This window comes from Macaca thibetana, chromosome X, assembly GCF_024542745.1.
Source record: "Macaca thibetana thibetana isolate TM-01 chromosome X, ASM2454274v1, whole genome shotgun sequence".
NCBI lineage: Eukaryota > Metazoa > Chordata > Mammalia > Primates > Cercopithecidae > Macaca > Macaca thibetana.
Genome location: NC_065598.1, coordinates 81,153,457 through 81,297,635, shown reverse-complemented (window position 1 = coordinate 81,297,635; position 144,179 = coordinate 81,153,457). Strand labels below are relative to the sequence as shown.

Genomic DNA, 144,179 nt, shown 5'->3' with positions numbered 1-144,179 from the left:
TTTTTAATAAATCGTTCTGGGAAAACTGGCTAGCCATGTGTAGAAAGCTGAAACTGGATCCCTTCCTTACATCTTATACAAAAATTAATTCAAGATGGATTAAGGACTTAAATATTAGACCTAATACCATAAAACCCTAGAAGAAAACGTAGGCAAAACCATTCAGGACATAGGCATGGGCAAGGACTTCATGATTAAAACCCCAAAAGCAATAGCAACAAAAGCCAAAATTCACAAATGAGATCTAATTAAACTGAAGAGCTTCTGCACAGCAAAAGAAACTACCTTCAGAGTGAACAGGCAACCTACAGAATGGGAGAAAATTTTTGCAATCTACCCATCTGACAAAAGGCTAATTTACAGAATCTACAAAGAACTTAAACAAATTTACAAAAGAAAAATCAAATAACCCCATTGAAAAGTGGGCAAAGTATATGAACAGATACTTTTCAAAAGAAGACACTTATGCAGCCAACAGACACGTGAAAAAATGCTCATCATCACTGGTCATCAGAGAAATGCAAATCAAAACCACAATGAGAAACCATCTCACACCAGTTAGAATGGTGATCATTAAAAAGTCAGGAAACAACAGATGCTAGAGAGGATGTGGAGAAATAGGAACGCTTTTACACTGTTGGTGGGAGTGTAAACTAGTTCAACCATTGTGGAAGACAATGTGGCGATTCCTCAAGGATCTAGAACTAGAAATACCATTTGACCCAGACATCCCATTACTGGGTATATACCCAAAGGATTATAAATCATGCTACTATAAAGACACATGCACACGGATGTTTATTGCAGCACTATTCAGAATAGCAGACTTGGAACCAATGCAAATGTCCCTCAATGATACACTGTATTACAAAAATGTGGCACATATACACCATGGAATATTATGCAGTCATAAAACAGGATGAGTTTGTGTCCTTTGTAGCGACATGGATGAAGCTGGAAACCATCATTCTGAGCAGACTATCACAAGGACAGAAAACCAAACACTGCATATTCTCACTCATGGGTGGGAATTGAACAATGAAAACACTTGGACACAGGGCAGGGAACATCACACACTGGGGCTTGTTGTGGGATCTGGGGTGGGAAAGGGATAGCATTAGGAGAAATATCTAATGTAAATAATGAGTTAATGGGTGCAGCACACCAACATGGCACATGTATACATATGTAACAAACTTTCATGTTGTGCACATGTACCCTAGAACTTAAAGTATAATAAAAAATAATAATAATTCACTTCATGCATTGGTAGTGTTTTGGGTTGAAAAAGTCCAGTAACAAAACAGATTTTGTGTTATTTGCCAACAGGATATGGAGCAAGTTAAGAGAATTAGATCACAAAGGGTTAAAATTGTAAGCTGTTTCATTTTACAAATGGAAAGAATGAGGTACAGAGAAGTTAATGCCTTCATCCAGATCACATGGCTTAGAATAGAGACAAAACTAAAGCTAAACTAACATTCCTTGGTTCTTGGACCTGATACTATGAATAATAATACAACCTACATTTATACAGTGCTTTAGAGTTTAAAAAGGACTTTCAGATACATTATCTTCTTTGATCCTCAAAGTCATCTTTGAGGTAAGGCAAATATTATCCCTGATTTACAGATGAGAAAACAGGAGTGGGGTGAAGTGAGGTGGTAGAGGATCAGGCTCAAAGATATTAAGTAACCTCCTAAAAACATATAACTTGTAAAGTATTGAGTAGGGAAAAGGATTCAAATCTTTTGTCCATAAATTATGCACTAGATCACAGTATATTGCATAGGACTCTGAATTAACTGCAAGTTAGTGACAAGAATTTAACTGTTTATTTTTATTCTTTCCTTTTTGCAAAATAATACATTAAAATTATGTGATGGCCGACTTCAAGGAAGTTGAGTTGATAAATTAAAATATTCCCTGAGTCATTTTTCCAGTGTTTCAAAGTAACTTTCAATTTTGATACACGAGTCATTCTACCTATAGTGAATACATTTCCTATAATGGTATATGTCAGCTTACCCAAAATGGGGTGGGAGGGGTGGGGTGGGAGGGGTGTGGTGGGAGGGTAAAATTTGTGATGAAAGGAATAAAGGCCATGATTTGGTACTTCAATCCCTGGAGGCTGGTTCAAGTCCTGGGCAATTTACTAGGTACCTAATTTGTGCTAGGGGTTCTGAGGGCTACACAATTTTGATAAGATGTGGTTGCTACTCCTTGAGAATTTTACACCCTGGTTGGACTATCAAAATCAATAGGCATAAAACATTATACAAAAAATGCTAAAGTGGTGCAGTTTATAATCCATAGAAAAGAAGATCAGTAGGGCTAGAGTAGCTAGAGATTGTCTCATTAGACTGAAAGTGGCAGTATAGGTAGTGGTGGAATGCACAAACTCTGGTGCTAGATTTTTTAATTTCAATTTGATTTTTACTACTTACTGTGTGGCTTTAGGCAAGTTATTTTAACCTCTCCTGTGCCCCAGGTTCCTCACCAATATTATAGGATTATTGGTAGGATTAAATGAATTAATATGTTTATAATGTTTAGAAAAATTCCTGGTACCCAATGCTTTATATGGGAGTAAAACATAAATAAAATAATTAATAATCTGGATCCACAGGAAGGACTGACAAAAGTAGGAAAGGCTGAAGCTAGGGAGACCAAATGAGAAGCTGTTGCAGTAATCTAGGCTGGGGTGATGGAAGATAGGGAAGATGTAACAGATAAAAAGCTCAAAGGAAAGATGGGCTCCTTTGGAGGTGGATTGCAGATACAGAAGAGGAGGAAGAGCCTGAAATGTATTGTGGTCTGCATTTATCCTCAGATGAACTCTTGTGAGGGTAGGTCAATTCTGGGACCTTCAAGATCATTTAGGGTTTGCTGGGCCTGTACTGAAAAAGACCTGAAATCCTTTTAGGCCCTAAAGAGATCTTCTGGATCAAGGGTAACACAGGATTACAATGAGTAAAGCATAATTTGCATTCCCTGGGATCCGTCACTGGCCGGGGAATTCTTTACCCTGAGATTGACTAAGTACTCTTAGAAGACAGATCATAATTCATAAGTAATTAAACTTGGAAATTTCAGACACTGCTTAGCAATGGATCACATATTTGGTAAGGATTTTAATTGAATGATTCAACAATGGGTTGTGTATATATGTTTAAAATTTGTTTTTCATCTGAAATCTATACAGTGAATGGTATGGTGCTATAGATGTTTGTTTAAGCAAATTCCTATGGGCTCATCATAGATTGACTTGAGATAAGTTCTCATGTGTTCAGAGTTTATAAGTTGTATCTACCATTTACACCATTTACATAAGGCAATGGACAAGTCTATCACTCTTCTCTGTCTCACACACACACAAACACACGAGCACACACACACTTTCCCATGTGTTTTTAACCTTCAAGTGGAAGAAAAAAAGGGCATACTTAAGATTAAAGCGATCAGAAATAATAAACACCCGGGCGGAGCAAGATGGCCAAATAGGAACAGCTCCAGTCTCCAACTCCCAGCACGAGCGACACAGAACACCTGTGATTTCTGCAGTTTCAATTGAGGTACTGGGTTCATCTCACTAGGGAGTGCCGGACAATCGGTGCTGGTCACCTGCTGCAGCCCGACCAGCGAGAGCTGAAGCAGGGCGAGGCATCGTCTCACCTGGGAAGCGCAAGGGGAAAGGGAATCCCTTTTCCTAGCCAGGGGAACTGAGACACACAACACCTGGAAAATCGGGTAACTCCCACCCCAATACTGCGCTTTAAGCAAACAGGCACACCGGGACATTATATCCCACACCTGGCCGGGAGGGTCCCACGCCCACGGAGCCTCCCTCATTGCTAGCACAGCGGTCTGCGATCTAACCGCAAGGCAGCAGCGAGGCTGCGGGAGGGGCTCCCGCCATTGCTGAGGCTTAAGTAGGTAAACAAAGCTGCTGGGAAGCTCGAACTGGGTGGAGCTCACAGCAGCTCAAGGAAACCTGCCTGTCTCTGTAGACTCCACCTCTGGGGACAGGGCACAGCGAAACAACAACTAAAGCAGCAGAAACCTCTGCAGATGCAAATGACTCTGTCTGACAGCTTTGAAGAGAGCAGTGGATCTCCCAACACAGAGGTTGAGATCTGAGAAGGGACAGACTGCCTGCTCAAGTGGGTCCCTGACCCCTGAGTAGCCTAACTGGGAGACATCCCCCGCTAGGGGCAGTCTGACACCCCACACCTCACAGGGTGGAGTACACCCCTGAGAGGAAACCTCCAAAGCAAGAATCAGACAGGTACACTCGCCGTTCAGCAATATTCTATCTTCTGCAGCCTCTGCTGCTGAAACCCAGGCAAACAGGGTCTGGAGTGGACCTCAAGCAATCTCCAACAGACCTACAGCTGAGGGTCCTGACTGTTAGAAGGAAAACTATCAAACAGGAAGGACACCTACACCAAAACCCCATCAGTACGTCACCATCAACATCAAAGACCAGAGGCAGATAAAACCACAAAGATGGGGAAAAAGCAGGGCAGAAAAGCTGGAAATTCCAAAAATAAGACTGCATCTCCCCCGGCAAAGGAGCGCAGCTCATGGCCAGCAACGGATCAAAGCTTGACGGAGAATGACTTTGACGAGACGAGAGAAGAAGGCTTCAGTCCATCAAACTTCTCAGAGCTAAAGCAGGAATTACGTACCCAGCGCAAAGAAACTAAAAATCTTGAAAAAAAAGTGGAAGAATTGATGGCTAGAGTAATTAATGCAGAGAAGGTCATAAACGAAATGAAAGAGATGAAAACCATGACACGAGAAATACATGACAAATGCACAAGCTTCAGTAACCGACTCGATCAACTGGAAGAAAGAGTATCAGCGATTGAGGATCAAATGAACGAAATGAATCGAGAAGAGAAACCAAAAGAAAAAAGAAGAAAGAGAAATGAACAAAGCCTGCAAGAAGTATGGGATTATGTAAAAAGACCAAATCTACGTCTGATTGGGGTGCCTGAAAGTGAGGGGGAAAATGGAACCAAGTTGGAAAACACTCTTCAGGATATCATCCAGGAGAACTTCCCCAACCTAGTAGGGCAGGCCAACATTCAAATCCAGGAAATACAGAGAACGCCACAAAGATACTCCTCAAGAAGAGCAACTCCAAGACACATAATTGCCAGATTCACCAAAGTTGAAATGAAGGAAAAAATCTTAAGGGCAGCCAGAGAGAAAGGTCGGGTTACCCACAAAGGGAAGCCCATCAGACTAACAGCAGATCTCTCCGCAGAAACTCTACAAGCCAGAAGAGAGTGGGGGCCAATATTCAACATTCTTAAAGAAAAGAATTTTCAACCCAGAATTTCATATCCAGCCAAACTAAGTTTCATAAGTGAAGGAGAAATAAAATCCTTTACAGATAAGCAAATGCTTAGAGATTTTGTCACCACTAGGCCTGCCTTACAAGAGACCCTGAAGGAAGCACTCAACATGGAAAGGAACAACCGGTACCAGCCATTGCAAAAACATGCGAAAATGTAAAGACCATCGAGGCTAGGAAGAAACTGCATCAACTAATGAGCAAAATAACCAGTTAATATCATAATGGCAGGATCAAGTTCACACATAACAATATTAACCTTAAGTGTAAATGGACTAAATGCTCCAATTAAAAGACACAGACTGGCAAACTGGATAAAGAGTCAAGACCCATCAGTCTGCTGTATTCAGGAGACCCATCTCACACACAGAGACATACATAGGCTCAAAATAAAGAGATGGAGGAAGATTTACCAAGCAAATGGAGAACAAAAAAAAGCAGGGGTTACAATACTAGTCTCTGATAAAACAGACTTTAAACCATCAAAGATCAAAAGAGACAAAGAAGGCCATTACATAATGGTAAAGGGATCCATTAAACAGGAAGAGCTGACTATCCTAAATATATATGCACCCAATACAGGAGCACCCAGATTCATAAAGCAAGTCCTTAGAGACTTACAAAGAGACTTAGACTCCCATACAATAATAATGGGAGACTTCAACACCCCACTGTCAACATTAGACAGATCAACGAGACAGAAAGTTAACAAGGATATCCAGGAATTGAACTCATCTCTGCAGCAAGAAGACCTAATAGACATCTATAGAACTCTCCACCCCAAATCAACAGAATATACATTCTTCTCAGCACCACATCGCACTTACTCCAAAATTGACCACATAATTGGAAGTAAAGCACTCCTCAGCAAATGTACAAGAACAGAAATTATAACAAACTATCTCTCAGACCACAGTGCAATCAAACTAGAACTCAGGACTAAGAAACTCAATCAAAATTGCTCAACTACATGGAAACTGAACAACCTGCTCCTGAATGACTACTGGGTACATAACGAAATGAAGGCAGAAATAAAGATGTTCTTGGAAATCAATAAGAACAAAGGCACAACATACCAGAATCTCTGGGACACATTTAAAGCAGTGTGTAGAGGGAAATTTATAGCACTAAATGCCCACAAGAGAAAGCAGGAAAGATCTAAAATTGACACTCTAACATCACAATTAAAAGAACTAGAGAAGCAAGAGCAAACACATTCGAAAGCTAGCAGAAGGCAAGAAATAACTAATATCAGAGCAGAACTGAAGGAGATAGAGACACAAAAAACCCTCCAAAAAATCAATGAATCCAGGAGTTGGTTTTTTGAAAAGATCAACAAAATTGACAGACCACTAGCAAGACTAATAAAGAAGAAAAGAGACAAGAATCAAAGAGATGCAATAAAAAATGATAAAGGGGATATCACCACCGACCCCACAGAAATACAAACTACCATCAGAGAATACTATAAACACCTCTATGCAAATAAACTAGAAAATCTAGAAGAAATGGATAATTTCCTGGACACGTACACTCTTCCAAGACTAAACGAGGAAGAAGTTGAATCCCTGAATAGACCAATAGCAGGCTCTGAAATTGAGGCAATAATTAATAGCCTACCAACCAAAGAAAGTCCAGGACCAGATGGATTCACAGCTGAATTCTACCAGAGGTACAAGGAGGAGCTGGTACCATTCCTTCTGAAACTATTCCAATCAATAGAAAAAGAGGGAATCCTCCCTAACTCATTTTATGAGGCCAGCATCATCCTTATACCAAAGCCTGGCAGAGACACAACAAAAAAAGAGAATTTTAGATCAATATCCCTGATGAACATCGATGCAAAAATCCTCAGTAAAATACTGGCAAACCGGATTCAGCAGCACATCAAAAAGCTTATCCACCATGATCAAGTGGGCTTCATCCCTGGGATGCAAGGCTGGTTCAACATTCGCAAATCAATAAACATATCCAGCATATAAACAGAACTAAAGACAAGAACCACATGATTATCTCAATAGATGCAGAAAAGGCTTTTGACAAAATTCAACAGCCCTTCATGCTAAAAATGCTCAATAAATTCGGTACTGATGGAACGTACCTCAAAATAATAAGAGCTATTTATGACAAACCCACAGCCAATATCATACTGAATGGGCAAAAACTGGAAAAATTCCCTTTGAAAACTGGCACAAGACAGGGATGCCCTCTCTCACCACTCCTATTCAACATAGTGTTGGAAGTTCTGGCTAGGGCAATCAGGCAAGAGAAAGAAATCAAGGGTATTCAGTTAGGAAAAGAAGAAGTCAAATTGTCCCTGTTTGCAGATGACATGATTGTATATTTAGAAAACCCCATTGTCTCAGCCCAAAATCTCCTTAAGCTGATAAGCAACTTCAGCAAAGTCTCAGGATACAAAATGAATGTGCAAAAATCACAAGCATTCTTATACACCAGTAACAGACAAACAGAGAGCCAAATCAGGAATGAACTTCCATTCACAATTGCTTCAAAGAGAATAAAATACCTAGGAATCCAACTGACAAGGGATGTAAAGGACCTCTTCAAGGAGAACTACAAACCACTGCTCAGTGAAATAAAAGAGGACACAAACAAATGGAAGAACATACCATGCTCATGGATAGGAAGAATCAATATCGTGAAAATGGCCATACTGCCCAAGGTAATTTATAGATTCAATGCCATCCCCATCAAGCTACCAATGAGTTTCTTCACAGAATTGGAAAAAACTGCTTTAAAGTTCCTATGGAACCAAAAAAGAGCCCGCATCTCCAAGACAATCCTAAGTCAAAAGAACAAAGCCGGAGGCATCACGCTACCTGACTTCAAACTATACTACAAGGCTACAGTAACCAAAACAGCATGGTACTGGTACCAAAACAGAGATATAGACCAATGGAACAGAACAGAGTCCTCAGAAATAATACCACACATCTACAGCCATCTGATCTTTCACAAACCTGAGAGAAACAAGAAATGGGGAAAGGATTCCCTATTTAATAAATGGTGCTGGGAAAATTGGCTAGCCATAAGTAGAAAGCTGAAACTGGATCCTTTCCTTACTCCTTATACGAAAATTAATTCAAGATGGATTAGAGACTTAAATGTTAGACCTAATACCATAAAAATCCTAGAGGAAATCCTAGGTAGTACCATTCAGGACATAGGCATGGGCAAAGACTTCATGTCTAAAACACCAAAAGCAATGGCAGCAAAAGCCAAAATTGACAAATGGGATCTGATTAAACTAAAGAGCTTCTGCACAGCAAAAGAAACTACCTTCAGAGTGAACAGGCAACCTACAGAATGGGAGAAAATTTTTGCAATTTACTCATCTGACAAAGGGCTAATATCCAGAACCTACAAAGAACTCAAACAAATTTACAAGAAAAAAGCAAACAACCCCATCAAAAAGTGGGCAAAGGATATGAACAGACATTTCTCAAAAGAAGACATTCATACAGCCAACAGACACATGAAAAAATGCTCATCATCACAGAGAAATGCAAATCAAAACCACAGATGTACCATATGACCCAGCCATCCCATTACTGGGTATATACCCAAAGGATTATAAATTATGCTGCTATAAAGACACATGCACACATATGTTTATTGCGGCACTATTCACAATAGCAAAGACTTGGAATCAACCCAAATGTCCATCTGTGACAGACTGTATTAAGAAAATGTGGCACATATACACCATGGAATACTATGCAGCCATGAAAAAGGATGAGTTTGCGTCCTTTGTAGGGACATGGATGCAGCTGGAAACCATCATTCTTAGCAAACTATCACAAGAACAGAAAACCAAACACCGCATGTTCTCACTCATAGGTGGGAACTGAACAATGAGATCACTTGGACTCGGGAAGGGGAACATCACACACCGGGGCCTATCATGGGGAGGGGGGAGGGGGGAGGGGTTGCATTGGGAGTTATACCTGATGTAAATGACGAGTTGATGGGTGCTGACGAGTTGACGGGTGCAGCACAGCAACATGGCACAAGTATACATATGTAACAAACCTTCACGTTATGCACGTGTACCCTAGAACTTAAAGTATAATAATAATAAAAAATAAATTTAAAAAAAAGAAATAATAAACAAAATTCAATAAAGTTGCAGGGCACAACAAAATCAACATATAAAAATTCATTGTCTATACACTAGCAACAGCAATTAGAAAAATCAAGAAAACAATCCCATTTACAATAGCTATAATACATCCTTTAAGGGGTTAATATCTAAAATATATACAGAGCTCAAACACTCAATGGTAATAAAATAACTCAATTTTAAAATGGACAAAGAATCTAAATAGACATTTTTCTAAAGAAGACATAAAAGTGGACAACAGGTATTTGAAAAATACTCATCACTAATCATTAGGGTGATGCAAATTAAAACCACAGTGAGATATCACCTCACACCTGTTAGAATGGCTGTTATCAAAAAAATAAATAAAAGATAAGTGTTGGTGAGGATGTGGAGAAAGGGGCACCCTTGTACACTGTTGGTGGGAATGTAAATTAGTACAGTCATTATGAAAAATAGTATGGAGGTTTCTCAAAAAACTAAACTCAAACTACCGTATCATTCAGACATCCCACTACTGAGTAAATATATTCAATGGAAATAAAATCGGTATCTTGAAGATGTATCTGCATTCTCATGTTTATTGCAGCATTATTCACAATATCCAAGATATAGAATCAGCCTAAGTGTTCATCAACAGATGACTGGATTAAAAAATATATAGTATATATCATATATACAATTAAATATTATTCAGTCTTAAAGAAGAAAAAAACTTGCCATTTACAACAATATGGATAACCTGGAGGACATTATTCTAAGTGAAATAAGCCAGGCACAGAAAGACAAATATCACATGATTTCACTTACATGTGGAATGTAAAAAAGTAGAACTCATAGAGGCAGAGAGCAGAATGGTGGTTGGTAGGGTTTGGGGAGCATGGGGACAATAAAAAGATGTTGGTCAAAGTGTACAATGTTTACATTAAACATAACTTCTGGAGATCTAATGTATAGCATGATGACTATGGTTAATAATACTATATCAGATAACTAAAATTTCCTAAGAGTAGATCTTAAAAGTTCTCACCACACAAAAGGTAACTAGGTGAGGTGGTGAATATGTTAATTAGCTTGATAGTGATTATAATTTCTCAGCATATATATATATATATATCTCAAAGCATCATGTTGTATATCTTAAATATATACATTTGCATTTCTCAATTATACCTCAATATAGCTAGAAAATAAAGAAGGAAATAAATCAATTTAAAAAAAAAAAGATTAAAGCAATACAGTGTTCTTTTTGCTTTTGATTGCACATTTTGCCTGGCCCAGTACTACTCAGTGTAATTGGCATTTCCCAAGGAAGGTACCCACATTTCCACATTAAAACTAAAACAAAAATAAATTACATATCTTTGTTATACTCTTTCATACCATCCTGTGGTTTTTCTTCATGGTACTTATTGTACCTTTTCACTAAATAGACAGGTATATATAATTTAATGTCTGTGTACCATGTATCTCCAATGCATAAAATGATGTCTGGCATGAGCTGGATGGTACCTGGATAGCCTTGGCCAACCCAATCTCTTCTTTTTATTGCCTATAGTTCTCAAAACAACTATAAAGTACATTGGGTATGCAATATCCTAAGATAGGGAAGAACTGCCTGAAACAGCCTGGGTCTTATTCCTGTCTCTCCTTGAGTTAGGGAGAAACTTCCCTGTACAGTCTGGTCTTGGTTCCTTTCACCTCTGGAAGCAGGATGTCGTTAAAAACTTTTCTCAATTATTCATGTTACTCCTGAGGTATAAAACCCAGGGTAGACATCCTTTAGGGGTCCCTCAGCTGTGGTACAAATGGGGCATGTGCAGTCAAGACTCCATCCACCTTGGGTAGATTTATTGAGCCTTGGGGCACCAGCTCACAATGGATGCAAAGGCTTCTCCTGTCCCTTGCTTACTATCTATAAGTAATAAATCTGCTTCATATAACTTGTTGCATGTGTGTTCTCTCATTGAACTCAGGCAATAAATAAACCTGAAGCCCAAAATGCAGTGGGCAGAAAGATTTGGACTCCTATTCCTGATGATTGGCATAGGGATGATCTTTGCTACCCTCCACAGAGGGAGTCTTCTCTTTGGGTTACTTATTAGTGAGCCTACTTCACAACACATAGGTGCTAAACACATATTTGTTTAATGAACAAAATGGAGAGGAAAGCTAGCATTTATTGATCACCTAGCACCATGCTAAATACTTTATATGTAAACTAGCATTTGTTCTTCACGATAGTTCTGTGAGGAAGGTATTATTACCATCATTTTAAAGACGAGAAAACTGAAGTTCAGAAAGATTAAGTAAGTTTTCTAATGTCACAGAATTATTAAATGGCAATGCCAGAATTCAAACTGACGACTGTTTGACTTCAAAGCTAATGCTCTTCACTCTACTCCATAGTTTCAATATCTGCTTAATGTAACTTCTCCATTGAATCTGTGATGTAAAAATATGCCTGGGGGTAATATTAAAAAGTGACAAAACAAAGGAATGAAGCAAGTATTCAAAGCTTAAATAGCTCCACATCAATTTCTAATATCTAATTATCACAAAGAAAGTTGGACTGTAAACAACTATCCAAATGTATTTTTGTAGGCTAGCATATTTATAAATCATGGAGTCAATAACACAGCCCTTGACTTTTTAAAATAATTATTTTATTTTCCATAGTTTAAAAAATGTTAATGTAATATATACTTCTAACATAAAAAATGCAGAAGTATAAAAAGTAAAACCCCAAATCATTTACCCTCCCACCATCCTACTCTTCAGTGGTAACCAGAGTTAACAGTTTGCTGTGCTGTGTCCATGCTTTTATTGTTTCTGAAAAATCATCAGCTATTTTTATTAAAAGACTGATATGAAATCAGTTGGCAGTTACTATGACAGGGAAACCAGGAGTAGGTATATGTTTTCATTTAGTGCTTGTGTTCTTAGAGGATGTTTCTTTGTAATCATTGATTCAGGGTTCAAAGGGTCATGCAGAGTTCATGTGATCCCTCCAACTTTAGAAGACTGTTTCTTAAAGAGTATCTGCACAGCAAAGGAAACTATCAACAGAGTAAACAGACAACCTACAGAATGGGAGAAAATATTTGCAAACTATGCATCCAGCGAAGGTCTAAGATTCAGACTCCATAAGGAACTTAAACAAATTAACAAGTGAAAAACAAACAACACCCCCGTTAAAAAGTGGGCAAAGGACATGAACTGACACTTTTATTTTTTAATTTTTATTATTAGACTTTAAGTTCTAGGGTACATGTACACAACGTGCAGGTTTGTTACATATGTATACATGTGCCTTGTTGGTGTGCTGCACCCGTTAACTCTTTGTTTACATTAGGTATATCTCCTAATGCTATCCCTCCCTCCTCCCCCACTCCACAATGGGCCCCAGTGTGTGAGGTTCCCCACCCTGTGTCCAAGTGTTCTCATTGTTCAATTCCCACCTATGAGTGAGAACATGTGGTGTTTGGTTTTCTGTCCTTGCAATAGTTTGCTCAGAATGATGGTTTCCAGCTTCATCCATGTCGCTACAAAGGACATGTACTCATCCTTTTTTATGGCTGCATAGTATTCCATGGTGTATATGTGCCACATTTTCTTAATCCAGTCTATCATTGATAGACATTTGGGTTGGTTCCAAGTCTTTGCTATTGTGAATAGTGCCACAATAAACGTATGTGTGCATGTGTCTTTATAGTAGCATGATTTGCAATCCTTTGGGTATATGCCCAGTAATGGGATGGTTGGGTCAAATGGTATTTCTAGTTCTAGATCCTTGAGGAATCACCACACTGTCTTTCACAATGGTTGAACTAGTTTACACTCCCACCAACAGTGTAAAAGCTTTCCGATTTCTCCACATCCTCTCCAGCACCTGTTGTTTCCTGACTTTTTAATGATCACCATTCTAACTGGTGTGAGATGGTTTCTCATTGTGGTTTTGATTTGCATTTCTCTGACGGCCAGTGATGATGAGCATGTTTTTCATGTGTAACAGACAATTTCAAAAGAAGACATACATATGGGCAACAAGCATATGAAAATATGCTTGATATCACTGATCATTAGAAAAATACAAATCAAAACCACAATGAGATACCATCTCACACCAGTCAGAATGGCTATAATTAAAAAGTCAAAAAATAACAGATACTGGTGAGGTTGTCAGGGAAAGGAAACATACACTCCTGGTGAGAATGTAAGTTAGTTTAGCCACTGTAGAAAGCAGTGTTGAGATTTCTCAAAGATTTTAAAACAGAATATCCATTTGATCCAGCAATCCCATTATTGGGTATATACCCAAAATAATATAAATTATTCTACCATAAAGACATGTGCATGCATATGTTCATTGTAGCACTATTCACAATAGCAAAGGCATGGAATCAACCTAAATGCCCATCAATGGTGAGCTGGATAAAGAAAATGTGATATATACGCACCATGGAATTCTATGCATTCATAAAAAACAATGGAATCATGCCCGCTGCAGCAACATGGATGTAGCTGGAGGACATTATCCTAAGCAAATTAATTCAGGAACAGAAAACCAAATACCTCATGTTCTCACTTATTAGTGGGGGCTAAAACATTGAATACACACAAGCACAAACAAGAAAACAATAGACACCGGGGCCTACTTGAGGGCAAAGTGTGGTGAGTGGGTGAGGATTAAAAAACTACCTATCAAGTACTATGCTTATCACCTGGGCAACAAAATAATTTGTACACCCAAATCCTGCAACATACAGTTTACCCATGTAACAAACCTGCACAGGTACCCCCACAAACCTAAAATAAAAGTTGTAGGGAAAAAGAAAACTTTATTTCTTCTTCTATTCTTTTTTTTTTTTTTTGTATATTTATTTATTTGTTCCAATATGAATCGAGTGCTTACAATATGCACTAGGAATACAGTGGTGAGCAACACAGGCAGGGTCCCAACTCTCATTATAGGTTAGAGGGAAGACAGAAGTGTACAATTTTAACTCATGGTGATGAATAGTATGACAGAATGTGATTCTTAAACTTCAGAGTGACAGAAGTGTACAATTTTAACTCATGGTGATGAATAGTATGACAGAATGTGATTCTTAAACTTCAGAGTGTTGGGATGCATGTTAAATTTGCAGAATGGCCCTACACCAAATCCACTGAATCAGAATACCTGGAGGGTGGATCCCAAGAATCTACATATTAATAAGTTCCACAGGTGGTTCTAATATGGATGTTTTCTTTTGGCAGTTTATAGAAGAACAGGGTGCAAAGGAAAGTGTATGGTGGGCAGCTTTGTTTAAAGGATGTCGGGGAAGACATCTGCAAAAAGTTACATCCAAATTGAGATGAACAATGAGTAAGAATTAACTAGACAGTTGAAAGTTGGGGGTTGGGAGGTAAATAAGAGCATAACAAGAAGAAAAACTTGCCTGAATATGAGAGAGAGAGAGAGAGTGCCTGCACTCAGAAATTGAAAGAAGTTCAATATGTCTAAAGAGTCGAGGATTTTTTTTTTTTTTACTTATTTAGTTATTTTTAAACTGGCAAATGACAATTTGTATGTATCTATGGTGTACAACACGATATTTTGATATATGTATATATTGGAATGATTAAATCATGCTAATTAACATATCCATCACCTCACATACTTCTCATTTTTTGTGGTGAGGGCATTTAAAATCTACTCTCAGTAATTTTCAAGTATACTATACATGGTTATTATTTATAGTTAGCATGCTGTACAATAGATCACCAGAACTTATTCCTCCTGTCTAACCAAAACATTTTACCCTTTAAGAAACTCCCAATTCCCCACCCCCACATAGAATTTAAGGTGGGCAGGGGGCAGGAGAGTGGTCGACAAGACGCCCCCCATGGAGAAGGTAGTTCAAGATGGTAACCAACACTGGTACCATAGGGATCTTTAAGACTTAAAGGAGGTGTGCAGGAGAAGGAGGTCAAGAAGATTAAGAAGAACCATTCAATCATTTTCTGTCATATTCTTGGTCAATTAGGTATTTCTTGTTAATACATATATATTTATATATTTATATACATACATGTATATTTATATATACTTATTATTCTCTCTCTAAATATAATTCATCTACTATGTACCCACAAAAAAATAAAAATAAAATAAATAATATAACAATCCCTTACTTTTGCACTTTCTTATACATTTTTTCATCTGAATGGATCCCCACAAAAAATCTATGAGGTAGGTTGGGCAAGTGTTATCATTTCCATTTTACAGATAAAACATCCGAAGTTCATGTAAGTTAAGGTTCTTAAGGTCTCAAAGTTACTAAGAAGCACAGAGATAATTCTTTACAATTTTTTATGTTTGTTATGTTTTGCTTTTTATTTTGCTTTTGCCCAGTTCATTGTTCTTCTACTACCTCTTTCCATATTTGACAGCATCTTGAATTCTGAGATTATCCTCCAAGATTTTATATACTCCAGCCAACTGAAGGCCATTACAATGTTGGGAGTATCATCACCATAGGTGACAATTCAAAAGGTCTCAGGTCAATTTAAGCAGGACCCCATTTGTATTCACCCCTTGCTATGACAGACAACTCTAAATATTTTTTGTAATAGGCTCATATACGAAAAGGAATGTCTTCAAGTATACGTTGCTAAATCAGTAGTATCTAATGAGTACTTATTAACTAAGCACAATATTTACATTAAAAACCTTCTCGATAATGTTTCAAGATATTTCACAAGATAGTTTATGGCTATATTTTTCAAGTTCCAAAGTTTAAATGAAGCAGGATTCTCTCACCAACCACCATTAACATAAACTCAATTTCTGGAAATGCGGTTCCTCTAACTTTGTTTCCCGCTATGTTGAATGTTTCCTAATAATCCCAAAGTAAACCAATTTCTCAATTTCATCAAACTTGTTAGCTCTTTTTGGTCCCTTTCATCCCAAAATTATGTTCCTCTGAAAAGTTTTTAAATTTACCTCTCAATTTCTCCACAAATATCACTTCTTCATTGGAAGTAGAGAAAGACTGGCATTATTCCTCTTTTGGACCTGGGATTTCCTTCTAAACTGGGGACATTCCAGAAAGACAGTACGTAAATAGTCAAAGGTTAGTAAGATTTGTGAGTACAAATAAAGGGAATATTAACATTTCTCCGGGGTCACATCTGTAGTATCTGCCCCATTTCACCTCAACCATACCCTGGAGAGACAAGCTTTCTCAAAGTACTAGCACAGGAACAGGGTTATTTGAAGAGACTGAAATAACAAGATTATAGTAATATTTCGTTGGGTTACGAGGCAGTTTAAAAGGAGGACTATTTGAAGGAGAAAAAGAAGGATTTAAATTAAAGTTCTTAATAGTTAAGACTCAAAGTGAGAACAAATTACTTCATAAATATATCCTGAATTATCCTATTCTAGTACTTGAACTTTTTTTTACTTTAGCCTTTTATTTGCTTAATTTAAAAATACACTAAACTTCATTACTCTTGGTTACAAAATAAAATAAAAATACTTAGATATTTTAAGTTTCATTAATTGTTACTAATGGTATCCAAAATCCTTTTTAAGGATAGCTTTCTCCACCAATTTCCTCTGATTCGCCTTAAAATATTTGAGGAGCTAAAGTAAAACCAGATTTTTTAAACATAAAACGTATGCCCTAACTTGGCGTTCCCTGACTTATATATCAAATGCAAGGTATTTAAAGCATCTTAAATAGGGCCTTTTTCTAGGCATTGTCAATTGATATTTTTACAAAAAGTCTCTAGAGTTTCCAAGAGATATTTAAAGTGATATTTATTTTTAAATGTATTATACAAATATGTTTCCTGGAACATTGTTTAATGCCACAAAATGGGAAATAATTAAAATGCACATCAAATATGAGCTTGGTTAAATAAATGAAAACATATACTTAAGCAGTGAATTGACAGCATCTGATTCAGAGCAGTGGACTCTGGAGTCACACTAGTTCTGGATCTGGAATCTGGCTCAATCATTTTGAAGGTTTGTAATCATGGGCACACGATGTCTACCTTTTTCCCCAATACTTCAGTTAAAGTTGCTTACCACACACCAGCTTTGTATTTACGGTAGCGTGTTTGGGGGCATGAAAGTGAAGGGATGAGGATCACATCTGAGCAGAGGTGCTGAAAGAGGACAACAGTGACAGGAGCTGAACCCACGCACTGTAGCTTCTCTAAGCCTCAGTTTACTTACCTGTGAAATTGGGGTCCTTATGCCTAATTCATTGTGATGAATAAATGGGATTATGTATAAAAAGCATTTGCTTTTTATATCAAGTACTTGGCACTTGATTAATGTTCAGCATTGCCTCAAACAGCTTGGCACATAGTTAATGTTTAATAAGTATTTGTTGAATGATAATAGTTTTTGAAATATTATAGGTAATGCTATGGATCTGTGGAAGACTAATGATATATATATGTGTATATTTGCTTATAAAAATTTGTTTAATTAACTTCAGTTGACAAAATTTGTATATATTTGTCGTGTACAACATGCTGTTTTGAAGTATGTATCCATTGTGAAATAGCTAGATCAAGCTAATCAACATGTATTACCTCAGATTCTTATCATTTTTGTGATAAGAACACTTAAAATCTACTCCCAGTGATTTTTAAGAATACAATATATTTTTCAGTGAAAAAAAGATAGTAACTATGACTCCAATGTTATTTAAAAATTCATATTATATATTTAAAAAGAAAAGAGTAGAAGGATAGTCACTGAAAAGTAAATAGTGGTTATCTCCAGATATGATTCTAAGCAATTTTTCATTTCTATTTTATGTGTTTTACAAGTGACCTAAATGTCTTCCAATCTTCTGGAGTCACTTATTTTTGTAATAACAAAATGTCTTGAGTTTCCATCCCAGGTAACAGGATTTATTCTCTTTACTCAGCCTTCCTTCTCCAGGGCTACCTTCTTCTTATAAGCCTGTTCATGAGTCAGTCCAGGCTACAGTCCCTGGGTTCAGCTCCTGTGGCCGTTATCCTCTTTCAGCACCTCTGCTCACATGTGCTCCTCATCCCTTCACTTTCATGCCCCCAAATGCACTACCGCAAATACAAGACTGGTGTGTGGTAAGCAACTTTAAAGTATTGGGGAAAAGATAGACATATTTCCACATAGCACCAGACAGGAAACCATTTAAAACTGAATATTGACTTCTTAAAGATAACTTTTACTGGCTGTTTTGTGCCCTAGGCCTCAGCCTACTACCAGTTTTGCCAGGTTCTGCTCCTCATGCCAAGAGCTCTGACCTTATATTTAACCCCTCTTCTCTTGGTTCCTGGGATCCACAGCCTCTTTCTCTAGACTGCACTCTGGAGAAAAAAAAAAAAAAAAAAAAAAAAAGTTAAGTTCTTCTTTTTATTTGCAAAGCGGTTTCATTCTCAGCCCTTATTCCAGACTAGCCCCCAGATCCATCTTGCCTTTCACAAAAGGTTACTGTTGGATAACTTTTATAAACAAAAAAGTCTTTGGTCCCTGATCTCCACCCTTAGCTAAGCAAAGAGACAGCAAAAACAAAGAGAGAGATTTTCCCTTAATTGGAAATTCGCTGATGATATCTGGAAAAGAAGAAGATTCAAATTCTTGAGTGTGATTTTTTCCAATTACAACAAACTCAAGAGGTAATTTTCTGTCAACCTGTCATAGAAATCTTCTACAACGAACATGCATTCTTTAATAAAATATAATACAGTAAATATTACTTTAAAAAGTAAGTGTTGCTTATGGATGAATGTCTCCAAAGTGCTTCAAGTTCTTATTTCAGAACCTACCCCATTTGTCAGTTCTGTTCCAGTCTGGCTCCTTGCTTTAAGGTCTCCTTTAACCTTTCCTTTTCTCTCCCTTTCTCGCTCTCTTGCTTCCTGTTTGAATCTTACAGAGGTACCAAAAAAGCATATGAACTTAAAAGGGAGAGAAAAGACAATATTGGCTCTGAGGTAAGGAGATTCTCACAAATTTAAACTCTGCTTGCTGTAGACGAAGATTATACAAATGCCTTTCTTAATCACAAGTTTTTATTTAGATGAAACTAAGCTGGAGTTGTTACCAGCGGCAAATCCATGTGGGTCTGCAACAACCTCAATTCTTGCCTCCTCGGAAGAAATAATTTGACTGAGGGAAATAAGGCAGAAGGAGAGACTGAGGAAAGTTTTAGAACAGGAGGGAAAATTTATTATAAAGCTTTAATGTGAGAATGAAAGAAAGTACACATGGAAGATGGCCAAGTGGGCGACTTGAAAGATCAAGCACATGGTTTGACCTTTGACTTAGGGTTTTATATGTTGGCATACTTCTGGGGCCTTGTGTCCCTTATCCCCTGATTCTTCCCTTGGGGTGGGCTGCCCGCATGTGTAGTGGCCTGCTAGCAGTTGGGAAGGGAGCACGTGCAGTATGTTTACTAAAGTTATACGCGTGATCACTTGAGGCATTCTTCCCTTACCAACCAAATGTTTCTGGAAGGTCATATGCCATTTAGACTCTACTATTTTGCCTCCTAGTACACATGCTTGAGCCCACATGCCCAACTCCTGAGATCATATTGGGAAGCTGCTGATGATCAGTTTTGGGTTTTTCTATCTATTGGGAGACTGCCTTTCCCTGGTTCTGGCTGTGACCAATTATTGTTTTAGAGACTACCTACTATTGGAGTAGGTAAATAGACAGACATGAGCAGGGCAGTAGAGACCCCCCAGCCCACCAGGAATGTCAGGCGACCATCAGGCGATGATCAGTTGGTTGTTAACTGTTTGTCTGAAATACTGTCTCTCAGAAGTTGGGTGAGCGGGCTCAAGCATGCACATTATGAGGCAAAATGGTGGCGTCTAACTGGTATATGACCTTCTAATAACATTTGGCTTGTAAAGGAAGAAATGCCTCAAGTGAGCATGCATAGGACTCCACTGCACATGCGGCCCCTCCCAAGTGGTAACAGGCCACTGTACATGCAAAGAGCCCACCCTAAGGGAAGAGTCATGGGAGAAGGGTCACAAGACCCCGGAAGTATGCCAACATATAAAACCCCAAGTCAAAGGTCAAACCCTGTACTTGATCTCTCAAGCTGCCTGCTCGGCCCTCTTCCAAGTGTACATTAACTCCTTTTGTTCCTGTGCCAAAGCTTTTTAATAAACTTTCATTCCTGCTCTAAAATTTGCCTCAGTCTCTCCTTCTGCCTTATGCCTCTCAATCAAATTCTTTGTTCTGCAGACCCACATGGATTCACCACCAGTAACATACTTTGATGCCATGTGACTGGGATATAATCTGCTGCTAACATACTTTGGTGCCATGTGACTTAAATACATTTCCCAGTGATAAGACACCTCTCCACTTCACTTTATTTGGTCGGAGGCATGTAACCTCTACACTTTCTGTTCTTTGGCTAAAGGTGTTCAACCCCCATATGCAGTTTTCATCTCCCTTTTCACTCTCCTGCTTACTAACCAACCCCTAGAATGATTCCTCTCAGCCACAAATGGCTCTGCTCCCCATGGCTGATCTCTCAGCTCACCCTGATGGGTGTCTTTCAGGGGTGGTGGGAAGATTCCTGGGGTCCACACTGATTAGAACTGAAACATTAAAGGCGCTCCTGGACAGGAGGCTCATGAGAGTGGTAGCGCTAAAGCCTAAAACTGTGCAATGTCTGAGGTATCTTCAGCTTATTCAACTAAAATTGGCTCTTTCTAAAGAACCCACGCTGCCTATTTTCCTGTTCTCTGTGTGTGTGTTTTGAAATGGCCTTGTGCACCTGCCAGAATGTACACCTTGGAGGCAAGTCTGCCTTTTCTCTAGTTACACTTCACATGCCATGTGACTTCTTAAACACACATTCCCTGTTATTTTTGCACCCAGAGCTCTTGCCACATTTTCTTGGCAGCAAAAACATGGTCTCCTCTGTGGACATCCCCTGAGATTTATACCTGTTTTTAACCTAAAAACTCAGATGACCTCCAACCCTTCTCCTGTCTTCTGGCACATTGCCAGGACAGACACTAATTGGAACCCCAGCTGTACCAGCTCCTTATGACTTACCATACACTTTTCATTGCTGTTATGCCACAGGGCCAAGTATTCCAGTGGCTTTTGAAGCAGTTTGTCTGCCTGCATAGGGCCTCACTCTGTTGCCCTTTGAGGAACTCACCTATTTGCTTTTTTTGAGTTAGCCCTGCTTTGGGAGGAGGAGAAATCCTTCCTTTGCCATTTGCAAGTTCTTACCTCAAGCCCCAAGTACTGCAAATTTCCCTCCATTAGGTCAACAGGGCAAATAAACTTTACCCTCTGGAATCCAAGGGCTGCTGTTTTTTCAAGCATTTGAAGGCTTTCCATGAATATTCCTCTCACTTCCTTCCACTTCCTCCTGTAGCCTCCATTTCTCTAATCACTTCCAAGTCCTTCTCAATATGCATCAAGACCTTCAAGTTCATATTCAAAGGGAGGGAAGTCCAGCCCCCTTGTGGCAGTTATTTAAAAAATAGGCTTCTCATCTCCTTAAAGATCATAAGATATGGGAACCAGACAAAATAGATAATAATATTGTTGCTAGAATGCTCTGAGCAAGACTCACTATAAGGTTATGGAGATGAGCATATAGGCTGGCCCAATACTGTGGGCACAAGAGACTCTTAGAACAGAGATGAAGGTTGGTCCCAAACTAACAAATTACAATTAAAATAAAGATGAAAGGTTAGGGGTATACAATAAGACCAGTTATTCCAGAACCCCAAGGGTGAACAGGGTGCCCACTGTTCACTCTAGTATCCCCTCTGTGTCCTTTCTCTAGTATCCTCTCTAAACTGGTTATTCTAGTTAGCAATTCCTCTAATGTTTTATCAAGGTTCCTAGCTTCTTTGCATTGGGTTAGAACATGCTCCTTTAGCTCATTGTAGTTTTTCTTCTGAAGCCTACTTTTGTCAATTCATCCATCTGATCCTCCATCCATTTCTGTGCCCTTGATAGAGAGACATTGCGATCATTTGGAGGAGAAGAGGCACTCTGGCTTTTTGGGTTTTCAGCAGTTTTTCATTGACTCTTTCTCATCTTCATGAGTTTGTCTAGTTTTGTTCTTTGAGGCTGCTGACCCTTGGATGGGGTTTTTCTGGGGGCCTTTTTGTTGTTGTTGTTGTTGTTGATGATGATGCTCTTGTTGTCGCTTTCTTCTTGTTTGTTTTTCTTTCAGTAGTCTGGTCGCTCTTCTATAGGGCTGTTGTGGTTTGCTGGGGGTTCACTTAAGACCCTATTCATCTGATTTGTTCCTTTGCTGGGAGATGTCATTCAAGGAGGCTGGAGAGCATCAAAGATGAGTGCCTGCTCCTTCTTCTGGGACTTCTGACCTCAAGGGGCACCAACCTGAGGCCACTAGGATTGCTTCTGTATATGGTGTCTGACAACCCTTGTTGGAGGGTCTCACTCAGTTGGGTGGCATGAGGAGCAGGACCCATTTAACGAAGTACTTTGTCCCTTGATGGAAAGAGTGCGTTTTGCTAGGAGGAAACTGACTCATCTACACTGCCCAAATTCCTCAGAACTTACAAGGAGGAGACGCTAAGTCTGCTGGTCTGCAGAGACAGCAGCTATCCTTCCCCCTAGGGGGTCAGGCCCAGGGCGATCTGAATTCTGTCCCTGAGCCTCTGACTGGAGTTATTGGAGATTCTGGAGGGAAGCCCTGCCCACTGAAGAAGGATGGTTTGGGGTTAGGTCTGAAGAGGCACTCTGGCTGCAGATTGCCACAGTTGGTGTGTTGGGCTGTGGGGACAAGTATTAGGACCAAGTCATCAAGCCTCCCTGGCTCCAACAGGGGAAAAGCACAGCCCAGAGCTATAGAAGTGGGTGTTGCCTTTCCCTGCCCAGGGACCTTAGTGTGTTAGGCAGTTGCAATTCCCAGTGCTGGCTGCTGTCCCTCCCCTAAGAAGTTCAAATGGCTTAGACAGCAGGCAGCTGCAGCCGGTGCTGCTTACCCCACCCCCCAGGAGTTCAGTAGGCTTAAGCAGATTCCTGCTGAGAGCCTATAAGAATCTGCATGTTCTGGGGTTGGAACACTAGGCCCCAGTGGTGTGGGTTTGCAAGTGGGATCTTCTGATCCATGGATTGCACAGTTCCATAGAAAAAGCACAATTTCCCTGGCTGAGTAGTGCACTCACTCATCGCCTCCCTTGGCTGGGAAGTGGGGATTCCCCTTCCCCATGTGACTCTCAGGTGGACCACTGCACCACACTGCTCTTCCTTCTCTCTGTAGGTCACACCAGCCTTCTGATCAATTTTGATGAGAGAACTTGGATACCTTGATTGTCGGTGAAAGAGTCACATGCTTATTATGCTTTTTTTTTAATAGGAGCCCCCAAACGACAGCTTCTAGTCGGCAGTCTACTGTGATTCTTAATAACTTTACAACTTTCCTGCTTTTTAAAGCCTTTAAGTTCTGGGTAAGGCCTGGGGACTTGTAAAGTTAGCCATGCCCCCTAGCTATGCTGGAAGGAGTCAAGCCTTATTTGCACTTCTTTCTGGTGTCCTAGGCTCCACACTTAGCACATAATTAGAATCACTTACTTACCAGGTTTTTCACCAAAAGTAAAATTGTCTAACAGTTAACAGTGTAACATATATTTACAACTACTGGAAAAACAGTTTTACATGCAAGGATGCAAGGTGTGTAAGGAATGTAGAATGTGCTTTTGGTAAAAGATCGTAAGAAGGCATGGGAATGTGGATTTTTTTTGGCCTAATTTAAAGGGTTAAAGAATTGTTTTAAGCTAGATAGGATAAAGCTAAAGATTTGGCAAAGTTGTGGAAGGTTTGTGAAAGATTAACCTTGTAAAAGAAATTCTGTATGTGAACATATTAGCTAAAATTAAAGGGGTATTATTCAGTTCATCTGTAAATTGAACATTGGAACAAAAGCACAAGATGAATTTCTTAGAGCACTGTTCTGCTATTTGACAGAAAATTGTAAAGGGTTATAAAAGTTTTATAAGAATCCTACCTTATGGTCAAACTGATTAAGACTGTATAGATGTGTCTACAAGATTTTATTAAGAACTGGGTTTGACATCAATAGTACACTAATGCAAAGGTAAAATCTGGCTTTGTTTAGACTGTATTTCTATAAATGTGTTATTAGTATGCATTTCAAAGTTACACAAACCTCCTGTAATTCTGATATAACTTAGTATATGTTATGTTAAATTATTGTGTCCCACAGAGGTAACACATTTCCTTTTCAATTTTGTCTTTGACTCTTGCTGCCTTAAGACTTTTTGTTATCCACAGACAATTGTTGTCTTGTTTTAATCCTCTTTAAAATGTGGTTTTATAATCAGCTATAGAACTTTAACAGTTGCTCTCAAATGCAGGTTTCTGATAACTTTGGAGATTGTGACATTAGAATAGAGGAAAACACTTTCAGAACTCTCATGGAGAGCTAAAATGTTCATGAATATCAAGCAGAACAGGACTGCATGCAGTGAACAAACAGAAGACTGAAATAATCCTTTAATGACTTTTTGCTTAAAATGTTGCTGATCCTTTTTTTCAGAGTCAAGAAAACATTTCTTTTGAGCTATTTAGAGCTTTTAACAATTGAGTACAGTATACTCTTATAAATAAAATTTGGAGCATATTAGTTCCTCTCTACCTGGTTTCTCAGTAATTTGGAAACTATTCGTGAATATTCTTAACTTATAACAATACAGTTATTTTTATAAGTGCAATAAAAATCTGTTTTCTTTTGTAATAGGACTCAATTAGAGCCACTAGTTATTTTACCAAATCTTTGACTGGAACAGCATGCTTTCTTTTAAGGAATCAAATGTAACTTAGAGAGCCAATAAAAGTCGCTTGTGAAAACTGGCCTCATACCTTGTATACACAGTCCCTGTACATGGTGACTAACCTGTGGTAAGTAAAGAATGTCACTTTCTGACAGGCCCAGGGACTCCAAGTTATCTTGAGATCTCAAGAGGAGAGGAATTTACCCAACTTATATGGTATTTGATGGCATCCACCTATGGCTGGGCTTAAGGTTTTAAAAAGTCTTATCTGAGATTTCTTATGGAACAAAGTTCCATCAAAGCCAATTTTAAAAGGAGCTTATATGGCAAATATTCTTGCTGTGCTTTATGCAAATAATCAAGCCAAGTATAATAAAACTTAAGCTTATTTTGCCAAACAAATCAGTCTTATCATGATTTGTTTTTAATACAAATGAGGACAGGAGACAGAAAAATTATGTTTAAAAAAATATAGTATACCTATTATTAGACTCTAGATTCAGCCAGTTGTTTTTGAGTTTTTGTCTGCAATTTAGACTAATCCTGCTTATTCTTCTGAATCAACTAGTGATCTCTGCCTGCAGCTCAGAAGAAACAAAAGGGACGGATAACGCAAAAATGTGGATCAACACTCTAATTCTGGGCACATATTGAAATCAGCTAGCAACCCCATGCACCTAACTCTTAGCAGGCATGACTACAGCATGTTGGTAGCCTTAGGATTTTTTGGAGCTATCTGCAGCCTATTATTTTGGTTTGACATTCTTCCAAATAATAACCTGATTTGTCTCCTCTTGCCTTCAGGCCATCACGCTCCAAATGATTCTCAGTGAGGGATATCGTCCTCTCAATATTCAAGAGTCACCCTTTTACAGAAAAACCCTAGACTACCTATCAGTGGGACACGACAGAGGCACAATTCTGCCCCTGTCTCCCTTGGACCTAGCTAGATTCCACTTTCACTAACCCATGGAGCCATCCTGCCCTGACAGCTAGCAAGAGTCCAAGACCCACAGAACCACCACCACCAGCCCCGCACTATCAGAAGGAAAAAGGAAGCAGTTACAGAAGACTTATTTTCATTCATTTTCCCCAAAGAATTAGGGTCTTGAACTCTTGATGGGGGAAATGTTATAGTAGGTAGTCAGGCAGACATGAGCAGGGCAGGAGAGCCACCCTGACCAGGAATGTCAGGACACCATCAGGTGATGGTCAGGCAGTTGTTAACTGTTTTGCTGACATAATAATTAGTCACAGTTGGCACCAGGAAAGGCAGTCTCCCTATAGACCGAAAAACCTGAAACTGGTGATCAGCATCTTCCCAATAAGATCTCAGGAGTTGGGTGAGTGGGCTCAAGCATGCACATTAAAAGCAAAATGGCAGAGTCTAACTGGTATATGACCCTCTAGGAATATTTGGCTGGTAAGGGAAGAATGCCTCAAATGAGCATGCATACAACTCCAGTAAACACACTGCACATGCAGCCCCTCCCAAGCGGTAGCAGACCACTGTGCATGTAGACAGCCCCGCCCAATGGAAGAATCGGTGGAAAAGGGACATAAGATCCCAGAAGTAAGCCAACATATAAAGCCCTAAGTCAAAGGTCAAACAGTGCGCTTCATCCCGCAAGTCACCTGCTTGGCTCTCTTCCAAGTGTACTTTACTTCCTTTTCTTCCCACTCTAAAGCGCTTTTTTTGAGACAGAGTCTCACTCTGTTACCCAGGCTGGAGTGCAGTGGCATGATCTCAGCTCATTGCAACCTGCGCCTCCCAGGTTTAAGCAATTCTCTTGCCTCAATCTCCTGAGTAGCTGGGATTACAGGCACCCACCACCACGCCTGGCTAATTTTTTGTATTTTTAATACAGACAGGGTTTCACCGTGTTGGCCAGGCTGGTCTCAAACTCCTGACCTCTATTGCTCTACCCTCTTCGGCCTCCCAAAGTGCTGGGATTACAGGCCTGAGCCACCGCACCTGGCCTCTAAAGCTTTTTAATAAACTTTCACTCCTGCTCTAGAACTTGTCTCGGTCTCTTCTTCTGCCTTATGCCCCTCAGTCTAATTCTTTCCTCTGGGGAAGCAAGAATTGAGGTTGTTGCAGACCCTTACAAATTTGCTGCAGGTAACATGCTTTGTTGTCTCATGATTTGGATACATTCTGCTACTAACAGTGTCTGGATTTTACTTAGCACCTACAGAAAAAGGGGATTGTACATATTATGGATCTCTGAGGGGTGGCTTCATATGTTATATTAATTCAAAACATTTTGGTAGAGCAGACAATGCATGTACATTTTGAAGTTTTAGAAAAAGAATTTCAGAAGTCTTGGCCTACAAAACTCACTACCTAAACTAGATCTTTAATAAAATAGTATGTTAAAACTAAAATTAGGCTTTTAAAATTTTTCTGTTAATATCTGGAATAAAAAAACTTCAAATTCAAATAACGTGTATACTTTTATGAAATATAAACAAGCTTACAATATTACTTAGATTTTTGGTTCCTACACTGGATAATACTGCCGCCTTGTGGCAATGATAGACTACTGAAGCTTTTTAAAAAATAGTTTTAAAAACTGTATTTTCCCTGATGGTGTATCAATTAAAGTGGATTTTTGAATGTTTGATGGAACCAGTCTTATTCTGAGTTTCCAAGATGGGGCAAATTGTTCTAATAAGTAACTTTAAGCAAAAATATATTTTGTGTATGTTCCCTTAAAAACACAAATGCATTATGTTCAAACCAAATATTATTTTAAAATAACAAAAAACAAATATCTAAATAGTCTTCAACGCATGTAAAGAAAATGCAAAATAAACTCGTTAACCAATTCTAGGTTATGAAATTGCATTTTTCTAACTTTACTTATTAAAGACATCCACCAGAAACCTATTACTTGCCTCTTCCTCCAAGAAAGCAAAAGACAAACTTCATCCAATCTCACAATAAATTATGCAAATTGTTTGATTTTGTAAACAGCAAAATTACCTCATCTCTTTGCCTGAATTTCAGAAGAAAACAAAATAACTGGGTTTTCCTTGTTTTGTCTGGACTTTTAGCTGTGTGACCTATGTCAACTTACTTAACCTCTCTCGATCTGTTTCTTTACTTGAAAAATGGGGATAAGACTATCTCCTACCCCATTGGATTGTTATGAGGATTGGGTTAATACAAGTATTCCTTAGAACCATGCCTAACACTGCAGAAATAATTCACTAAATATTAGCTCTTGTTTTTATTATAAGGTAGATGAAAAGCAGCAACATACCTACATCTAATTTGTATTAAGCTTGACATAATTCTGCGATGTGATTTGATTTGCTTGTCATGCTAAGAAGATGGGCTCTCTAGGTACACTTTATAGCTAGCATAGGCCTAATAGTGATTGGGCTTTCTAGTTTAAATTGAATGCTTCTATCTATGGGATGGGCCTTGGATACCCATCCCCATTCCTCTGTTTACTACACGTGGGGAACTGAGTTAACTTAAATTCCAGTTTATTGATAAAATGGGGAACAACAGTACATACATCACGGGGTTATTGTGGTGATTAAGTGAGATAATACATATGTAAAGCCCTTAGCACAGCTGAGACTTAGAACAGCCTCAATCAAAGTTCTCTGGTATATTTAAAAAATAAACAATATTCCATCTGAAACAATATTAGAACCAGTTATATAATATACATTATTCAGGAAGTAAGCCAGCAGTTAAAATGATGGGAGAATGAATCCTGCAGAAGGAAGAGGTAAAAGGACAAAATACCTGACCTCACAGATAAGAGGATGGAGAATGAGTAGAATGTGTTTTAAGAGGCAGGACAGAGTAATAATAAAAAGCCTGGAAAGATAGATCTGGGTCTGAATTCAGGCTCTCCACCAACTTTTACGAAGCCTTGGGGAGGTAACCAAATCTTTTGAGTCAGTTTCCTCAGAATTGGGGATAATAGTGTTGATATGGATTGAATAAGAAAATGAATCATACATTCCACTAAGCCTAGGCCATAAAAGAACTTAGTAAATGTTAGCTGTAGCTATTATTATTACTATTATTTTTGAGACAGAGTTTCACTCTTGTTGCCCAGGCTGGAGTGCAATGGTGCGATCTCGGCTCGGCTCACTGCAATCTCCACCTCCTGGGTTCAAGCAATTCTCCTGCCTCAGCCTCCCGAGTAGCTGGGATTACAGGTGTCTGCCACCATGTCCAGCTAATTTTTTGTATTTTTAGTAGACGTGGGGTTTCATTATATTGGCCAGGCTGGTCTCGAACTCCTGACCCCAGGCGATCCACCCGCCACGGCTTTCCAAAGTGCTAGGATTACAGGCGTGAGTCACCACGTCCAGCCTAGCTATTATTATTTTTAAAGACGTATTATCTACATTCCAGACTTGAGCACTTCACTGGGACTAGTTTCCAGTGTAAGTGAAAAATCAGGACGGAAATAGGAATTGAATTATTTGAGGAATGGGATGTAGGGAAAGGGAGGGGAGTTGGGGCAAGTTTCTTTGAATTGGCTAAAACAGCGGGGACTCTTGGGAGTGCCAAGCATAAGCTCTGAGACTCTTTCCAGCCTCTTGCTTCACCATTTTAAGCTCTTAAGAGACGATGAAATAAAGTGGTCAAGCGAGCCCTGCTTTGCCCCTCCCTCACCACGCGGGGGAGCACGTAGGCACTTTGATACCGGCATTGTGACTTCGGCACTATGATGCAGTGACCATGCAAGGGCAGGCTGGTGGTTATACTCCTCCAAGATCATTTTCTTCTTCCCTTTACTTCCCCGCTTTCGGCAGGGAAAGGCCAGATGACAACCTGAAACTCAGCCAAGCTTGCAGCTGTGGTCGCTGGTGAAGTCAACTCCAGCAAATCGGAGGCATTAATAACCTTCCTGAGGTGGTCCTCTCTTTTTCCAATTCCCACCTTGATAGAGGGGTATCTCAAAGTGGCGAATCAAGTTGAGAAGAACTGGAAACAGCCACAGCCAACAACCTCCCACCACAGCACTACAGTTAAGGGATCCTGTTCCATCAAGATAGCCATCAGCCAATCAGTTGTCTGCCAACCCATCATCTGCCACCCCATCCTTAGTCAACCAAGCAGGAATCAACAGGGCATGAACCAATCAGGCACGAATCAATCAAGTTTATCAGATTCGAACCAAACCGGCATAAACCAGCCAAGCACAAGCTCACTTGGTATGAACCAAATGGACATGAACCAACAGAGTGCAAGCCTACATGAAATGAACGAAGTGGACACGAAACAACCAAGTATGAGCCAAGCTGGCATGAGGCAATCAAGTACAAGCCTACCAGACATAAACCAACCTGGCATGAAACAACCAGGCACATGGCAATTAGGTAGGAGCCAACCAGATATGCTGCAACAAGAACTGAGCCAACTAGTCCTGAGCAAAGCAGGCATAAGCCAACCAGGCCCATCGCAACCAGGCCCAAGCCAATCAGGCCCCAGCCAATCAAGCATGAGGCAAGTAGGCACGAACCAATCAGGTATGAGCCAACCAGTGGTGGGGCAACTAGACAGCCAGTCCGGTAGGAGCCAACCAACCACGAGACAAGTAGGCACCAGCCAATCAGGCACAAGCCAAATAAGCCTGAGCCAACCAGGCGCATGGCAAACAGGACTGAGCCAACCAGTCCTGAACCAACCAAACATGAGTCCACCAGGCATGTGGCAACCAGGCATAAGCCAGCAAGTCCCAAGCCACCCAGACATGAGTCAACCAGGCATGAGTCAGCAAGTCCCAAGCCACCCAGACATGAGTCAACCAGGCATGAGGCAGCAAGTCCCAAGCCACCCAGACACAAGTCAACCAGGCATGAGTCAGCAAGTCCCCAGCCAACCAGTCATGAGGCAACCAGGCACTAGCCAATCATGTAAGAACCAAACAGACATGGGCCAACCAGGTGCAAACCAATCAAGTTTATCAGATTCCAACCAAACAGGTATAAACCAGCCAAGCCCAAGCTTACATGGTGTGAACCAATTGAACATGAACCAGCTGAGTGCAAGCCTATATGAAATGAACCAAGTGGATATGAAACAACCAAGCATGAGCCAAGCTGGCATAAGGCAATCAGGTACAAGCCTACCAGACATAAACCAACCTGGCATGAAACAACCAGGCACGTGGCAATTAGGTAGGAGCCAACCAGGCAGGAGCCAACCAGGCATGTGGCCACAAAGCCTGAACCAACTATTCCTGAGCAAAGCAAGCATAAGCCAACCAGGCCCATCTCAACCAGGCCCAAGCCAATCAGGCCCCAGCCAATCAAGTACGAGCCAAGCAGGCACGAACCGATCAGGTATAAGCCAAACAGTGACGTGGCAACTAGACAGGCTACAGTCAGGTAGGAGCCAACCAAGCATGAGACAAGTAGGCACCAACCAATCAGGCACAAGCCAACGAGTCACATGGCAAACAGGCCCGAGCCAACTGGCCCGGAGCCGACCAAACATGAGTTCACCAGGCATGTGGCAACCAGGCATGAGCCAGCAAGTCCCCAGCCAACTAGGCATGAGACAACCAGGCACTAGCCAATCAAGAAAGAACCAAACAGGCATGAGCCATCCAGGCAGGGGTCATCCAGGCATATGGGAACCAGGGCCGAGTCACCCAGGCCGGAGCCAACAAGAGCTGGACCAATTAGTACTGAGCCAACCAGGCCTGAGTCAACCAGGCAGGAGCCAGCCAAGTGTGAGCCAAATGGGCATGAGGCAGACAAGCATGGATTATTTTCAAATAAGACCTGCAGAGGCTGGAGACTGCCCAGAAATTTTGCGACTGATTAAAGTAAGCCCATTTTTATTACATGGAGCCTCACGGCATTAGTGTAGGGCTGAAAGAGTAAGAGAGGCATAGTTGGGGTTCGAATTCTGCCTCTGCTAGTTATGTGTACATAACCTCTGGTAGTTACTTAACCTCTTTACTCTTCATTTTCTGCATCTAAAATTAAGATTATAACAATATATATCTCAAAAGACTGTTGTTATGAGACAGTAACATAAAATGATTACACATAAATTGCTTGGCATATAGTAAGGGGCTCAAAAAGTTATAGGGGAACCAATTCCTGGAAATTTTAGGGACTGAATGTGTTCTGTTTCCTGGGGAAATTTTAACTTTAAAAGAGTATCTTAGAGAAAAGAAATGCTTACCTTAAACAAATGACCCACCAATGATAGAATTTCATATTTTAGTGGCAAAGATTTTGGAGTAGGAGTCTCATTGCTTCTAAGGCCACACCTACTTGTTGAAACTGATGATCAGCTAACCCAAAAAACAATAGTCACATGCAACAAATTTTCCATACATTCTCAGACAGTTCATTGATCACTGAAGCCCAGCCACAGACAGCCCTCAGGAGCCAAGCAGCTGGGTTACATATTTCTCATTTAAATGTTTATTTGAATGGCTTCCTTGGAAATCATTCCAGTTGATTAAAGGGGATAAAGTATCTAGTAGTTCACAGTTACTGTGCTGAAGTTCTGTGGTGCTGAAAGCACTCATTTATGTGATGGACAACCTACACAATTCCATATAAAGCGGTAGACTAAGTTCTTTATGGAGTAAATATGTGGCTGGAGCAAGGCACAGATTATAGATATGCAGACCTCATAAGTGTTTTGTAATGAAAATGTTTTAATATCCTTACTAATATATTTAAATCTTGTCTAAATCAGGCCAAGTTTGTGTTCCCTTTGGAGAGTGTGTTTTAATGGTCAAAATAAAATACCCATAGTTTTCTAGTGAAATCCACCTGTGGAAGTGATTCTAGGCCTGGTTACAGATCTGTAAGAACTGGGTTATCTGTCGTTTTATGGCTTACATTCTATTCCATTTCCACAAATTCTTACATCATTTCTCTAACTGGCATTAATCTGAATGATTAGATAACCTATCAAAATACTATGCCCAACAGATTATTACAGATTCACATTCTTCCAGGTGGTAGAAAACATTTTTAAAAGAGTTTTTTGTAGTTCTAGCATCTGACACCTGGTTGGCAATTAATAAATTTATTATTGAATGATGATCTCTTTACCTGGACAAATGTACTTTTCCTAGCTTTCCAAGCAATGCCCATTGTCATCACCAAGGGAATAATACATCACTAGATCACCCCATTTCAGTGAAACTATCTGTAGGGTTTCTGGTCACATTTACTTTTTAATTTGTCACATGTATCTGATAATACGTAAGATGTTTATTGGGAGTAATTTTAATGAGTATTCATTGTGGAAAAATAATAGAAAAGCTAAATTACTTACTGTCTCACATACATGTATATAATGATTAATTGGCTTTGAGTTTTATGTTCTTCTTAATATTTTATGTCCATTTGTCCTAACTCCTGTTCATTGCTAAGTTTGCAAAACAGTCTCTCTTTGCAGAGGAGTTTATTAGAGTTTGAACCACAGTAATTGCTTAGCTGAATATATTGCAGGTTTTATTGACTGTTCCATTCCAAGTATCCTCTGTATGAACTCATTTTATACTCTTCTCAATCACCACATCACAGCATTATTTGGGAGCCTAGTCATTTCATTGCCAGGCAGCCATAACTTCTTGCTTACCAGAATTTCTAAAGCTTTATATTGTGGTGGTCCCTAAAGTGTGGTTTTGGACCATTGGTGAACCACAGATGGTGCTGAGTAGTATTAATATTTTATTTTTCTTCATTGTACAAACATTGAATGCATATTAGGGGAAGATTATACACCAAGTAGTATAAAAGATATAAGGATTCTTGGATTACAGTCTCTACCCTCAAGGAGCTTACAGCGTCTTAGGGGAGGTATCAACATAAATATTGTCCTCCCTGATCAATCCATTCTTTACACAGCAGTCAAAATGCTTAAAATTCCATTGAGATTCTGGCTGTCTTGAGAATAAAATCCAAACTTCTTACTAATGCTCTATGTAATCTGGTCCTTGCTGTTCTCCTGTATTTTAAAAGCTTATTTCCATTAAAAGTTTAATGCAATTCCAGTCAAATTTTCACATAGAAACATTTTAAAAATCCAAAAAAGAAGAGTAATGAGGGGAGATGATCTCTACCAGATATTATAAAACTGTAAGTAATTAAAATACTATGGTAACTAGTGGACAGATAGATCAATGGGACAGAAAGGAGAGCCCAGAAGTTCTCTTAAGTATGCAGTCAGCCTTCTGTATCCATGGCTTCTACATCTGTAGATTCAAACAACCATGGATTGAAAATATTTGTAAAAATTGCAACTGTACTGAACATGTACAGACTTTTTTCTTGTCATTATTCCCTATACAATACAGTATAACTATTTACATAATATTTACATTGTATTAGATATTATAAGTAATCCAGAGATGATTTAAGGTATATGAGAGGATACACATAGGGTATTGCAAATACTCTGCTATATAAGGGGCTTGAACACGCTCAGATTTTGGTATCCTGGGGCTGAGGGAGCAGGTCCTGAAACTAATCTCCCATGAATACAAAGGGATGACTGTAAATGAGGATGTAGTATATGATAAAAGGGACATGTCGAGTCATCCAGGATGGGTTATTCAGTAAGTGCTGTTGGGATAATTGGGAGGAAAAGATAAAGGTGAAATTCTACCTAACTTCTTACACCAAAAAAAGTTGAACAAATCAATTATTAATATTATGATCTTAAAAAGAAAATGAGTGAATACCTTTTGCTTTCCAAGCATGAGATATAAACCGTGAAGGAAAAGAACCTGAATATGTAAAAAACAAAAAACAAAAAACAAACAAACAAAAAAAAACATGATATAGTAAAAAGCCACAATAAAAAAGCCTCAAGTTAAAATGGCAAAAACATCTCACAGGCAAACACCTGAGAGACTTCTCTGTAAAGCCTATGAGCTTCATAATACATAAACTTTATGACAGCTGCCTTGAATGCTCAGTAACATTTTTTGCTTTACTTCCCAGTTTCTGGCTGCATTCAAGGTTACTAATCTGGATAATAGACATTCATATGTGTGAGGTATCAACATAGTTAATCTCTCTAATAATATTTATACATCCTTTTGTTGCATTACTGTTTTAGATTTTGTTTCTAGATGACTGGGATTAAGTCTGACTAACTTTTAACACTGCCCAGGATATCACATGTCAATAAATGTTTAATACAAATTGTATGATGATTATCATCTTAATAATTTATTGCTAAATCATAAACTGAAGGTTTTATCTACTTTGACAGGAATTGGCTGCCTGTGAAAGCATGCTAGATGCAATGGAGTTAACAGCAGCTGGTAAGATACTTTGTGGTATTTTCAGAGCAAGAAAAAAAAACACACAGTACTACTTAGATATGTGGAAGCTATTGCTCTTGGTACACAAAGATGACACCATTACTAGCATGTACAGGACATACATTTGATAGCTTTGTCAGAGCTCCACTACTTTATTTTCCTTATTTTTAGTACAAAATTGTTACTTAAGAGCTCTTACACCTTTACAGCTGCAATAGACCAGCTGGTTTTCAGAATGTAAAATGAGGAGCGTTACTGGTCAAAAAAGTATAATTTAACACCCAGTATGTTGGTAGTAGCTTGATACAATGAAATCGATAAAAGCAAAATGATTTAAAATATTTTCAAAGTATTTACTACATGTCGATAGCAAAATTAATAGGATAGGCCAGTGATTTGTGAAGAATTAGAACATTTTAGGGAGTAAATATGAAGATGAAAAGATTATTAATGTTTATAAAATTACAAATGGCAAAGACTAGGTGAAGACAGTTATCAAAATCTAGAAGAATTGATGAAGGATAACTCCCTGAAGTTGAATACTTCAGAATGCATGTAATAAACTGAGAACATTCTACCAAGGAGATAAATGGTTTCACTATAATACTGGGTGACAGATTCAGAAGGAAGTTCTGGGATGTTTGTGGAGTCTTTTGCGCCATGCCCTAACAAATGAGTCTTAGTGCCTCGGTCAGAAATAGAACCCTGAACCGCATAGATCATGGATCAGTCGTCTTATGTGATGATACTTATGTTCTTATACTTGACAATTAACACCACTAGAATGTTAACTAAATAGTAATTTTGTTGGCTTAAAAGAAATAGTAAGAAATACAAAGTTGAAAGTAATGTACACTCTATGAAAGCAGTACTCAAACTGAAGCAGCATAACAAATTGAGCATCCCTAACCTGAGAATCTGAAATCTGAAATGCTCTAAAATCAGAAACGTTTTGAGCACTGGCATTACACTCAAAGGAAGTGTTCATTGGAGCATTTCAGATTTCAGATTAGGGATGCTCAACTGTTGAGTATATAATGACATTTTAAAAATCAAAAACATATCAGACATTCAAAACACTTCTGGTCTCAAGAATTTTGGATAAGGAATACTCAATCTGTACTATGTTAAGATAATGCCCCTACACTATTCGTTGTAGTTAGGAAAATACTGCTCAGGGTAATATGTAACAGTCATAACTAAAATACTTTGTATACTCCAGCATCCTGCCTTAGGATTTCAGTATATATTTAAATTGCAGTAATTTCATAATGTCCTCAGTCCTGTTTTTATCTTAAAATGTCCTTATGTACTTATATAGAGGCCAGTGAGAGATTTGATTTTTGTTTACTCTTACCTATTGTTGCAAACTTTTAAAAAATGTGATTAAATACACATATCATTTTAACTATTTGTAACTGTATAATTCAGTGACATTCAATACATCCATTGTTGTGCAACCAGCACCACTATCTATCTCCAGACCTTTCCATCACCCAACTGAAACTCTGTAATCATTAAACAATAACTCCCCATTGCCAGCCCACCTCCCCCTAGGCTCTCATAACTACTATTCTACTTTCCATCTCTACCAATTTGCCTATTCTAGGTACCTCGTATGACTGGAAACATGTAATATTTGTCCTTGTGTGTCTGTCTTATTTCACTTAGCATAATGTTTCAAGTTTCATCCAAGTGGTAGCCTGTATCTGAATTTCTTTCCTTTTCAAAGCTGAATAACATTCCATTGTGTATATATAAAATGTGATTATATATATATAACTTTATTTATCCTTTTATACATTTTGGCTGTTTCCATATTTTGGCTATTGTGAATAATGCTGCTGTGAAACATTGGTGTACAAATATCTGTCTGAGTTGCTGCTTTCATTATTTTGGCACATACGTAGAAGTGGATTTCTGGATCATATGATAATTTTTTTTTTTTTGAGGAGTCTCCATACTGTTTTCCACAACAGCTGCATCATTTTACATTCTCATTAGCAAAGCACAAGAGTTCTAATTTCTCCACATCCTCATCAACACTTATTTTTGTTTTTTTGTAATACCCATCCTAGTCTGTATGAAGTGCTATCTCACTGTGTTTTGATGTGCATTGCACTAATGATTAGTGATGTTGAACACCTTTTCATGTGCTTATTGACCCTTTGTATATCTTCTTTGAGAAGTGTCTATTTATGATATTTCCACATTTTGGAATTGAGTTGGTTTTTTGTTGTTGTTGAATTGTAGGAGTCCTTTATATAGTCTGGATATTAACCCCTTATCAGATATTATTTCCAAATACTTTCTCCCATTCCATGGGTTGCCTTTTTGTTCTTGATATTGTCCTTTCACATACAAAGTATTTTATTTTTGATAAAGTCCAATTTATTCATTTGTCATTTGTGCTTTTGGTGTTATATCCAAGAAATAATTGCCAAATCCAATGTCTTGAAGATTTTCCATGTTTCTTCTAAGAGTTTTATAGATTGAGCACTTATGTTGAGGTATTTGATCTATTTTGAGTTACATTTTGTACATGCTGTGAAGTTAAGGGTCCAACTTCATTATTTGCATATAGATACTCAGTTTCTCTAGTACTGTTTGTTGAAAAGACAGTCCTTTTCCCCATGAATGGTCATAGCACCCTTGTCAAAAATCAATGGATCAGATATGTGAGGGTTTGATTCTGAGGTCTCTATTCTGTTCCATTGGTCTATATGTCTGTCCTTTTGTCACTACCCTACAGTATTAATTGCTGTAGCTTTGTAATAAGTTTCAAAGTCAGGAAGTGTGAGTCCTCCAATATTATTTTTTGTTTTCAAGATTGTTTTGGCTCTTCGGGGCCCCCTGGAATTCCATATGAATTTGAGGATCAGCTTTTCTGTTTCTGTGAAAAAGGCTGTCAGAATTTTAATAGGGACTGCATTAAATATGTAGATCATTTTGAATAGTATTGGCATCCTACCAATGTTGTCTTCCTATGCATATATAGGTTTTTTTTTTTTTAATTTCTGTGGATCTTTTCCAGTTTCTTTCAGCAATGTTTTATAGCTTTCAGTATACAAGTTTTTAACCTCCTTGATTAGATTTATTCCTAGGTATTCAATTCTTTTAGGGGTTATTGTAAGTGGTACTACTTTCTTAATTTATTTTTTGGTTTGTTTTTTGCTGCTATATAGAAACACAACTTATTTTTGTTTGTTGATCTTGTATCCTGCAACTTTGCTGAATTTGTTTATAGCTCTAGAAGATTTCTCTTAGATTCTTTGGAATTTTCTCTATATAGAATCATGTGATCTGCAAATAGAGATAGTTTTAGCTTTTCCTTTCTACTATGGATTTTTTTTTTTTTTTTTTTTTTTTTTTTTTTTTTTTTTTGAGACAGAGTCTTGCTCTCTTGACCAGACTGGAGTGCACTGGCACAATCTCAGCTCACTGCAAACTCCGCCTCCCAGGTTCAAGCAATTCTCCTGCCTTAGCCTCCCGAGTAGCTGGGATTAGAGGCGCATACCACCACACCTGGCTAATTTTTGTATTTTTAGTAGAGATGGAGTTTCACCATGTTGGCCAGACTGGTCACGAACTCCTGACCTCAGGTGATCCACCTGCCTTGGCCTCCCAAAGTGTTGGGATTACAGGCGTGAGCCACTGGGCCTTGCCTATGAATGGTTTTTATTTATTTTTCTTGTCTAATAGCTCTGGCCATAACTTCCAGTACAATGTTGAATATCAGTGGTGAAAGTGGGCATCTTTGCCTTCTTCCTAATCTTAAGGGGGAATGTTTTCAGTCATTCAACATTAAGTGTAATGTCGTTTTCATAAGTACACTGTATCATGTTGAGGAATGTCCCTCTATTCCTAGTTTTATAAAAGCTTTTATCTTGAAAGTGTTGCGCTTTAGTCAAATGCTTTTTTGGCATTCATTGATTTGATTTTGTGGGTTTTCCCCCTTTGTTTCATTAATATGATGTATTAAATTGATATTCTTATGTTGCTGCACCCTTACATTCCTAGGATAAATCACACTTGATTATGGTGAATAATCCCTTTAATATGCTGTTGGGTTCAATTTCCAATTTTGTGGAGAAGTTTTTAACCTATATTATTAAGGAATATTGGCCTGTAACTTTCTTCTAATATCTTTGACTGCCTTTGGAATCAGAGTAATGCTGACCTCACAGAATTAATTATAAAGTGCTTCCGTCTCTTAAATTTTTGGGAAGAGTTAGAGGAAGACTGGTATTAATTATTCTGTAAATGTTTGGTAGAATTCACCACTGATGAGGCCATTTGGTTCCTTACTTTTTTTTGTTGGGAGATCTTTGATTACTGATTCAAAGTCTTGCAGGTCTGTTGAGATTTTCTGTTTCTTCTTAAGTAGGTTTAGGTAATTTGCATGTTTGAAGGAATGTGTCCATTTCTTCTAAGTTTTCTAATTTGTTGTTATATAAATCATAATATTTTTATACTCCCTTTTAATGTTGTAGTGTTGGCAGTAATGTCCTTATTTTCTTTTCTGATTTTAATTATTTGCATCCTCTTTGTCAGTCTAGCTGTCAATTTTGTTGATCTTTTCAAATAATCAACCTTCATTGATTTTCTCCATGTTTTTCCATCCTCTGTTTTATCTCTATCCAATTTTTATTATTATCTTCTTTCTGCAAGCTTTGGGCTTAGTTTGCTCTTCTTTGTCTAGTTCCTTAAGGCATAAAGTTAGATTATTGTTTTAGATCATTTTTTAAAATGGCATTTACAGCTATAATTTTCCCTCTGAGCACTACTTTCACTACATCTCGTAAGCGTGTTTGTTGTGTTTTCATTTTCATTCATCTAAATGTTTTCCTATTTCCCTTATACTTTCCTCTTTGACCCATTGGTTGTGTACAGTGTGTTGTTTAATTCCCACATATTTGTAAATTTCTCAAATTTTTTTCCCGCTGATTTCTAGTATCATTGTACTGTCATTAGAAAAAATATTGTGTGTGATTTTCATATTTTAAAATTTATTAAGACTTGGTATGTGACCTAATGTATCTATCCTAAAGAAAGTTCCATGTGTACTTGAGGGAAAAAAATGTGTACTCTGTTGTAGTTGGATAGAACTTTATGTATATGTCTGTTAGGTACAATTGGTCTATAGTGTTCAAGTCATCTACTTTTCTGTCTGGTTGTCCTATATATTACTGAAAGTGGGGTATTGAATCTCCTATTATTGTCTTGCTGTGTACTTCTCTCGGTTCTGTCAGTGTTTGCTTCATATATTTTGGAGCTGTGATGTTCAATGCATGTATATTTATAAATGTTATATGTTCTTGGTGAATTAACCCCTCTATCATTTCATAATGTACTTTGTCTCTTGTAACTGTTTTTGACTTAAAGTCTATTTTGTCTGATACTAGTATAGCCACCCTAGCTCTCTTTTAGTTACTATTTGCATGAAAGATATTTTTCCATCATTTCATTTTCAACGTATTTGTGACTTTGGATCTACAGTATGTCTCTTGTAGACAGTATATACTTGGATCATTTTTTTGTTTGTTTGTTTTCCTTAATCTATTCTGGCTATCTCTGTGCTTTGGCAGGAGTGTTTAATCCATTTACATTTAATTACTGATGAGGAAGGACTCGCCTGTACTATTTAACTGTTTTCCATATGCCTTAAAGCTTTTGGTTGTCCCTACTTTCCTCCATTAGTCCTTTTTTTGTGTTTTATTTTTGTAGTGAAACATTTTGATTCCTTCTCATTTCCTTATGTGTATATTTTATAGACTTTTTTTGTTTACCATGGGGATATTTGATGGTTACAACAATCTAATTTTGATTTAAACCAACTTAACTTCAATAGCATACAAAAATTCTTCTTATATATATATCTCTGTCCCCATCTTCTGTTATTGATGTCAGGGATTACATCTTTACACATTGTGTGCCCAATAACATACATTAGGCTGGGCATGGTGGCTCACGCCTGTAACCTCAGCACTTTGGGAGGCTGAGGTGGGTGGATCACTTGAGGCCAGGAGTTTGAGACTAGCCTGGCCAACATGGCAAAATCCCATCTCTACTAAAAATACTTAAAAAAAATTAGCTGCGCATGGTGGCAGGTGCCTGTAGTCCCAGCTATATGGGAGGCTGAAGCACAGGAACTGCCTGAACCCAGGAGGCAGAGATTGCAGTGAGCTGAGATCATGCCACTGCACTCCAGCCTGGGTGAGCAAGACTTGTCTCAAAAAAATAAAAAATAATAATTATTTTTATCCATTTGTCTTTCAGACAATGTAGAAAACAAAACGTGGAGTTAGGGTCATCTCTCAGTATATGCAGGAGATTGGTTCCAGGACCCACTGCATATGCCCAAATCCATGCATACTCAAGTCCCGCAGTGAGTCCTACTGAACTCACATATATGAAAAGTCAGTCCTCTGTATATGTGGGTTTCTCCTCCAATGAATATTGTTTTTGATTTGTGTTTGAAAAAAATCCATGTGTAAGTGTACTTGCATAGTTCCAACCCATGTTGTTCAAGGGTCAACTGTATAAACATAATTACAATACTACCTCTTATAATTGCTCATATATCTGTCTTTACCAGAAATCTTTATTCATACAACTTTTAGTTACTGTCTAGATTACTTTCATTTCAACCTGAAAGACTCCTTTTGGCATTTCTTTTTGGGCAGGTCTAATGGTAATGAATTCCTACAGTTTCTTTTTTTTTTTGCGGGGGCGGGGAAGGGGTGTCTGGGAATGTCTTAATTTCTCCGTCATTTTGAAGGACAGTTTTGGTGGATATAAAATTCTTAGCTGACAGTCCCCACTCCTCCCGCTCCTCAGACTTTAAATATCAATCCACTGCTTTTTGGCTTCCAAGGTTTCTGACAGGAAATCAGATGGTAATCTAATTGAGGACCCTCATATATGACAAATTGCTTCTCTTGCTATGTATTCTCTGTCTGGTTTTTGAGACTTTCATTATAATGTGTCTTGGTGTGGATTTCTTTGGGTGTATCCTACTTAGAGTTTGTTAAGCTTCTTGTATTTGTAGATTCATGTTTTATGTCAAATTTTGTTTTCAGCAGTTATTTTTTCAAATTCTCATTCATTCTCATGCTCTCTCTGTCTCTCTCTCTCTCTCTCTCCTGTCCCACAAGATATATCCTGTTCCACTTAATGGTGATGATGTCCCACAGACACTTTTGGCTTTGTTCACTTTTCCTCATCCCTTTTCTGTTTTTCAGACTCAATAATTTCACCTGGCCTAGTTTCAAGTTCACGGATTCTTTCTTCAACTTATTCAAATGTGTCTTTGAACCCCTCCAGTATAGTTTTTTTTGTTGTTTGTTTGTTTGTTTTCCATTTCAGTTATTATACTTTTAAGCTTCAGAATGTTAGGGAGAGGATTTTTGTAAATTTATATCTATGTTATTTTGTTTATATATTTTTTTCCTGTATTTGTGCATGTCTTCTTTTATCTCTTTGGGCATCTTTAAGACAGATGTTTTAAGTTATTTAGTCAAACATCTGGCTTTCTTCAGGTATGTTTTTTGTTAATGTATTTTATTCCTTTGAATGACCATCGTTTCTTGTGATCTTTGTTGAAAGCTAGACTTTGAAACTAATACTATGGTAACTTTGGAAATCAGATTATCCTTTTCCCCCAGGATTTGATGGAGTTTATTTTAAAGCATTACAGGGTGTCTCTGTGTCACAAATCAGCCTGAGTTGACAGCTTAATGTGTTCTCAGGTCCCCTCTGTGTCTTTATCTAGTCACACATGGTAACTTTCTAAATTCCCCTGCATATATGTTTTTAATTCCCAAATCTCTCACAAAACAAGGCAGCTCCTTTAAATCTCCTGGAAGCCACTTCAGCTTGTGGGGGTTTCCAAGTCCTCACCTCAGTGATCAGAGTAACAATACACAGTCAAAACACAGAACTTCAGTATTTTGAGGACAAGATGTTTATTGATCACTCTGGTTCCAGCAAACTGCTACAGAAATACAGGTTGCTGTTCCCATGGAGTAGATGGTGTTGAGTACTGGGTAGCTGCCACCTCACTGATGGCTGAATTTGATCCAAATTAACTGCAGTTGACCAGTCAGGCTGTCTCCTGTAAGTTGCAAATGTTCAGATAAACTCCAGAGTTCCAAAATACTCACTTTAGTTTCTGTCAATACAATTGCTATCCAGGTGGAAAAATTCCTAGTGCTTCCTATCCACCATATCCTTCTCTGCTGTAAACTTTCTGACATACTATATATGAATTGATATTTCAGATTTACTCAGAGATGGCTTTGGGGACAATCCCCTTTTCTACTGCCTGATTGCAGAAGTAAATGAGCAACAAAAACCATCAGGTAGAGTAAATCTTTCTTCTCCAGTTTAATCTGGAATATATTTTTTCCATGCTGAAAAATAGTACAGTTTTGCAGCATATAATTACTATTAAGCAGAAGAGAAAAGAATGGGTATAAACCCAGTTTTTTGGTAAAGAATATGCATGGTATCTACTTATGTTTGTATAAGCATTATTATTATTATAATTTTTTAAGAGACGGGGTTGCTCTGTCACCCAGGCTGGAGTGCAGTGGCATGATCATGACTCACTGCAGCCTCCAACTAAACTCCTGTGCACAAGTGTCTCAGCCTCCCAAGTAGCTGGGACTACACATATGTGCCACTATGTCCAACTAGTTTAAAATTATTTTTTGTAGAGACAGGGTATCACAATGTTGCCCAGGCTGGTCTCAAATTCCTGAGCTCAACTGGCCCTCCTGCCTTGGCCTCCCAAAGCACAGGGATTACGGCCATGAGCCACTGCGCCCAGCTAAAATTTTTTGGAAGATCGTACACCACACTATAAAAAGAAGGCTTATATCTTAAAGGTTATATTTTAAAGGACTTAAGTCCTCTACACTGTAAGTTTTTGTACTGTTATTTTTTTTCAATGAGCATTTATTACTTTAATAGTTAAACAAACACCAAAAGACATTCAATTTGGGGGTAAAGAACTGGCTAAGATTCAACACAACCTTTCTACACCCTTTCTACTCCCTTCCTAGGCAAATTGACTGTTGGATTTGCCATGTACTACTTTACATATGACTCATGGATTGGCAAGGTACTTTACCTAGAGGACTTTTATGTCACACGAGCTTACCAAGGTAAAACTAAAATTTATGATATTTATTGGGTGAAATTCAGCCCCCAATATTTCACGTGGGTCCTTTTCTATGTTCCCTAAGTGTTGACTGGTCTGAGAAATAAAGGGAAAGAGTACAAAAGAGAGAAATTTTAAAGTTGGGTGTCCGGGGGAGACATCACATGTAGGTAGGTTTCTTGATGGCCCCCTAAGTTGCAAAACCAGCAAGTTTTTATTAGTGATTTTCAAAAGGGGAAGGAGTGTACGAATAGTGTGTGGGTCACAGAGATCACATGCTTCACAAGGTAATAAAATATCACAAAGCAAATGGGGGCAGGGTGAGATTACAGGACCGGGGTGAAATTAAAATTGCTAATGAAGTTTTGGGCACGCATTGTCATTGATAACATCTTACCAGGAGACAGGGTTTGAGAGCAGACAACCAGTCTGACCAAAATTTATTAGACAAGAATTTCCTCATCCTAATAGGCCTGGGAGTGCTACAGGAGATCAGGGCTTATTTCATCCCTTATCTGCAACCATAAAAGACAGACATTCCCCAAGCAGCCATTTCAGAGGCCTCCCCTTAGGAACGCATTCTGATTCTCAGGGATGTTCCTTGCTGGGAAAAAGAACTCAGTGATATTTCTCCTATTTGCTTTTGAAATAAGAGAAATACGGCTCTGTTCCACCCGGCCCACAGGCAGCCAGACTTTAAGGTTATCTCCCTTGTTCTCTGAACATCACAGTTATCCTGTTCTTTTTTCAAGGTGCCCAGATTTCATATTGTTTAAACAATTTATGCAGTCAACGCAATCATCATAGGGTCCCTGAGGTGACATTCATCCTCAGCTTATGAAGATGATGGGATTAAGAGATTAAAGTAAAGACAGGCATAGGAAATCACAAGAGTATTGATTGGGGAATTGTTAAGAGTCCATGAAATCTTCATAATTTATGTTCAGAGATTGCAGTAAAGACAGGAATAAGAAATTATAAAAGTATTAATATGGGGAACTAATAAATGTCCATGATATCTTCACAATTTATGTTCTTCTGCTGCAGCTTCAGCTGGTCCCTCCGTTCAGGGTCCCTGACTTCCCACAACATCTCTCCTTTTCTTTTTATATAAATGTGCCATGGCGATGAAGGCTTGTTCATTCTCTCAATTTTGACGCAGGATTCTTTGACTGGTCTGGCACACTAAAGACAAGCCGATTAAACAGAGAAACATAATTCCAAAATTTACTACAGTTGAGCCCCCAATAGACTTAACCCAAGTCGTGGGGTTTAGTCCATAAAGATTTTCTGCCATCTGATCTAAGGCCTCAGCTCCAGGCACAATGGATAAGTGAGCTTGAAAGCCTTCAAAAATTTGTTTCTTTAATTTAGTTATGTCCAATGATAAATTATCTTCCCTACCCAGAAGGTGTCCTTTGGCCATTTCCCATGAATGATCAATCTTGTTATAGGAATACAGGGTGATACAGAAAGAAGAGGTATTCCAACCGCACTGCATTTGCATGTGATGTTCGAGACTCACTACCCGATCTCCAAGCCAAATTAACAGACGGTCTTAAATCATTAATTTGATTAGCCAATTTTTGATCAATGCCTTGAAGAGAATTCCACATTTGGGTGGAATTGGCTTGCCAATTATTAACAAAATGAGCCGTTTGAATAGATTGATGTAATGTCATTCCGGTAGTGCTGGCCAGTGCAGCAACTGTAATTAGGCCCATGATCACAGCGATTGAAGTGAAAACAAATCTCTTAGATCTTTTTAGAATTTGCTGTAACACTTCATTAATTAAATGTATTGAGGGGGAGGATTCCCAAGGTCTGGGCAAAGTTACCAGAATCCAGATTCCTTCTTGAGCTCGAACCAACATTACTTTTCCTAGAGTCAAAATGGGAGTTAATACAAGTGTATAACTGACAATTAATGCATTGGACAGTTTGATTGTTCGTCCAAATTTTGTTATTTCCCACTAACAGCATGTAAGAAGGCTTAACACAACTCTGTATGGGAACAGTCAGGTTGGAAGTAAGTAAAGCAGAATGTCCAGATCTACGTTGATACTGAGAGATGGGGGCGGTAGCGGGAACAACAAACAGAATAGTTTCCCCTTCCCATACTCGCAGTCCAGACATGGCAATAGCCAATTTCCAAAGTTCTGGGTGTTCTAGGCTCAGAATGGGGAGTATCATACAAGGCCTGGGGGGGGGGGGCGGGTAATGCCTTTATCTTCCCATTTTAAGGGAAAGAATGAGCTGAACCTCCTATGCAAAGTAGAATGATGATTCTTGTTCTCCCAATAAGAAATAAAATAAGTAGCCTCCAGGCATTCCTTTCCGCCAGAGGAGCAATTGTTTTTTAAATAGCCCTTGGGTGCCCAGTCTATTACTAAACCATATGAGTCATTTTTTAATATGACTGCATGTGAGTTAACAGTCTTCCCAAATTAAAGTTTTAGATGGGCCCTCAAAATTTTTAGGGCATGGTTTTCCTGCAGATTTATATTGAAAGTATGGGATATCTCCCATTACTCCCCCTTTCATTTGTTTTAAAGTAGAAAGGGAGAGGCCAGAGATCAAATGTCCCGGTTCCTCTGTAACTGATCTCTCCGGAAGATAAGCAGCCCAGACTTGAGTTTCTAGATGGATACAACCAGGTGCATGTCCGAGGCACAGAGGTGGGTATTTATAACCCATGATAACATTAAATGCAGTGCCTTCTTCTCCTAGTTGAGCAGGGCAATGGTCATCTGTAGCTCCAGGCATCCACACACTATTGTTAGTGTAGATTTCTGCAGAAGCATCAATCCAGGTGAGAGGTCTAATAAATGGAGGAAAAGGCTCATAAGTCCAGTAAGAATAATTTTGTGTAGCAGGTAAATCAGTGCGAGAGGAAACTGGTGAGACAGAAAGTATAAGGAGGAGAATCATTAAATAAAACCTAGCGTAAGTGAGATTGAGGGCTGAAGGAGGAAGAGAACAGAGGGATGTTATTTTCAGGCTAATAGAAATAGTGAGATTTTTAGGTTTGTAAGGAGAAAAAGAAAGGTAATCAGGAGAAGTGGGATTAGTTAGATGGGTCTCCATTGCCATCAGGGAGGACTGAACCAGACCCATTGTGATTTGGTGTGCCTGCTTCTGAGGAGTTGGCACAGATCTCACCACGTCTGAGGGCGGTCTCTGACATGGACGTCTTTTCCATGTGGTTTTCGTTGTCAGTATTCACCCGAAGCTTGAGTCTCCTGGTGGGTACCCAGACAGGGGATTGATGATCTCCTGGTGAAACACAAGTATATCCTCTTCCCCACATTATAATTGTGCCAGGTTCTCAGGTATTAATTTGGGAGTTTTTCCATAACACTGGCTTGCCTTCGTTTAGGGAGAATTTTTTGCCTGTATAATGGCATTCGGCTGCAGTTAGATTATTATCTTTAGGAACATTAAAAAAATGTAAACAATGCCAAATATAATTGGGAGTGGGGGGTAGTTAAATCATGTTTTTGCTGTTCAGACTCTTTGGACAATTGGGTTTTTAAAGTGTGATTGGCCCGTTCCGCCACAGCCTGTCCCTGAGGATTGTAAGGGATTCCAGTAATATGGGAAATCCCCACTGTTGCATAAATAAATCAAAAGCCTTACTAACATATCCGGGGGTGTTGTCTGTCTTTATTTGATATGGAAGCCCCATAACTGCAAAGCAAGAATACAGATGTTTTTTAACATGGGCCGTGCCTTCCCCTGTTTGGCAAGTAGCCCAGATAAAACCTGAGAAGGTATCTACAGAAACATGTACATATGACAGTCTGCCAAAGGAGCTAACATGAGTTACATCCATTTGCCGTAAAGCATTAGGAGTTAGGCCTCTGGGATTAATGCCAGGTTCCTGATTTGAAGTATAAAAACTTGGCACTGAGGACAGCTGTGAACAATAAACTAAGCCTGTTTTCAGGTAAGAGCAAATTTATCTTTTAATCCAGCAGCACTGACATGAGTGAGATTATGGAACTCCTGAGCTTCTTGGGTTGCAAAAGATCAAACAGTCGACCTTATGGTTACCGGCAGACATGGGTCCTGGTAAAGTGGTATGAGATCTAACATGTGTAATATAGAAAGGGTGTCTAGTTGGCGAAACACCTGTTGTAACCTTGAAAATAAAGAAGCCAATTCAGAATTATCAATATGTTTGATAGTAGCAGTTTCTATATTTTTAGTGGCATGTACAACATAAGCAGAATCAGAGAAAATATTTAAAGGTTTGGGGAAATCCTGTAAGGCAGTAATCACAGCAATTAACTCTGCCTTTTGAGCAGAGGTATAAGAGGTAGAAATAAGCTTGTCTGTAGGGCCTACATGACCAGCATTGCCATTACTGGAGCCATCAGTGAACACTGTAACGGCCTCAGGAATGAGCTGATCTTTGGTTAATCGAGGGACCACCCAAGACGTCATCTTTATAAAATCAAACAATTTGTTCTTTGGATAATGATTGTCAACGCCAATGAAATCAGTCAAGTGAATTTGCCACAGTACGGAATGTTGAAAGGCGGTTTGAACTTCGAGTCAATTGAAAGGAACTACAATTAAATTCAGATCAAATCCAGAAATTTGAAGTATTCTACACCGAGCCTGTCCAATTAATATGGCTATTTGGTCCAGATAAACAGACAAAGTTTTTGACACAGAATGAGGAAGAAAACACCACTCCACTAAATCATTATGTTGAACTATTAGTCCAGTAGGGGAGTGTAATGAAGCAAAAACCAGAAGTTGAAAAGGCTGAAACGGCTGTACTCTAGATAACTGGGCGGTCTGGTTTCTTTCCTCTACGAATTCCAGTTCTAGTAAAGCCTCAGCGGTCTAAGTCCTGGGACCGCGGAGACTGGAATCTCCCCGCAGTGTAGAAAACAAGTTAGACAGCGCATAGGTCGGAATACCTAAAGCAGGTCTTAAATAATTAATGTTACCCAAAAGTTTTTGGAAGTCATTTAATGTTTTCAAAGAATCTCTCCTAATTTGAACTTTTTGAGGTTGAATATGTTGTTTATCGACCACCATTCCTAAATATTGAACAGGAGTGGTCTGTTGAATTTTATCCTGAGCGATGTGTAACCCAGCCTCTGTAACATGGCGGCTCGAAATTTTGTAACAGTCAATTAATTATGTCTCAGTGGGGGCAGCAATTAAAATATCATCAATAAAATGAAGAATACAGGCCTGGGGAAATTGGGCTTGAGCTGGTGAAAGCACTTGTCCAACATAAACCTGGGAGATTGTAGGGCTAGTCAGTATTCCCTGAGGAAGTACTTTCCATTGATAATGAGCTGCAGCCTCCTGATTATTGATAGATGGTACAGTAAAAGCAAATTTTTCACAATCCGATTTATGTAAAGCAATATAAAAAAAATCTTTAAGATCAATAACTATGAGAAGCCAATTTTTAGGTATTAAAGCAGGAGCAGGCATGCCGGGTTGGACAGTACCCATAGGTTTAATTATGGCATTATAATGGCTCTTAAATCGGTTACCATCCGCCACTTGCCTGATTTCTTTTTTTTACTAGAAACACAGGAGAATTCCAGGGGGAAAGAGAAGGTTCCACATTTCCAAGTTGTAACTGTTCAGAAACCAATTTAGTTAAAGCCTCCAGTTTTTCTTTAGAAAGCAGCCACTGCTGAATCCAAACGGCTGTGTCAGATTTCCATTGGAAAGGGATAGGATCAGGAGGCGTGGCAGCTGCCGCCAGTAAAAAGGATAACCTAAACTAGCCCTGTTTTCTTTTATAGTAACTGGGAGGGGTTTAGTAATCCCTTCATGCTTTGGACTGAGACCGAGCCCAGGAACAAACCCCATGTTTTCCATCATATGCTGACTGGGAGCACTGTAAGAGTTATGTGGAACATTAATTTCAGCCCTCCATTGTGCCAGTAAATCTCTACCCCCAAAATTAATGGGAATTGGCCTGATATAAGGCTGCATTGTACCCTTTTGACCATCAGGGCCAGTATGAGGCAAGACAAATGTGTTGTCATAAACTTCCTCAGCTTTTCCAACACCTACTTGTCCCATGTTAGTGGGATGTTTAAGCCAGGAGGAAGGCCATAAACTAGAGGAAATAACAGAAACATCAGCTCCAGTATCTACTAGGCCCTCAAACTTTCTTCCTTGAACGTGTACAGTGCAGGTGGGCTGTTGTTTAGAAATTACATTAATCCAATAAGCGGCCTTTTAACTGCCAGAGCCCATCGCAGGGCTACGTGTCTTATCTCCTTTGTTTAAAATGGTATGAGGTAGTAAAAGCAATTGAGCAATTGACTCACCATCCGGAATGGAAACAGGAACCTTGGCAGACACGATTAATTTAATCTCATCAACAGAATCAGAATTAATGAGACCAGTATAAATGATGATACTTTTAGCAGAGGTGGATGCCCTACCTTAACACCAGACCCACCGAACCTTGAGGTAAAGGGCCATTGACCCCCGTGGGGACAATTAAAGGCAAAGAGATAGGTAGTAAATTTAGAGGAATAGTACTACAGAGATCGACCACCCCGCCCCCTACTGCGGAGGTGGACAAGCATTGTACTGAGACAGGAGAGGCTGGGACCCATTTGGTTTGGCTGTAGGTAAATTTGTTTGTGCTGAGGGTTGCATTGGGACCACCTGAAGCAGAAAAGCAACATTGGTCTGAGTCTGAAGCGTCTCATTTGATATTGGGGCCTGGGACTGGCCCCGCTCCCCGTTTCCCTGGTGTTGTGGCAGGGGATTTCCATCTACATCTATCTTTAGAGTGGCAATTACTGGCCCAATGTTTACCTTTGCGATAATGTGGGCAAACAGTAGCAGCAGCATTTGGTCGTGTTTGTTGAGCTGGCTTGGCTGCTTTTAAGTTTTTAACAGTGCAATTTTTTCGAGTATGACCAAGTTGACTGCAATTATAGCAGGCTCCAAGAAAAGAATTAGTGGGACCAGTTTGGTTGGTGTCCTTCATGTCCGTGCCCACAGAATAGCTTTGTGGGTGTCTGATCCAATGCCTTCACAAGCTTTAATATATGCAGGCAACACCTCGTGATCAGGTAAATTTTGTTGTTGGACAGAATGCATGGCCATTTTACACTCATGGTTTGCATTTTCAAAAGCTAACATACAAAGGAGAATACCTTGAGCACGCTCATCAAGGACAGAATTTTCAAAAGCATCTTGTAATTTAGCTAAAAACTCAGGGTATAATTCAGAGTGACCCTGTTTAACCATGGTAAAAGAAACAGGAGCTTGGTCTGGAGCAGGTAATTTATCCCAAGCTCTCATACACACCTTTGTTACTTGTTCTGTGGTAAGAGCATCAAAGTTTAATTGGGCATAAGAATCAGACAAACTATCAGAGCCTGTGAGCTGAGCCTGAGTAACTAGTTCAATTTAGTTCAATTTAGCTGAGCCTGCAAACGAGCCTCTTCTGACCACCAAGTACAAAATTGTAAATGCTGAGATGGGGTCAGAACAGCTTTTGCCAGTCTAAAGGAAGCAAAGTGACCTCTGTACAAAAAGTGTGTAATACCATTTTAACATAAGGAGAAGTAGGACCATACTGAGTACAAGCATCCTTAAATTCTTTTAAAAAGGTAAGATTAAGAGGTACATAATGACGCATTTGTACCCCTTGGAAGTTAGGTGGGTCTAATGAAGGAGACCACTATTACTCATGCTGCCCTCCTCCCCCCACCTTGCCTAGTTCACAAGACAGGAGTAAAGAGAGAGAGAAACAAAAGTAAGATAAATAGCCAGACAACCTTGGCACCACCACCCGGCCCTAGGAGCTAAACAAAGTAATAATAATAACATCAACCCCTGGCCTAAACTACTTGTGTTATCTGTAAATTCCAGACACTGTATGAAAAAAGCATTATAAAACTTTTTGTTCTGTTAGCTGATGCATGTAGCCCCCAGTCACGTTTCCCACGCTTGCTCGATTTATCATGACCCTTTCACGTGGACCCCTTAAAGTTGTAAGCCTTTAAAAAGGCCAAATATCTCTTTCTCGGGGGGGCTCGGCTCTTAAGACGCGAATCTGCTGATGCTCCCGGCCCAATAAAAAACCTCTTCCTTCTTTAATCCAGTGTCCGAGGAGTTTTGTCTGTGGCTCGTCCTGCTACAGGTCTAGAGCGACCGGATAAGTCCACGTGTCTAATCCACTTGTTTCTTTGTTTTGGCATAATAAGCGTTGCATTGAAGTTTCAAGAGTAGGCATCTGAGATGGAGTTGGCATACAAGTGACAGGAAAAGCATGTGTAGATAAGGGGAACTGAGGGTGAGAGGGTTGGACTGGAATGAGAGTGTGAGAAAAGGGCATTGGGGAGCAGAAGGAGCAGAAGTATACTGGTGATTACTGGCGTTCATGTGTGAAGAAGGGTACGGGGAAGCAGGCTGAATGGATGGCAAAGCGACCGGTTGAGGAACCAAAACGACAGGAGGGTGAGGGGCTGAAGAGGACAGGGGAGGGCCTGCAGAATTATAGGTAAGTTGTAGTTTGGTCCCAGAGCCATTAGGTGACTCCAGAGATTTGAAAAGAGAAGAATTAGCATATATATGGTCCTGGGCTGTGTGAGTCGGGGCGCAGGAGCTACAAGTACCGGCTCTTCATGAAAAGAAAAGATCGTCGGGGGTGACTGTAATCTAAAGTCACCAGAGTTAGACATTGAATTCTCAACATCGTCAGGTGGGGGAGGAGTAGACGAAGGGAGAGGCTGATCAGATAATGAAGGCTGTGCGGGAGAGGAAGGTTGAGGAAGAGGTGGAGGGTCGTCAGATTCAGAAAACTGTGGTAACTGTAGGGGGTCACGAGATTGGCATGTCATCAGGACAGCATGTACCAAGGCCCAATCACCCCAAACAGTGACAGGAACATAATTTCCTGTGGAGACCAGTTCCCAGAATGTTGCACCAACACAATCCCATATTTCTACATCTAAGGTTCCTTTTTCAGGAAACCAAGGACAGTATTCTTCCACTGCCCTGACTAGAGTGACTATATTTTCCATAGGCACTCGAACACTGCCCTGTTTTAATAAGAGTTTAATATAGCAGAGATAAACATGATGTTTAGACTCCACATGACCCACAGTTAACCTGGACCATATACAGACTCCTCACCAGTTGTCAGGGAGTTGAACATACATATCTGTGGACCAAATTGATGACGTTTCTCCGCACCTACCAAAGGGACTCAGGTTCCCACATGCACTTGGGAATAAAGAAAGACCACGTGGGCGCCAGATATCTGGGGAAATTCAGCCCCCAGTATTTCACGTGGGTCCTTTTCTATTTTCCCTAAGTGTTGGCTGGTCTGAGAAATAAAGGGAAAGGGTACAAAAGAGAGAAATTTTAGAGGTGGGTGTCCGGGGGAGACATCACATGTAGGCAGGTTCTGTGATGCCCCCCAAGCCGCAAAACCAGCAAGTTTTTATTAATGATTTTCAAAAGGGGAAGGAGTGTACAAATAGGGTGTGGGTCACAGAGATCACATGCTTCACAAGGTAATAAAATATCACAAGGCAAATGGAGGCAGGGCGAGATCACAGGACCGGGCCAAAATTTAAATAGCTAATGAAGTTTCGGGCACGCATTGTCATTGATAACATCTTATCAGGAGACAGGGTTTGAGAGCAGACAACTGGTCTGACCAAAATTTATTAGACGAGAATTTCCTTGTCCTAATAGGCCTGGGAGTGCTACAGGAGAGCAGAGCTTATTTCATCCCTTATCTGCAACCATGAAAGACAGACGTTCCCAAAGCGGCCATTTCAGAGGCCTCCCCTTAGGAACACATTCTCTTTCTCAGGGATGTTCCTTGCAGAGAAAAAGAACTCAGCGATATTTCTCCTATTTGCTTTTGAAATAAGAGAAATACGGCTCTGTTCCACCCGGCCCACAGGCAGCCAGACCTTAAGGTTATCTTCCTTGTTCTCTGAACATCGCAGTTATCCTGTTCTTTTTTCAAGGTGCCCAGATTTCATATTGTTTAAACAATTTGTGCCGCTAACGCAATCATCACAGGGTCCTGAGGTGACATTCATCCTCAGCTTATGAAGATGATGGGATTAAGAGATTAAAGACAGGCATAGGAAATCACAAGAGTATTGACTGGGGAAGTGATAAGAGTCCATGAAATCTTCACAATTTATGTTTAGAGATTGCAATAAAGACAGGCATAAGAAATTATAAAAGTATTAATTTGGGGAACTAATAAACATCCATGAAATCTTCACAATTTATGTTCTTCTGCCACAGCTTCAGCCGGTCCCTCCGTTCGGGATCCCTGACTTCCTGTAACGATACTTCTAAATACCTTAAAAATTAAAATGACATATTTTAAGGAGACAAGATTTTACTATACATATGGTGTTTTAGTTAATGTAACTTATTGCTACTTAATGAGTTTGATCACTATCCTAGATATTCTTTCATGCAGTGAACACTCAGTCACAGATTAGAAAAACATTTTATTACTTCCTCTCAAGGTTTGAATAAGCCAAGCTATCACATGGCTATATGTTTTTTTTTTTTTTAATTTTGTTTTTGAGACAGGGTTTTCTGTCACCCAGGCTAGAGAGCAGTGGTGTGATCACGTCTCATTGCAACCTCGACCTCCTACACTCAGGCAATCCTCCTACCTCAGCCTCCCAAGTAGCTGGGGCTACAGGCAGGTGCCACAGCACTCAGCTAATTCTTTATGTTTTGTAGAAAGAGAGTCTGTGTTGCCCAGGCTGGTCTTGAACTCCTGGGCTCAAGTGATCCTCCTGCCCTGGCCTCCCAAAATGCTGGGATAAGAGGTGTGAGCCATTGTGCCTGGTCACACAGATATACTTTTATCTTTAAAAATGCTTTTACATTTTAGGTGGTTTTCAGTAAAAATAGATAAGAAATACACCATTATAAGACAATAGTGGCAGAGACTCACTTCTTCACGGATCTTTAAAATAAACCCAAACTCTTCTCTGACCTTCTGTACTTCATTCCAATTAGGAAAAAGGGATATGAAAGCATTCATGAGTTGTGTTTCCACAAGCTATTAATAATATTAAAAAAAGATACAGAGTTTTAGATATTACTTACTTTAAACTAAAGCAAATGACTAGTTAAGTGAAATTTGCAGTTTTCATTTTGCATTGTCTATTTAAAAGGTCTAGGTATTGGAGCTGAAATGCTGAAGAGGCTAAGTCAGGTATGTATTACAGTTAGTACTGATATTCTATTCACTAACTTTTTCTTCAATAAATATTCACAGGGCATAAATTAAATCATTAATCTCACCATTTGAACATAACCCCAACATATACTTCAAATTTCTACCCAAATTAAAGTGGATTTTCAAATCAGATGATCATATACAGCATATGAGTTACAGTCAATTAAAATTGATTTATATATAATCCACAACCACACTATACACCCTTTTTGCTATCAAGTGAAAGTAAAGAGGGAGATTAGAAAGCATTTTTATTCAAAAAAACAGGCCCACAGTATAATATTACAAGACTATAAAAGGAAGATCTTCTTGTATTTTGGAAACATATCAAAACATGTATTCTTATAGGTACACCTTTTCTATATGATAAAGGCTTTGCAAATATCAGTTTTGAGCTTTTAAAGAGGGCTTTGAAGCTCAGAACAGTGAGTTTTTTTTCTTTTTACAGCTATAGAAAAGTTCAAAAGATAACTACTATATTTGGAAGTATTATTCACACATAGTGTCTTGCATAGAGTAGACCTTCAATAAAATATAAATGTTAATGAAGATTATACTTTCAAATGAAACTAATATTTGCTTGTTTGTTTTTAAACAGATAGCCATCAGAACTCAATGTAACCGCATGCACTTTCTTGTCGTCATTTGGAACCAGGCTTCTGTCGACTACTACACTAGTCGAGGGGCTTTAGACCTTTCCTCTGTGGAGGGCTGGCATCTCTTCAGTTTTAACAGAGAAGAACTCCTGGACATGGCATGGGAAGAATGAAAGAGGCCTTGAAACAACTCATCCCAACATAGCCTCCAACATTTGACTGTCACCTGAGTCTACCAGCAGTTTGACTTTGTTGTACAATACAGCAAGTGATCATCACATTCTTGAGCAGATCTTTTATTTTGAAACAGATTTTATAGCTCTAGTCAACTTTCCATTATCCAAACCAATATTCTTTTTTTTTTTTTTTTTTTTTTTTTTTTTTTTGAGACGGAGTTACGCTCTGTCACCCAGTCTGGAGTGCAGTGGCGTGATCTCTGCTCACTGAAACCTCTGTCTCCTGGGTTCACGCCATTCTCCTGCCTCAGCCTCCCGAGTAGCTGGGGTACAGACACCCGCCACCATGCCCAGCTAAATTTTTTTTGTATTTTTAGTAGAGATGGGGTTTCACCGTGTTAGCCAGGATGGTCTTGATGTCCTGACCTTGTGATCCACCCGCCTCGGCCTCCCAAAGTGCTGGGATTACAGGTGTGAGCCACTGCACTTGGCCTATCCAAACCAATATTCTAATGGCTAGTAGCAGTAGTGATAATCGAAAAGAACAGATAACTTAAAAGTCACTTATATTTAGCCTTGCGCTATTTTTTACCTACCATATTTCATCAGATTTAAGATGCTGCTTCTTTCACAGTCTGACGTATCTGATGTTGGAATAAACGTAACTAGCAGCATTTGTTTGTTTGTTTGCTTTTAGAGGCAGGATCTTGCTATTTGCTCAGGCTGGTCTCAAACTTTTGGCCTCAAGCAATCCTTCCACTTCAGCCTCCCAGACATAAGCAACTCTGCTCAGCATTTTTTTTTTAATTAAAGGTATATGGTATGCCTTAGATTTGATGAAATATTGGTGTTTGAATATATTCAGATCTGAGGTTTTAAAAAATTCATTTCAGGCTGGGCACAGTGGGTCACGTCTGTAATCCCAGCACTCTGGGAGGCCGAGGCGGGCAGATCATGAGGTCAGGAGATCAAGACCATCCTGGCTAACACGGTGAAACCCCATCTCTACTAAAAGTACAAAAAAAAAAAATTAGCCGGGCGTGGTGGCAGGTGCCTGTAGTACCAGCTACTCAGGAGGCTGAGGCAGGAGAATGGGGTGAACACGGCAGGTGGAGCTTGCAGTGAGCCGAGATCGAGCTGCTGCACTCCAGCCTGGGCAACAGAGCGAGAATCTGTCTCAAAAAAAAAAAAAAAAAAAATTCATTTCAAATACTGGAGATAAATTCTGAAGAGTTTACTTATGAAAAACTAGCAAGTAAACTGCTTCCCTACCTTGAGCAGCTTAAGTACCACTGCCTCCTTGACATCATCCCAGTACTACATTCTACCTCTGAACATCCATAGCTCTTTGGTTGTGCTTATCTTAGGGAAGATACCACATACAACACTGTATTTCTGTTTCCCTCTTTCCTAGTAGAGTGTAAGTCCTTTGAAATAATTCTAACTTTTGTGTCCTGTGCTGCAACCAGCATAGCAGAACATGTGAATTCCTACTACCTACCAGGCACTTCATGGGCATAGAAACTACACAAAAATTATTCAATGATATCCACAAGGAACCTTGTCTGTGAGAAAATGTTAATTACATAAATTGTGTAAGTACCGTATCTATAAATACCACCTATCACTTGCTAGTTTTTCATAAGTAAGCTCCTCAGAATTTATCTCCAGTATTTGAAATGATTTTTTTAAAACCTTGGATCAGATCTCAAACACACTCATATTTCATCAAATCTAAGACATATTATATACCTTTATTTTTTATTTGTTTATTTTTTGAGACTGAGTTTTCTTCTTGTTGCCCAGGCTGAAGTGCAATGGCATGATCTACGCTCACTGCAGCCTCCACCTCCCGGGTTCAAGTGATTCTCCTGTCTCAGCCTCCCAAGTAGCTGGAATTACAGGCATGCGCCACCATGCCGAGCTAATTTTGTACTTTTTTGTGTGTGTTTTTAGTAGAGACAGGGTTTCACTATGTTGGTTAGGCTGGTCTCGAACTCCTGACCTCAGGTGATTCACCCACCTTGCCCTCCCAAAGTGCTGGGATTATAGGTGTGAGCCACCATACCCGACCATATCATATACCTTCAATTTTTAAAAAAAGGCGAGCAAAGTCGCTTATGTCTGGTTGGCTGAGGTGGGAGGATCACTTGGGGCCAGGAGTTTGAGACCAGCCTGGGCAACATAGCAAGATCCTATCTCTAGAAGAGAGAACATCTAAATTGTACCCTAGAGGATTGAGAGAGGGAACACAACACCGGAATTGGACTTGTAGGATGGGTAGAAGTTAGAATATGGAGCAGGATAAGATGGAAGAACATTCTAAGAGGACACACTAGCACACGCAGAGAAAGAGGCAATAATAGCAAGGCATGTTCAAGAAACAAATGGTATATCATAAAGACAGTATAATACACATTAGCAGTAGGGTGGGTAAGGAGAGGGAAGATAGGATTAGAAGGTAAGCTGGAATCAGATATGAAGGGCCTTGTATATCAAACTAAGGAGCTTTGATTCTGCAAGCAATGATGAGCCACTAAAGATTTCAGAAAGACCACTATTCATTATAGTTGTCAGGAAGACAACTATGTCATAATAGACAAATAGGTTAGAAGAATAGGGTAGCAGACACTGTATGACCTGTTCCCAATCCCTTACCCCTTGCCTTCCTCATCACGGGAAAATAAACACGATTTCCCTACTCCCTATCTTCCTTAGGCTAAGTGTGTGGCTATATGACAAGTACTGGTTGAGATATACACAGAGGTCTTCTGAGGAGATTCTAAGAAAGCATTTACTTTTCTGATAAAAGGGAGTCAGAAGCATCTTGTGTACATTTTTATCTGCTATTTCCTACTTTGAATGTGTAGCTGCTCCCTGGAGGTACAGCAGACATCTTGTGACCATGAGGTGACAAACCAGCATGCTGTAGAGTACAGAGTGGAAAGAGAAAAAGTCTATGTCCTTAATAGCACCAATAAGCCACTGTCCCAACCCTATACTGCCTAATTCTAGGCTATAAATAGGGCTTTTTTTTTTTTTTTTTTTTTTGCTTAAGCTAATATTAAGTACTTAACTAGTTTACTGTCACCTGCAAGCAGAACATATTCTGAAATGAGAGAAAGCAAGATTGACAGTGAGCAAATTAGCCTGAAGGCTACTACAGTAACCCAGAAAAGTGATGATGATGACTTGAGGGAGAGTAATTATAGGATTAGAGAAGGTAGAATAGATTTGAAGGAGTGGGAGGTAGAGACAATTTTGTTTTAGGCATATTGACATTGGCATATCTATGGGATGTTAGATGAATATAACTAATAAGTAGAAATAAAGGTCTACAGCACTAGAGAGCTATGGGGGTTGAAGATATGAATAATAAAACAAATGGTGGCTGAAGCCAGTGAAGTCTGTTAAATGAAAATGAGAGTGCATATAGAATGAGAAAATAGGACTAGGGGGCCGGGCGCGGTGGCTCAAGCCTGTAATCCCAGCACTTTGGGAGGCCGAGATGGGCGGATCACGAGGTCGGGAGATCGAGACCATCCTGGCTAACACGGTGAAACCCCGTCTCTACTAAAAAAATACAAAAAACTAGCCGGGCGCGGTGGCGGGCGCCTGTAGTCCCAGCTACTAGGGAGGCTGAGGCAGGAGAATGGCGTGAACCCGGGAGGCGGAGCTTGCAGTGAGCTGAGATCTGGCCACTGCACTCCAGCCTGGGCGGCAGAGCGAGACTCCGTCTCAAAAAAAAAAAAAAAAAAAAAAAAAAAAAAAAAAAGAAAATAGGACTAGGGATGAAACTTGAGCAGCCTCAGCATTTAAGGGATTCAGAGCAAGAGAAAAAAATGAAGAATAACAAAAGCAGGAAAAATAGAAAGCAAAGGGATAAGTGAGTTTCATGGAGATAGTGGTGAAGAGTCAATAATGACATAAAAATTCAGGTAGGGGCTGGGTGCGGTGGCTCACGCCTGTAATCCCAACACTGTGGGAGGCTGAGTCAGGCACAGGCTTGAGCTCAGGAGTTCGAGACCAGCCTCGACAACATGGTGAAGTCCTGTCTCTACCAAAAATACAAAAAAATTAGGCAAGGTGGCGGGTGCCTTAGTCCCAGCTACTCGGGAGGGTAAGATGGGAGGATTGCTTGATCCTGGAAGGTGGAGGTTGCAGTGAGCTGTGTTTGTGCCACTGCACTCCAGCTTGGACAACAGAGCAAGACCCCATCTCAAAAAAATTTAAGCAGGTATGGAGGTCAGAATGTCACAAGGCAGAGAGGACTTGAAAGTAGGGAAAAAAGGCATAATATTTACTTTTGTCAAAAAGTAACAAGTACTTTTTAAAGAAGTATAACAATTATAGGAAGGAGAGAGAAAAAATAGTTCAAGGGGAGAGGTCAAGTTAAGGAAAGGTTTTTGTCTTGTTTTGTTATTGTTGATTTAAGACAGAGAACACCTGCAGCTATGTAGAAGTGGAGGAAAAGAAACTAGTAAAAAGAGAAACCAAAGACTGGAGATTAAACAGGGTGGAATATGGTCTTAGATAGGAACGAATGAGATCAAGAACACAAAGAGAAGTATGTCTTAGGAAAGGGGGATGCATGGCTAAAAAGAGGTAAGTCTTGAAGGTAGATGGGAAGAAGTTGGGAATGGTCATGTCTAATAATTTACTTTCTTCTCTATGAAACAGGAGGCACAGTCAACTTTGACAGTTATAAGAGGTTTGAGGAGAATAAAAGGTTTGTAATACCTCTTCTAGGGAAAACAATAGTAAACCACTCAGGAACCAGTAGAAGGACTGCCAAGCAGTATTAGGAAGCCTGTGTAGCATATGGCCCTCTCAAAGACTTAGAGATGTTTTCAGATATTTAAGAGGAATAACATTAACAAAACCAAGAGACAAAGCCAAGCTTAAGTCCCATAAAACATAGATATTTTATTCCAGCTCTAGGAAACGGGAAAAAAAAAAAAAAAAAAAGAGGGAAACACATCTTTCCACACACCATTCTAATTTAACTGACATTAGTCTGGGAAAGCTAGAGCAGAAATATATGTTTATATGTATAAATATGTATGTCTTTATACATACATATATGTATTTTCAGATTTTAATCTCACTGGAGTTCATGTCTTCATTTTTTTTTAAAATGCCCTTAAAGGTCATCAAATGCAAGCTAATACTTCTACCTAAGTCTCCTCATCAATCATTTAACATTGTTTGCATTGCATTCAGTTTGTCTGTTAACCACTTATGTAATTTATCAAATTGTACATTTGGATATGTAAGGGAAAAACTTGGTTTAAGTAATACTCTATGTATCAGTTACCCATTACATGATTTTTTTCATCATTATTTGCAACGTCACACATCTTGTAGTTTTCTATGTAGTCTCTGTATGCAGTCTACTTCAGCTTCTAGTGCTGTACATATCTATATCTTCTGGGTGGGACTGCCCGTGATCCATGAGCTTGGGGTCAGGCATAAACTGTGTTGCACCTGATAAAGTATTAAAATGAAAAAAAAAAATTAGTCACTTAACAAATTTATTTTTCACACTGGGAAGACAGCAGTGAACAAACCAGATAAAAATCTCTGGTGACATAGACCTAACATTTGAGTTAGGTGAGACAAACTAATTAAATATATATCAGATGATGGTTAAGTGTTATGTGAAAAAATGAAACAAGGAGGGATATATGGAGTGCTTAAGTGATTTGTAATTTTAAATAGGGCAGCCAGGGAAAGCCTTCCGAAAAGGTGATATATGAGCTGAGAACTGAAGGAGGTGAGGGTGTGCACCCTTATAGATACCAGCAGGCAATGCCTTCCAGGATGAGCAGACAGCAAGTGTAATGGACCTGAGGTATATCTGAGGAACCAATATGGCTGGAACAGAGTAGACAAATGTGGTGTATGTAGGGGTGGCGGCAAGGCAGTGAGAGAGAGAATGATAGGAGATGTCATCAAAAAGACAATGGAAAGCTAGGTCACATAGGGCCATGGTAAAGATTTTGGCTTTAAGTGAGATGAGAAGCTACTGGACAATTTTGAGTAGAGGAGTGAATGATGCTATGTTTTTTAAAAAGATCACTCTTGGCTATGGGGAAAAGAAACTACAGGGAAACTGCAGGGAGACCAGTTAGAAAGCAATTACAGTACTCCAAAAGACATGCTGAGGGCTTTAGTTACAATGGTAGCCGTAGAAGTGGAGAAAAGGTACCAGATTCTGGATAATGCTGAAGGTAGAATGGACAAGATTTCCTAAATGGATTGACTATGTCTTATGAGCGAAACTCTTCAACTTGAGGAACCGGAAGAATGGAGGTGACATTTACTGAGATAGAGGAAAATGTGGGAGAAGCAGGTTTACGGGAAAACAAATGAATCATTAAGTGTTGGATGTGTTAAATTTGAATTGCTTATTTAACATCTGAGTACAAATGAGTTAAGATTAGGAGATGTTAAAAAGGTTAGGAGAATGTAGGAAAGAAGACTAAGGTGGAAAGCCAGTGAATGAGGTAAGAGAACCAAGAGCAAGAGATATCCCACAGGCCAAGTGAAGATATTGTTTGAAGGAGGAAGGAATTTAACCTGTGTCAAAGGTTACTGATGGATTGCATAAGATGGAGATTGAGAATCAACTCCTGGATTTGGCAAAGTGTGGATCACTGGTGAACTTGACAGGCTTCCTGTGTCCCCGGCAAGCAGCTAAGTTATTTTCATGCATTATCTCATAATCCCACCATGAAGTAGATACTATTTTTACATTGTCCTTATTTTACAGATAAGAAAATTTTAATTTGGAGAGGTTAAGTAACTTGACCAAAGTCATTTGGCTGATATGTGGTGGAGCCAGGAATGAATCCACATTTGCCTGACCCCAACATAACAACCCAGGCTCTTCTTTAAAATGATGTTTGTAGCAGTAAAAATCTCATACAACTAGTTTTAGTACTAAACAAGATAATGCACACAAACTGCTGCATATAATACCTTGTGCATGGTAAGTAGGCAAGAGACAACTATTTTATATTTACTTTATGACATAATACTACAAACATTTTTTCAGAAATTTGTTTTTATTTTAAATACGTTCAAAATAGGATTCATTTTAAAATTAATTTTATTACATTTGGGAACCATACCTTTTCTGCATAAAAGAATTTAGTTTCCAGTTTTATAACGAAAACAAAGGAGAGAAATTGGAATACAATGATTTATCTTAAACCTATCTTTTCTAAAATGTATTTTACAGTGTGACACACCTATGTGTAACTTCATCACCAAATATATTAACCAAACAACCAGATTCATAAGTAATTAGTATTCATGATGGTACAGGTAATGCAGCTCTCCACAGAATAAATTCTTAACCTCTTGTCTCTTTGGGGGTATGTTATAGAACTCATGTAATCTATTAACTTGGATGAGGAAAATTTGTCATTATTTTCACTTACCTCTGACTTAAATGGACATTTTCTTCAATAATGAATACAGGCAACAAAACACAATAGTAACAGCAGTGCCTCAGATTTCTTTGTCACCAACAGAAATCACAGGTATCTTATTACATTATAGTTGCAGATTATCTCAAAATATTCACACTCACCGCTACTTAAAAATTAAAAGTCATTAGACTTATTGTTAGATGCTGTTGTTTAATACACTTAAGGAAGTTCATACATTACTATGTGTTTTACTTTCTGCATTTGAAAACATTCTGAGAAGAGTTTGTAGCAAAAAAAATGGTTAGGAATCCACTGGTGGTTCTGCTGTATCTCTACTGCCATCTGGTGGGTACCATTGCTCAGTACAAGTGAAAAGAATGGTGCAACAAGTTTTTTTATCAAGCAGAAAACACTATATAGTAGGCATGTGACAAATAATTATTTTATATAAATCTCAATGTGTCAAATTTGCTTAACAGTGTTCATCAACTAAGTTATTTAGCACTTCTAAATACTTCCTTAATTTATATTCTTGTCCAAAGTTTGGTGAAAGATCTACCTTACACCAATTTCCTGAATTAGAAAGATTTTTTTGCCTTTAGATCACTCCTCAAAATTTCTTAAAAGGCTTCAAGATTTTAATTTATTCACAACTTAAAACAGAGATTCTTAGCGAGAGTAGTATGTAAAAGAATCCTCTGTAAAGCTCTTCCTAAAATCCACCTGCTTAGAGGCCTCACCTCTGGAGATTCAGATTTATAATTCTTCATAGAGTCTAGACCTATGAATTTTGAAAAACAGCGCAAAACCCTCAAGTAATTGTGATATGGATCCCTCTGGTTTAGAACCACTTAGCCTGTCATTTGATTTCTATCTTTTTAAAAAGCTTCATCTCAAAGGCCGGGCGTGGTAGCTCAAGTATGTAATCCTAACACTTTGGGAGGCCGAGGCAGGCGGATCACAAGGTCAGGAGATCAAGACCATCCTGGTTAACATGGTGAAACCCCGTCTCTACTAAAAATACAAAAAATTAGCTGGGCATGGTGGCAGGTGCCTGTAGTCTCAGTTACTTGGGAGGCTGAGACAGGAGAATTGCTTGAACCCGGGAGGCGGAGGTTACAGTGAGCCGAGATCACACCACTGCACTCCAGCCTGGGTGACAGAGTGAGACTCCATCTCAAAAAAAAAAAAAAAAAAAAAAAAAAAAACACACACACACACACACAAAACACATTTCATCTCATGCTCTTATAAGCAACTAAGAATTGTATCTTTCTTAGAAATTTCTTCATTTCTTGAGTGGATTAAGGGCTCTCTTACCCTCCCAAAGAATAAGCTGTCATAAAACTCTTCTTGAATCTGAATGCCCTAATCATCATAATGCATTCCTTCGCAATTTTATGTTTGCTCTCTAATAAGAACCATTTCTGCTTAAAGCTTTTTGAAGATTTTTTCAAAAAGTTGGTGTTATAACAAATAGGAAAGAAATATGTTTAAAGTTATAAGACATCACTGAATTATATCTCAAATAACATGTGATAATTTAGTTCACATGTTATCTCATTGATATTTTAGGCAAGTTAGGTACAAAAAAAGGGGACAGATAACTAATAAATTACAGAGTGAAGTTAGGATTGTTACAAATTCTCTTTTGGTTTCTTGTGTATAAAATCAGGGTAACATTCAGCATGCAGCTTCTTAGCAACTCAAATACTTAAAGACACTAGTCACTATAAAGTACTTTCTCAAACTTTTCCATTCCTTTTTTCTCTGTGTGCTTCAGTTTGGCTATTTTTTATTGATTTGTCTTTGAATTCATTAATTCTGTGCTTTCTGGTATATAGTCATCTGTTAAACCCATCCAATGAGTTCTTAATTTTGGGTACTGTATTTTTCACTTCTAGAATGTCCACTAGAATTTTTTTTTAACAGATTCCAAGTCCCTGTGACATTCTCCATCTCTTCATCCATTTTGTCCATCATTTCTTTTTTCTATTTCATGTATTAATTATAGTTATTTTAAAGTCCTTTTCAGTTAACTTCAATATTTAGGTCATCTGTGGGTCTGCTGTTATTGTTATATTTATTTATTTTTTCTTTTGACTGTCAGTCACATCTTCTTGCCTTTTTGCATAACTAGTATTTTGTTTGTTTGTATAGTGGACATTTTGTATAAAAGAAAGGTAGAAGCTCCAGAAGATAAAGGGCACCAGACAGGGGTGCCCTTTATCTCTTTAGAAAGGGCAAAACACTTACTATCTCAATCTAGTCAGGCATTGAGCTGGGTCTGGGCTGCGTTCTAATTTTAGTAAGAGTCAGTTAACCTCTGGTTCCTCCCAGTTCAGGTATGGCACTCCCAAGCTTCTGACTGACAGTCTGACTAGTTTCTGTCTCCACAGCACCAAAAAACTGTAGGAAATCCGGTTTTGCCCTTAAGAGGTTTTGAGTTTAGCTATTTAGTCTCTGAATCCACAAAAAATCTGGCAACTACCATGAGGGAGACATGACTCATGCATATGTGGCACATCCCCTCTCTCTAGAAGAGGAATTAGCAAACTTTTCTGCAAAAGGTTAGTAGTAAATATTTTTGACTTTGTGAACCATATGGTCTCTGTCACAAGTGCTCAACTCTGCCACTGTAGTGTAAGAGCAGCCATAGACAATACATAGATCAATGTGTGTGGGTATGTTCAATTAAAATGTCATTTCTGGACATTGAGATCCAAATTTCATGTAATTTTCACTTGCTATGAAATATTATTCTTTTGATTTTTTTCAACCATCATGGTTAGCTTGCAGAATATACAAAAATAGTGAGTCAGGACACCTCATACAGGCGGATGCCCCTCTGGGACACAGCTTCAAGAGGAAGGATCAGGCAGCAATATTTGCTGTTCTGCAGTCTCCGCTGGTGATACCCAGGCAAACAGGGTCTAGAGTGGACCTCTAGCAAATTCCAACAGACCTGCAGCTGAGGGTCCTGACTGTTAGAAGGAAAACTAACAAACGGAAAGGAAGAGCATCAACATCAACAAAAAGGACATCCATACAAAAACTCCATCTGTAGGTCACCAGCATCAAAGACGAAACGTGGATAAAACCACAAAGATGGGGAGAAACCAGAGCAGAAAAACTGAAAATTCTAAAAACAGGAGCACCTCTTCTCCTCCGAAGAATCGCAGCTCCTCCCCATCAATGGAACAAAGCTGGACGGAGAATGACTTTGACGAGCTGACAGAAGTAGGCTTCAGAAAGTCGTTAATAACAAACTTCTCTGAGCTAAAGGAAGATGTCCGAACCCATCGCAAGGAAGCTAAAAACCTTGAAAACAGATTAGATGAATGGCTAACTAGAATAAACAGTGTAGAGAAGACCTTAAATGACCTGATGGAGCTGAAAACCATGGCACGAGAACTACATGACACATGCACAAGCTTCAATAGCTGATTCAATCAAGTTGAGGAAAGGGTAACAGTGATTGAATTAATGAAAAATTAATGAAACAAAGCAAGAAGAGAAGTTTAGAAACAAAAGAGGAAAAAGAAATGAACAAAGCCTCCAAGAAATATGGGACTATGTGAAAAGGCCAAATCTATGTTTGATTGGTGTATCTGAAAGTGATGGGGAGAATGGAACCAACTTGAAAAACACCCTTCAGGATATTATCCAGGAGAACGTCCCCAACCTAGCAAGGCAGGCCAACATTCAAATTCAGGAAATACAGAGAACACCACAAAGATACTCCTCGAGAAGAGCAAACACAAGACACATAATTGTCAGATTCAGCAAGGTTGAAATGAAGGGACAAATGTAAAGGGCAGCCAGACAGAAAGGTTGGGCTACCCATAAAGGGAAGCCCATCAGACTAACAGCAGATCTCTCAGCAGAAACTCTACAAGCCAGAAGAGAGTGGGGGCCAATATTCAATATTCTTAAAGGAAAGAATTTTCAACCCAAAATTTCATATCCAGCCAAACTAAGTTTTATAAGTGAAGGAGAAATAAAATCCTTTACAGACAAGCAAATGCTGAGAGATTTCGGCACCACCAGGCCTATTTTACAAGAGATCTTGAAGGAAGCATTAAACATGGAAAGGAACAACCGAAACCAGCCACTGCAAAAACACGTCAAACTGTAAAGACCACCGATGCCAGGAAGAAACTCCAACAACTAACGGGCAAAATAACCAGCTAACATCATAATGACAGGATCAAATTCACACATAACAATATTAACCTTAAATGTAAATGGGCTGAATATTCCAATTAAAAGACACAGACTGACAAATTGAATAGAGTCAAGACCCAATAGTGTGCTGTATTCAGGAGACCCATCTCACGTGCAGAGACACACATAGGCTCAAAATAAAGGGATGGAGGAAGATCTAACAAGCAAATGGAAACCAAAAAAAAAAAAAAAAAAAAAAAAAAAGCAGGGGTTGCAATCCTAGTCTCTGATAAAACAGGCTTTAAACCAACAAAGATCAAAAGAGACAAAGGAGGCCATTATATAATGGTAAAGGAAAAATTCAACAAGAAGAGCTAACTATCCTAAATATATATGTACCCAATACAGGAGCACCCAGATTCATAAAACAAGTCCTTAGAGACCTACAAAGAGACTTAGACCCCACACAATAATAATGGGAGACTTTAACACCCCACTGTCAATATTAGACAGATCAATGAGACAGAAGGTTAACAAGGATACCCAGGACTTGAACTCAACTCTGCATCAAGCAGACCTAAGAGATATCTACAGAACTCTCCACCTCAACACAACAGAATATACATTCTTCTCAGCACCACATCGCACTTATTCCAAAATTGACCACATAGTTGGAAGAAAAGCACTCCTCAGCAAATGTAAAAGAAGAGAAATCACAACAAATTGTCTCTTAGACCACAGTGCAATCAAATTAGAATTCAGGATTAATAAACACACTCAAAACTGCACAACTACATGGAAACTGAACAATCTGCTCCTGAAGCACTACTGGGTACATAACGAAACGAAGGAAGAAATAAAGATATTCTTTGAAACCAATGAGAACAAAGACACAATGTACCAGAATCTCTGAGACACATTTAAAACAGTGTGTACGGGGAAATTTATAGCACTAAATGCCCACAAGAGAAAGTAGGAAATATCTAAAATCAACATCCTAACATCACAATTAAAAGAACTAGAGAAGCAAGAGCAAACAAATTCAAAAGCTACCAGATGGCAAGAAATAACTAAGATCAGAGCAAAACTGAAGGAGATAGAGACACAAAAAAATCCTTCAAAAAAAAAAAAAATCAATGAATCCAGGAGTTGGTTATTTGAAAACATCAACAAAACTGATAGACCACTAGCAAAACTAATAAATAAGGAAAGAGAGAAGAATCAAATAGATGCAATAAAAAAAATGATAAAGGGGATATCACCACCAACCCCACAGAAATACAAACTACCATCAGAGAATACTATAAACACCTCTACGTAAATAAACTTGAAAATCTAGAAGAAATGGATGTATTCCTAGACACATACAACCTCCCTAGACTAAACCAGAAAGAAGTTGAATGTCTGAATAGACCAATAACAGGCTCTGAAATTGAGGCAACAATTAACAGCCTACCAACCAAAAAAAGTCCAGGACCAGACAGATTCACAGTCAAATTCTACCAGAGGTACAAGGAGGAGCTGGTATCATTCCTTCTGAAACTATTCCAATCAATAGAAAAAGAGGGAATCCTCCCTAACTCATTTTATGAGGCCAACATCATCCTCATACCAAAGCCTGGCAGAGACACAACAAAAAAAGAGAATTTTAGACCAATACCCTGATGAACATCCTCGAAAATCCTCCATAAAATACTGGCAAAACGAATCCAGCAGCACGTCAAAAAGCTTATCCACCACGATCAAGTAGGCTTCATCCCTGGGATGCAAGGCTGGTTCAACATACACGAATCAATAAACGGAATCCATCACATAAACAGAACCAATGACAAAAACCACATGATTATCTCAATAGATGCAGAAAAGACCTTTGACAAAATTCAACAGCCCTTCATGCTAAAAACTCTCAATAAACTAGGTACTGATGGAACGTATCTCAAAATAATAAGAGCTATTTCTTACAAACCCACAGCCAATATCATACTAAATGTGCAAAAACTGGAAGCATTCCCTTTGAAAACTGGCACAAGACAGGGATGCCCTCTCTCACCACTCCTATTCCTCATAGTGTTGGAAGTTCTGGCCAGGGCAATCAGGCAAGAGAAAGAAATAAAGGGTATTCAACTAGGGAAAGAGGAAATCAAATTGTCCCTGTTTGCAGATGACATGATTGTATATTTAGAAAACCCCATCGTCTCAGCCCCAAATCTCCTTAAGCTGATAAGCAACTTCAGCAAAGTCTCAGGATACAAAATAAATGTGCAAAAATCACAAGCATTCCTATACACAAATAACAGACAATCAGACAGCCAAACCATCAGTGAACTCCCATTCACAATTGCTACAAAGAGAATAAAATACCTAGGAATCCAACTTACAAGGGATGTGAAGGACCTCTTCAAGGAGAACTACAAACCACTGCTCAATGAAACAAAAGAGGACACAAACAAATGGAAGAATATTCCATGTTCACGGACAGGAAGAATCAATATCATGAAAATGGCCATACTGCCCAAGGTAATTTACAGATTCAATGACATCCCCATCAAGCTACCAATGACTTTCTTCACAGAATTGGAAAAAACTACTTTAAAGTTCATATGGAACCAAAAAAGAGCCCACATTGCCAAGACAATCCTAAGCCAAACGAACAAAGCTGGGGGCATCATGCTACCTGACTTCAAACTATACTACAAGGCTACAGTAACCAAAACAGCATGGTACTGGTACCAAAACAGAGATATAGACCAATGGAACAGAACAGAGGCCTCAGAAAGAACACCACACATCTACAACCATCTGACCTTTGACAAACCTGACAAAAACAAGACATGGGGAAAGGATTCCCTTTTTAATAAATGGTGCTGGGAAAATTGGCTGGCCATATGTAGAAAGCTGAAACTGGATCCCTTCCTTACACCTTATACAAAAATTAATTCAAGATGGATTAAGGACTTAAATGTTAGACCTAAAACCTTTTACCTTAGAAGATAACCTAGGCAATACCATTCAGGACATAGGCATGGGAAAGGACTTCATGACTAAAACCCCAAAAGCAATGGCAACAAAAGACAAAATAGACAAATGGAATCTAATTAAACTAAAGAGTTTCTGCACAGCAAAATAAACTACCATCAAAGTGAACAGGTAACCTACAGAATGGGAGAAAATCTTTGCAATCTACCCATCTGACAAAGGGCTAATATCCAGAATCTACAAAGAACTTAAACATATTTACAAGAAAAAAACAAACAACCCCATCAAAAAGTGGGTGAAGGATATGAACAGACACTTCTCAAAAGAAGACATCTGTGCAGTCAACAGACACATGAAAAAATGCTCATCATCACTGGCCATCAGAGAAATGCAAATCAAAACCACAATGAGATACCATCTCACACCAGTTAGAATGGCGATCATTAAAAAGTCAGGAAACAACAGGTGCTAGAGAGGATGTGGAGAAATAGGAACGCTTTTACACTGTTGGTTGGAGTGTAAACTAGTTCAACCATTGTGAAAGACAGTGTGGCGATTCCTCAAGGATCTAGAACTAGAAATACCATTTGACCCAGACATCCCATTACTGGGTATATGTTTATTGTGGCACTATTCACAATAGCAAAAACATGGAACCAACCCACATGTCTATCAATGATAGACTGGATTAAGAAAATGTGGCAAATACTCACCATGGAATACTATGCAGCCATAAAAAAGGATGAGTTCATGTCCTTTGTAGCGACATGGATGAAGCTGGAAACCATCATTCTAAGCAGACTGTCACAAGGACAGAAAACCAAACACCGCATGTTCTCACTCACAGGTGGGAACTGAATAATGAGAACACTTGGACACAGTGTGGGGAACATCACACACAGGGGCCTATTTTGCGGTGGGGGAGATGGGGGAGGGACAGCATTAGGATAAATATCTAATGTAAATGATGAGTTAATGGGTGCAGCACACCAACATGGCACATGCATACCTATGTAACAAATCTGCACGTTGTGCACATGTACCCTAGAACTTAAAGTAGAATTTTTTAAAAAAATAAAGAATATAGGTTTTGCATATTTATCACCTAAAAAAAAATAGTGAGTCGAGTCAGAATTGGCATACGAGCCATAGTTTCTCAACTTCTGCTTTAGAGGGACATTAATTTTGTAAGACTGTGAGAGATTTCATTCTGCTTTCATCAGATTCTTGAAGAGGTCTATGACACCAAATTTCTAAATTTGTGATTCCCAAAATAACAATTTTCTCCATTAATGTACATGAGATGGTAGAGAACCACCAAACTCATATTCAGAGCCACAACATATAGTTGAACAGTACACCCTATCTCTTCTGTATGGTGATAAGTGGTAGCCATGGCTAGGCTCACTAGGTAAGTGACTTGCTCCTTAAGTATGCTCAGTGAAAATCTGTTTCTCATCAAAATGGCTAATTACTCTAGGCAAATGATAATAATGATATATTTTAATACCCACTGATACCCTTTAGTATGTCCCTGGCATTGTAGTTAGTGCTTTACATGCAATATCTCATGTAATCCTCACAACCATGTGAGAACTGTTATTGTCCCTTTTTTGTTGGATGAGGAGACTGTGGCTTGAACTGTTTGATAACCTGTCCCAGGTAACAGAACTAGTAAATGCTGGATCTGGGATTTTGATTCAAGTGTTATTCTATAACCTGTGCTCACAATCACTACTGTTTCCCATGGTGAAAAAAAACTGTTTTATTCTACATATGAAACGTGGAAATGGTGAATCCCAAGGTTATACTGTATAATAAACTCCAAATGATATATTTTTATGTACTGGGTGTTGGTATGCCCCAAAAGTTCACATGTTGAGACCCTATCTCCCCCATTGTGATGGTATTAGGAGGTGGGGAGCTTTGGGAAGTGATTAGAATTAGAGGAGGTGATGACGGTGGAACGTTCGTGAATGGGATCAGTAGTGCCCTTATGAATCTTGAGAGAACTTGCTTCCCTCTGCTCTCTGCCATGTGAGAACACAATGAGAAGTAGGCTGTCTACAAGCCAGAAAAGGGCCTTCACCAGAACCTGACCATGTTGGCACCCTGATCTCAGAATTTCAGTCTCTAAAACTGTAAGAAATAAATATCTGTTGTTTATAAGTCACCCAGTCTATGGTATTTTTTACAGCAGCTCAAACTGACCAAGACATATATGATAAGAATGAGTAGCACTGGCATCTCTTTCTCCCTCTGCATCATCTCGATAGAATGCTTTTCATATACCACGTCACCCAAGACAGGCAAATAAAGGGTTCCAGAATCTAGATGTGTGAACAAAAAGACATTAGCTTTGGAAGGTTTTGGTCCCACTGTTAAGGTGTAGTATGTTTCATCTTCATAAAGATACTTTGGAATTAACAGGCATTTGGAAAAATGACCATACATTATATTCTTGTGAGAATATGGTCACCTGCAGATTAGTCAGAGAGTCTAAAAACTGTAAAACTTGTCTTGATTAGTTAGGAGAGAAGACAGAGGAAAACAGTAAAACTCAAATCAGGTTTGTTATTCAGTGACAGTTTTTATGAAGATTAAGTGAGAGGAGGGGGCTGAAATTAGAGACTAAATTCCGGTTTTAAATTAGATAACCTATACACAATGGAAAGAGCTTAGACTCTGATGTCAAGAAGATCTAGGCCATAAACACAACTCTGCTACTCACAAGCTATATGATTTGGGGCAAGTTATTTTAGCTCCCTGAGTCTCAGTCTCTTCATCATAAAATGGGAATAATTACCGATCCAGCAGAGGTTTTTGTTTTGTTTTGTGGGTAAGGGCTGAATAACATAATATACTTCTAGCTCTCTGCATCACAGTATGTGTTTGATACAGGGTGGATATTATTATTCCCCAACCTCTGAGTTAGTCACCTTTCCTTTGCAATAAGACAACGGGTTTTACAATTCACATTGTACATATAGATAAACCTATGCAAATCCGTAAGAATACATTGTCAAAATGGTATTAAACACTCTGTCACCTTCTCTGTGATCACAGTAAAATCATGGCAGTATTTGTTTAGAAAGTATAATTGTCACTGTTTGGTTTCACAAAGTATTTATTGCCAGTATGGAATACCAGCAACATTATAACTATTATAATTGATGATATTTCTACTATTTGATGCTGAAAGTTCTTTTGGTGCCTAAACTTAATAAAACTAAACTTAATAAAAAAAAACAGTCTTAAGATTGACAGGGAGACTGATAGGTAAATAGCACAAAAAATGGAAGCTGACATTTCTTTATGTAGGTGTGACTCATCCCTTTAAAATTACAGAATCTAGAAAGGCCCATTTCCCCCACCTGATAAAATAGCTCAAATTTATAAAGTTATATTAAATGCTTCACCCAATCAACGTGTTGGTGCTACTCTATATACTCACATACAAAGATCTATATTATGAACTATGTGGTAATTAAAAGCCATTGCAGGTACCTAAGTACCTCATAACCTAAAAAGAAACACAAACCACAGATTGAAAAAGACAAAATATTTATGGGGAGAACACATCTTAGTTCAAACCACTAATGATAATGCAATCAAATTATTTAAGAAAAGAATGAAAACAAAATTAACTTATACCCAACAAACCTGAAGTGGATTCTGATTTGGTCTTCGCTTCAGAGCTGAGTTCTGTTGGCAAGGGCACTGAGTGTTTCAAGACGTCAGTTGTTTTTGCAGGTACTTCTATTTCGACAGAGGATCCTAGCTGTTTACCAAATAGATTTTTCCTTCATAAGTAAATCATTTTACTAATTCCTTCATCTACTTTCTCATTTTATCCTCGACCTCTGTCCAGTACCCTCATTACAAGCCAACACCCACCCAAACAAAACTCAATGTTGACCGCCTTGCTCCATGTAAACTCTACCTTAGTTTTTTCTTTATGTTTAGGGAGTGACTCTTCTTTGCTGCTTTTTGTCCACAGTGATTTAACTGCTCCAAAAATTTGCTGGCTTGTAGCATATATCTTTTTCCCTGTTACCTAATTAAAACAAAAAGTAAGTCAAATAACATATTTTTAAAAGTTAAAATTAAAAATGTATTTTAGATTTGTCAGGTTTTTTTTTTTTTTTTTTTTTTTTTTTTTTTTTGAGACGGAGTCTCGCTCTGTCGCCCAGTCTGGAGTGCAGTGGCGCGATCTCGGCTCACTGCAAGCTCTGCCTCCCGGGTTCACGCCATTCTCCTGCCTCAGCCTCCCGAGTAGCTGGGACTACAGGCGCCCACAACCGCGCCCGGCTAATTTTTTGTATTTTTAGTAGAGACGGGGTTTCACCGTGGTCTCGATCTCCTGACCTTGTGATCCGCCCGCCTCGGCCTTTGTCAGGTATTTTATGTGAACACTCAGATCAGAATCAATAAAGATATAAATCTCTAAATCATATAACACAAAGCACCATTTCTAAAATTTTATATGAAAAAATTGTTGTGTCACGCAAAGGGTTATAATGTATAATCTGCATTCACACTGTAACATATAAATTTGAAACTATGTCTTTTTAAAAATTTTTTTCAGCTTTAGTGAGATTAGACTGACATATATAAAATTGTATCTATTTAAGGTATATAACATGGTGATTTGATGTAAGTGAAAACTGTATTAACAGAAGTTTGGGGAATATAGTTCGAGATAATGAACTGCTGACTGAGAAAATGAGATTTTTAGCATGCTACAAAGTTAATGCTTTTGCTTAAAATTTGATGGTGCTTTCTCCATTCATAAAGAAATAAAAAGCATCAACTAATTCCTCCAAAGAATAATATTCTTTTGTGGTAGAAAGGTAAAATAAACAATGACTGATAAATACACTCAAGAAGAGAATGGGATGCTGGCTGAATTCCTAAAGTTACTGTTATTTTCATTCATCTCTATTTCTCTTTGAAAATCTACTTCTGATTTCTTCTTTTTCCTATTCTTCTCCAATCCTTTTGTTTATTATAGTTAAAGTAATTTCAATAGCCATTGATTTTTCAAGTTTTGAAGATGTTTTGAGGGGTTTTCCAGGATTACAATTTCTACAAAAATAAATTTTTTAAAAATTATGTTTCCATCCTCAAATAGAAATATTTATTGTTTTTACTAAGTGTATCTCTATACTTGAAAAGTTAAGTAATAAACTAATATAAAGAAATTCCTCCTCCTCCTCAAATATAACCTTGGTTAACAGTTATACATATATTCTTCCTGAATTTTTACTCATACATACATTATACATACACAGATTTTAAAACAAATGTAATGTTAATATTTATAGATCTTTCAAAAAAGATGAGGTAGATCTATATGTACTGGCATGAATGGAAGTCCATGATGAACCACTAATTTGAAGAAGTTACAGAATAGATTACATAATACAATCTCAATTAATTTTTCAATTAAATTTTAAAATAAATTACACATGTATTTAGTTTGTTTTCCTTTTCAAATACTTGGGATCACAGTAAACATGTTATTCTGAGATATTATTTTTTTAAAAGCTTGACAATATTTCAAAGGCATGGTTCTATATTACTTTATATGCCATAGGTCTACTTTTTAAATTTGCTTCTTAGTTTAGTATTCTATAATGGATGCAACACAATTTGTTGAACAAATTCCCTATTGAGGCACAATGATTTAACAAATCCCCTATTGGTGAGCATATGGACTGTTTTCCTTTTTGTGGGTAGGTAGATGGCAAGTATAAGCAATGATGAAATTAGTATCCTTATACATACAACTGGGACCATAACCCTTATAGTATTTCCTCAAAATAAATTCCTAGAGCTGAAATTTCTGCACTGAAGAGTACACACATTTTAATTTGACAGTATTACCATGTTGCTCTCCAGAAAGTCAGCAATATACTGCAGCAATTTACATTCCCACCAAGAGTATATATCTGTTTTCCTACCCTATTTACCAGCAGTGATATTATAAGTCTTTTAAATCTTTGCCAAATTTAAAGGCTAAAAACCAATATCTAAATGATTTTTCAAATTTGCATTTATTTGTTGATGAAATCAAGTATCTCACGTACATTAGGCCATTTTTGTTTCTTATTTTGTAGACTGCTTGTTCAGGTATTTTTTCATTTTCCCAGAGGGCACATTCATCTTTTGCTCATTGATTTATAGGAGTTCTTAATACATGAAGGATATTAGTGCTTTGTCACATATGTTACAAATAGTTTTCCTAGTTTTTCATGTATCCATTAACATTGTGTATGGTAATATTGTAATCTACAGAAATGTATTAATTTTGATGTTGTCAAATATGTCAACTTTTTCTTTGATGGCTTCTAGATTGTAATTTGCTTAAGAAAGCCTTTCCTATCTCAAGATTAAACAGGTAGTCCTCTTATTTCTTCTCATACCTTTTATAGTATTCTAGTTTATGGTTAGATGTTTATTCCACCTAGAATTAGTTTTCCCACGATAGTTGGTAAAGGTCTGAGTAATTTTCCAAACAGCCAATTATCCCAACACATTTCTCGAAAAAAAAAAAAAATCTATCATTTCCATTACACACTGATTTGAAATGCCACCTGTACCACATATCCATCCCTACCCTCATGTGTACAAAGATATACTCAATATAATTGATTGAATATTCTCTTTTGTCCTCTTGATCTATTTTATTATGTATGCTATAGTAACCAATACACAGTAGACAGACAACAAATATTAGGTGAATGAATGTCACACTCCATTCAAATCCAGGGCTTTTGTAGGAACTGAATTAAATTTCTAGATTTTGAAACACCTGCCGTATTTCAACATTTAGTCTTTCATCCAGAAACAGGATATATCTCCAAAGATATTCAAGATTTTTTGTTAAACATTCTTTACATATAAGTGAGATCAAACAGTATTTGTCTTTCTGTGTCTATCTTATTTCACTGAGTATAATGCCCTCTGGGTTATCCACGCTGTTGCAAATGGCAGAATTTCCATTTTTAATGGCTAAATAGCACTCTGTTGTATATATGTACCGAATTATCTTTATCCATTTATCTACTGAGAGACACTTAGGTTGTTTCTAATCTTGACTATTGTGAATAATGCTGCAATGAACATGGAGGTGCATATATTTCTTCAAGATACTGATTTCATTTTTTTTTTTATATATATATATATGCAGAATAGAAGCAGAGAGTAGAATGGAGGTTGCCAGGGGATAGGAGTGAGGTAAATGAGATGTTGGTCAAAGGGAACAAATTTTCAGTCATAAGATGAACAAGTTCTGGGTATATAATGTGCTGCATGGGTGGTGATGGATGTGTTAATTTGATTGTAATAATCATTACACTATATATGTATGTCAAATCATCATGTTGTACACCTTGAATATATTTAATCTTTATTCATCAATTAAATATTGTGAAAATTTAAAAATACCCTTCAGTAAAGTTTGATAGTTTATTTTTCTTTTAAACAGGTATTAAAACATTATTTGGTAAGTCTATTCTTAGATATTTTATAGCTTTCAAAGACAGACTACTTGTTACTTATTACATAAGTTAATAATAAAAATATTGTGAGGAAAATTATAAAGAGCAAAGAGTAATTCCATCTTGAAGAGTATTTTCAAAATGATGAATAACTGGAGTGAGTCCTTCATTGTTCAAAGGACCTTCTAGACTATCATTTCTTAAACTTTTTAATATCATAGACACCTTGGAGAAGCTCTTGAAAGCTATAGGCCCTTTCCTTCAGAAAAATACAGATACAGTAAAAAGCTCTCACCTGACATCCTTTTAGGAGACGTGACTGATTAATAAAATGTTTTTTAAATTTATTATAAATGATGTTTGTAGAATGCTGAACATTCATTCCTATCAGGTGCTCTCCAAAATGCTAAGGTACTATCTTTTGGAAGTTGATTAGTATGCTTATCAAGAGTAAGTTCCCTTTTTCCCCAAGTTGCTACATCAGTTTTACTTGTAATTAAACAGTCTAAATGTAACATAATATGATAAAATACAATTATAAAAATAATTATTGTTTCTAGGAAAATTAAGTTAAATGCTTCATAAAGACACAGATGTGAATGGCTAAAAAAATAACTGCTATGAAATTAGAGGTGAGCAAGACAATTATAACAGCTGGGAGAAGTAATAAACATCTAAAAGGATTCTGCACTCATCTTTTTTTTAATGTTTTTAATTGTTCATTCTATTTTAAAGGAACCTAATCTGGAAATTATAGAAGACATACTACAAACATGGCTTACCGTTGGAAAGATGTTATAGATCTTTAACCAGTAGACCAATACTCAAAGAAAAGCCCTACTTCAAAACAGAGAAAAGGAAAGACTTTTTTTTTTTTTTGAGATGGAGTCTCAATCTGTCTCCCAGGCTGGATGGAGTGCAATGGCGCAATCTCGGCTCACTGCAACCTCTGCTGTCTGGGTTCATGTGATTCTCGTGCATCAGCCTCCCGAGCAGATGGAATTACAGGCGCCCGCCACCAGGCCTGGCTAATTTTTGTATTTTTACTAGAGATGGGGTTTCACCATATTGGCCAGGCTGAAGAAAGACACTTATGTTTTAATTTGAAGTAAAATTGTGGGTATATATTTTTATATATATTTTTACAACTCGCTGCTTTAACACTTTTGATTAATTGTTAACTACTAGTCCTGATTATGTCAAATAAGGTTTTTCTTGTACACCCATGACTTTTCATAAAGTTTTGGAGAGGAGGGTGTGCTACAGACTCTCTAAAGTCCATCATGAATCTCAGGTTAAAAAAATTATATATTTGAATTTTTAAAATATTAAATATGATATTATTATAGTCAAAAGAAAAGCAAGGATTTCAACCCTAAGAATTAAAGTAACAATTATTTACCCCAGAAGAACATTTACAAGTTAATCTCTTATATTAGAAAAATTGCTATTTGAAGTTCAGCAATTCTTTTTTTTCCTTTTGTAAAAGTAAAATTCAATACTTTATTTTAAAAAAGAAAAATAAGACACATACTATGATCTCATTCTTACCTGTCTATTCATACATTTGTTTTTCTATCTCTGTGTATGTATGTTAAGATGTCTAGAAGAACATTCCATCCAAATGTGGACATGGATATTTGTATGGATAGATGCATTTTGGGTGATTTTTTTCCCTAAACTTTTCTGAAATATTTAGATTATCTAAAGATAAGCAGGCACAATTTTTAAAAACAACCATGATGTCATTACTCTTAGAAAAAAGAAGAATCAGGGCTGGGCACAGTGGCTCACGCCGATAATCCCAGCACTTTGGGAGGCCGAGGCAGATGGATCACCTGAGGTCAGGAGTTCAAGACCAGCCTGGTCAACCTGGTGAAACTCCGTCTCTACTAAAATTACAAAAATTAGCTGGACATGGTGGTGGGCGCCTATAATCCCAGCTACTCGGGAGGCTGAGGCAGGAGAATTACTTGAATCCAGGAGGCGGAGGCTGCAGTGAGCCAAGATTGCGCCATTGCACTCCAGCCTGGGTGACAAAGCAAGACTCCATCTCAAAAAAACAGAAAAAAAAAAAAAAAGAATCAGTGGAAGCATCATCCACTGGGAGGAGTAATGAACATGGAGGCCAAAAAATCTGAAGCTCAGTATGATGTTGGGCAAATCAGTCACTATGAAACTCCTCTGAGCCACAGTTTCCCTATAGATAAATGAGAAAAGATCAAAGTTGAATTAAATGAGCTTAATGTTTTCTTCCAATACTAGCATTTTATTGATTTCAGTGGTTAATTCCTATGTAAATTATTAAGAAAGTTTTAAAAATAAGTTTACCATGTTATCAATTATTTCAGGTATAAGTAGACTTAATGAATAATGTTCTCTTCCTCTGTTACGAGCTTCTATAGTTTGATCACATTACAAACTACATAGTACACCATATCCTTGACACTCTCAAAATATTGATAGGCAACTTTCTCTACATCAATAGTTAAAGAGATGAAGCAATGGGAATACAAGTACAGAAAGTCCTTCTGGTAACACCACACATTGTTTCAAGCATGAGGGGGATATGTTAACTGTTGGTAATTAAGAGGAGAAGGAAAAGAGGGAGAAAAATGCATAACCCAAAGTTTTCCTTCTCAATCTGAACATGTGTTAAAAATAAAATACTGACAAAAACTGTTCAAATCATTAAAAGAATCTGGATTTGTACTTAAGCTCACAAGAAAAAGACAAAACAACTATAATAAGCATTTATACAGGTGTTTCTTAATTCTAAGTGGTTTCAATATTGAGTTCGTGTGTGTGTGTGTGTGTGTGTGTGTGTGTGTGTGTGTTTTACGTTCAAAAACCACTGAAGCCAATCTATCAACTGGTTGTTTCTCATGTCAGGTTAATCTGCTGAACCAAACAGCTGCTAGTATTTTAATCTTCTTTTAAATAAAAATTGAAGTTTATATACCTTAATAATGGAGCAGTATTTCTCCCCATAAATTCTAATTCAGTGTCTCTGAACGTAATCCTCAAATCTGCCTTTACATTGTTGAATTATATTTAAACAAATTCATCCTATTAAGATGGCATTTACCATGCTGAGATGCTAATGTGATTTGGCCAACAGAGTTGACACCAACTACATCTCTTAAAATTAAATGTTGAAGGTGCTGTGTAACATTTAAATATTGTCACACTGAGAGTTTAAACAAATACTGAAATGTTGCTATTATTTAAAAAGAACTTACCTTAGCAATTATTATGGACTGAACTGGGTAGCAAACAGTTGCTCCTAAAGTGGCCAGTCCCAGAGGATAAGTAATTTTCTTAAAATTGGAACCTATAAAATGCAAATAAATTATTAAACTCCAAATATATGCCACCAGAGAGTTGATGTTCTTATACTGTAATGCTTTCTTTGCTCCCCTGGTAAGCCATGACACTCTGTTAAATTACTTTTTATGTAATTATACCAATCAAGATGGAAGCCAAAATGCCCTTAAGGATCTCAAGTCAATTACCCCTTAGCTGTCATGTCCAATTTAACAAAAGTATTCTCAATCTAATACTGACAATTACCTACACAAAAGGAATGGATGATTTTCTGCTGCTTGAAAGCTAGGTATTTTTCATGTCCTACGAAACCCAAATTTATAACCACAATTTTGCAAGTATCTAATAAAGCATGATAATATAGAGAATTAATTAACTACTGTGTTTGTGACACCATATTAAAGTGAAATGGACTCTCTCTTACGTCTCCTTTTTGATTAAGTATTTAGGAAGGTTAGTTACTCAACTAAATAATCAGCTAAGGACTTTAACAGGTGCATAACTCCTTCATGTCACTGATTTAGAATACTGAATAATAATTGCAAGTAACTTGACATAATTAATGCATATCAAAAAGTGCCTTAACTATGCATCATTTAAGAGTTATTTTCATATCTTTTTTTGGTAACAAAATCCTTTCAAAATATCTTTCAAAATAGAATCTCCCTAGGAAATTCAATATATAAAACCTATAAACTTGATGCTGCTGTGACTAACTTTGGGGTAGGAAGCTCTGTATCAAACCCTGGCTATATGGCTTTTCCTTTATCCTGATACCACCACTAAACACTTCCATGAAACTAAGGGTTCTACAGAATAGTTTGAAATCCACCACTTTAAGCCATAGCTTAGTTCCAAGTAACTGTTGATTCAAAATAATATGTACGTTAAATGCTTCTCTGAGTATCTTAGACTGTATATATGATCTGGGTAATTGGATGATGGATTTTTAAATTGGGATAAGTACTTTCATGATCTGAAGCAGCTTATACAATCCCTAATCTAAAAAGGGAACAGCCTATCTGGTATATTATACAAATGAAAATGAATGTTTGCAGGCAAATTTGCAGTTTATGTAAGAGAAAAACTAGAGGTCTCTATCGGTCTGGTTTAACTATTATTAAGGAAGCTTTCTATAGTCATGTCTATAATGGACTGAGGTGGGGGGTGGCGGGCGGCCAGGCTGATTCGAACTAGTTTAGCTTTTCTTTAGATTTAGACTTTTGTGGTATGCAGAAAGAGGGTTTAAGTATATTAAAATGTCCTAAGTTGCTCCTTTACTCTAGTCCTGCTCGCTGTTTTTCCGTTACCTATAGTTAAATTTCTTATTTCATAATTCTAATATCTCTTGATGTAAGTTCCCTTGACTTAACCAAATTCCCCTAATTGTGCTGCTCCTAAACATAGCAGGTGGCAGTTTTTCCTTATGTGTCATTTTAAAGATTTTAAAAAGACTTACAGTCATCCTCTCTTTACCTGATAAGAGAGGCCAGTCTGCAAGAAAAAACTACTCTGATATTTGCTGTTCTCCTCTATTTTTAAATAAAATGCATCCTGACAAGCAAATACTGAGGGATTTCATCACCACCACACCAGCGTTGCAAGAGCTCTCAAAGGGAGCACTAAACACGGAAAGGAAAAACCATTACCAGCCACTACAAAAACACACTGAAGTACACAGACCAATGGCACTATGAAGCAACTACATTAACAAGTCTGCAAAATTAACCAGTCAGCACCATTATGACAGGATCAAATTCACACATAACAATATTAACCTTAAATGAAAATGGACTAAATGCCCCAATTAAAAGACACAGGATGGCAAGCCAGACAAAAAGACAAGACCCATCGGTGTGCTGTATTCAAGAGACACATCTCATGTGCAAAGACACACACAGACTCAAAATAAAGGATGCAGGAACATTTACCAAGCAAATGGAAAGCAGAAAAAAATCAGGGGTTGCAATCCTAGTGTCTGACAAAACAGACTTTAAACCAACAGATGTCAAAAAACACAAAGAAGGACATTACATAATGGTAAAGGGTTCAATTCAACAAGAAGAGCTAACTATCCTAAATATATATGCACCCAATACAAGAGCACCCAGATTCATAAAGCAAGTACTTAAAGACCTAAAAAGAGATACAGACCCACACATAATATAGTGGGAGACTTTAATACTCCACTGTCAGTATCAGACAGATCATCGAGACAGAAAATTACCAAAGATATTCGGGACTTGAACTCAACTCTAGATCAAGTGGACCTGATAGACATCTACAGAACTCTCCACTCCAGGAAAAAAACAAAAACAAAAACAAAAACAGAATACACATTTTTCTCAGTGCCATGTGGCACTTACTCTAAAATTGATCACATAATCGGAAGTAAAACACTCCTCAGCAAATGTAAAAGAACTGAAATCATAACAGTCTCTCAGACCACAGCACAATCAAATTAGAACTCAAGATTAAGAAACTCTCTCAAAACCGCACAACTACATGGAAATTGAACAAGCTGTTCTTGAATGACTTCTGGGTAAATAATGAAATTAAGGCAGAAATCAAGATGTTCTTTTAAACTAATGAGAACAAAGAGACAACGTGCCAGAATCTGCAATGCCGCTAAAGTAGTGTTAAGAGGGATATTTATAGCATTAAATGCCCACATCAAAAAGCTAAAAAGATCTCAAATTGACATCCTAACATGACAACTAAAATAACTAGAGAACCAAGAGCCAACAAACCACTGAGCTAGCAGAAGACAAGAAATAACCAAGCTTCAGAGCTGAAGGTGACAGAGGCACAAAAATCCCTTCAAAAAAAAAAAAAAATCAACAAATCGAGGAGATGATTTTATTGAAAAACATCAATAAAATAGACTGCTAATTATACTAATAAAGAAAAAAGGAGAGAATATTCAAATAAACACAATCTGAAATGATAAGGAGGATACCACCATTGATCCCACAGAAATACAAAACACCATCAGAGAATACTACAACCACATCTATGCAAATATACTATAAAATCTAGAAATGGATAAATTTCTGGACGCATACACCCTCCCAAGACTGAACCAGGAAGAAGTTGAATCCCTGAATAGGCCAGTAAAAAGTTCTGAAATTGAGGCAGTAATAAATATTCTACCAACCAAAAAAACCCCAGGACCAGATGGATTTACATCTGAATTCTATCAGAGGTACAAAGAGGAGCTGGTACCATTTCTTCTGAAACTATTCCAAACAACTGAAAAGGAGGGACTCCTCCCTAACTAATTGTATGAGGCCAGCATCATCCTGATACCAAAACCTGGCAGAGATACAACAAAAAAAAAGAAAAAGAAAACTTCAGGCCAATATTCTTTATGAACATCAATGCAAAAATCCTCAATAAAATACTGGCAAACCAAATCCAGAAGCACATCAAAAAGCTTATCCACCATGATCAAGTTGGCTTCATCCCTGGGATGCAAGGCTGGTTCAACATATGGGAATCAATAAATGTAATTCATCATGTAAAAAGAACTAAAGACAAAAATCACATGATTATCTGAATAGATGGAGAAAAGGCCTTTGATAAAACTCAACATCCCTTCATGTTAAAAACTCTCAATAAACTAGATATTGAAGGAACACACCTCAAAATAATAAGAGCCATTTATGACAAACCCATAGCCAATATCATAATGAATGGGCAAAGCTGGAAGCATTCCCCTTGAAAACTGGCACAAGAAAAGGATGCCCTCTTTCACCACTCTTATTCAACATAGTACTGGAAGTTCTCGCCAGGGCAATCAGGCAAGAGAAAAAAATAAAGGGTACTGAAATAGGAAGAGAAGAAGTCAAATTATCTTTGATTGCAGATGATATGATCCCTGTATCTAGAAAATCCCGTCAACTCAGCCCAAAAGCTTCTTAAGCTGATAAGCAACTTCAGCTAAGCCTCAAGATACAAAAATCAATGTCCAAAATTTGCTAGCATTCCTATACACCAACAACAGGTAAGCAGAGAGCCAAATCACAAATTAACTCCCATTCACAATTGCCATAAAAGAATAAAATACTTAGGAATACAGTTAACAGGGGAAGTGACAGACCTCTTCAAGGAGAACTATAAACCATTGCTCAAGGAAATCAGAGAAGACAAAAACAAATGGAAAAACTTTTCATGCTCATGGATAGGAAGAAACAATATCGTGAAAATGGCCATACTGCCCAAAGGAATTTACAGATTCAATGCTATTCCCATTCAGTTATCATTGACATTCTTCACAGAATTAGAAAAAACTATTTTAAAATTCACATGGAACCAAAAAAGAGCTCATATAGCCAGGACAACCCTAAGCAAAAAAGAACAAAGCTGGAGCCATCATGCTACCTGATTTCAAACTATACTACAAGGCTACAGTAGCCAAAGCAGCAAGGTATTTGTACAAAAATGGGCACACAGACCAATGGAACAGAATAGAGAACTAAAACCACACATCTACAACCATCTGATCTTTGACAAACCTGACAAAAACAAGCAATGGGGAAAGGATTCAATATTTAATAAATGGTGTTGGGAAAACTGGCTAGCCATATGCAGAAAATTGAAATTGGACCCCTTCCTTACACCTTATACAAAAAGTAACTCAAGATGGATTAAAGACTTAAAACATAAAACACAAAACTATAAAAATCCTAAAAGAAAATATAGGCAATACCATTTAGGACATAGGCATGGGCAAAAATTTTATGATGAAATCACCAAAAGCAATCACAACAAAAGCAAAAATTGACAAATGAGATCTAATTAAACTAAAGAGCTTCTGCACAGCAAAAGAAACCATCATCAGAGTGAACACACAACCTATAGAACGGGAGAAAATTTTTGCAATCTATCCATCTCACAAAGGTCTAATATCCAGAATCTACAAGGAACTTAAGCAAATTTATAAGAAAGAAACTAAGAACCCCATTTAAAAATGGGCAAAGGACATGAACAAACACTTCTCAAAAGAAGACATACATGTGGCCAATAAACATGAAAAAGAGCTCAACATCACTGATCATCAGAGAAATGCAAATCAAAACCACAATGAGATAATATCTCACACCAATCAGAACAGCTTTTACTAAAGTCATAAAATAACAGATGTTGGTGAAGTTGTGGAGAGAAATGAATGCTTTTACATTGTTGGTGGGAATGTAAATTAGTTCAAACATTGTGGAAGATGTGGCGATTCCTCAAAGATTTAGAACTGGAAATACCATTTGACCCAGCCATCCCATTACTGGGTATATACCCAAAGGAATATAAATCACTCTATTATAAAGATACATGTATGCATATGTTCACTGCAGCACTATCCACAATAGCAAAGACATGGAATCAACCCAAATGTCCATCAATGATAGACTTATAAAGAAAATGTGGTACATATACACCATGGAACACTATGCTGCCATAAAAAGGAATGAGATCATGTCCTTTGCAGGGACATGGATGAAGCTGGAAAGCCATTATCCTCAGCAAACTAACACAGGAACAAAAAACCAAACACTGCATGTTCTCACTTGTAAGTGGGAGCTGAGCAATGAGAAGACATGGACACACAGAGGGGAACAACACACACTGGGGCCTGTCATGGGAGGGTGGCGGGGGGAGAGCATCAGGAAAAATAGCTGATAAATGCTGGGCTTATACCTCGCTGATGGGTTGACAGGTGCAGAAAACCATCATGGTACACGTTTACCTATGTAACAAATCTGAACATGCTGTACATATACCCTGGAACTTAAAATATAATTTTTTAAAACAAAGGTAAAATGTCTCCTGAGATTCATTATATTTATGTCATTATCTATTAATAGGTTGAGATCTCCAATTTGAAAAACACTGGGTTAGACTATTCTAGCTCTGACATTTGGAAACACGGTGAATGACCTACGGAACATTTTCTCTTGCAAGAATGGTATAAGTATTTTACTGAGAAATGGAGTAATACGTTTTGGACAATTTCCTTCAAAATTTAATTCTTTGAGTCTTATTGTTTTATATCATAATCTTGGTTTTTAATTATTTCTTACTGAATAATTTATAATACCTATTCAATTAGAAGTTGCTTGCAGGCCGGGCGCGGTGGCTCAAGCCTGTAATCCCAGCACTTTGGGAGGCCGAGACGGGTGGATCACGAGGTCAGGAGATCGAGACCATCCTGGCTAACACGGTGAAACCCCGTCTCTACTAAAAAATACAAAAACTAGCCGGGCGAGGTGGCGGGCGCCTGTAGTCCCAGCTACTCGGGAGGCTGAGGCAGGAGAATGGCGTGAACCAGGGAGGCGGAGCTTGCAATGAGCTGAGATCCGGCCACTGCACTGCAGCCTGGATGACAGAGCGAGACTCCGTCTCAAAAAAAAAAAAAAAAAAAAAAAAAAAAAAGAAGTTGCTTGCCTACTATAATAAGAAATAGGATATAGGGAGGCATTCATATTAGCTATAGAGAGAGTGTTATGTCCATCCAGATGATATATATATCTATATCTATATATATATATGAACATTCTACCATCCTAACTCTCATGTATATGCCATATATATATGTTATACATATATCTGTTATATATGTTATATATATGAGAGAGAGAGATATATGTTAGAGTTAGGATGCTAGAATGTTCTTATAATTGCACAGCAGTTTTGTACCTAATTATGCCTTGAGTTGAGGCTTTTAGGACTATAGCTGGAAAAACAAACTACAAAGTACCTGACATCAGATTCCAGACTGGCTCAGAGATGTGCCTTCCAAATATACGCAATTTAGTTTGGGGACAATGTCTGCCAACTGGAGTGTGGACAAAGGATGACTGAAAGGTGACCAAAATGGCTAGTGACTAGAGAACTACACTAGCTTAGTAAGGGCTTGGAGAAATGAAAACCCTGTATACAAATTTTCATAGCAGCTCTATTCCTAATGACCAAAAGCTGGAAACAACCCAAATGTCCAACAGGTAAGTGATAAAGTAAACTGTGGCACATCCATATGAAGAAATACTACTTAGTAACAAAAAGGAACAAGCTATTGACACATGCAACAATCTTGATAATCTGAGTGAAAGAAGCCAGTCTATGTATGATTCCATTTAGATGGCATTCTCAAAAAGGCAGAGCTAGAGTGACAGAGAACAGATCAGTGTTTCTGGGAGTTAGAAGTGGGAAGAAGGTCTGACTACAGACAGATAGCATGAGGTACTTTTTGGGAATAATATAACTGTTCTGTATCCTGGTTGTGGTGATGGTTACATGACTCTATGTATATATTAAAACTGATAGAATTGTATGAATCTACTGTGTCATAATTTTGAAATAAAATTTTTTTGAATATACAGCTGTTCCTATTAAAATTATAATTTGTCATTTTGTTTTCTAGGTAACTTTTTTTTTAAGACCTTAAGAGTCGCTAACTACCGAAAAAATTTCTTGAGAGTTTTATCTTAACGTAAAAATATATACTAATCACTCAAACTAATTTTCTCAGTCATGATCCCCCATATTCTGGGGGCTACTTTAAAGATTTGAGACAGACATACTGATATATGAGATAAAATTTTATTTTCTCTTGGTCTCATCCTGACCAATGTTGTTAGAACTGACATGGTATCTCATTCTAGTTTTTATCTGCATTTCCCTAATGACTAATGACGTTGAACTGCCTTTGGAATAGCTATAGTTTTGAAAACACAAAGTCCTTATAAAAGTAAGCATGCTGTAATACAGAATCTAAAAATCTTTACAGTAGCCTATCCAGATAATATTCAATAAAGCATATGAGGTTTTCTTATGATCGTAAAATTCAGAAACTAATATCGTGGCATTAAGAGAGAATATACTCTTAAAAACCCTACCTTTTCTCGCTGAAACCAAGCCCGCCAATCCTGAAACTGTAATAACTCCCATTTTCGGAAGAAAGTCTCGAGGAGGATTCTTCAGATAGACATAAGCATCTCAAGAAATCAGTTAAAAATTAACATAAATAACTGAATTCTACTGGGCATTCTATACAGTTATGATACAGGAAGGTTAAAGAGATTTGTTAAGATAATAATAAGGTTTAAACACTCTTCAAAAGAGCTATATATAATGACGATATGAGTAGCAACCTAAAAAACTAGATATATTTACTTGTTATGAAATAACATTTTCCTTCTATTGGTGATTTAATATTTCTTTTTTTAATGATACCAGTGGTCATTACTATAAAGAAATGTAATGCTAGAGGGCACATCTTAATATGGGTTACCATAAGGTAAATTTCTGACTGTGTATGTATTATATCTCTATAATGAACATGCTTCTGCCCTTATCTGTTCAAACACTGGTAGCCCCCAGTGAGAACCGAAATAGATACTTTATAATAGGAGTTTTGAATAAGGATATACACAGCTACTAGACCTTGCTTGCCACTACTCCCTAATAATCTCAAGACAGCCACTGCTGTTGGTTAATCATCACTGAGCCTAGATAAAAAGTAGATGAAGAGTAGGTGAAAGTCCAGATTTCTTGGCTTTCTATATATTTAAATTGTTTCTAGTTCCAAAAGTATACTTTTCTATCATAGTTAATTATTTAATGGCAATCACATATTTAATGCTATTCCTAATGATTGATGAGGAATATAATTTTGAATTTATTCCTAATACATTAAATAATGATAATTCAAAAACAGGTCATCAACTTCATGGAAACATTCAAAATTTTAGCTCATCTTTCTATCTCCCATACATATTTACTATGACAACTGGCATAAGCCAAGAATATTAGAAAGCTGTATCTGTTGCTAAATACCATTAACAAGCTAGAGTCAAATATAATTGCTTTTTAAACATTAGCTTAAATATTCCAGGGTTAGTGATTGCTATAACATTTCCTAGCCGTTGACAGCAAAATACAATGTATTTTAACAGCAAATAGCACTTAAACTAATTAGCAACAATGGATACATGTTTTTAATTTATGCTTTATGATATATAATATAGACTTAGTAGTTAAAACAGACCTCAGTTTGTATCCTGGCACTACCACTTCTAGTTATGTAACCTCAATAACCTACTTAACCTTTCTAAACCTCAGTTGCCCTCATCTGTAAAATGGGAATAATTATAATACCAATACTAACAGAATTGTGACAAAAATTATGTAAAATGTTTAGTACAACACCTTAGCCAATAACAACTGCTGAATAATGAATACTATTGCTTTGCTATTATTACCAATAAATTGCTATAGAGAGTATCTTCTGAGTTGGCAAATGCATGATAATGGGTAACATACCAAGTTTATTTTTCTCATATTTAAACAAAGCAATTTAAAAACACAATACAACATTTCTAATTATTTACTCACCTACCTTTTCCAAATTGTACTGTATCCATTATCCCATTTTTCACAAAGACATAAACACCCTAAGCAGAAAAATAAAAGGGGAGGGGGAAGACACCTGCATTTTTGAAGCTGTTGATAATGAGACAAAATTGCCTGCACCTCCGAGATTATATTAAAAGGTTGACTTAGCATTATGCCCAAATCTAAATCCAGCTTTCCTGTGTATTTACTATCAGAATACTCATTTAACTTAGCTTGTTTTCATTTTCTGCTTTTCATTCTATTTAACATGGATAACATTTATACCATTTTTCTCATATAAATGGATGTCTATGAAATAATCAGAGCAGAAATGATAGTGAAGAAAATAAAGATCTATCATCTTATGTTATAACGAACTAGAAAAATAAATGGAATTTAAATAAAGCAAGAAGGGAGGTATATATCAGTTTAGAAGCAACATCTGATTAATAAAGATGCAGTAGCAATAACATAATGATTTGTAGAGGGAAAAAAAGAACAAAAAGTCTAAAGCAAAGGGCTTCATCTTCCTCCCTTTTCTTATTGTACATTAGAATGAGAAAAAAAAATCTAAATTACCTCAGGACAGAAACCATCCTACACAGACTACTGTTTATCCTGTTTTTAAATAGGAACATAAATTCTCTAGAAATCAAAACTATGTTAATCCATCGGAGGAATTAAAGTTTTAAAGCAAATCTTTAACTTTACCTGTCTCTAACTGATTTATTTTAGTGCAAAAGAGTGTTAAATATATTTATTGAGTGCTAGGCATTATCTCACTTATATAAGAAAAAAAAAGGAAGTCACAAAATGATTTACTCATGGTCATATTGTACTCTGTTGATGGAACCAGAAAACACAATCCAAATATATGGTCTCCTTCTCTGAACTAGCTGCTATGAAACCATGGGATAAAAAAACAAAAAAGACTTTCAAAGCAGAGAAAATAGAGATTATTATGTTGGACAGGGAAGAAATAAGTTTTTGTTATAGAGGTAGCTTGGTTTTGTAATTTTATCTTAGATATTTTAATGGTTATCAGAGAGATGCAGAGGTTCATCTTGGTTTAAAATTGTACAAATCAGCATAAATTCTAACTGCTATTGAACTACTTTTTTGTAGGGACTCTCTTGAGAATACTGCACCTTCAAAGTTAAAATATCTATTGACCAGTCGATTGGGAATCATTTAACCATTAAGTCATCTTTTAAAAAAATTTTTTTCTTATCTCTGCTAAAGAATTCATTTTTACCACATGGGGTCAGTGCTATCTAAATTTCAAAACACTAAGCTAGCAGTAGTAGAAATTGAATTTGCTCTACATGATTCAAGGTTTAATGTGGAACAAATTTGAGTCAGACGTAATTTTTAAAGAATAGATTACATTTTTAGGGGAAAATTAGAAAAAAAAAGTTGTTTACATTTAGGACAAAATGCATTGGAAATTGCCTTTTTTCAACCTATTTGTTTGAGCATACTAATGGAATAAAACATTCTTTTGAGTCTTAAATTGGATGATAGTTACAATAGCAATTTAAAGACCTCTCAGGAACATTTTATCTCACTGAAGAAAAATTTGAGAACATTATGGAAAATTACATCTCAGGAAGCTTAAGTCTGAATCATCTAGCTATTGGCATATAGTCATAGGGACATGATTCAGACCATAAGTGGTTAAGGTATTTCCCTCTTAGAGCAAACTATTAGTAGCGTGTAGTACAACTAGTACCATAAAAATTGTATGACAAACACAAGTTTTCAAAAATAACATCATATATTTATCAGATATTTGAATGAAATATCATCTGGAATTATCAGAGTTCATTGATTTGGTATTTCACCTAAGCATACATTATTTTTTATAAGCTCATTAGATTTCTTTTTAAAGATAATGGATAAAAGAAACTAAACAAGAACAGTGGTTCACCATCAGGCTATAGCTGGGGAAAAGTCACATGGTTACTAGGTCAGAATGATGAAAACACTGGTACCAACATTAAGACACTGACACTGGAGATACCGATGCTAACACAATTATGTTTATGTGATGATAAAGAAACATTAGTGTTGTATCAGCTTACTCCACCACTCTGCTGATGGATATCACTAATTGAAGGCTAAGCATTAAAGTCACGTGTATTCTAGCTTGCCCAATAGCTTACTGTAGCTAGAATGGTCTTATGGGATAACCCCAACAAGTAAACAACACTTTGCTTAGCCAAAGAAGAAAATATTCAGAAGTAATCTCAGAACTTCACATAAAAAGTGAGGGATACTGTGTACATGCTAGGTGACACAAATGCTTGCTGAACTACTTTAATTTATGCAGTAGGGGTACAGTAGGTTCAATACAGCCACAAATTATTTGCTGCAACTTCTACTGAGAATTGGCATCTAATTCCCTTCCCTTTAAAACGAAGCTGGCCTTAGTGACTTAACAATAGAATGCTGTAGAAGTGACTTTCTTGGACATCTGATGATAGGCAAAAAGCCTGACAAATTCTGCCTAGGGCCACTTGTAACATTGTCTTTAGGAGCCCTGAACTACCCATGTTAAGTTATATCTGACCTATTTGAGATCACCATGCTTGAGAGGCCATGTGTAGGCATTCTAGTCAATAATCCCAGCTGAACCCAGCCATCCAGCCATCTTTAACAAGGTGCCAGATATGCAAATAAAGCTGTCTTGGACTGTCTAGATCAGCTCATTTGCCAGATGAACACCACTGGGCCACCTCTGTCAATGTCACATGCAACAGACAAATCATCTGTCTGAACTCAGATCAAATTTGTGACTTACAAAATCATAAGATGTAACATAATGGTTGTGGTTTTAAGCCACTAAGTTTTGGATTAGTTTTCTACACATCAATAGGTAACTGGAACAATTAAATCAGAAACCTCTGATATTAAACCACTATCAGAATTGACTTACCTTGCACCAGCCAATATAACAACCAGTTGCAGTCCGGATGGAAGCAAAACCCATTTGTAAATGACCAGGCTGCTCTTCAACATATTTAGACTGAAGCGGTGGTGCAGTATATATAGGGAGCTACAGGCAAAAAATGTTCATGTCAAAAACGTAAAATAGCTGGACTGTCCGTAACAGCAGTATGGCAGAACAGGAATCCTAATCAGCCTTCTTCCTAAAAACAACTAAAAATGCTGATAAAATACTTTGAAAAAACCATCTTAAATACAGGAATGATGTGGTAAACTGTTTATAAAGACTATTTAAAACCCAGAAATTAAAAGATGCCAAATATAGTATAATATAGTGGTTCTACTCTTATGTATATTTAGAGAAACTACTGTTTTTGCACACCCCGAGTTATGTATAATAATGTTCATAGCATCATTTTAATTACAACCAACCTAATGTCCATCCACAGTAAAATGGATACATTGGGACATATTCGTACAAAGAAATATTAGAAATTACGGGTTAAATATAAAAATTACAGCAACATGGAAAAATTTGGATGAATTTCAGGAATATAAGTTTACTTAAAAAAACCCAAAAAACATATTGCTTAGCAATACAGACATATAAGGTAAAATTTAAAAGTAAAGGAGGGGAATAATAGTAAAAATTCAGGGTAATAACCTCTGAATGGAATGAAATAGGAACACAGGGGATTTTGTTTTCCTTTAAATTGGGTAGTAGGCACACAGCTGTACATCGTTATCATCATATCATACCTTTCATATTTTGAACAGCCTTTTTATTCTAATTAGTATTTAATAAAAACAAACATACACAAAAGAACAATGAAAAATTTAACCAGGTAGGGACTTACTTCCTTTTAAAAAAAAAAAATTTTTTTTTTTTTTGGCTTTTATATTTAGGGTATAAATCATCCTATGAAGCTTGGTGTTTCATGAAGATATAACTGGAAAGAATCAAGTTTACAAATCAACAGCAAGGGAACTAGATGATTAATGACTTTGGATTTGGTCCTCTATCAACAACAAACATGAAACTATAGTTAACACTATATTGTATTCTTGAAAAATGCTAAGAGTGGGTATAAAATGTCCTCATCACAAAAATGATAACTATTTAAGGTAATACATATGTAAACTGAGTTAGTCATTCCATAATGTATATATACTTCAAAGCATCATGCTGTACAAGGTAAATGCATACAATTTTATGTCAGCTTTTTAAATTAAAATTTAAAAGACATATAAACCATAAGACAGTGTCAGTTTGGTAAAGTTTTTCCAGTCAGAAAAGTCTTGCTTTACCATTAAATGGCTCTTTACTTCCCATACCAGGATTAAAGAGTTAGTGTTTATCTTTCTACACTAATACTTAGATTTAAATTCACCACATTGCCCACTTTTTGATGGGGTTGTTTGTTTTTTTCTTGTAAATTTGTTTGAGTTCTTTGTAGGTTCTGGATATTAGCCCTTTGTCAGATGAGTAGATTGCAAAAATTTTCTCCCATTCTGTAGGTTGCCTGTTCACTCTGATGGTAGTTTCTTTTGTTGTGCAGAAGCTCTTTAGTTTAATGAGATCCCATTTGTCAATTTTGGCTTTTGCTGCCGTTGCTTTTGGTGTTTTAGACAGGAAGTCTTTGCCCATGCCTATGTCCTGAATGGTACTACCTAGGTTTTCCTCTAGGATTTTTATGGTATTAGGTCTAACATTTAAGTCTCTAATCCATCTTGAATTAATTTTCGTATAAGGAGTAAGGAAAGGATCCAGTTTCAGCTTTCTACTTATGGCTAGCCAGTTTTCCCAGCACCATTTATTAAATAGGGAATCCTTTCCCCATTTCTTGTTTCTCGAGTTATACCTGATGTAAATGACGAGTTGAGAGTTGATGGGTGCTGACGAGTTGATGGGTGCAGTACACCAACATGGCACAGGTATACATATGTAACAAACCTGCACGTTATGCACATGTACCCTAGAACTTAAAGTATAATAATAATAATAAATAAATAAAAAGAAAGAAAAAATAAATAAATAAATTCACCACATTGGCAACTGTAATTAGGAAGGTGAGAGATGCATATTTTATATTAAAGATGCATTTTATATATAAAAAGCAGGTGCACTGCAAGTAGAGAAGTTTCCCCTCTCCCCTAGAAAGGAGAGATATATGTGGATGTACTGGTGTTAGAGTGGGCAACGTTATTTACTTACATGTTTGTCCATCATGTTTCTATCCTCTCTATTATTTACACATCCCAATTCCAAACTTTACTACACTCATTGTTCTTATTCTCTCCTCTGTCCCCATCAAAACCTGCTGATTAAGTTTTCTTTCTTTTTTTTTTTTTGCGACAGGGTCTTGCTTTGTCATCCAGGCTAGAGTACAGTGGCATGAACACAGCTCACTGCAGCCTCAACCTTCCGGGCTCAAGCAATCCTCCCACCTCAGCATCCTGAGTAGCTGGGACTACAGGCACACCCCCAACAAACCTGGCTAATTTTTGTATTTTTTTGTAGAAACGGGGTTTCACCCTGTTGCCCAGACTGGTCTCCAATTCCTGAGCTCAAGCAATCCGCCCACGTTGGCATCCTAAAGTGCTGGGATTATAAGTGTGAGGCACCGTGTCTCACGGATTCAGGTTCTTTATCTGTTGCCAATTGTAAACAAAATTTTGTATATGAAGTTTTCTAGGAACAGCATTCAAAGTTCTTATCAAACTCTCAAAGGGGTCAGAATGGTTAAGAACCAGTGTTTTGAAGTATTTTCCTTCTAAGGCATGGGCATAGTTGAAAGGTTTATGATGACAGGATTTCAGCTCTACTGTAAGAATTTTAAGAGCTAGCCAGTAGGATGTTACTATAGTCTCCACTGAGAAGAGCATTCTCACTATAAATTTTGGAGGCCTTGGGGTTAAATGCCACTTATTGTATAGATAGAAATTGTTTGTTCTCATTTTGAAATTATGATTACATTTAGTAAGCTATAAAACCACATTTAAAATTAAATTGAACCAAAGTAACTAAAACTCTCAAATCAGTATTTTTTCTGTTATTTCTCAGTGACAACAAGCAAATGACAAGAAAATAAGTACAATTCATCTCATAGAGGGATTTTAAAAAGAAATGTTCAGGGATGTCTAGGGCTGGCTATATACATGCATTCCAATTGCTAGTCATTTTACTGATCTGAACACTGTAGATTTCATGGTTAAAAAAATGATTGTCTCATGGTCCTACAGAGTTTTCTATTAAAGAGAGATTTAATTATGTTCACTAGATGGCATATAAGGCAGGAATACATTGAGAATATTTAAAAAGACGCTTAGTGAGAAGAGTTGAACTAAAACAGATTTTCTGTTTAGCTACAAGTTTACCAAAAGATTCAAATAACCAAATAACTAGAACACTTCATTCATAAAGTATTCTGGTTTAGTAGAAGCATTATTATAGATTTAAACGGAAGTATAGCTCACTTTACACAATAAAAGTAGCTAGAAATGTTGCACATAAATCACATTTTAATCCCTTCAGAAATTCTACAGTCCTCAAGGATTGGATCCTGACTTTGTATATAGTCCCTAGCACGTAGTTGGCAACCAGCTTTGTTTAATGAGTAATTCAATTAAATGATATTTAAAATGTACTTGGGGAATACAATAAATACCAAGGAATACTGTGTATTCCATAATAAACAGCACTACTTTATTTTAAAATTTCAAAAATTAAATTCAGTCATTAGGGATTTATCTTCCTACCTAGATTTGAGCTGTCCAGATATGGGAGTGTCAAGGAAGCCTTAAAATCAACATCCTCCTAAGATTAATAAAAAGAAAAAATTAAAAAAATACTTAGAATCAGTTAGCGGGTAGGAAAATGACTCTACCCTAGACCATTAATGAAAATAAACTTTAGTAATTAGAACAGTGCCTCACAAATATATATAGAGGAGCTTAGAAAATATTTTTGGTTGAATTTATGAATATTACCTTTATGCATGTTAGTTTGGCAATATTATCAATTTTTTGTGCCTTTTGACCTACACTTCTGCTTCTAGAAATTCATTCTAAGGAAATGGTTATAGACGTATATAAAGATTCAATACAAAGTGGTTCAACAAGTACTGAATACAATAGCAATAGCTGGAAATAGTCTACATTTCCAAAAATTTATGAAAATTTTACATTTATTTGATGGTAGTACATTCATACAACAGAATACTTATGACACCATTAAGAGTTCTGCCCAATGTCATCTCTAGTCAGTCATGGAAGCAGGATTCAAATTCAGGTCTGATTCAAAAACATATTATTAAGTGTGTAGATAAACCTTAGGGATGACTTAAAGTGGGAAGAGATAAAAAGCACAATGATGAATAGAATTAGTAACCACAATTACAGCTCAACAGGCTGGCATGATAAGCCAGATCAACAAGGTAAAATTTAAACAGGTATAAATATACCTTCAACGAGTCCAAAAAGTTCAAATGCCTAAGTACAGACTGGGATGAGGCATACCTTACTGGCAGTCCATGTAAAAAGGCTTAATGAATTTTAGAGAACCACATGCTTACTGTATCACGGTCAAAGGCTGCTTATGAGCATGGTTGATTTTGAGCACTCAAACATAAAAACTAACACGATATTAGGCAGCATTAATAGAAATATAACATCTAGAAGAGGAGAAGTCAGAGACTGACTCTGTCCTGTAGCAGTCAAAACACCTTGGTTCATACATCCAAGTCATGGCACCAAAAACCAAAGTGCTTTTTAAAAACAAAAACAAAGTACTTACACCTGAAGAAAACACTAACTATCCTGAACATGCTTGGCAGAGGCTGATCATGATAGTGAGGAACTCAGAGCTGTGATGTATGAGAAATAGCTGAAGCAACTAAATGCTTTAAAATGTTTATCCTGGAAGCAAAATTACTTAAAGTATAACTGATATTTAAAGGCTTGTTTTTTGAAAGAGAGAAGTTTTCTGTTTGGCACCAATGCAAGAGATACAGTACCAACAGGTAGAAGTGATTATGAGACTAATTTCTGTCTGACATAAGGAAAGGACCTTAAATTAAATGAGAGGATTTAGAAAATGGAATGGGCTCCTTAGACTCCTTTATCTAGAGTTTTATTCACGTAGAAGATATATGGCCACTAAATGTGCCTGCTATAGAGGGAATTACAGTACCATACAGAAGGTTGATCTAGAAAACATCTAAGGTCACTTCCAAAACTGAGATCTTAATGAATCTCTTAAACTGAAGTTTCCTAATACTGAATGTACCTGTATACGTTTTTCAAGAAAGAAAAATCAGACTGCCTAGAACGTCTAACACCCTCTACTACTTATTGATTATTCATTAAGAAAAACCACCAGTTGTTTTTCATTGGAGTTAGAATTTTAGATGTTTGAGTTACATATTGTCTTTTGAGATACTTCATAACTATTTCTCTCAACTTTTAAAACCTACCTAACAAAGACTTCTAAGACATTTTTGATGAGTAAAGATAATTTTAAAAAATATAGCTTTTGTGTTATCTTGATATTATACAAAGTTCATAAACCTTTGTAGGCAAATTACCTGCTCTGGTTTCACTAGCTGCTTTTTGGATTCCTCTTCTTTGACTGCATGTACACTTACAGATGCATATATCAGACTTGCAGGCATGGTTGTCAGTTTTCCCATCTGAGAAAGATATATCAAAAACACCTTTTTAGTTGAAAAGCTTTCCATCTTCCATTTCCTAATAAATTCTGGAAGAATCTCAGGTAATCTATTGGTTTCACTATAATATATTAAATATTCAAACACTCCAAATTACTTCATACATTTTTAAGACACAGTTCATAAAATTATCTTCTCATACTGGATGGCAGAGTACTATTTTTACCTGTTTGTTAACTACTTCATAAGGAATACAGCAATATAATATTTATCTGGAATATTATTACATAATAATATAGCAATGTAATAATTACTAAAATCTGAGGGATGGAGTGGGATTGGTCTTGGTATTCATTCAGTCTACAAACATCAGTTGAACACCTACTATGTGCCAGACTCTGGTTTTAGTGCTTAGAATATATCAGTGAACAAAACAAAGATTCCTGCTCTCATACAAATGACATTCTAGTAGAGAAGAGACAGGCAATAAACACAATAAACTATATGTTATATTACAAGTTGATAAATGCTCTGGAGAATGTAAAGGATAAGAGTGGTCTGGAGTACTGAGTGATGCAGGCTGCATCTTGAAATACAATTTATATTAACATTATCCATAAAAATGAATTATTTCTATTATAAATCCTTTGCCCCAATTTTCCCAATGCATTCCCTTTTACCTGTTTCATGCTAAACCTAAAGCAAAAAGTGATCTTTGTTTTAGCTATAACTTGATTTGAATTAAGAATGCAGGAAAAGTACTGACTCTAAGAATAAAGTGTTCTAGTGTTATTCAGGTACCAAAATAATTTCGAAAGATTATCCATTCAGCAAGGCCAAGTGTAAAGCTTTCCAAGGTACAAATATTTTAACACTCTGATTCCTTAGTAGGGAAAGAAGCTTCCTGAATTTTGACAAAGGACATCATGAGGGAAGCGGTCTCCTTGTTTTACACACAAATAAAACTGTGCAACACCTGGAAGAGTCATTGGCTAAAGGATTCTAAATGTTCTCCAATGACAGTGATAGTGCCTATACTTCATTTCTGACACTGTTTTTAATATTTTCTGAGAAGAGCAAGGGAAGCTACTCAGGCATCAATCAGTTAAGTAATTTCCTGTTTAAACTGGGCAGGACTCTGATTTAGATTGGGGCTGTAAAAATACAGGGTAAAATTAAGAGTCAACACTAAGAAGATAAGTTTTGTTTATTTTTCTCCCCCATGCCTCCTTCTAGTACAGGAAACAGTATCACAGAATTATTTATCTACGCATGCTTCCCTTAAAGACATCACTTTTTTTATTTCTTATACCCAGTTGGTATTCATTAATGAAATAACAAGATTTCCACACCATACTTATGTCAGGTATAATTTAAATGTATATTAAAACTGATGCAAGTATGGTCCCCATGAACCAGGGAAATTTTGTTAATAAAAGCTCTATACTACAGGAAGAATGTAAAATTTTATAACATTTAAAAGCTTTTTTTGAAATATCTGACTAGACTTTACTTCTTCCTAAGAGACTACTCCCTGGATATAAGACAAATACTTTCAAAGTATGTTAATATCTGAATTTTTTCAACACACTAATGATCACAGAGTATACTCACATTACTTCATATAATGCAATAATAATATGTAGACTATAAAATAATTTCATAGGTATTGCTTGATAATTATGATCTAGTTAGTATTCCAGATTATGGATTTACTCATTGAGCTCATAGCCTAAAAGTTAATATACCTTGAACATTGCCTAAGTACTTTCTCCACATTTTTTACTCTGTAAGGTAATAAGTTACCTTACAGTTACCATTCTTTCCTACTGTCTTCATAGATTCCTTGACTTTTATTGAGGAGGCAGTATGGCACAACCGAAAAAAAATATGAGCTTAGGGTCGGGAGTGGTGGCTCATGCCTGTAATCCCAGCACTTTGAGAGGCCGAGGCTGGTGGATCACCTGAGGTCAGGAGTTCGAGACCAGCATGACCAACATGGTGATACCTTGTCTCTACTAAAAATACAAAATTAGCTGAGTGTGGTGGTGCATGCCTGTAATCCCAGCTACTTGGGAGGCTGAGGCAGGAGAATCGCTTGAACCCAGGAGGCAGAAGTTACAGTGAGCCGAAATAGCACCATTGCACTCCAGCCTGGGCAACAAGAGCAAAACTCTGTCTCAAAAAAAAAAAAATTATATATATATATATATATATATATATAAGCTTAGGAGTTAAACAGAACTTACTGTCTAAACTTGAACAAATTATTGAAGTTCTTCAAGTTATGCTGCCCAGTATGGTAACTACTAGCCACATGTGGTCATTTGAATTGAAATTAAAATTATTAATAAATAAAAACTTCAGTTGCATTAGTCTCATTTCAAGTGCTCAATAGCCATAATGTAGACCACAGATATAAAACAAGTTCATCATTGCAGAAATTTCCAGTGGACAGTGATTTCTTAATTAGGTTAACTAAGTACTATTAGGTTAAATATCTGAAAAAATGTGTATGCCATCCTGTTGATTATCACAAGGATTAAATAAGGAGTTATATTAAAACGGCTTACATTTGGTACATAGGCAATTAAGTTTAGTTTCCCATTCCTTCTGTTTGCTGAATAAAAAAATTAAGTGGCTGTGCTTATTCCTCATTTTTCTTTTCACATGTATTTCATGCTAATCAGGCTCTAGTGAGAACAGTGAGAACAATAAAATCTATTCAACATATTTATTACCTCCAAATAAAAAAGGTCGCAAATTTTGTCAAAAGAAATCAGGAAGACTGGCACAGTAGGGCATCTGCAAGTCTGTTATACTGGTGAAGTACACGTCACTGTCTTAAAGAGGGAAAGCTAATGGTACAGCACATTGAAAATGTTTGAACGAAGATTGGCAAGCTACAATTCTGGGCTAAATCTGGCCTGGACGCTAAGCTAAAAATGTTTTTAAAAAACATATTTAAAGATATGTAAAAACAAGAATATGTGACAAGAGATCTCATGCATCCTGCAAAGCCTAAAACATTTACCATGAGGCCATTTACAAAAAAAAATGTGCCAGCCTCCAATTTAGAAAACCAAATAAGATATTCAAAAAGTTATCAGAGTTTGGGGTGTTATTAAAAAACTTACAGCCTTATGAGGCTGTCATTAATCAAACAGCATTAAAATTGAGCAGAGATAATCGAGTTTTCACAAGAGGAAAGACCTTGACTTAAAACTATTTTTAACTCAAAATAATAAGTCAAAATTACAACTTATTTAAAATCAATGAGAGATTGAAAACTGGCTCTCTACAAAAGATAACAGGTCCTAAAACAGAATTCTCGCACATGGAAATTTACAAACAGCAGGGCTAAAAGATGAGTATGAGGTAACTTACCCATAAGACTCACCCTCTCCAACTGTTCCTGCAATAAAAATAGAGCTGATTCTTGTTATTTCCAGCAGTTATATTCTATAAAGTAGCTGTGAATACTGATTTACAGAATACTGAACCATTCCTCCAGGGAAAAATGCAGGGTGAGCTTCCTGTGATAGCAAGTTTTTTGAAGGTTTTTTATCATGAACTGATGTTGAATTTTATCAAATGCTTTTTCAGCATCAATTGAAATGATTATACGATTTTGATCCTTCATTCTGTTGATATGATGTAGCACACCGACTGATTTGTATATGCTGAACCGTCCTTGCATCTCTGGGATAAATCCTACTTGGTCATCATGAATGATCTTTTTAATGTGTTTTGGAATTTGGTTTGCTGGTATTTTTGAAGATTTTTGCATCAATATTCATCAGGGATACTGGTCTATAGTTTTCTTGTTTGATGTGTTTTAATATCAGGGTAATATTAGCCTTGTAGAATGAGTTTGGAAGTATTCCCCTCTTCTCTATTTGTCAGAAGAGTTTCAGTAGAACTGGTATTTCTTCTTTAAATATTTGGTAAAATCCAGCAGTGAAGCCATCAAGTCCCAGGCTTCTCCTTCTGGGGAGATTTTTACTACGTCTTCCATCTCACTGTTATTTGCCTGCTCAGATTTTGGATTTCTTCATGGTTCAATGTTGGTAGGTTGCGTGTGTCTGGGAATTTATCCATTTCTTCTAGATTTTCCAATTTATTGGCATATAGTTGATCATAGTAGCCACTAATGATCCTTTGAATTTTTGCAGTATTGGCTGAATGTCTTTTTCATCTATTATTTTATTTATTTGGGTGTTTTCTCTCTTTTGTTTTGTTAGTCTAGCTAAAGGTTTGTAAATTTCATCTTTTAAAACAACCAACTTTTTGTTTCATTGATCTTTTGTATTATTTTCTTCATTTCAATTTCATTTATTTCTGCTCTGATCATTATTATTTCTTTTCTTCTACTGATTTTGTATTTGGTTAGCTCTTGTTATTAAGAATTTTTGTTTGGGGAGGTATGGAGATGGCTGATTAGAAGCAGCCAGTGTATGCTGCTCTCAAGGAGAAGATACACAGTAGCCAGTAAACACAAGCTCTTCCACTGAATCATCCAGGAAGACATGTTGGAATTCATCAAGGGAGCACCATGACGCACAGAGAGCAGAGAAGTGCAAGACAGGACAGCTGCCCACCCAGGACTGGCAGGAAGACAAGGGGGGTTCCCCACCACAGGGAAATGGTAAGTCAGCAAAAGCCCCCAGAGGCTCACACTTATGCCATGAACCTTTGCAATCCTGGACACAGAAGACCACCCACAGACCCTCTATTCCCAAGGCCTCCAGACTGACACAGGCTGCCTGGAGTTTTCCGGGTGGGCAGAGTTGCCACTCAGGCACATAAGGATGCCCAAGGGCCTTGGACTCCTGAGCACTCTTGCACTAGCTACCATAGATCCACCAACAAGGGAGGCCAGACTCTCTCACATGCCCCCAGGATAGGGGCCATATTCATGGTGCTGAGGAATGGACGGACTGCAGGCTTTGCCTCTGCTACACCTGTCTAGGCAAAGCCCACTGGCCTGCGATCCTAACACAACCACACCAACCCCACCTAAGAATTCAGGCCAATAGCAGCTCTGCAATTCTTCTGGGATAAAGCTCCCAGAGGTAACTGATAGGCCTGACATTTTGGCCAATGCCTCAGCCCCCACCTCTACTACACTCAGGCTGAGAAGGGAGAGAAGAGCCCAAAATATTGCTGGCCTCCAGCACACGGCAGCAGCCTTACAGAGAAGAGGCCAGATTATTTTCCATGCAGGTCTCTGCCAGTGCTACTCCTCACTGGGCAGAGCTTCCCTACCAGGGTCCCCAGTACAGCCATCCTACCCCAACCTGAGCACTTGGGCTGGCAGCAGCTCTGCATTTCCCTGGGATGGAGCTCCCAGAAGTAATCAAGAGACACATCACTTTTACAATTACCGCAGCAAAACAAAACAACAACAAATCCAAAGGACAGCAACATCAAACATTAAAGGAACATCAGCCCACACATGAAAAAGAATGAGTGCAAGAACTCGGGCAACGGGAAAAGCCAAAGTGTCTTCTTACCTCCAAACAACCGCACTACCTCCACAGCAATGGTACTTAACCAGACGAAAGTGGTGGAAATGACAGACAAAAGGTTTAGAATATAGATAGGAATGAAGAACACCAAGATTCAGAAGAAAGTTGAAGCAAATCCAAAGAATCTAAAGAAGTAAATAAAACAAGAGTTGAAAGATAAAATTCCCATTTTAAGAACCAAAACCAATAGAAAGAGCTGAAAAAACATACTGTAAAAATTTCATAATATAATCAGAAGTACTAACAGCAGAAAAGACCACGCTGAGGGAAGAATCTGAGCTTGAAGATCAGTTCTTCCAATCAACTCGGTTAGACAAAAACAAAGAGAATAAAAAAAAGGAACAAAACCTCTGGAAATGTGGAATTATGTAAAGAGACCAAATCAATAACTCACTGGCATCCCTAAAACACAGAGAGAAAGAGATAGTAACTTGGAAAACATATTTGAGAATATTGTCCATGAGAATGTCCCCAACCTCACTAGAAAGGTCAACATTCAAATTCAAGAAATGAATAGAAGCCATATGAGAGAGTATATAAGATGACCATCCCCAAGACACATACTCACCATATTCTTCAGGGTCAATGTGAAAAAATATTAAAGGCAGCTAGAGAGAAGAAGCAGGTCACCTGTAAGGGGAACTCCATCAGGCTAAGAGTGGCCTTCCAGCAGAAATGCTATAAGCCAGAAGAGATTTGGGGCCTATATGCAGCATTCTTAAATAAAACAAATTCCAAACAAGAATATCATATCCAGCCAAAATATGCTTCATAAGCTAATGAGAAATAAGATTCCTGTCAGACAAACAAATGCTAAGGAAATTTGTTAACACCAGATCTGCCTTACAAGAGGTCCTTAAAGGAGTGCTAAACATGGAAATCAAAGACTGTTAGTGGCACCATAAAAATCCCCTTAAGTACATAGACTATTGATACTATAAAGCAACCACACAATCAAATCTGCATATTAACCTGCTAACAACATGATGACAGGACCAAATCTGCACATAACAGTGTTAAATTTGAATGTAAATAGGCTAAACGCCCCATTTGAAAGGCACGCAGTGGCAAGTTAGATAAAGAAGTAAAACCCAATTGTATGCTGTCTTCAAGAGACCCATCTGATATGCAGTGACATCCACAGGGTCAAATTAAACGGATGGAGAAAAATTCACCAAGCAAACACAATATGAAAAAGGGCAAGGGGTGCTAATCTAATTTCACACAAAAAAGACTTTAAACCAACAACGATCAAAAAAGGACAAAGAGGGACATTATATAATAAGGAGTTCAATTCAAGAAGACTTAACAATCCTAAATATATATGCACCCAATACTGGAGTACCCAGATCCATAAGGCAAGTTCTAGTTCTTAGAGACCTACAAGGAGATTTACATAAATACACAATAACAGTAGGAAACTTCAACACCCTGCTGGCAGTACTAGAAATATCATCAAGACAGAAAACTAACAAAGATACCAGGACCTGAACTTGACACATGACCAAATGGATCTAACAGACTTCTACATAACACTCCACCCAACAAAAACAGAATAAACATTAATCTCATCTGCACATGGCACATACTCTAAAACTGACCACACAATCATCCCTAAAGCAGTTCTCAAAAAATACACACACAAACAAACTGAAATCATACCAATCACATTCTCAGACCACAGTGCAATGCAATAAAAAAAAAAAAAAGAAGTCAATGCCAAAATCTCTCAAAACCATACAATTACATGGACATTAAACAATCTGCTACTGAATTACTTTTGGGTACACAATGAAATTAGGGCAGAAACCAAAAAATTATTTGAAACTAATGAAAACAAAGATACAACATACCAGAACCCCTGGGACACAGCTAAAGCATTATTAAGAGGAAAGTTTACAGCACTGAAAATCCACATCAAAAAGGCTGACAGATCTCAAATTAACATCACCTTACATCACAACTAGAGAAACTTGAAAAACAAGAACCAACCAACCAAAAAGGTAGAAGAAAAATAATAACCAAAATCATAGAGCAACTCAATATAACAGAGATGTGAAAAATGATACAAAAGATTTTTTAAAAAAGTTGTTTTTTTGAAGAAATAAATAAGATTGAGAGACAACTAGCTAGACTAATAATGAAAAAAAGAAGATCCAAATAAACACAATCAGAAATGACAAATGGAACATTACCACCAACTACATGGAAATACAAACAACCCCCAGAAACTATTAAGAAATCCTCTATGAACACAAGCTAGAAAACCTGGAAGAAACAAATAAATTCCTAAAAATATATACCACCCAAGATTGAACCATGAAGAAATTAAAACTCGGAACAGAGAAATAATGAGTTCAGAAATTTAGTCAGTAATAAAAAGCCTACCAACCAGGAAAAAAAAAAAAAAAAAAAACTTGGACCAGATAGATTCACAGCTTAGTTCTACCAGATGTATAAAGAAGAGCTGGTACCAATCCTACTAACGTATTCCAAAAATTGAGGAGGAGGGACTCCTCCCTAACTCATTCTATGAGGCTAGCATCATTGTATATCAAAACCCCACAGAAACACAACAAAAGAAGAAAACTTCTGGCCAATACTCTGATAAACATAGATGCAAAAATTCTAAACAAAATACTAGAAAGCCAAATCTAGGAAAACATCAAAAAGCCAATCCACCATGACCAAGCAGGCTTTAAACCTGGGATGCAAGGATGGTTTAATAGATGCAAAATAATAAATGTAATTAATCACATAAACAGAACTAAAAACAAGACCCTGTGATCCTCTTAATAGATGCAGAAAAGGATTTCAGTAAAATTCAACAACCTTTGTCGAATGCATAGTTTGCAAATATTTTCTCCCACACTGTAGGTTGTCTGTTTTCTCTGTTGATTATTTCTTTTTCTGTGCAGAATCTGTTTAGTTTAATTAAGTGCCATTTGTTTATTTTTGCTTTTGTTGTATTTGTTTTGGGGGTCTTAGTCATGAACTCTTTGCCTAGACTGATGTCTACAAGAGTTTTTACAATGTTGTCTTCTAGAATTTTTATAGTTTCAAGCCTTATATTTAACGCTTTGATCAATCTTGAGTTGATGTTTGTATATGGTGACAGATAGGGATCAATTTTCATTCTTCTATGTGCGGCTTACCAGTTATCCTGGCACCACTTGTTCAATAGGGTGTCCTTTCCCCACTTTATGTTTTTGTATGCTTTGTTGAAGATCAGTTGGCTGTATTTGGCTTTATTGCTGGGTTCTCTATTCTGTTCCATTGGTCTATGTGCCTATTTTTACATCAGTACCATGCTGCTTTGGTAACTATAGCCTTATAGTATAGTTTGAAGTCAGGTGTACTAGTCTGTTTTCAGACTGCTGATAAAGACATACCCGAGACTGGGCAATTTACAAAAGAAAGAGGTTTAATGGACTCACAGTTCTACATGGCTAGGAAGGCCTCAAAATCGTGGCAGAAGGTTAAAGGCATATCTCATATGGCAGCAGGCAAAAGAAGAATGAGAGCCAAGCAAAAGGGGTTTCCCCTTATAAAACCATCAGATCTCATGATACTTGTTCACTACCATGAGAACAGTATGGGGGAACCGCCCCATGATTCAATTGTCTCCCACTGGGTCCTTCCCACAACATGAACAAATTATGGGAGTTACAATGCAAGATGTGATTTGGGTAGGAACACAGCCAACCCATATCAACAGGTAATATGATGCCTCCAGATTTGAAAAAGACACATACACACAAGTTTATAGCAGTACTTCTGCAATTGCAAAAATATGAATCCAACCTAAATAACCATCATCCAAGGAGTAGATAAAGAAAATGTGTTATATATACACCAGGGAATACTACTCAGCCATAAAACAGAATGAAATAACGGCCTCTGCAGCAACTTGGATGGAGTTGGAGGCCATTATTCTAAGTGACGTAACTCAGGAATGGAAAACCAAATATTGTATGTTTTCACTTACACATGAGAGCTAAGCTTCAGGAGAGCTAATACATGATGATGCAAGACATAATAATAATATAATGGGCTTTGGGGACTCAAGGGGAAGGATGAGAGGGATGTGATGGAAAAAAGACTACATATTGGGTACACTGTACACTGCTCAGGTGACATGTACACCAAATCTCAGAAATCACTACTAAAGAACTTATCCATGTAACCAAAAACCACTTGCTCCCCAAAATCTATTGAAATAAAATTTTAAAAATACAATAAAATTCAACAACCCTTCATTTTAAAAACCCTCAACAAATTAGGCATCAAAGGAACATACCTCAAAATAATAACAGCCATCTATGACAAACTCACAGCCAACAACAAACTGAATGGGCAAAACCTGGAAGCATTCCCTTTGAGAACTATAATAAGACAAGGATGTGCACTCTTTTCATGCCTAGTCAATATAGTACTGGAAGTCCTAGCCAGGAATTAGGCAAAAGAAAGACATAAAATCCATCCAAATATGAAAAGACGAAGTCTCTTCAAAGAAGATATGATCTTATACCTAGAAAACCCCATAGTCTCTGTCCAATAGTTTGTGGTTCTAATAAACAACTCCAGCAAAGTTTTAGGATACAAAATAAAAATTTGAAAAATCAGGAGCATTTCTATAAATTATCAACATCCAAGTTGAGAGCCAATTTAAGAATACGATACCATTCACATTAGCCATGAATAGAATAAAATACCTAGGAATACAGCTAACCACAGAGGTGAAAGATCTCTACAATGAGAACTATAAAACACTGCTGAAAGAAATCAGCGATGACACAAACAAATGGAGAAACAATCCATGCTCATGGGTAGGAAGAATCAATATTTTTTAAATGGCCACACTGCCCAAAGCAATTTACAGATTCAATGTTATTCCTATCAAACTACCAACAACATTTCCCACAGAAGTAGAAACAACGATTCTAAAATTAATATGGAACCAGAAACAAGCCCAAATAGCCCAAACTATCCTAAGTAAAAAGAACAAAGCTGGTGTCATCGCATTTCCTGACTTCAAACTATAGTACAAGGCTATAGTAACCAACACAGCATGGTACTGGTACGAAAACAGACACATAGACCAATGTAACAGGTTAGAGGTTAGAGAACCCAGGTTAGACATTAGAGAACCCAGAAATAAAGCCACACAACTATAACCAACTGATCTTTTACAAACTCAACAAAAACAAGTAATGGGTAAAGAACTCCCTATTCAACAAGTGGTGCTGGGATAACTGGTGAGCCCTATGCAGAAGATTAAAACTAAACTTCTGCCTTTCACCATACACAAAAATCAACTCAAGATGGATTAAAGACTTAAAAGTAAAGCCTAAAAAAATTAAAACCCTGAAAGATAAGCTAGAAAATACCATTCTGGACATCGGCCCTGGCAAAGTTTTCCTGACAAAGAAACCAAAAGCAATTGCAACAAAAGCAAACATTGACAAATGGAACCTAATTAAACTAAAGAGCATCTGCACAGCAAAAGAAACTATTAAACAGATAACTTACTGAATATGAGGAAATATTCACAAACTATGCATCTAACAAAGGTTTCATATCCAGAATCTACACAAAACTTAGACAATCGAACAAGCAGAAAACAATTTACCCCATTAAAAAATGGGGAAAAGACATGAACAGACACTTGTCAAAAGATGACATACAAGTGGCCAACAAATATATGAAAATAAGCTCAACATCACTAATTATTAGACAAATGCAAATCAAAACCACAATGAGATACCATCTCATACCAGTCAGAACGGCCATTATTAAAAAATCAAAAAACAACAGATGCTGGTGAGGCTGCAGAGAAAAGGGAACATTATACACTGATGGTGGGAATATAAATTAGTTCAGCCACTGTGGAAAGCAATTTGGATATTTCTCAGAGAACTTAAAACAGAACTATCATTTGACTCAACAATCCCACTACTGAGTATATATCCAAAGGAATATAAATTATTTTACCATATATACATGCACTCATGTGTTCATTGCAGCACTATTCACAATACCAAATAAATGGAATCAACCTAGGTGCCCACCAGTGGTGTAGTGAATATACAAAATGAGATACATATACACCATGGAATACTATGCATCCATAAAAAAGAAGAAATCATGTCCTTTACAGCAACATGGATGCAGCTGGAAGCCATTATCCTAACTGAATTAATGCAGGAACAGAAAATCAAATACTGCATGTTCTCACTTATAAGTGGAAACTAAACAATTGGTACCCATGGACATATAGATGGGAACAATAGACACTGAGGACTAGTAGATGGGGGAGGGAGGGAGAAAATAATTGAAAAACTATTGGGCAATATGCTCACTACCTGGGTGATGGGATCAATCAAACCCCATATGTCAGCATCATTCAATATATTCTTGTAACAAACCTGCACATGTACCCCAAACCTAGAATAAAAGTTGACATTATTAAAAAAAATAAAAACAAAACCCAAAAAGCTGTCAACTAGAATTTAATTATGAAGCCTATTACTTTTACTAAAAATATAAGCCTGATTTCTATAATTATTCCCTACCACCTAGCATTTTTCTAAAATAATATTTATAAAACATTTCAATAATCTGTTTTATTACTTCTAGTCTAACATTATGGGGATACATGATCAAATACAACTTGATTCTAAAATAAAAGAGGAGAAAAAAAGTCATTCTGCAAGAAAATATACTTTTCTCCAATAACACCTATCTTGACTAATGGTATTTTTTTTTAATTTATAAAATATACATTGTGTGACTCAGCTATCTAGAACTTTTCAGCTTCTAGAGGAGTTCCTCAACCAGCAAAGGGGGGAAAGAAACAAGACATTTTCAAAATCTCTTGTGGCCAAAAAGCTGTCCTGGAACATCCAGCAACCAACACAAAGGGAGAAAAATCAAGAGCTGAGTATTACAGGTAAGGTTACTCCAGTTGGCTAGTTGTGATTATAAAAGTTAAGATTATACATACCAAAAGTCACAAAATAGGAGAAGTAACAAGGAATAGAAGAGTTAAGAAATAATAAAAAGAGAATAAAAGTAGCAGAAGCACAGTATGGCTGGCAAAGGAAAAGAACCAGCAACAAAGCGACAAATGCATGATGGAAAAGCTCTATAACCTGGTAGTGTTATGGTACCTGTGCCACACCTCATTATCATGTCTCTGAAAAGAAAAGAGATCTCTGATGACAGTGTGTCTGTTCTGTATTTAAGGAGTGCATACTGTGTGCCAGGTGCTTTACATATATTTAGTATTTTTAATCTTCACAATAATCTAATATAGTGGTCTTATTTAAGATGCTTTTGGCTAAAATTCTGGAATCTCCAACTGAAACTGGCTTCAACAATGAAAAAAACTTATTCTCCATATAACAAAGTCTAGGAGCAGGCAGACATAAGGATTGGTTAATTCACTAGCTTACTGAGAACCCAGGTTCTTCCATTTTTCTGTTGCCCACATCAAAGTGCCATTTATTTATTTATTTATTTTTACTCCAGATATTTTAGTCTGTTTTTATTAAAAAGGAGAATATATAATATTCAAACTCTATTTGATCTATGTAGCAAAATTCCAAGTATTTTTTTTTTATTATACTTTAAGTTCTAGGGTACATGTGCACAACGTGCAGGTTTGTTACATATGTATACTTGTGCCATGTTGGTGTGCTGCACCCATCAACTCATCAGCACCCATCAACTCGTCATTTACATCAGGTAGAACTCCCAATGCAATCCCTCCCCTCTCCCCCCTCCCCATGATAGGCCCCAGTGGGTGATGTTCCCCTTCTCGAGTCCAAGTGATCTCATTGTTCAATTCCCACCTATGAGTGACAACATGCGGTGTTTGCTTTTCTGTTCTTGTGATAGTTTGCTAAGAATGATGGTTTCCAGCTGCATCCATGTCCCTACAAAGGACACAAACTCATCCTTTTTTATGGCTGCATAGTATTCCATGGTGTATATGTGCCACATTTTCTTAATCCAGTCTGTCACTGATGGACATTTGGGTTGATTCCAAGTCTTTGCTATTGTGAACAGTGCCGCAATAAACATACGTGTGCATGTGTCTTTATAGCAGCATGATTTATAATCCTTTGGGTATATACCCAGTAATGGGATGGCTGAGTCATATGGTATTTCTAGTTCTAGATCCTTGAGGAATCGCCATACTGTTCTCCACAGTGGTTGAACTAGTTTACAATCCCACCAACATTGTAAAAGTGTTCCTATTTCTCCACATCCTTTCCAGCACCTGTTGTTTCCTGACTTTTTAATGATTGCCATTCTAACTGGTGTGAGATGGTATCTCAAAGTGCCATTTAAAATGATGCATAGCATCTGGTGTTTTCTTGAAAACTAAATATTAAGGAACACTAAGAGAAAGGAGTGACCTGTAACACAGCTGTAAAAGTCAAATACTCTGAAGACGAATGTGCTGACAAAATAACACCTGTGGTCTAATATAATAGCAATGGAAAAGGGGTAATTAACATTTGCTGAACGCCTACTATGCACCAGAAAGTATTTGGATACAACACCACAAATACCAGCAGTGGCCTTTGGAGAACAAAAAAACACTTAGAAAAAGGCTGCCTTTGATTTACTGAGCATGTCACCCTGCCCACAGGGCCAAGAAGCTGTATATATTTCAATTCACAATTATGGAAGAAAAAGAAAATGATACCAGCCACTTTTTCAATCTAAGACTATTTCCGGGCTCAATACCCATTCAGGTCCACTATCTATATAGTCACTTACATAACAAATACAACGTATTACAATTGGCAAAGTTAAAAACTAAAGATACAGAGTTACGAAGAAAGCGTTCAACTGTCTGGTTTAACATAGATGGGAGTTACATAGTATATTCGAGATATAACGTTCATCAAAATTAAAGCTCTAGCACTTAAAGACCAATCTTAAATTACCTACAACAAATAAGTGTCTAGATCAGTGTGGTTGTATTACAAAATTATAGAACATTAATGGTAAAGCATTTCAAGCACTAAGTTACTTTAATTACGATGTATGAAAGGATTATTCTGAAATTTCTGAACATATTAATCATTCAATAACTGTGGTGCAATTATTACTGGGTAATACTTGAAAGTATCAAAAGTTTATCTTAAATAAAAATCTAACTAGAAAATTAAAAATAAAAACATACATCGGGAGTATATTTACACAAACATCTTTTTTAAAACTTTTTCTTTTTTTTTTTTTTGAGAAGGAGTTTTGCTCTTGTTGCCCAGGCTGGAGTGCAATGGCGCGATCTCAGCTCACTGCAACCTCCACCACCCAGGTTCAAGCGATTCTCCTGCCTCAGCCCCCTAAGTAGCTGGGATTACAGGCATGTGCCACCATGCCCAGCTAATTTTGTATTTTTAGTAGAGACGGCGTTTCTCCATGTTGGTCAGGCTAGTCTCAAACTCCCAACCTCAGTTGATCAGCCCGCCTCAGCCTCCCAAAGTTCTGGGATTACAGGCGTGAGCCACTGCGCCCAGCCACAATTAAACATCTTAAAAATCCTCCAGAAATGGCACAACAGATCAGCCAAACTTACTTTAGTCAGTTTGTTAATCAGGCTAAAGTATTTTATGAGTATTTTTTAGATACTTTAATCAGTACTTTGACAAATACTGAGTATTGTCAAACTCAGTAATAAGATTTTGAAAAACACCTGACAGCCTCCTTTGACACACACATATATACACATATGCTATACCTGGGGAAAAAATCAGGCTGTATCTCCCTGGTAGAAATGTAGGAGAGGAATATTGAGAGCATTCTATTTACTTGAAAAGATTGTAGCACTCCAATAAAAGATGATTTTAAGGCTGTTGTCAGTTTAGAATTCAGATGTTACAAAATTTCAAAACAGGATTAAATAAGCTATACAGAAATGCTGAACTGATCTTTCTAAAATATTGCTTGTTCTCTCAGCTCTACAACCTTTACCGCCTTCCTCTGGCCCTAGCCACATTAATCTTCCTAGGCCCCAAACATGTCAAGCACATTCCTCCCTCAGTGCCTTCACACACTCCATGTGTTGTACTAGAATGCCCTCTCCTCTCCAGTACCTAACAGTACTTGGCACACAGCAGGCACCAAAAAATAATTATTGAATGAATACACTTACCAAAACCCTGCCCTTCACTGACGGCCTGGCTCAATTCCCACTAGTTCACTCAAAGACATATCTCTGAATTCATACAGTTCATATTTTTGTGAGGCACTAATCTGGTGTTTAACAAATATAACATCACATTATTATTTATCTTTCTGAAATATATGCAGCCTATTTTTCTATTAAATATAGACTCCTGTGGGTAGTCTTACACCTCTCGTATCCAAAAGACTTTGCACGACTAAGGACCTTACAACTAAATAATAAAATGATACACAGGTTTAAATAGGGCAGTACACACAGAGAATCTACTAAGTTATTTTATGTAATAGCATTTATGAGATGCCTATCCACCAAGCATTTGTGGAAGCAAACAACTAAAGGTCCTAAGGCGAAACTGAAATTGTAAGACTGATTCAGCAATCTTAACTTTTTGAAAATTTAATGAAAGTTATTAACTATCTTAGCTCAAAATGTACTTACTCTGAAATTTTTGCATATGCTTGCAGGCCAACACACACTGAGGCATTTGAGGACTCAATCAATCCAGCGCTAACACAAATGAAATTTATCACAAGTACATTTTATCCTGATATGCAGATACAAAATTCCCTCAGGAGTGTTCTAAGAATCAAATACAATTCTGGTGAACTCTGAAAAATCATTTTATTATTTTTAATTTCTTATATCTACTATTTTAATACTTTTTGGAGTACAAGTGGTTTTTGTGTACATGGGTGAATTGTATAGAGGTAAACTATGAGATTTTAGTGCACCCATAACCCAAATAGTATACATTTTAACCCAATATGTACTCTTTTATCTCTCGTCCTCCTTCCACTCTGCCCCTTCTGAGTCTCCAAATTCCATCACACTACTCTGTATGTCTTTGCATACCTATAGCTTAAATCCCACTTCTAAGTGAGAACAGAGGGTATTTGGTTTTCCATTCCTGAGTTACTTCATTTAGAAGAATGGCTGCCAGTCCCATCCAAGTTGCTACAAAAGACATTATTTCACTGTTATTTATGGATGAGTAGTATTCTGTGGTGTATACACAACATTTTATTGTATTTATCTACTTATTTATTTTTAATTCAATAGTTTTTGGGGTACAAGTGGTTTTTGGTCACATGGATGAATTATGTAGTAGAGATTTTAGTGTACCTGTCACCTGAGCAGTGAACATTATACCTAATGTGTAGCTTTTTTTTTTTTTAATCCCTGACCCACCTCCCAGTATACCCATTCTGACTCTCTAAACTCCATTATATCACTCTGTATGCTTTGTGTACTCACAGCTTAGCTCCTACTTATAAGTGAGAACATACAGTTTTTGGTTTTCCACTCCTGTGTTACTTCACTTAAAATAATGACTGCCAGCTCCATCCAAGACGCCACAAAAAATATTATTTCATTCCTTTTAATGGCTGAATAGTATTCCATGCTGTGTATATACCACATTTTCTTGATCTACTTGTTGGTTGACGGGCATTTAGGTTGGTTCCATCTTTTTGCAATTGTGAATTGTGCTGCTATAAACATGCATGTCCGTGTCTTTTTCATATCATGACTTCTTCTCCTTTGGGTAGACACCCAGTAGTGGGACTGCTGGATCGAGTGGTAGATATACTTTTAGTTACTTAAGGAATTCCCATACTGTTTTCCATAGTGGTTGTACTAATTTACACTCCAGCAGTGTAAAAGTGTTCCCTTTTTACCACATCCACATGAACAGCTACTGTTTTTTGGCTTTTTAATTATGGCCATTCTTGCAGGAGTTAAGTGGTATCTCATTGTGGTTTTAATTTGTATTTCCCTGATGATTAGTGATGTTGAGAATTTTGTAGTATGTTTGATGGCTGTTTGTACATCTTTTGAGAAATGTCTATTTATGTTCTTTGCCCACTTTTTGATGGGATTATTTGTTTTTCTTGGTGATTTGAGTTCCTTATAGATTCTGTTTGATAAAACTACACAACAAATTTCAATTATAATTGCTTGAGACTTTTCACGTTCACTGTGACGAGAAACAGGTTATTAGTCCACTGGCATGAAGGAGGTGAGAATTAAACTGAAATCTGAAGATCAGAAGAAATATTGCACTACACTAGGTACTGGGAAAAAAGGAATTCTTCTAAAACAGAATAACAGCAGAAGCTAGCAATTATTGAACATTTGAAATAGTCCTAGCATAGTGTTATGCACTTTACCTATTACCAATTTAGTATTTTCCAGTATAAAAACCCTGGGAAACAAGTACAATTCTTATTTTAATTATTCAGATAAGAAAATACACTTAGATCATTTATGTGATCTGCTCAAAGTTATGCAGCTTTTATATGATAGGGCAGGGAAATTCTCATGTGAGTCTAGTTAATATGGCTTATATCCAAAAGACAGGCAGTAACAAATGCTGATAAGGATGTGGAGAAAAGGGAACCCTTGTATATTGTTTCTGGGAATGTAAGTTAGTACAACTACTATAGAGAACACTTTGGAGGTTCCTCAAAAAACTAAAAATTGAGCTACCATATAATCAAGCAATCCCACTGCTGGATATATACCCAACAGAAAGGAAATCAGTACAGCCAACAGATATCTGCACTCTGTGTTTGTTGCAGCACTGTTCACAATAGCTAAGATTTGGAAACAACCTAAGTGTCAATCAACAGGTCAGTGAATAAATAAAATGTGGTACCTATACACAATGAAGTACTATTCAGCCACAAAAAATTATGAGATCAGTAATTTTCAACAACAAAGATGAAACTGGAGGTCATTATGTTAAGTGAAATAAGCCAGGCACAGAAAGACAAAGATCCTATGTTCTCACTTACCTGTGAGATCTAAAAATCAAAACAATTGAATTCATGGACATAGGGAGTAAAAGGATGATTACCAAAAGTTGGGAAGGATGGTGATAGATGTAAGGGGAGAGGTGGGAATGGTTAGTTATTACCAAATAAAAAATTAAAAAAAAAAAAATCAGACCTACTATTTGGTAGCACAACAGTGTGGCTAAAGTCAATAATAACTTAATTGTTCATTTTTAAAGAACTTAAAGAGTGCAATTGGACTGCTTGTAACTCAAAGGATAAATGCTTGAGAGAATGGATACCCCATTCTCCATAATGTACTTATTTCACATTGCATGCCTATATCAAAATATCTCATGTATCCCATAAATATATGCACATACTATGTGCCTAGAAAACTTTTTAAAAACATGAAAATAAAAAAGAGATTTGATTACAGAAGAGTATCATAGTGAGGCAGAATGTGTAGAATTTGCACAGCCATTACTGGCTTTCAAACTGGAAGAAGTCATCATGAGACAAGGAATGCTGATGGTCTCTAGCAACTACAAAAGGCAAAGAAATGGATTCTCCCCTAAAACTCCCAGAAGGAACACATGCCTGCCAACACCTTGAGTTTTAGACTTATGACCCCCAGAACTGTGAGGAAACAAATCTGTGTTGTTTTTGGCCACTGAGACTGTGGTAATCTCTTAGAGCAGCTATAAAAAATTAATAGAAGTGTCAATCCACCAAGAATCCTTTTTTTAAACAACCAGACATAATTACCATAGGACTCAGCAATCATACTTCTGGGCATTTATACCAGTAAAATAAAATTTATATCCAATTGTTGGTAGCAGCTTTATTTGCAACAGCCCAAACTGGAAACGTCCAGTTGGTTCTTTAATGGCAGTATGAAAAGCTTAATGAAACTTCTCCCTCAGGGAGACATCTATCAAAACTAGTAAAAATTAGCAAATTCTCTGAATATTGATCAAATCACTCACAACAAATTGAGATGCATTTATTCAACAAAATCTATAGAATCTGGTAAGAAGAGTGAGAGGCAATGGCATTCATGGCGACTTAAACCCTAACATACCAATAACTGAATTACATGTAAATTGTTTAAATATACTAATTAAGGCAGATGTTGGCAGAGGGGATGAAAAATAGTGACCCAAACTATTTATGTAACAGAGCATTAGTATCCAGAATGTATATCAGATATCTGAGACTTCATGCTATACAGGAAAGAGACATCACAGAGTTAGTCCAGCAAAGTCACTAAACAAGTAAGTGAACAAACATGCAACACCAATAACAAGCCTGAGGTGGGGTTGTGAAGTGTTATCAGAAACCAGAGTTGCTCCAATATATTATCTAAAACGTCCGTGATATAGTTTGGATATTTGTCCCTGCCCATATCACATGTTGAATATTAATCCCCAATAATGGAAGTGGGGGCTGGTGGTGGCAGGTATTTGGGTCATGGTGGCAAATCCCTCATGGCTTGGTGCTGTCTTCACAACAGTGAGTTCGCGAAATTTTGTTGTTTTGAAGTCTGTGGTACCTTCCCTTCTCCCTTCCTCCTTCCCTCCTTCCACTTCTCTTGCTTCTGCCATGTGAGATGCTTGCTCCAGCTTCACTTTCCACCGTAATTAGAAGCTTCCTGAGAATCTTCACAGAAGCAGATGCTACCATGTTTCCTGTAAAGCCTGCAAAACTGTGAGTCAATTAAACCTCTTTTCTTTATAAATTACCCAGTGTCAGGTATTTCCTTATAGCAATTCCAGAATGCCTAACACAGAAAATTGGTATCAGGAGTGGGGCATTGCTATAAAGATACCTGAAAATTTGAAAGTGACTCTGCAACTGGGTAATGGACAGAGGTTGGAAAAGTGTGGAGGGCTCAGAATATAGGAAGATGAGGGAAAGTCTGGAACTTCTTAGAGACTGTTTAAATGGTTTTGACCAAAATGCTGACAGCGATATGGACAACGAACTCTAGGCTGCTGAGGTCTGAGATGGAAATGAGGATATTTTGGGAATTGGAGCGAAGGTCAACCTTGCTCTGCCTTAGCAAAGAACTTGGCTACATTGTGTCCATGCCCTAGGATCTGTGGAGGTTTGAATTTGAGAGTGATGACCTAGCATATCTGACAGAAAAAAAAAATTATAAGTAGCAAAGCGTTCAAGAAGTGATGTGGCTGCTTATAACAGCCTACACTGAGATGCAAGAACAAATAAATGACTTAAAGTTAGAAATTATATTTAAACAGAAAGCAGAGCATAAAAGTTTGAAATATTTGCAGCCTGGCCACGTGGCAGACAAAAAAAAAGCTCTTTCAAACAGGCTGCTGAGCAACCACCTGCTAGAGATAGTTGCATAACTAAAAGGGAGTCAAGGGCTAATATCCAAGACACTGGGGAAAAGGCCTTGAAGGTATTTCAGACACCTTTGCGGTAGCCCCTCCCATCATAGGCCCAGGGGCCTAGGAGGATAGAAGGGTTTTGTAGGCCAGGCCCAGGGGCCCACAGCCCTGCACAGCCTCAGAACACTGTTTCCCATATCTCAGCCACTCTAGCTCCAGCTATGGCCCAAACTGGCCCTGGTAGAGTTCAGGCTACCACTCTGGAGAATGCAAGACATAAGCCTTGGTAGCTTCTATGTAGTGTTCAGCCTGTAGGGGTACAGAATCCAAGAGTGATGAATACTTGGCAGCCTCTTCCCTGATTTGTGGATATATGAGAAAGCCTTGGGACTGAGGCAGGAGCCTACTGCAGAGGTGGAGCCCTCGCAGAGAACCTCTACTATGGCAGTGCCAAGTGTTGGAGCCCCCACAGAGGGTCCCCAATAGAGCACTGCTTAGTGGAGCTGTGAGAAAGGGGATACTAACCTCCACACTCCAGAATGGTAGATTCACCAGCTGCTTGCACCCTGCACCTAGAAAAGCTACAATCATTTAAATCCAATCCATAAGAGCAGCCCTGGGGGATGAATCCCGCAAAGACACAGGGGCAGAGCTGTCCAAGGCCTTGGAAGCCCATCCTTTGCAGCAGTGTGTCCTGGATATGGAACACAGAGTCAAAGGAGATTATTTTGGAGCTTTAAGATTTAATGACTGCCCTGCTGGGTGTTGAACGTACATGGGGCCTGTAGCCCATTTCTTTTAGCTGATTTCTCCCTTTTAGAATGAGAATGTTTACCTAACGCCTATACCCAACAAATAAAAAACCTGTTTTTTATTTGACAGGCTCATAGGTAGAAGGGACTTGCCTTGTCTCAGATGAGACTTTGGACTTTGCAATTTTGAGTTAACACTGGAAGGAGTTAAGACTTTCGGGGAGTGTTGGGAAGGTACAATTGTATTTTGCAATGTGGAAAGGACATGAGATTTAGGAGGGGCCAGAGGTGGAATGATATAATTTGGATATTTGTCCCTGCCCAAATCTCATGTTGAATTATAATCCCCAGTGCTGAAGGTGAGTCCTAGTGGGAGGTGTTTGCATTATGGGGGCAGACCCCTCATGGCTTGGTGTTGTCTTCATGACAGTGAATGAGCTGTTGCGAGACCTGCTCATCTAAAACTGTGTGGAACCTCCCCTCCCCACATACTCTCTATCTCTCTCTCTTGCCCTTGCTCTTGTCATGGGAGATGCCTGCTCCCCATTTTGTAGTCTGCCACGATTGGAGGCTTCGTGAGACCTCCCCAGAAGCAGATGCAACCAAGCTTCATGTAAAGCCTAAACAATTGTGAGCTAATCAAACCTCTTTTGCTTATAAATTACCCCGTCTCAAGTATTTCTTTAGTGCTCACAATTCAGCTGGCTAGAAGGCTAGATACATGGCAAGAGAGGAAGCAAGAGAGAGACTGGAGGTACCAGGCTCTTTGTAACCACCAGCTCTTGCAGGAAATAATGGAGTGCGAACTCACTTATTATAGGAAGGACTGCACCAAACCTGTGACCCAAACATCTAGGCATTTAGGCAATGCACAAATGGCCTAACACAGTCCAGTTTACAACAATGGCCTGTACCTATACCCATTCAGAGCTCTGTTCTGAAAGAGCTATTCCAAAGAGCTCTCCAGCAGAGTGGCAACTCCCATCTTTCCCAATTCCCTGAGCTAAAAGAGATATTCCAGATGAATCTGGCAGATGGTGAAAACTAGGAAATATGCTGCTTTCTCAGCCAAAGCTTCTGCCCCATACGAAGGATTCAGAAAGGACAGCTGCTGGTGAAAAGTCCAGTCCCCTAGTCCCTCATAGCTCTGTGTGACTGAAGAGCTGGTCTAGGAGTCAAAACAGCCCTGTGGAATCTTGCATATCTCCCAACTTTATAGTGCAAAAGTAGTATCCCAGTTAGATTTGGCAGGGGTTCTTCCCAGGGGAAAACTGGATCAAGCGTGAAAACTGGCAACACCCTAACTTTGCCAAGCAACTAGACTTTATCTGGATCAAACTGCAGGGCAATTTATGCTCCGGATTGTAATCAAAAACAACAGAACGAACAGCAATCAGTGGAGACTAAAAGTTTGGTATGATATAAATAGAAGCCAAGAGCCATTATTGGGGAGATCAGAAAGAGACAAAGAGAATTCCACAAATACCAGTCATCGCTAGTGGCCCAGAATACTAGGCACATACCCAAGGCTGCATACTCCGAGGAATGGCTGAAGAGGAAAATAATGATTATCTAGTCTTTAGCTGAATATGAGGCAACCTCAAGCTCCTTGGACTGTGAAAGCACTCTCCAAGTCACAAACAGAATCAACAGTAAAGGGTAAACACCTTGCTGGTTTAAAATGCTTAATTATAGCCTCTGGCCAACCACACATCACTAAGCATGCTGACACAGAGGCAATCCCTAGAAATCTAGGCCTAAATATAAAAACAGAAAAGAAGTATCTAGGCAGGGATATCTGAGACTTCATACCATGTTACAAATAGACATCACAGAGTAAGTCCAAGAAAGTCACTAAACAAGTAAGTGAACAAACGACAACAAAAAGAAGCCTGGGGTGGGATGAAGGGTGTTGTTGGAAACCAGAGTTGCTACAATATATTATCTAAAATGTCCCATTTACAACACAAAAATATAAAACATGCAAATAAACAGGAAGTTTTGACCCAATAGAAATTGTCCTAGAGAAAATCCAGATGGATGCAGTTACATTCTCTTTCTTCTTATATTTTTGTCTTGAAAGCTATTTTGTCTGGTGGAGTTACTCTAGACTCTACTCTATTCCCTTAATCTGTGTGTATGTATTTATGTCAGTGTCAAGCTTTTTTATTACTATAGCATTGGAATAGATTTTCAAATCATGCAACGTGATACCTCTGGCTTTCTTCTTTTTGCCAATATTGTTCTGGCTGTTTGGAGTCTCTTCTGGTTGCATATGGATTTTAGGATTGTTTTTCTGTTTCTGGGGAAAGTGTCATTGAAATTTTGATAGGGATTGCACTGAATATGTAGAGTGTTTTGGGTAGCATGGACATTTTAATAATATGAATTCTCTCAATTCATAACCAGGGGATAGCTTTCAATTTGCTTCTGTCTTCTATTTCATCAGTGTTTTAAAGTTTTCAGTGTACAGATCTTTCACTTACTTGGCTAAATTTATTTCTAAGTATTTTTTTATAGTAGCTAATTTAAATGAAATAATTTTCTTATTTTTTGGATAGTTCACTGTTACTGTATAGAAACACTGATTTTGTATGCTGATTTTGTATTTGCAACTTTACTAAATTCATTTATTACTTTTAAAAGATTTTTCTGTAGTCTTTAGGGTTTTCTGTATACAAGGATCATGTTGTTTCAAACAGAGTCTTAGTCCTTTTGTGTTGTTATGAAGGAATATCTGAGACTGGGTAATTTGTAAAGAAAAAAGGTTTGTTTGGCTCACGATTCAGCTGGCTAGAAGGCTAGATACATAGCAAGAGAGGAAGCAAGAGAGAGAGTGGAGGTGCCAGGCTCTTTGTAACCACCAGCTCTTGCAGGAAATAATGCAGTGCGAACTCACTTATTATAGTAAGGACTGCACCAAACCATTCATGGGGGATCTGGCCCTGTGACCCAAACATTTACCATGAGGACCCACCTCCAACAATGGGAAACAAATTTCAATATGAGGTTTGGGGAAAAAACATCGAGATTATAGCATAAGGACAAATTAACTTCTTCCTTCTCAATTGAGATACCTTTTATTTCTTTCTCTCGCCTAATTGCTCTGGGTAGGACTTCCAGTACTATGTTAAATAGAAATGGCAAGAGTGGGCATCCTTGTCTTGTGCTTGGTCTTAGAGGAAAAGCTTTCAGCTTTTCACCATTGAGTATGATGTTAAATGTAGGATTCTCATATATGGCCTTTACCATGTTTAGGTACATTCCTTGTATAACCAATTTCTTGAAGTTTTTATCATGAAAGGATGTTGAATTTTGTCAAATGCCTTTTCTGCATCTATTGACATGATCATATGGCTTTTGTCCTTCCTTTTGTTAATGCCATATGTCACATGTATTGATCTGCATATTTTGAACCATCTTTCCATCCCTTGGATAAATCCCACTGATCAGGGTAAATGATTATTTTAATGTGCTGTTGAGTTCAGTTTGCTAGTATTTTATTGAAGACTTTTGCATCTAAGTTCATCAGGAATACTGACCTGTAATTTTCTTCCCTTGTTGTGTCCTTGTCTGGCTTTTGTATCACGGTAATGCTGGCCTTGTAAAATGCATTTGAAAGTAATGCCTGTTGTTCCGTTTTTGAAGAGTTTGAGGACTGGTATTATTCCTTCTTTAAATGTTTGGTAGAATTCAGCAGTGAAGCCATCATGTCCCCAGCTTTTCTTTGATAGAGTTTTTACTAGTGACTCAGTCTCCTTATTCATTAGCGCTCTGTTCGGATTTTCTATTTCTTTGTAATTCAGTCTTGGTAAGTTGTATGTGTCTAGCAATTTGCCAATTTTTTTCTAGGTTATCCAGTTTGTTGGCATATAATTGTTCACAGTAGTCTCATGATTTTTAGTATTTCTGTGGTATCATTTGTAGTCTCCTCTTTCATTTCTGATTTGTCTTCTCTCTTTTTTAGAACTGAGTCTAGCTAAAGGTTTATCAATGTTACCTTTTCACAAAAACCAACTCTTAGTTTCACTGATCTTTTATATTGTTTTTCTCGTTTCCATTTCATTTATTTGTGTTCTGATCTTTATTATTTCCTTCTTTATGCTAACTTTGGGCTTAGTTTTTTTTGTTTGTTTTGTTTTGTTTTTTCCTAGCTTCTTGAGGTGTAACATTAGGTTTTATACTTGGGACCTGGAGCCTGAATCCACAGGAACTGGCCTGGCACCGAGAGAGGCTTGGCACCTGGGACCACTGGGATGGGCCTGGAACCTGGGTCTGGGTTGTCTTAGCACCTCAGTCTATAGGGTCTGTCCCAGTATTGGGGTGAGAATGGACCCTGGGTCTGCTGGAGCAGGCCTGAACTCTGGGTTCTCTAGAGCCTGGGGCCAGCATGGAGCTCGGTTCTGTAGGGGCTGGTATGAAGCCTAGGATTATGGCACTGGCCTAGTACCTGGAGCCACTAGAAATGGCCAGGATCCTAGGGCTGTGGAGACAGGCCTGGAGTTTGTGTCTGCTGGTGCTGGCTGGAGGCTGAGTATATAGGTGCTTGTCTAGAGGCTAAGTCTGCAAGGACTGGCCTTGGTTCTGGGGCCAGCCTGGGTCCTGGGTATACATGGGTGGTCCTGGAGCCTGAGTCCATGGAGACCAATCCACTAGCAGTGTCTACTGGGACAGGCATGTACCCTAGGTCTGCTGGGGCATGGGGCCACAGGGACTGGCTTAACACCGGGCAGGCCTAGAGCCTGTGTCTCTGAGTTCCTGCCTAGTGTCAGAGGCTAAGGGTGCTAATCCAGCACAGGAGTGGATCTCAAGCCTATGGCCATGAGAACTGGCCCATTCCTGGGGACGATCCTGATGCTAGTATCACTAGGGGTGGCCTTGCCCTGGGGTGGCTCTGGAGCCTAAAACTGCAAGGACCTGTCTGAGACTGGGGATAGTCTAGAGCCTGGAGCTGCTGGTGTTGGCCTAGCACTAGGGAGGCCTGGAGCCTGGGGCTAGAGGGTTCTGCCTGATACCAGGGTGGGCTTTCAGACTGTATCTGCAGGTATTAACTTGAACCTGGGGTAAAGGGGCTAGCCTGGTACTGAGCAGACGTGGAACCTGTATCCACATATGTCAGCCTGATGACTAAGGCTGCAAGAGCCAGCCTGATGCTGGGGATAGCTGAGAGCTTAGGACCACTGAGGTCAGCTGAACATTGAGGACAGTCCAGAACCTGAGGATCCTGAGGTTGTCCTGACAGTAAAGAAGCCTGGAGACCAAGTCTGCTGCATAGGTCTGGAGCCTGGGGCTGTGGGATGCAGCCTGGTGCTGGAACAGGTGGGCTTGGAGGCTTAGTCCATAGATACTGACCTGGAGTCTAGAGCTGTGGAGGCCTACCCTGCATTGTGTTTTACTAAGACAAGTCTATTGCTGGTGTCCAAGGCAAAGTCTGGTGTCTATTGCCCACTTTTCTCTCCACACTACACTGCCTGGTGTTGGGGGAGGGGTGACATGGGCAATGTAAAACTGACTGTCTCTCCTGCCCTCATCAATGCATCTTTTCATAATTCTGTGCTACACCCAGGAGCTGTAATTTCTCACTTGGTTTCCTTAGCTCCTATAAAGGTCATTTCATATATGGAGGGATCTTCGAATTGATGTTTCTGCAAGGGAAAGAGTGCTGGAGCATCCTATTCTGCCATTTTGCTGATGCTTGTCTCTGAGTCAGGGTTTTGACCAATCATATCATCATCACCAATCTTGCTGACACTGCCTCTGTTCAGCACCCACCCCCAGGTCCTGAATCAGGGCTTTCACATGTCCTTACTGAGGCTGCACTCCCGCTACTCTGTGCCCTAGCCCCTGGGTCTTGAGCCAGGGCTTTGATTAACCATCCCTGGGGTTAGGCTGCCACTGCTCTAGACTCTACACTCTGGGCTTAAGTCACAGATATCACTGCTGTTTGCTCCACTCCCTGGGGCCTGAGTTGTGGCTACAACCAGCCATCCCTTGGGCCACACTACCCACTGTTGCATCACAGACCCACTGCCCAGGCCTCTTCTTGGTCCTGTCATTGCTGGATCTGTGTTACTGTTATATCCCTTCCCCATGAGGTCAAGTCATTGTGGAATGTCCTAGAGACCCACCGTAAACTCTGTAGATGATATGCACAAGACCATGTCTTAATCACTGGCACCACTATCCCAGCAAGTATGTCTGTGCTCCAGTTCCCAGATGCCACAGAAGTTCTGTGCACACCTAACCACAGATCCTCAGATCTGTTGCTACTCCAAATACCTGTGCCCTAAGCACTGGTACCACCATCACTGTCTTAGCCTCTTTGGACTTCTATAACAAAATGCCTTAAGCTGGATTATTTATAAATTATAGAAATGTATTGCTTACAGTTCTGGAGACTGGAAAGTCACATATCAAGGCAACAGAAGATATAGTCTCTAATGAGGGCTTGATCTGTGCTTCAAAGATGTTAACTTCTTCTAGCATCCTTACACGGCAGAAGGAGTAAGTCCATTCCCTTCAATCTCTGTTATGGGGGCATTAGTCCCATTTGTGAGGGCAGAGCCCTCATAACTTAATATCTTTCAGATAGGCCCCACTTATTAAAACTGTCACATACAGTATTAGTTTCCAACATATAAATTTGAAGGGAACACCCACATTCAAACCATAGCAGCCACTGATCATGCACCTGCCCCAATCCCAGCATCACCACAGCTGCGGTTGTGTGAATGCCAGCATGCCACAATCGGTGCCAAGAGGAATAACCTTGGCTAGAATATCCCCCCATGAGAGAAAAGGAGTGCAAGAGGAACCCAGCAGCCACCACTACCAAGGACCATAAGAGCCCTAGCCACTATAGCCACCACAGACTGCACACATATAAACATAAGGCTGCCAGAAAAATGAAAACATCAAGGAAATATGATACCACTAAAGAAACACAGTAACTATGCAGTAAGTGATCTCAAAGAAACGGAGATCTATGTTATCTGAAAAAGAATTAAAAATAATTATTTTAAGGAAGATCAGTGAGATAGAAGAGAACACATACAGCTCAATGAACTCAGGAAAGTAATAAACAAAACAAGATCAACAAAGAAACAGAAATTATCAAAAAGAACCAACAAAAATTTTAGAACTGCAGAATATAATGAATGAAATACAAATGTAAAAGAGAGCTTCAAACAGGAGACATGATCAAATAGAACAAAGAATCTGCAAACTTGAAGGCAGACCTTATGAAATTATCCAGTGAGAAGATTTTTTAAAAAATGAAAAATAGTGAAGAAAACCCAAAGAACTTACGGGACACTATCAACTGAATCACTGATCACATTTAGATGTTTGTCCCCTCCAAATCTCATGTTGAAATGTCATCTCAAATTTGAAGTTGGGGCCTGGTGGGAGGTTACTGGATCATGGGAGCAGTCCCTCATAAATAACTTGGTGCTATCCTCATAATAGTGAGTGAGTTTTTGCAAGATCTGGTTGTTTAAAATTTTGTGGCACCTCTCCCTTGCTTTCTTGCTCCCACTCTCACCATATGACATGCTGGTTCCTCATGCCTTCTGGCATGATAGTTAGCTTCCTGAGGCCCGCACCAGAAACATGTCAGCACCATGCTTCCTGTACAGCCTGAAGTACTGTAAGCCAAAAATAAAACCTCTTTTCACAAAGTAGTTAGCCTCAGGTATTCCTTTACAGCAATGCAAAAATGGTCTAATACAACATAGATGCTAAAGTCCTCAACAAAATACTAGCAAACTAAATTCTACAGCACATTAAAAGACTCATTCATGGATGGGAGGAAAATAGCAAACAGGAAGCAGGGCTAACATGCATCTCCCACTTGAACAGACAAAACAGTGTGTGGAGACTCATACCATGAACTTTTGTTCCAAGAACCACTGCAGGAACATACCAGGAAAACCAAAAGAATTCACAGATCCTTTGATGGTAGCAGAGCGCTGCTGCAAATTCCATGAGATGGGTGAGTTTCCAAAGTGAGAGAGGGTGAAAACCTGCCTCCAAACACACATTCCACTGGGGAATCTAAAAATCCAGATCATGGGAGAAGGATTTAACCCTGTCTAGAGCTGGAACAGATTTCAGGAACCGCATGAAATATAAAGGTAAAAGCAGCAGTGGGGAAGGACCTTGGAGGCACTCAGAGTCTCCAGCTCAAGCCCAGGGAAGCCATCCCTAACTGCTAAGATCTCACAGGGGCTCTCAGGGAAGACAGCCAGCAGAATTAGGGAGGGGTCAAAGGGTGAAAGAAGTTTCCAACTTAATTTTGTAATAATTTTGACTGGGCACAAACATTCTTGAGCAGAATATAGGGGGTGAATGGGAACTGCTGCAAATATGAGCATAGGAACCATCAACATTGTGAACACAAAGAGAGAGGAGGGCCTAAAAGCTGTGCTTGCATTCTTAGCAAGGAAACTTATGGCCCAGGGCAGGTCTGAGCTCTGCGCACAGGCTGCCTGGATCTAAACTGTTAGCAGGGCACTGCAGAATCAAGATTGGCCTCACCAAATGCATGGGAGCTGAGTGAGTCCTTTCACTAATGGCTATACCCTAAATCCCTGGAGAACTATACTGCACAGCAGAGGCAGCCATAATCCCCTCGAACATAACCCCATTGGCCTGAGAACCATCCGCCTCAACCTCCACGGAAGCCTTTGCAAGCCCCATGCAAGAAGAGATTAAGTTCAGATCCACCTAATACCCTGCCCCCACGTGGTGGTATTTCCCAACCTGCCTGGTAACCAAATACAAAAGACATGAACTCTTGGGAGCTTTATGGCCCTGCCCATTACCTGAGAAAACAGAATACTTCCTCTGCCAACTTAGGGCAAGCTTATATCCCACTACTGCTAACACAGCTGGTGTTATCTTGAATGTGTTACCTCCTGACTGGAGGGCAATTATCTTATGCCATTACAGCAACTCATGACAGAATAACCCTGCTCCTAAGAAGGGGGAGAGCCCCACGTCAGGCAGTCACCCCATGGGATAAAAGAATCTGAACAACAGGACTTGAGTTCTAGATCTTTCTGCTAGTGGGTAGTTTCTCACAACAGAGACACAATTGCAATGCTGGGTACAGTAGGGAAAGTCTACACCTATACCCCAACAGGCAGGCAGCCTCTGTGATCATAAAAGGTCTTGGAGAAGGAGACCTTGTTCCCCACCAGCACTCCACTGAAGACACAGTGGGCTTCCCCCACAGGAATGCAGCCTAGAAGAATGTATAGACAGCCTTGCTGGAACAATCCAGGGTGAGTGTATCCCCATAACAGGAGCATACTCCAGGTTCAGGCCAGCAGACAGGCAGAGTCACAATTCCTCCCTACCTGGAAGATCAACATTCCTATACATGAAAAGATGTGTCTGTATGACCCAAGTAGCTGAAACACAAAGACAGGAGTGAAGCTATGAGGTGAATAACTTTCCTGCTGACCTGGCAGGGGGGCTGAGGTAGCTCTCACTCTTCACCCTGATAAAACCTCAGCAGATTTCACTGAGAGCTCCCCCAGCAACCCTCATCAAGGTTGGGATCTTGGCCCACAGTTGGGCATTATTAGGTTGATACAAAAGTAATTGAGGTTTTTGCCGTTGATGGGAAAAACTTCAATTACCTTTGCACCAGCCCTATCTTAGCCACAACTGGTGACTATCCAGGGATACTTTCCCTACTGGACTGAAGACTGAATCATCAATTTAGTAAATAAAACAATGGAAAAAATTAAGTAAATAAATAAATTGTATGCCATGAGAGAAGGAGATAACCTTCAAAAGATCCCTGCCATTCCAACTCCATAGGAGACAGTGAACTCACCCACACACCACGAATATAACTACTACAACCAGCATCAGGGAAAGCCAGCACACAAAGGCTCTTTATAACTAACTATCTCATACACAGTCTTCATCCCTACAAGCACAAAGAAGGTCAGGAGTTTGAGACCAGCCTGGCCAACATGGCGAAGCCCCATCTCTAATAAAAATACAAAATTAGCTGTGTTTGGTGGCGCACACCTATAATCCCAGCTACTCAGGAGGCTGAGGCAGGAGAATCACTTAAACCCAGGAGGCAGAGGTTGCAATAAGCACAGATCATGTCATTGCACTCCAGCCTGGGCCACAAGAGTGAAACTCCATCTCATAAATAAATAAATATTAAAGTCTGATACTTAAGAAGGAAAAGAAGAAATTTAAAATAAAAAAGAAGTCCAATCAAAAAAAGATTCAAGAACAATTTTAAGAAACAGTCTACATAAATGAGAAGAAACCAGAAAAGTAACTCTGGTAATGACAATACAGGGTTCTATAACACCCCCAAATAATCACACCAGCTCCCGAGCAGTGGATCCAAACCAAGAAGAAATCTCTGAATTGCCAGATAAAGAATTTAGAAGGCTGATTATGAAATTACTCAAGGAGATACCACAGAAAGGTGAAAAAGACCTTAGAGAACTTTTTAAAAAAATACAGGATATGAATGAAACATTTTCCATAGAAATAGGTATCATAAAGAAAAACCAATCACAACTTCTGGAAATAAAAGACACGCTTAGTGAAAAACAAAATGCAGTAGAAATTTTCAAAAATAGACTAGAACCAGTAGAAGAAAGAATTTCAGAGCTCGAAGACAAGGTTTTCAAATTAACCCAATCAGAAAAAGACAAGGATAAAATAATCTAAAAAAAATGAACAAAGCTTCCAGTAAACTGAGGATTGTGTTAAATGCCAAATCTAAGAATAACTGGTCTTCCTGAGGAAGAAGAGAAATCAAAAAGTTAGGAAAACTCATTTGAAGGAATAATTGAGAAAAAATTTCCTGGTCTTGCTAGAGATCTAGACATCCAACTATAAGAAGCTCAAAGAACTTCTGGGAAATTCATCACAAAAAAGATAATCACCTAGACACACAGTCATCAGGTTATCTAAACTCAAGGCGAAGGAAAAACTCTTAAGAGCTGTGAGACAAAAGCATCAGGTAAACTATAAAGAAAAACCTATCAGACTAGCAGCAAATTTCCTAGCAGAAACTTTACAGCCAGAAGGAATTGGGGTCCTATCTTTAACCTCCTTAAATAAAATAATTGTCAGCCAGTAATTTTGTTTCCAGCAAACCTAAACTTCATAAATAAAGGAGAGATAAAGTTGTTTTCAGACAAAAAAAAAAATATGCTGAGAATTCGCCACTACCAAGCCAGCACTACAAGAACTGCTAAAAGCAGTTCTAAATCTTGAAAGAAAACCTCGAAATACGCCCAAAATACAACCAACTAAAAGCATTAATCTCACAAGACCTATAAAACAATAACACAATTTAAAAAAAGGTATTCAGGCAACAACCAGCATGATAAATAAAACAGTACCTCATATCTCAATACTAACACTGATAGTAAATGGCCTAAATGCTCCACTTAAAAGATAAAGAATGGCAGAATGAATAAAAATCCACCAACCAAGTAATTGCTGAGACTCACTTAACACATAAGGACTCACATATACTTAAGGTAAAGGGGTGGAAAAAGATAGTCCATGCAAACGGACACCAAAAGTGAGCAGGAGTAGCTACTTTAAAATAACAACAGTTTAAAAAGACAAAGAGGGATATTATATAGTGATAAGAGGACTACTCCAACAGGAAAATATCACAGTCCTAAACACATACGTACCTAACACAGGAGCTCCACAATTCATAAAAAAAATTACTACTAGACCTAAGAAATGAGATAGACAGCAACACAATAATAGTAGGGGACTTCAATACTCCACTGACAGCACTAGACAGGTCATCAAGACAGAAAGTCAACAATGAACCAGTGGATTTAAACTACATCCTAGAACAAATGGACTTAGATATTTATAAAACTTACTACCCCAAAACTGCAGAATATGCACTCTTTTCATGAGGACATGAAACATTCTCCAAGACAGACCACATGATAGGCCAAAAAACACTTCTGAATAAATTTAAGAAAATCAAAATCATATTAAGCATCCTTTCAGACCACTGTAGAATAAAACTGAAATCAACTCCAAAGGGAACCCTCAAAACTATACAAATAAATGTAAATTAAATAATCTCCTATTGAATGATCTTTGGGCCAACAATGAAATCAAGATGGAAATTTAAAAAGTCTTTGACCTGAATAATAGTAACACAACTTATCAAAACCTCTGGGATACAGCAAAAATAGTGCTAAGAGGAAAATTCATGGCATTAAATGCCTACATCAAGAAGTGTGAAAGAGCCCAAATATTGACAATCAAATATCACACCTCTAGGAACTGGAGAAACAAGGTCAAACTAAACCTAAAGCTAGAAGAAAAGAAATAACAAAATCAGACCAGGACTAAATAAAATTGAAACAAAAAAAATACAAGAGATAAATAAAACAAAGATCTGTTTATTTGAAAAGATTAAGAAAACTGATTGACCATTAGAGAGATTAAACAAAAGAAAAGAAGAGAGAATATCCAAATCAGCTCAAGTAGAAATGAAAAGAGAGATATTACAACTGACACCACAGAAATGCAAAAGATCATTGAAGGCTACCATGAACACCTTTGTGCACACAAACTAGAAAACCTAGAAGAGATGGATACATTCCTGGAAATATACAACCCTGCTAGATTAAGTAAGGAAGAAGTAGAAACTGAACAGACCAATAGCGAAATCGAAACAGTAGTTTACAAATTGCCAACAAAAACAGATTCCAGGACCAGATGGATTCACAGCTAAACTGTATCAGACACTCAAAGAGGAATTGGTACCAATCCTACTGAAACTATTACAAAAAAAAAAAAAAGAAAGAAAGAAAGAAAGAAAGAAAGAAAGAAAGAAAGAAAGAAAGAAAGAAAGGGAGTCCTCCCTAGATCACTCTATGAAGCCAGTATCACCCAAATACCAAAACCAGGAAAGGACATAACAAAAAAAAAAAGAAAACTACAGACCAATATCCCTGATGAACACAGATGCAAAAATCCTCAACAAAATACTAGCTAACTGAATCCCAACAGCATATCAAAAAGATAATACATCACAAGCAAGTGGGTTTCATACCAGGGATGCAGGGATGGTTTAACATACACAAGTCAGTAAATGTGATATATCACATAAACGGAATTAAAACTAAAAATCATAAGATCATCTCAATAGAAGCAGAAAAAGCATTTTAAAAAAATCCTGGCTCCCTTAGTGACAAAAACCTTCTGCAAAATTGGCATAGAAGGAACAGACCTCAAGGTAATAAAAGCCATTTATGACAAGCCCACAGCCAATATCATACTAAATGGGGAAAAATTGAGAGCATTCCCAATGAGAACTGAAACAAGACAAGGATAATCACTTTCACCACTTCTATTCAACATGATATTGGAAGTCTTAGCCAAAGAAATCAGACAAAAGAAAGAAAGAAAGGACACTCAAATCGGAAAAGAGGAAGTCAAACCACTGCTGTTCACCAATGATATGACAGTATACCTAGAAAATTCTAAGAACTCATCCAAGAAGCTCCTAGATCTAACAAATAATTCAGTAAAGTCTCAGGATACAAAATCAATGTACACAAATCAGTAGGACTGCTATACACCAACAATGACCAAGCTGAGAATCAAATCAATAATTCAATCCCTTTTACGACAGCTACAAAACAGAAACAAAAAATAAACAAACAAAAAAACCTCAGGAGGTGGAAGATCTCTACAAGAAAACTATAAAACACTGCTGAAAGAAATTATAGATGACACAAACAAATAGAAACATGTCCTATGCTCATGGATGGGTACAATCAATATTGTCAAAATGACCATACCGCCAAAAGTGATCTACGGATTCAATACAATTCACATCAAAATATCATCATCGTTCTCCACAGAACTAGAAGAAAACAATCCTTAAATTCATATGGAACCAAAAAAGAGCCCACGTAGCTGAAGTAATACTAAGCAAGAAGAACAAATCTGAAGGCATCATATTACCCAACTTCAAACTACACTGCAAACTAGGCTACAGTTACCAAAACATGGTATTGGTATAAAAGTAGGCACGTAGACCAATGGAACACAGTAGAGAACCAAGAAATAAAGCCAAATACTTACAGCCAATTGATCTTAGGTAAAGCAAATAAAAACAGAATGGGAAAAGCACACACACCCTGTTCAACAAATCATGTTGGAATAACTGGCAAGCCACATGTAGAAGAATGAAACTGGATCCTCATCTCTCACCTCATACAAAAATCAACTCAAGATGGATCAAAGACTTAAATCTAAGACCTGAAACCATGAAAATTCCAGAAGATAACATCAGAAAAACTCTTCTAGACATTGGCTTAGGCAAAGAGTAGTTCATGACCAAGAATCCAAAAGCAAATGCAACAAAAACAAAAATAAATAGATGGGACCTAATTAAACTAAAAAGCTTCTACACAGCAAACAAAATAGCAGAGAAAACAGACAACTGACAGAGTGGGAGAAAATACTCACAAACTATGCATCTGACAAAGAACTAATATCCAGCATCTACAAGAAACTCAAACAAATCAGCAAAAAAAAGAACAAATAATGGCATCAGAAAGTAGGCAAAGACCATGAAGAGACAATTCTTACAATATGCAAATGTCCAACAAACATGAAAAAATGCTTAACATCACTAATTATCAGAGAAATGGAAATTAAAACCACAATGCGATACCATCTTACTCCTGCAAGAATGGCCATAATTAAAAATAAAAAAATAACAGATGTTGGTGTGGATGTGGTGAAAAGGGAACACTTTTACACTGCTGGTGGGAATGTAAGCTAGTACAACCACTATGGAAAACAGTATGGAGATTCCTTAAAGAACTGAAAGTAGAACTACTATTCAATCCAGCAATCCCACTACTGGGTATTTACCCACAGAAAAAAAGTCATTATATAAAAAAGTCACTTGCACATGCATGTGCAGCACAATTTGCAATTGTGAAAATATGTAACCAACCTAAATGCCCATCAACCAATGAGTGGATCAAGAAAATGTGGTATATATACAACCTGGAATACTATTCAGACATAAAAAGGAACAAAATAAGGGTATTTGCAGCAACCCAGATGAAGTTGGAGAACATTATCCCAAGTGAAGTAACTCAGGTATTGAAAACCAACTATTGTATGGTTTTACTAATAAGTGGGGGCTAAGCTATGATAATTCAAAGGCATAAAAATAAGACAATGCACATTGGGGACTTGGGAACACTGGGAGGGGTAAGGGACAAAATACTGCACACTGGAGACAGTGTAAACTGCTCAGGTGACAGGTGCACCAAAATCTCAGAAATCACTACTAAAGAACTCATCCATTTAACCTAAAACCACCTGTTCCTGAAAAACTTAAAATGTTTTAAAATGGGCAAAATATCTCAACAGATACTTCATCAAAGATACACAGATGGCAAATAAGCATATGAAAAGATGCTTCACATCATGTCACTGGAGAATTACAAATTAAAACAATAATAAGATATCACTACATACCTACTAGCAGGGTGAAAATCCGAAACACTGATGATGGTAAATGCTGGGGAGAACATGGAGCAAAAGGAAGTCTCATTCATTGCTAGTAGGAATGCAAAATGGTACAACCACTTAGAAGGGTAGCTTGACAGCACTATTCACAATAGCAAAGATACAGAATCAACCCAAATGTTCACCAATAACAGATTGGATTTAAAAAAAATGGTACATATACACCATGGAATACTATGCAGCCGTAAAAAGGAATGAGATCATGTCTTTTGCACGAATATGGATGGAGCTGTAGGCTATTATCCTTAGCAAGTAAACGCAGGAACAGAAAACCAAATATTGCATGTTCTCACTTATAAGTGGGAGCTAAATGATGAGAACTTACAAACACAAAGAAACCACAGACACCGGGGTCTCCTTGAGGGTAGTGGGTGGGAGCAAAGAGGGGAGCAGAAAAGATAACTATTGGGTAATGAGCTTAATAGCTGGGTGATGAAATAATCTGCACAATAAATGCCCATGATACGAGTCTACCTGCGTAACGAACCTTCACATGTACACCTGAACCTAAAATAGAAGTTGAACAAAGAAGTCAATAAATAAATAAAAGTAAAAGGCTCATTCACCATGATCAGTAAGATTTATCCCAGAGATGCAAGGACGGTTCAACATATCCAAATCAATAAACATGATACACCACATTAATAGAATGAAAGACAAAAACAACACGATCATTTTAATGAATGCAGAAAAAGCATCTGACAAACTTCAACATCCTTTTGTGATAAAAACTCTCAACAAATTAATTATACAAGGTATGTACCGCAACATAATAAAAGCCATATATGATAAGGCCACAACTAATATACCCAATGGCAAAAAGTTAAAAGCATTTCCTCTAAGATCAGGAACAAGACTCTTGCCACTTCTATTTAACATAGCACTGGAAGTTCTAGTCAAAGCAATTAGGCAAGAGAAAGAAATGAAAGGCATACAAATTGGAAAAGAAGAAGTAAAATTGTCTCTTTTCCCAGATTACATGATATTATACATAGAAGATCTTAAATATGCCACCAAAAAGTTGTTAGAACTAATAAATAAAATCAGGGAACTGCAGCACACAAAGTGAACATACAAAAAAGCAGTTATATTTCTATACACTATTGAAGATGATCTACCCAAAAAAGAAAGCAATCCCATTTAAAACAACATCAGAAAGAATAAAACACTTAAGAATAAACTTAACCCAAGAGGTGAAAGAGCTGTATATTGAAAACTATCAAACCATAATGAACAAAAATGAAGATACAAATGTCAAGATATCCTATGTTCATGAATTGGAAGAATTAATGTTGTTAAAATATCCATACTACCCAAAGCAATCCACAGATTCAATTCTAATGGCATTTTTCAAAGACACAGAAAAAATAAACAATTGCAAAATTTGTATGGAATCACAAAAGACTCTGAATAGCCAAAGTAGGTGTACAACCAAAGCAAATGAAATCAGCAATTGCAAAGATACCTGCACTCCCATGTTCATTGCAGGATTTATTCACAATAGCCAAAACATGAAAACAACCTAAGTGTCTAACCTAAGTGTCTGCCAACAGATCAATGGATGAAGAAATTGTGGTGTAGACACACACACACACACACACACACACACACACACACACACAAACGGGTTATTATTCAACCATAAAAAAAGAAAGAAATCCTGTTATTTGCAACAACATGGATAACCCTCAAGGGTATTATGCTAAGTAAAGTAAGTCAGACAAAGAAAGACAAACTCTGTATAATTTTATCTGTACGTGGAATCTTAAGAAGTTGAACTTACTGAACTAGAGAATAGAATGGCAGTTACCAGGGGCAAAGGTGAAGGAAAGGGGAGAGGTTGGGAGGTTGGCCAAAGGGCACAAACTTTCAATGATAAGATAGGTAAGTTCAAGGGATACAATACACAGCATGGTGAAGTGATACATATAAACTAATTTGATTCTGGTAATCATTCCACAAAATATATGTATATCAAATCATCACACTGTACACCTTAAAATCAAACAATTTTATTTGTCAGTTATACCTCAATAAAGCTGGGGAAAAAAAGAAAAAAAAAATACATAAACCCAGAGGGTCTTATAGCTACCTGTTCCCCAGGTACATCTTGAATTTACCATTCCCTAGAACTTCTTAATAGCTAAAATCATAAATTCAGCAAGTTTTTTTCTGAGTACAACCTTCTATAATTACAGTTTCGATTTCCTTACTGATCTACTTCAGTTCTTACAGGTAAAGTTACCTACCTTAGAAGACGTTTAGTGAGAATTAAATGAAATAATGTGTATCAACAGCTTAGCACAGTACCTGATACACAGTAAGTCCTCAAGAAATCATAGACAAATTTTGATTTTAAGTATTCTATTACAAACAAATTATCTGCCAATATCCAAATTGTCCTCAAACTCACTCTCAACCTCTGGCATTAAATGAAACTTGGCTTTTACTTGACACTACTATTATATATTCCTCCCAATCCACTTAATTGAAGGCCAGACCTCCAGCAATTCCCCCTGATTTCAGAAGATCTGGGAGATCAGCATAGTCCTTGCTTCTCAAGCACCATGATCTCCACAAATCTTAGCCATTTCTAACACAATTACCCTACCTTGCAATTATTAGAAATTGTTTCACCTTCGAGATCCTAAATGCTTGAAATTTCCCTCATTAAAATAGAATGCTCTTTCAATTCTCCTACTCTTTTTGAACTAAATCTTCTTTCTCACTATGGCCATAAATCTTCTAGTACCCTAGTCCATCACTTCAATCTTCTTTGTTTGTCTCCTTATCCAGAGTAGATGACTATTATTTGGATAAATTCCCTAGATCTTCTAACATTCTCACCTTGACAACACTCAGCACTTGAGCAACCCACTGTCTCCTCTTCCCCTATGCTGTGAGCACTGCTGGAGAAAATCACTACTAGAGCCAACATTAGCCGGGCCCTCACTTCTCAGCAATTATTAATATTTTATTCAATGTCTACTGATACTTTACTGAATTCCTACAACACCTTTTCCAAGCCTATCCCATTCTTAAACTCCTAAAGGCACATTTTACTCTCTCAGCAGATGACCTTACACCCAGAAGATACAGACCTCCAATGTGAGCTCCCTCCTTGACCTCCTTCGTTCTTCAAAATCACTTTGTATCTTCACCTTCTATCTTGACCAACTCTGGCCTTTGAAGCAAAGTGTGTCTCCTCTTTGCCAAGGTTAATCCCTCCACTTGTTCTCTTGATTTTACCACTGTCTTACAAAGTATGGTTAAGAGTCCGGGTTCAGGACTTAAACCATGTGATTTCAGATCCAGCTCTACCACTTTACTCCTGTATGACCTCGGAGTTACTCAACCTTTTTAAGCTTCTGTTTCCCTACCTGCAAAAAGTGATTAATAACAGTTCCTACTCATAAGGCCAATGTGAAACATAAATGAGAGAATCCACATAAAGTGCTTAGCAAAATTCCTAGCATGCAGTCAATATTCAATAACATAATAGCTGTAAATACTATTACCTTTCCCTCTAGATACCTCCTGGTACATTTTCCCTTGTCTCCAAAGTAGCTCAAGTCTTCTGTCTCCTGTTTTGTTTTTAGTTTTTTTTTTTTTTTTAATTAAAAGACACCTTTTCTGGAATTTGCTACCCTCATTCCAAGATTTCGTTCCTTTCTTTCACCACCAAAGAGTAATGTATAACTCCTTTCCAGAGGAAGCATGGAGGAGTGGAAAGACTTTGGGGATAAATATACTGTTTGAACCTAGTTCTTCCACTTAGTGGTTGTATGGCCTGGAGCAAGCAGTTTTTCTAACCCTCCGTTTTTTCATCTGTAAAATGGATATATTACCCATTTCTTAGGGTCATCAAGAGGATTAAACTAAAATAATATATGTAAATCATCTGGCCAAAGTAGGTGCTAAATGAATGCCAGTTCTCCATCCCTTATTCTTTTCTTAACCCCTTACAATCTTGGTTGTTCCTCTACCACTCTATTTATCTCTTTAGCTCACTTCAGCTCTTATTAGCATGGTTTTGAATAATCTGACTCCTCTAAACCTTAATTTTCAACTGTAAAATGGTAATAATACCCACCACATAAAGCTGTCTTGAGAATTAGTGAATTAACACATGTAACGTGTTTTAGCATAGTGCCTGGCCTGGAGTAAGCACTTAATAAATGATAACTGCAGCAACTTATTAATGGTGAAATCAAAGGACTGTTCAACTCTCTTCTCTAAGTTTCAATGACAACACACTATTCTGGTTTGCTTTTTGCCACTGACCATTCCTTCTGTCTGTGGACCTTCTCCATGAAGCCTTTCTTTACTCTCTTCAAACCAAGTGTGAGCTCTCTCTCTTTTTGAGCCTCAGAGCACTCTGTACTTCTCTTGAGGTAAGAAACTCCCCTTACTCTTAATCACAATCATTTGTGTTATATGTGTTATATCTCCACCACTTAATCTCTTTTGTCCTCATTGCCTGGCACTTTATTCATGTAGAACATGTTGACTACCTAATATACATCAGACTTGTGCCAGGTACTACGGATACAAAATATAATTACTGTCTTCAAGGAACTTAAAGTTTAGGTAGCTAGAACAGACAAGTAAGTAGTCTGTATGTGCAGTGGAATAAATGCTTGGTTAAGAGTGTGCCCAGAGTCCTCTGGGAGCACAAACAAGTGTTATTTAAAATAGACTGGCGAGGACCGGGCGCGGTGGCTCACGCCTGTAATCCCAGTACTTTGAGAGGCCCAGGAGGGTGTATCATGAGGTCGGGAGTTCGAGACCTGCCTGACCAACATGGTGAAACTCCGTCTCTACTAAAAAATAAAAAAATTAGCCGGGCATGGTGGCGCGCGCCTGTAGTCCCGGCTACTCAGGAGGCTGTGGCAGGGAATCACTTGAACCCGGGGGGAGCGGGGGGCGGGGAGGTTGCAGTGAGCCGAGATCACGCCACTGCACTCAAGTCTGGGAGACAGAGCAAGACTCTGTCTCAAAAATAAAAAATAAAATAAAATAGACTGGGGAGATCAAGGACACTGTTAGACAGGCATTTTTGTGTTTTGCCTATGGGGAGGCTATACACAAATATCTGTTGAATTAAAGAATGAACTATAAATGCAACTAGATAAGCATGGGAAAAGGCACTTTAGGCCCAGAGAAAGAGCACGTAAAAAAGCAAGGAGGGGTCAAGCAAGTAGCTCAGCATCGACAGGAGGAGGGTTCCTGAGTGACAAGAGATAAGGCTGGAAAGTCTAGGTAAAATCAGGTGTTCTAGACATAAGAGTATGACCTGACCCCAGAGGGGAGATGATGACATGCCCATACAGTTTTGTAAATGGGGGGGTGGGATGGGGGTGGGGAGGCAAAAAATCAAATTTGCATTTTGGTAGATGTACTCTGGCAACACAGAAAACGGATTACATGAGAGCCAGGCTTGAGGCAGCAAGTTCAGGTAGGAGGTTGTTGAAAGAACTCAGATGAAGTATGAGAACCAGAACTGCAGACGCTGCCGACTTAAACTTCAGCGAAACTGAATTATTCATATTGTATCTCCTGCAAGCCTAACAGAATATTTTACACTTAAAACCCGCTACGTAAATACCTGTAGACTACCATTATTAAACACTACTTAGGGAACTGCAGCAAGCAGCCAGCTGAGTCACTCACTGTACACGGATTCCCAAGTAAAGGCATATTTTCCAAGCGTAAAACTCGAAAGAAACAGGTTATTCGAGCACAGAGAGCAACAACACTACTTGTAAACCAGCGCACTGCTGAGAGACTATGGGACCTCTCTATCCTGGTCAGTTTCACCCCAAATGTTTCAACAAAGTCCTTCCATAGGGTCATGAGGCCTTGCCCTGTGCGCCGAGACAAAAGCCCAGGATTTTTTTTTCTCTCTTTATTGCAGCTCAAGACCGAAACATCTACTGCGGCTCGTCGCCTGGCCAACCATTTTCACCCAGCCGTTTCCCAGTTTTGTATTGTGCCACTGTGTAAATCGACAACCGAAGGGGATTGAGGAAGCAGTGTCCCAGACTGATAAAACCCTAATGGGGAAAGGCAGGTGTCTTGAGGCTTCAAACAATAAAGATTGTAATTATGTCAAAACCCACCTCCACCCCGCCCCTTGCTCCGGGGCTCCTTCAGAAGTTAGTAGGATCCCTTTTACAGTTACCGGGATGCTATCGGCAACCACAGAAATTAAGCAAGTTCGTTTTCGCTTACCCTGATGGCCGCCATGTCTACGACCCTTTCCGCCAAGGTTTTCAGACGGAGAGCGGAGAGGGACAAATCAGTTCGACTAGGCTCCCCTTCCGACAGCCCCGCCCCGTTACGCCCGTTGCCTGCCAGTTACCGCCTTTTCTCCCCTCCTCCGGCGGCCGTGGCAACTGCTGTTGCCTGCCAGTTACCGCCTTTTCTCCGCCCTCCTCCAGCGGTCTTGGCAACTGCTGCAGTTTTGGTTGGCTGTCTTCCGGAGAAACTGTTCACCCTTGTGGTTGCCCTTCCCGGTCCCAGATAAAGCCTTTCAGAATATTATCCATAGTCTAGGTGGGAGTTATTTTCCTGGGTGCAGAACTTTTAATTATTTTGTTTCAGGCATATGTGATATGTCTACATAAGGACTTAATACCCAAGTGTACCTGCTTTAATAATTAATTATATAGTCAGAAAAAGAAGTTATTACCTCTGCGAAACATGAGTAAGTTCATTCATTCTAAAACTATGTCACGGAGAGCTTACTCTATGCCAGGCAGTTGTTCGGGGC

General features: G+C 38.0%; 2 protein-coding genes across 6 annotated transcripts; one reads left to right on the top strand and one right to left on the bottom strand.

Annotated features, from left to right (window-relative positions):
• Positions 1 to 30,095: 30,095 nt before the first annotated feature.
• Positions 30,096 to 56,935, top strand: SATL1 (spermidine/spermine N1-acetyl transferase like 1). The gene is made up of 6 exons (XM_050776502.1): positions 30,096 to 32,113; positions 35,539 to 35,590; positions 43,873 to 43,953; positions 44,659 to 44,760; positions 55,934 to 55,974; positions 56,597 to 56,935. The coding sequence occupies exons 1-6, from the start codon at positions 30,413 to 30,415 to the stop codon at positions 56,765 to 56,767; spliced, it is 2,148 nt and encodes a 715-aa protein (XP_050632459.1). The 5' UTR covers positions 30,096 to 30,412; the 3' UTR covers positions 56,768 to 56,935.
• On the bottom strand, positions 54,604 to 143,737 carry APOOL (apolipoprotein O like). Of its 5 annotated transcripts, none has more exons than XM_050776419.1 (9): positions 143,639 to 143,737; positions 100,109 to 100,213; positions 94,513 to 94,632; positions 91,579 to 91,633; positions 90,077 to 90,175; positions 82,100 to 82,191; positions 75,296 to 75,409; positions 75,016 to 75,133; positions 54,604 to 55,098 (listed from the first exon to the last, which is right to left on the bottom strand). In XM_050776419.1, the coding sequence occupies exons 1-9, from the start codon at positions 143,651 to 143,653 to the stop codon at positions 55,091 to 55,093; spliced, it is 726 nt and encodes a 241-aa protein (XP_050632376.1). In that variant the 5' UTR covers positions 143,654 to 143,737; the 3' UTR covers positions 54,604 to 55,090. The 5 variants fall into 5 exon arrangements, with proteins under 5 accessions (XP_050632376.1, XP_050632372.1, XP_050632373.1 ...); XM_050776415.1 differs by lacking the exon at positions 54,604 to 55,098 and adding an exon at positions 61,906 to 62,257; XM_050776416.1 differs by lacking the exon at positions 54,604 to 55,098 and adding an exon at positions 61,906 to 62,257 and having other exon boundaries at positions 143,527 to 143,693.
• Positions 143,738 to 144,179: the final 442 nt, after the last annotated feature.

What these genes read in the sequence shown, in the direction of transcription:
- APOOL (XM_050776415.1), bottom strand. An exon ending in GTTATATTGGCTGGTGCAAG is followed by an intron (nt 91,634 to 94,512) that starts GTAAGTCAATTC and finishes TTTTCTGCTTAG; the next exon opens with GGTGTTTATGTCTTTGTGAA. An exon ending in CTTGGTTTCAGCGAGAAAAG is followed by an intron (nt 82,192 to 90,076) that starts GTAGGGTTTTTA and finishes TGCATTTTATAG; the next exon opens with GTTCCAATTTTAAGAAAATT.
- SATL1 (XM_050776502.1), top strand. Translation starts at nt 30,413, where the DNA reads ATGAACCAATCAGGCACGAATCAATCAAGTTTATCAGATTCGAACCAA. An exon ending in AATGGAGTTAACAGCAGCTG is followed by an intron (nt 35,591 to 43,872) that starts GTAAGATACTTT and finishes TTGATATTTCAG; the next exon opens with ATTTACTCAGAGATGGCTTT. An exon ending in TGCTGAAGAGGCTAAGTCAG is followed by an intron (nt 55,975 to 56,596) that starts GTATGTATTACA and finishes GTTTTTAAACAG; the next exon opens with ATAGCCATCAGAACTCAATG.